The sequence below is a fragment of the Rhipicephalus microplus genome, chromosome 1 (genome assembly GCF_043290135.1).
Source record: "Rhipicephalus microplus isolate Deutch F79 chromosome 1, USDA_Rmic, whole genome shotgun sequence".
Taxonomy (NCBI): domain Eukaryota; kingdom Metazoa; phylum Arthropoda; class Arachnida; order Ixodida; family Ixodidae; genus Rhipicephalus; species Rhipicephalus microplus.
Window position 1 is genome coordinate 270347530 of NC_134700.1, and position 144179 is coordinate 270491708.

Here is a 144179-nt window from a genome sequence, read left to right on the forward strand (position 1 = left end):
AAAGTCAACTATTAAGTCAACGTTGATTGTTTAAATGGCGGTCCAGAAACCTCGTAATGTTACTTTTGTGCCAAGAAAGGGCCCATTTTGAATTAAAATGGCGTTTTAGTGGCCCACATCGGGTGAGCGCACTTGAACTTACCCACCTCAAGAAGCGGACCGACCGGTCCGTCTCACGTCACTGTTGCCATGTGCAACGTTGATTGATTGATATGTGGGGTTTAACGTCCCAAAACCACCATATGATTATGAGAGACGCCGTAGTGGAGGGCTCCGGAAATTTTGACCACCTGGGGTTCTTTAACGTGCACCCAAATCTGAGCACACGGGCCTAGAACATTTCCGCCTCCATCGGAAATGCAGCCGCCGCAGCCGGGATATGAACCCGCGACCTGCGGGTCAGCAGCCGAGTACCTTAGCCACTAGACCACCGCGGCGGGGCCGTGTGCAACGTTGCCCGGCTTTACTGCGCTTGTAGCAGCAGACCGAAAGCAGTGGGAGCCACAATTTCCCACCATTGGGTCCGAGATTGCAGACGCTTTTGTTTCAACTGCGCCCCGCTAGATGACACCACCTGTCCCATCTAACCACGCGACAATTGAATTTGTGAACCACTCGCGTAATTCGCCATAGTAACGTCCGGCGGTTCTTTTTTCCATGAATCAAACAGAAACGAACACGCAGCACTTTATTGCACCTCTTGATGCACTGAAAGTTCTTTTTTTTTGTGCAGTTAGATCGATTACTAGTGATTAATTGTTGGCGGTCTGCCTGATGTCATCGGGATCATTTTAAAAATGTCCTACTGCGGTGCTTGTGCTCTTGTGCATTTACCTTAATTTCTCGGTAAGTAGGGCACTGTTGTTGATAATATTGACATTTTAGGTGTTGTATTGAGCTTTAACTCTGACGCAAATTGTTATTTGACTTCAGTGTCCCTTCAGTGTATTTGACTTCAGTGTCCTTTTAAGGCCCCGTCGGTACTGTTATACGATGTCTGATACATTTCTCTTTCAGCTGCTAATTGTACCACATTCGCGATTACTTCAGTTTTTTTTTTGTCTGTACCGCTTTTTGTCGGTGAAGTTTCGGGGTGGCGGGATTTTGACAACTCCATCAACGAGAGCCGTTTTAGGAGAAAGTGTTTATTCCCCGACTTCTCAAAGGCGTCCGTTTCCTTTTTCTTCTACATAAAGAGAGGCATATCACAACATCAGAAATTTTGGCATGGGGAGTGTAGTGCTCATGCAAATATAAGACACTCGAAATCCCAAAAATGCAGAGCCGGTGCTACATTAACTACTTTTCAAAAACGAAGCGCTCACTTTATAAATGCGCATGGAAACGATGCAAACACGGTACTAATGTTACAAGCCCGTCGTCTCGTTATTTGCCCTGTCTCATGGGAGCAGAGCATAAGCCGTAATTTTTTTTTCCCCTTAACCATCTCGCTTCACAGCACACTCTCATGTGCCGCGCAATATGATGTCTTGAAAATCCTGAAACGTACAAAAATTACTCAAAGTGTCTCTGTGCAACCGGATGCAAAGACGAAATCCATGTATTGGCGAACGCAGTCGTAGTCACGAAAATATGTGAGGAAAAGCGAGCGAGTGAAGCAAGCCTACTTACACATCGAAAGCTGTGCCCGGTGTCTGTTTCACACGATTGCCGCAGCCAAATGTGACCGAAGAGCCATCAATCGTCGTCTCAAAAAGTAACGAAAGACCTGTTCAAAACTTGTTCAATTAGAGGCACCACACGCATTACTAGCACAAAAACAACCCGAAAGCCACGTACGCCACAATGCGCCCATTCACTTTCTGCCCTGAGCAATATGGCGACACGTCGGCTTCATCTACAGAGCCCCTCCGCCCTCTCCAGGAGTTTTATTACGACCTCCTTGATTCTTTTCATTGCCAATCTCAGAGGCGCGAATAAGTGCAGATATCGACTTAAGATGGCAGAACTAGCTCAAAATCGCGGTGCAATGAAAAGTTTGACGCAGAAGCGATTTCGCAACGTACAGGAAACGATGCGCTATAAGTATAGATTACCCGCTAATTTGCCCAATGTAATTATGGCATTAATATTGATGTAGTTTTAATCATTTTTAGATCGCGCCGCAGTTAGATCGTCTTGTACTTTGCTAAAAATTGAACAGGTACGCCTAAGTTGGGAGAATATTCCACTATCAGAATAACGACATTGTGCATCATTCCACCACTTCCGTTAGAGTGTACTGGAAGTATTGAGTGGCGTGACCGCGCCTCGCCGCCTGAGCCCTCCGGCGTTGCCTGCAGCGGCGGCGCTGCCATCGATTAGTACTGAGAGAGCCGCGCGCCGCGTGCAGGAACTGCTATGCGGTTCGGCTCCTCCGTCGCACTTTCTTAATGCAGATTTCTTCGGACCTGCCCATCATTCATGCTTAGCACATGATGTCATAGCCCTTGAAGTATGACACGCGAATCTACTGAATTTGAGCTCCATCAAAGCCCTTGTGAGAGATCAAAAATAATTCAGAGTCAGAATCAGAAATGCTTTTATTTTCCAACAAAATTGTTGGGGGTCCTTCAGGCGAAAAGCTGCATAGTACAACTGAAATGTGCCTGAAGGCCCTCACATGGCAGCAGTAACAGTAAAACCAACATAAATACAGATGCTAAGCATATATCCAAATATAATACACCATTTTAATTGAAACTAGGAACTTGCAACATGTTGAATAACACTAGTGCTTTCCTACGAACACATAGTACTTTAAATAACATAAAACTGTAGTACATATGTGAGAAGAGATGTGACAGTACATTGTGATACATAGGAAACAATAGTATTTACAATACTAAGAAAAGCACTGCTATAAATATGACTATGATGCACAATATGATGATACTTTGTTTATTGAAACACTGAGCGCGAAGTATATAATATACAGAAAATGCGAAAATGTAATAACGATGTCTTTTATATGTTCATTCCAATTTACAAAAGTATTGTCTAATTTGTTTGTGAGTCAAAGTATTCGGATTAAATGTTCCCCTTTGCACTTTATTTAACAACGAAGGTAGGCTATGTCGTGGTGACTGCATAGGATAATTTGTGCGTCTGAATGGTACTAACCACCTGTCTTGGCTACGAGTGCGCGAGTCACTTTTTTGTGTTCGAGTCGTGACGTATGTTTTAGGAAGGATTTGATATTGTCGGAGCCGAAACAAAATGAATATAAAAGTCGGTATTCGTAAAGATTTGTTGCACGTATTATATTAAGTTTTTGAAAAAGTTGAGCGCTAGGATGAAAATAGGATACATTGGCTATTTGTCTAAGCGCACGTTTTTGAAGTTGAAGAAGTGTACGAATATTAGCTTTCGTGGTGGTGGCCCATACAAGCGCACAATAGTGAAGATGCGATTCAAACAAGGCGTAATATATTTGTAACTTTACCTTCTCAGGAGAAAAAAATGCCGACAGCGAGACAGCACACCAGCGGCAGATGACAACGATTTTGATATTAGTTCAACGTGATCGGTCCAATTCATGTGTTCTGAAAACGTAACGCCTAACACTTTGTATTTCCTCAAAATTTCAAAGGGAGCATCGTCTAAGAATAAATCTTGATTGAAACAAGACTGGCTCCCTCTCGCCCTGAACAATATGGCTTTCTATTTTGAGCTGTTAATTGTTAGAGCATTATTACGAGACCACGCCGACAGATTAAAAAGAATATTGCGAGATTTCTGTGACAGATCATCAAGTTAATGGCCAGAGACAAACAAACTTGTATCGTCAGCGTACAGCACAATGGATGCATCACTAACATTGTCAGCAATGTCATTTACATAGACAATAAATAAGGTCAGTCCCAATACGCTACCCTGTGGTGCTCCCGATTTAATTTCGCGATATGAAGAGCAGAAACTTTCAATAGCAATGCACTGAGTCCGCCCGGAGTGATATGATCGAAACAACAAGTTTGCCACGCCCCGAATACCGTAGCTGTCAAGCTTTCTTATTAAAATTTCCTAATTTAAGCGATCGAATGCCTTGCTATAGTCTATAAATATACCTAAAGTTAGTTTTCCTGCATCAATGTTACCAATTATTAGCTCCTTTTGACATAACAATGCCGTCTCTGTAGACCTGCCTGGGCGGAATCCGTGCTGACAGCCAGACAGAATGTTATTCTTTAAAAAAAGTCATTGATTCTAGCTGAGATCACCTTCTCTAAACCCTTAGAAAAGGTGGACAGAATAGAATTCAAAAAGGGTGCGTCTTATACTTATTTCTTCTCTCCTAACTCTTTCTTCGTTGGTTAGGCGTCCACAATATTCAGAATAACTGAGCCGCTTTTTTGAAGTTAGCTGTAGTCAGAAAGCTGTGAGATTAAAAAAACAAATACTGTGTCGCATGCATGCAGAACGAGAAAGCTATAAGTAAAGAGGGTAAAGGAAGGGAATCTGAACCGTCTACACAACGTAATGTTTTCGTAATTTAACTTTTCAGGGTATTCTAAAATATTTATACGCATTCATCGCAACCAAGAAGTGCCAAAGTTAGGCGTTCTGCTGCACACCCCACCCCCTCAAAAAAAAAAGATATCTGCCATGGGTAGCCCTGCGCCAGTAGTTTAGAATAGTTTATAGTTGGCGAAGCTGAATATAGCGTGTCTCTACAAATGCGCACTATAGATTTCAATTTTCGATACTATCAGGTCTCAAAACTAGTTCAAGTCTCATGTAGTCGGACGAGAAATGCTTAGCCTAAAATAGTAGCTGTGCTAAGGACATTGCATGGATATATATATATATATATATAATATGTGTGTGTGTCTACTGTGTACATATAAGTGGAAGGTAAATTTCTCAAAATAAGATGCACCACTGCCTACCTACACAGTTAATAATAGTAGAACTACACTTATAATTCAAAACATCGTCGTAAATTTGCTCGCTTGCAATGGCATTACGCCAATAGAATATTTGAAAAGCAACACAAGATAAGCTGTCGATATAAAATGAAAACTGGTTACAATGTATTTACGCAGAATAACAGACAAGCTATATATACAATTGGCACTTTTTAATATGCTTGTGTGTCGTTTTAATAAGTTTAATATGTATTAAGCCTTTCGGAAACCAATAATTATTATCTTCCGCAAAACTGGCATGATAAAACAGAGTCGTCACCAATTAATGTTGTGACAACGTTACTTATACTCGTGTTTCTCGTGAAACAATCAAGTGCATGTAGGCTCATATGAGGAACACTCTGCTCTGGATATCGTAGAGACTGCCGACAAAACAAGCGTATGATTTAATCACGGTTTTGATACTCCTCATCTCTTTGTAGTTCGCCAGTAGCCACTTATGATGTAACACAGCTCAAAGCGCTGATTGAGTAAGAAGCTAGGCGGATTCGTGCAAATTCCGTTCGACATTTTTTTTTTTTTTCTGGGTCGGCAGGTTTTTGAAACAGTCAATGTCTCGACGCAGTTTTGGCATGCCTGCAAATTCACTCGTGTACCATGGCGCGTTGCAGGTGCGTCCTCTGATAAAGGCTCAGAAACGCATTAAACGCGCTAAAAACGAGCAATTACACGCTTTTGCAGGCTCGGGCACGCGCGCTCCCAATGCAGACGCTCCTGAAATCTTCAGTGTTATGCGACTACAGCGTCGCTGCTACTGTCACCCGCCGGAGATTCAGCCGCGATGCGGTGCGGCCGCCTCGTTCACTCTACTGCCTTTCTAGTACACTGTACTTCCGTCTCCGTTTGGTGAACGCCTCCTCTAGAAAGATGCCTGAGGAATGGCTCGCGCTCCCAGCGGAGTTGGCCGGCCTTCAGCTTTAAACAAGCTCCGCACGGTGGCGCTCGCGACCGGCACTAATATTACGGCGACGGGCGGTACGGGCTAAGTGTTTTTCATCTGCGGCCCATAGGGGCGTGTCAGTTGAGAGTTGTTCGAGACCTGCAACTCTGCACCACTGTTTCCGAGGCAATGCAAAGTGCATGACCTACTACACTCCTGACCTGCCCAGAGAGCACCTCTTCCAGCGCCCACGTTCTAGTTCATACCTTCTGCCGCTAGGGCCGTCACCTACGAGCGGCGTGGCGCTAGGCAGCACCTGTTCGCTGTCGTCTGCTTCAGCCATCGCTGTGGCAGTGCAAATCGTTCTTATTGTGCATGAATTGTGTATGAATGTGTAAAATATGGCAAATAAAGCGATATGATTCCTCGTCAGAGTTGGCTGCATTCGTGTGGACGTTTGAAGCAGAAATAGAACCGTAAAAAAAGCACACAAAGGGTCACAGTGGCAAGCAGACGGGAACTTTTCTACAAATGAAGGAAAATTTATTATGAAAATATTTCTTGAATGAAAACGTAGTCCAACGAGATAAAAAAACTATTGTTAGGCATTCATTGTTCACACTGAATCACGATGGTTCCAGACGATACGCATACACAAATTGCAGAAGATACGCAGAAACACAGTAGGTCGTGTGCAGAAACTTGCAGACGGCAGATAGCTGCAGTAGTCAGCTCTAATAGTGGCCGCGTGCAGTTTTTTTTTTTTAGATGAGCTGACACCTCAAATGTAAGTATGGTGTATTGCTGCGTGCCATATTGCAAATCGGAACAAGGCAAACAAAGTAAAGTAAGTTTTCACGAGTTTCCTGCCACAGACATACGGGAAGAATGGATCGAGGCAATTGGAAGAAAAGGTGAGTCTTGTGTTTTTGAGAGTCGTTTCAATTCAGAACGAGTTGCAAGCTAGCAAGAAGCACCAGGGTGCTTTAGTAAACTTTATTTCCGTGTGTTATGCTAATTCACTGAGCTAAAAAACATGAAAGCTTTTTTAAAGTACCGCGGCTAATATGGCAGGCTCCACAAATAGTGCCAAGAAATTTAAATATAGCACACAAGAAAAAAGTAAATATACGAAATCTGTAAATTATGTAAAAATGCGTAGCGGTGGGTTGCGAGGGGTTCGAGCACCCTTCCCGAAGGCTGCCTCAACAAATGCCGCCGAAATCCATAAAAAAATTAATGATATGAAATATTTACGTGCTGCCTCCACAGTTTGTCTCTCTGTGTGTGTGTGTGTGTGTGTGTGTGTGTGTGTGTGTGTGTGTGTGTGTGTGTGTGTGTGTGTGTGTGTGTGTGTGTGTGTGTGTGTGTGTGTGTGTGTGTGTGTGTGTGTGTGTGTGTGTGTGTGTGTGTGTGTGTGTGTGTGTGTGTGTTTAGCGATGGACAACTCTTGAACACTGGGTGTCACTGAAGTTAGCGACCGAATTTGGTCAAATGTATTTCTCATCTCAAACTTCTATCTTCCCATACAGCTTTGTTCGTTTCTGTATAAGCTTACTTAAGGTAATTAGAAACGTTACGCCGGTAACGAAATGTGGCGATTAACTGTTCACTCTATATAGGGCTGGCAGGCGGTCGGGTATAATGACATAATTGAAGTCCTTCGTGCAATGAGCCCATCGGCTCTGTGAGGGTTAAGAGACCCAGCTGGTGAAACCGAAATGAGGAACCTGGAATAATCAGCGACAGATACTCTATTTATGTGCGTGCTGCATCTGAGATTACATCATGCATGACAAAGATTCGTTTTGGAGAATGCAAAAGAACAAAAACCACTGAAGTCATCGTCGTCAACGGCGGAGTCATTGTACAGGTTAGAGGTTTGCGCTCTAAACCAAGACCAAGGCGCTCAAGTGCGCCTCGGTTTCGGCTCTGTCGTATTGGGTCGCGCTTCGTTACTGAGCAGCCATTAGGAAATTCAGCTTTGTTATGAAACCTTGTATAGCCAATGAGCTCTTCGAATAAAGGGCTTCAAGTATGCCACTGGACTCGACCACGTACCATCACTAAACATCAATCGACGAATGTAGTCATCTAAAAAGACATTTACAAAGGCTGCGAGAAAATATGAAAATGCACTAAATGGGTATACAGGTACTTCCCCAGAATAAAATCGTGGCTATGCTTTTTCTTAACCTCCCCATTTGGCTTGTTACATTTTGGAAAAATTAATTACAAAAAAGGTGTTATGGACTGTTATTTTGCAATCTTGCTAGCCATGCGTATACGCCTTTACCTTTGATGAAGGTTCAGGAAAGCATCGCTGGGAGCCCAGCGACCGGTCGAAGGTATGCAGCCTGCATTTTACCGCTGAAGATTACAGAACAGTGACGAAAAGGAAGATGTTGAAGCCCACAGCCGTGCCTTCCTTATTTCCCGCTTCTCCTGATCCACGTGGGCAAGATCCAATGCCGCGGAAAAAGCGGCTAAAACGAACGCAGGGGGAAACAACGCTGGCACCCATACAAGTAAAAATACTGTAAGTAAAACTTGAAGTCTAACACAACAACGGATAAGAATAATGTTAGCAGTATTCCCTTATGCGTTTAGCGGGACAATATATCTGTCATGCTTCGCTATTTTTTCGGCTTAACAGGGGAACGTCCAACGCAGATTCTTCTCAAGAAGAGCGAGCATCAGCGGAGCCTGGGGAAGTATATAGTTCTGAAAACCCAATTGAAACTGCACAAGAAGGCCGAGTGGTTGCATTTTCCATCAAGTCAGGACAACATGGAGGACTGTAGTTCAGTTATACAAGGGGAACACCAGAAGAGGCCAGTGCGGCGCTCCATGACGTCGCAAACGTCGATCGGTTTGAAGAAGATGCGCTCCCTGGTCGCGGCAACTAAGACGTTGCGGCGGAAGTGCAGCAGGCTGAAAGAAATGAACAGTAATTTGCATTCACAGCTAGAGAAGCTAAAGAAAGATTTTTTCGAGATGAAAGCCCTCGCCGAGGCGAATGGCGCTCTAACGCTGCAGGTACGCAGTTACGTCAGTGGACGAATGTTATATTAATCCTTTTATATTCGCACTTAATTTTAAATGACTCTGAACATAATAACAATTTAGGAGTAAGTCAATTCTATCAACATCACCCGTACTACGAGAGGACGTCCGGTGAGCGAAGGAATTCTCGAAACTATAAGAGATTGTAAAGGTGGCGATGCTACCCTTAAGTTCTCGCGCATCGGCTAGCAGTGACGTCATACTTTGACGGCCTCAGGTAATGTCTAAGACTGCTGTGTTAGTAGATGCAAGGTCTGAAGTAGCAAGTTTCAAAGAAATGTTCTCAGCCAATGCGGCCAAGTACACAAGGAGCGACGCAACATAAAGCGACGTGCACGTGTCGAAGATTGTTCGCCAAACTCAGAACATTAAACCTAGTCTTAATTTTTTCTGTTCTAATAGTCGTATGATCGGAACAGGAACGATAGAGAATTATCAGGTACTCATTTATCAGTCTATTAACTTAGTGTCCCTATACTTTTTTGTAAGAAACGTCAGAAAGGGGAGGATGGAAGCTTGCAGTAAAAAACCTGTGAACAGGGGTTGTTCCCATTCTTTAATCGCTGTTTACACACACACAAACACTGAAAATAATCATGAACCAACTCGCTTAATCAGTAGTTTTAGCAAAGTTGTTTCGAGCCGGCGTTTCGACAAGCAGGCTTGTTTTCTGAAAGACTGAAATACAATTATAGCCTTAAGGATGACAAGTCCGCTGTCATGATGTCTGCTCGAGAGAAACTCTGTTTATAGATTTTCTTCTTCATATAAATTTACGTGACATTTTAGTGTACGCCGATGCTGGCAATCTTTCTGGTCATACGAAGGTGTAGGCCTGACATAAGGACACGGAATAAAAGAAGGTTGGTGGGTAAGCGCGCACATGAGCAAGTGTTTAAGATACGAAGGTCGGTGTGTACCCCCTTGCGTGATTGGCGCACCCCGAGTTTATTCCTTTATCCTGCGAACAACGAGTTCAAATTTCTGTCGTCGCAAACAATTAAGGACATTGGACTGACAACTGGAAAGACAGTAATTTGCAAGCTGTGTTGTGTTGGTGCTATGGGCCGATCGGTTTATGCTCGTACAGGAAGCCACGCTTGACGCACATGTGATGTCTGCCTTATAAACTTGAGCGAGCAGCATTGCATTCAAAAAGGAAGGAATGGTTTGGAAAGTGTAAGTGAACAGTTTCCGCTAGTCCGTATGTGTGAGTCGGTGGCCGGTTACTGAACATGACGCAAGTCTGAAGTTGCGCAATTCATTAATGTAGCATAGCTGCAATTGAATGTCCACGTGGTGACATGAAACATCTATTATTGTCTTAAGAGTAAACGCATATCTTTTCTCGCGATTATGAATTGTTGAATAAGGAATGATGCCAAATGCAAGGTTTCGACAATCAGGTGCACTATTCTTTGTCAGGACAGCAACAGCCTCCTTTAGTAGCGTGTGTGTGAACGTTTGCTCACTCTCCCACAACATCTAAACTTGTCTTGACAAGGGCAAGTCCAGTACGTAAATGTCGAATTGTTGGATGCGCCGGCATTCCCTGCTCTACGATGTTTCAGCGGGTCAAGCTTCCATTCTCCCCTGCACTTCCGCTTTCTTCCAGTATGTTATCTTGCGCGTGATTTACGCATTTCAACTGCCCTTTCATCATCAGGAAATGCTGGACGAGAACGACAAGAAGGCTGAATTTTTGAAGGAGCAATTGCAATGCCTGCGTGAGAAAAATCACCGTTGGAAAGAGGTGACCATCAGGCAGGCCATAATGTGGCAAGCTAAATCACCCTGCGGGTACGAAATGTTGCGGAGGTCTGGGTGCCTCACCCTTCCAAGTCGCATGACACTGAAGCGTTACATTGGCTACTGTACTGGAGCAGTTGTTTCGTCGCTAATGAAGCAAAGGCTGCACACGGAAAGCACACACTTGTCCGAACGGGTACGTTACTTCGATCAGAATTATTTACAATATGCACGCGAATAACGAAGGAAGCAGCGCACGCGGCAGTGTTTGACTGATCAAAATACATGCTAGTATAGCCGAATGAAAAGTGATTTAAAGTGAATAAACAGGGACCAGACCTGTGGCAAGGATTACTCGAACGTAAGATGTATTGTTTAAGAGTATACGGCAGTGCGCTATGTTTGCTCTAAACCCTAATCATTTCTGTTAAATTATGGGTCATGTACGGAACAACAAAGAAGGTTATTTATATAATTAACTGTCTCCGCCGATATATAACGCATGTCTGTTAACAGTGAATTCCCCCCCCCCCATTTTTTTTGTTAGGAAAAAATGGGCTCTTTGATTGTGGATGAAATGTCTTTAAAGCAAGCACTGACGTACGAAAAAAAAGGAGACAAAGTCCATGGCCTAGTCGAAATGGGAGGCCTAGAAAAAGAAGTGGGCATTCAGAACGAGCTGGCCACACACCTTCTCGCCTTTGTATTTGTAGGCTTATCAACGCACTACACGTAAGTGAATCATCACTTTGTCTATCACTATACGTTTCGCTGTGACTGAAAGACTAACCCCACCTATAGATATAAAAAGAAAACGTTGTCTTTAATTAACCAATGATGTGCTATTCCGCGACCAGGGCTGAAAGTCTGGGGAGGGGCAGGGGGAGTCGTCTTCTATTTTTTAAGGAGGGCTCCCCCCCCCCTTTCCCCCGGCAAGTCAACTTTAGCATTGTGCACTTATTTGACAAGCGCTCGAGATGAGCAATTGGCTCTCCTCCTCTCTCCAACGGAGTGAGATTTTAAGCCCAGCTGACACCGACGCTACAGAATACTGCTAATTTTTATCTTTTTCAGGCTACCCGTGGGATATTATTTCACGCAGTCAGTAAAAGGAGACCACCTGCATCAACTAACACTTGAAGTAATTAAGTCCATCGAAGAAGCAGGATTCCAAGTGGTCCGACTTGTAGCTGACAACCACGCTTCGAACAAAAAGATGTTCACCATGTTAGGGAATGGTCGTATGATGCCAGTTGTGCCGTAAGTTGCTAAGTATATATTTTTGCTCTCAGCTCGCATTAAGCTGTGCGCAATGCCTAGTGTAAATATTTTTTTATATGTATTCGCAGTGTGCCCTCAATGTATGCATGGATCGAATCCCAGCTGCGGCTGCTGCTTTTCCGATGGAGGCGGAAATGTTGTAGGCCCGCGTTCTCAGATTTGGGTGCACGTTAAAGAACCCCAGGTGGTCGAAATTTCTGGAGCCCTTCACTACGGTGTCTCTCATAATAATATGGTGGTTTTGGGACGTTAAACCCCACATATCTATCAATCAATGTATGCACGCGCATGCATGCCGTGTTTGAGTGAAAAAAAAAAAAAAGACTTGGTCGCACAAAAAAAAAAGCCTGTATCAGCATCAGAGCCCCCCCCCCCCTTCTTTTTTTTTAATCAGCGCTGCCATATAAGAAAGCCGTGTCCATAACAAGATTGCTATCAACAGTACAATCGCTGTAAATAGCCCGTCTTTACAAATCAATTGACGTTACGCGTTTGCGTAATGTATGCGCACCTGCATGCGACTGTATGAATGGGTGAGTATACTTAAAGTTTCGGAAGATTTAAGGTGTAGGTAATCTCAATAAAACACACACACAGACCTGCAGGATCATGGCATGAGTGGAGAAATTTTATAATAAGGTAATAATTAACAACGCACACGTCCTTCGAATGGCTAACATTTACATTACTTTGGTAAAAAACAGAAAACCGTATATGCAACTAATTATTCACACCGCAAACGCCGCCTTTCTCCAATTTATTTATTCATTTTTTTTTGTTGTTGTTGCAGACATCCAATGGATATGAATCGGAGGCTCTTCCTTTCTTTTGACCACTGCCACATCCTGAAAAATCTCCGCAACCAGATGTTGTCCACCAAACGCGTTCTGTTCAACAATGGGCATTACTACAGCCCCACGTATTTGAGAAAGTTGCTGGACATAACAGAAAAACAGTCGTCGTTCAAGCTTGTTCGGAACCTTACGCAGAAGCACGTTTACCCGACGAACTTCGAGAAATTAAGCGTGAAGAGGGCCGTTGAAGTGTTCTCTCCACAGGCATGTATAAGAAAAGGTGTAAACCCATTTAGCGTTAGTGTCACACACTCCCAGATTCTCTGTATTCCTTGTAGACATCACAATGCGTGACGCACACAGGTCATGCAGGAAATGCCTTTTCGTTAGCTGTAAATTATGTATGCTTCCTGCAACCTGTATTACACAAAAAAATACATCTAATTGAGCTAGAATCATGCTCGCAGTTTTCTATCAGTAGTGACGTTTATACTTCTCAAATTCTTTGGCGCGCTCGGGCAAACTTTTATGCGCTAATATTACGCCACAACTCATTTTACATCATATTACGTCAAGTGAATGTTCATGCAGAAGCAGAAAAAATTTTGCAGCTTTTCGTTCAAATGAAGCAGTACAAAAACTGCCTTTTAATAGTAATTCACCGCAAACGATACGTGAATATTCATGTTAGTTTCTGGTTTATTTGTTTGTAGAACCCAAACGGAAGCAAATGGTGAAAATGTAATTCAATACGTATATAACTGCTAACATATTTATCAGTATGGTCACATAAAAACATGCACATGAGCTGCTGCTACTGCTGCTGCTAACAGCGCATGGTTATCTGAACATACAATTTCCCTTTCTTAACGAATGTACCTGCGCGTATTGCTTACCACACAATAATTACGTATCATTAGAGCTTCTATAAATATATGTTCACTAACACAAACTCACTTAAAAGTGCACGTTATTGATGACTGCAGTGCCACTTGTAACTCGTCTCACTTGCTGTATACGAACGTCCAAGCTTAGAAACCTCTCTCTAAATAATTCCGATCATTTTTAATATGTCGCGTCTCCTTGGTTTCTAGGTGACATCGGCCTTACGATACCTCTTACAATACGGCCGCAGATTTGGCATTTTCGGGTTTGAAGACTGCCTGCCAACCATCGAGCTGATGGAAATGATATTTAAATGGTTCACCATACACAACATAAGAAATACAACCTTCCACGTAGTAAGCCGGGACCAAAACAGGATGCCGTTCAGTTCCCCAGATGATGACAGGTACATTCCATTTATCCCGCTAGGTTTCATATTTTCTACAATAAACTGCTTTATTTTCAGGTTGATATGGCTGGAGCAGGAATTTCTGCCCTTTTTCGCAGCATGGAAAGCCGCGGCACCACATAAGAGGGCATTCATATCTCTTGAAACATACGAAGCTCTCCAACTGACCACAATGTCCACAGTACAGTGCACACAATTTCTCATCCGTTCAGGTTTCCTATACGTGTTGACTGCCAAATTCTCCAGTGACCCTGTCGAAGCACTTTTTTCCACCATCAGACAGCTTCAAGGAAGCAACGATCAGACAGACGCCCGTGCTGCGCTTTCATCACTGCAGAAAGTCCTCGTGATGGGAATGATGCACTCATCACCAAGCGGCAGTACAGAGCAAACAACGTCTCCTCTTGGATCGCCCAGTGCAAGGCAGGCGTCGTGCTCCACAGCAGTAAAGCAAGCCGGACAACCTCTGGAAATGCACTCGCTAGTAAACCAGAATCAAGGGTCGTCAGGCGAGTGCGCGGCATCGACATCTGCTACTATAACCCAGACGATGCGGCCACATCTAGAAGCCCTGCAGACTTGCCGTGGTGCGCTTTTCATATCTCGTTGATTCCGTGTAATGGAATGATTTACATTATTTAAAAATTATTACACACCGTCCAACAATTCCCCACTATACGATATTATGCATATATTATAAACTCTGCGCTGCTTACTGTGTTACATGCAAGCCGCGTGAGGCAGCGTTTGCGTCAGTGCACGATGTAGATGAAAACATGCTTCTCAATCAGTTATACTGTGTATGTATGTAACGATAAGTCCATGGTACAAGCAGGTACTATGGCTTACATTTAAAAATATAACATGCTTTCACCAGGCGCCCACACAACTCGACTAACCGACGTCCCTTTCCCGCAATCGGGGAAGAAATTTTCGGCGGTTTTGAATCACTGTCATAACTGGCACACAGATGATGGCATGGCTCGTTTGCGTTCGCCTTACTCTCTTGAGATGCTGTCCCTTCCTAATCCCGTCGTCTTTCTCTTGCTTCTTCTCCTAGATTTTTTTTTATTTTTAAACGTTTCTCCCTCAGTTTTTTTTATGTTGTTGTTTATACTATTCTCCGGACTTCTTCCCTCCTGTCGTGACAAGCTATAAATCGACGCGGAAAATGTGTAAATATTATTATACCTTGAAAAAGACGGGGCTCTCCCGACGCAAACGTCGGCTGAATGAACAGTTATCTTGATGATATGTGGGGTTTAACGTTCCAAAACCAGTAGTGAAGGGCTCCAGAAATTTCGACCACCTGGGGTTCTTTAACGTGCGCCCAAATCTGAGAACGCGGGCCTACGGCATTTTCACCTCCATCGAAAGTGCAGCCGCCGAAGCCGGGATTCGGTCCCGCGACCTGCGGGTCAGCAGCCGAGTACCTTAGCCACTAGACCACCGCGGTGGGGCAACAGTTGTTATCTGAAAGCGCATTAACATCCATATATATATATATATATATATATATATATATATATATATATATATATATATATATATATATATATATATATATATATATATATATATATATATATATATATATATATATATATATATATATATATATATATATATATATATATATATATTTCTCATATTTTGTATACGGACACGTGTCGGTTTAATCATGCATGCTTATCTATATACTGATAAAATTCTTGCACACTTTTCATTTCTACCTTCCCACAGGTGCCCCACAGCCAGGCATAAGGGCCAGCACGCTTGGCCTTATAGCGGGCTTCCTGGTGAAAGCAGCTGAGGATTGCATTACTTGCGACGACTGCATCGGCAAAATCAAGGCTCCCAGCTCATCTGGACCAGCTACTGCTGTGATATTTAATTTAGACAGGGGAGGGCTTTCATACCCAACGATCTCATTTCTTTCCTTTGTGAGCACTCTAGAAAGGGCCGCGGAAGCATTTGCGCCATTGGCCATTTCCAAAAAGAGGCCGATGGCACTTTTTGTGCAAACTGTGCTACCTGCAGTGGCCTTGAACCCTCTTTTCAGCCATAAAGGCGCTACTAGCGAGCACCGAGAAGCCATGGCGCGGCTAGTGTTGCAAAAATTTAGCCGTCCTTTCTTCTCAAACTACGTGCGGGACAAAACAGCCAAAGAAGGAAAGAGAAAGAGAATAGCCGAAAAGCCAAAATCTCGCAAGATTTTAAAAGTTTAGTTGCATGCCTCCATTGTATCATGTACGCGCCCAGAACCTTGCTAGCACATTTTATTGAACTATGACCCAAATGCACGCAGCTCTGTACGCGTACATATGTTTTTCTTTATTGCAGACACAAGCCGTCACTGTGTGCCAGCAAGTAGGATATTCTTCGAAAGTGCAGAAACTTTGTTTGAAACATCAGCTTTAACTGGCATATTGTGGCACGCATAAGTAAAGCGACAAATGTGTTTTGTTTCATTTTGAAGTGCTGTAACATTGCTCGAATCACACGCATACACTCGCCAAATTCTTTTAGCAGAAACCTTGATATCACTTTGAGGGATCTGCTTTTCATTGACAAACGAGTATAATGGCACATTTTCAGCATGTGTACGCGCCCCAACTGCGGGTGTCGCCCTTGGGCGCTATCAATCAAACATAACCACTAGTACAACAAAGGCGGTACTATTCCGCCCTAAAAATAAGTCTGTTAATGAAAACATACATTTCAAGTATGGCGATACTATTATTGAGTTAGTAAATTGTATAAAAATTCTTGGAGTTACATTTTCGAGCAATATGCTTTGAAACGATCGCATTTACAGTGTGCTGGGTCAGTTATCTCGCGTAGAGGGCACGGTGTACAGTGGCAAAACTGTTCTACTATACAAGGTAAAATTCTTACTTTATAAATGACTGTTCTGTTGGCATCTTGCTTATTGTTTCTTGGTATGAAGGACTACGACTAACACGCGCTTACAAAAACTGTACCTGATGCAAAAGACGTATATTAGAATAATTTTTTACTGGTCGTATGATGCTCGCAGAAGTGAATTGTTTCAACAGGCTGGAATACCACCCCTACATCGTCTCTACGATTTTAAGTTAGCATTGGTGGTCAGGCGTCAATTTCAAGAAAGTCGACATTATTTGTACGACCTCTCGAAACTGCAGCCAAATAATTTGTTCGAAACATGACATAAAGAAACATGGAAAATAAAAACTTCGAGAACAAACTACTCCACAGATAGGTTGTTCTACACAGTTTCTACGTTAATTGATAAATATGTGAAAGCTGGCATAGATTTCTTACTCTGTACCCGAACTCAATTGCACGATATACACATGTATAGTTTTCAAGATTTCTTTGCAGTTGCTACATTGTTATCATGGTTGCTATTTTTATTTTTAGAATTTGAACTTGATATTTTTGTAATTGTTGCTTAGATAACATTGCTAACTGTTTGCCAGTGCTGTCGTGCTAAAGGCGTCTGTGGGCCTATGTCAAGCTGCCTCTTTCGAAGAGCAGCTTTTACCTGCCGCTGTCCTTCATCAAACTATTGATGAAAAATAAAACATTATTATTATTATTATTATTATTATTATTATTATTATTATTATTATTATTATTATTATTATTATTATTATTATTATTATTATTATTATTATTATTATTAACTATGCTCGACAAGATGATGATAATGATGACGATAAAAACTTTATTGGGGTCGCAATGTGTTGCCCTCGATAGGCACATCACTGCCTTTACCATATCGTCTCATCGCACGGACATATAAAATCATAGAAACGCGCATCGGCCAGCGCTCCCCGTTCCAGCAGACAAACTCCCGTAGCGAAATTTGACGCACAATTTTTGTTGTGTAGGTCACAGTAAGAGTTAAAGCTTCAATTCCTGTGTCTCTCCTTGATATGCGTCCGTTGGCGTATGTGCATTATTCTCTTCTATCAATTGACTACAAGTGTAACACCTGTCGAGGGCGAGTGTCCAAGGTAAGTGCTCAACAGGGGCACTGCGTTTCACCTGACGCGTCCTAAACAACCTAAAATCAGTTTGATATTCTATTACCAATGAGTACATTATTAGTCAAAAGCTTTATGAATACTAAATTGAAGTTTTTTTAGGCTGGAATGGCAAAAACAACCATGCAGCAAGACATTTCTACGCAAATATACAGCTTTAGAAGTCAATCAACCAGTATAGCCTAACTACTAAAATGTAACACATAGCACACGTTAGCCTTTTCAGCAAAAAACAATCACACGTATAGGCAGTTTGTCACAGAAGCAGACGCATGGTATCAGTCCGTCGCCCTCCTGCCGGCCGCACAGTAGCAGACGAACAGGTTATAGGTAGCGCCACCTACGGCGAGCGATTGAACGAGAGCGGGGACACGCGCTCCCATAGGAACCCCGCTATCTGAACAGGTCAGGAGTGTAGTAGGTCATGTGCAAAACAATGAACGCTCTCGCACGCTTGAGCAAGAATCGAAACTAGCCTTGGAACAAATAAAGAAAGTGCGCAAAAAACTTTGATACCAGCTTTTACTAATTAAGCTACATTATTATAAAGGTGTATTCACGCAACAAATATTATTTTATTTAGTTTACGGAAACCAACGCCTCCTACAAAAACTAGGAGGCGTTGACGGAAACGCAGAACTGATGACGTTAGTACAAACAACAATGCAGTGGCAACTATAACAACAAAACTCAAATGCTTTTTAAAATAAAAAATTGTTTTTTTTTCTAGATTACTGCGACATCTATCAACAAAGTAAACAACTATTATTGTGTAAAAATTGCGTAAACTTGTTTTAATTTTAGTTCAAAAGAGATTGAAAAAATGACAGGGCCATAACTGAGTTACAAGTTTTTGCGCTAATGTTGCGGTAATTTTTGGTTGTTTGGAGGTCATTGCTGACGCTGGCCGGGGTGGGAAAGCATTTGATTGGACGCCAAGCTGCCAGCCTACCCTCGCACTGGGCTGGTCCATTCCACATCCGGGCAAGTCTCGCTCCCAAATCTCAACGGCGTTTCGTCACCACCTTTCTGGTCGTCGCCTCCTAATCGTGCGTGTTCACTGCGGTGTTCCAACCCGTGAGGAACGTAGGAAAAAATTCGTGCAGGGGATACTCCTTACCTCCATTACACGGTTTCTAAGGATTGCTGTATGTCTGCCGGCATTCAGAACCTCAAAACTTTTGGTGAGTAGGCCTTGCATCCTGTTCTGTGCGCATTGTTGACACAAGGTCGGGCGAAAGCATTTGCGTCGTAACGTGCGCACCTAATGAGGCTAGGAATTTCGTGGAAAGCGGGACATTTGCTGCTAGAATGTTTGCGCTATGTTGAAGCAGTCCAGAAATCTCGTTGTGCGGTAACGTTGCGCGGCTACGGTGTTTACGGTGGCAAATTCCTTTGCGGTGGCTTTACGACAACTTACTGAGATTCCTGTTAATCAGGCTTTAATAGCCCTTCCTGTAGACCTTGCGTGTTTTGTTAATTTCCGCATTTAGTGTTGCGTAGACTTGCTTGACAAGTTTCGTAGTGGTGACCGCGAAACGTGCAATTTCGAAGATAGGCCTAACTTTTGTCCGCCTAAGGCCTTGTCGGACTAAGGCTTTTAATTAAAGATTCTGCTGCCTAATACTGGTACAACCGTACGTCATAGTCTGAGCGGCCAAGTATTGCAGCGGTACTGTGTAGCTTCTTGCAGTTGTGCGCAGTTGCGACATGACAACGACGCCAGCTGAGTCATGCGTCGCGGCCAGCTACGTTCTTACCTTCTTCAGCCATGCTAGATGCGGAAGGGGCCAGGGTGGTTTACTAACCTCTTAGACGTTTAGCTGGTCAAAGATTCGCCTTTGGCTAGTAAATTGAAACGTGTAGTCTCGACTATGTTGAAACCGTTCTGCGTACGCGCATACCTGTGGACACGATATCTATCAATTTCCCTGCCTTCCTTTTGCAGACCCCTTTGCTGATGCCATCAGGGGTGATGAGCAAGGTGTCCAGGACGGTCTAATCCACGTTCGTATTCAGCAGCGCAACGGTCGAAAGACCCTCACGACAGTGCAGGGCATATCAGACGACTATGACAAGAAGAAAATCGTAAGGGCCTGCAAAAAGGTACGGACTTTTGCTAATGGTGGATTCGTTGGATTGGTTACGGCGTTCTGCTCGAGTTTGCCTGATCTAAATGGTGCGTTTGCACTTACAGGAGTTTGCCTGCAATGGCACAGTGGTGGAGCACCCCGAGTATGGCGAAGTCATGCAGCTGCAGGGAGACCAGCGCAATAACATCTGCCAGTTCCTGACACGCATCGGCATTGCTAAGCCCGAGCAGCTCAAGGTGCACGGCTTCTGAGCAGCACACCAGGATGTACCTCCTGCTCGTGGACCACTTCCACCAACAAAAATCAGCACCTTCGCATTGACGCCCGGACAGACCTCTGCGCGAGGATGTTGCTGGGAGATTTTTTTTCTCTTTTCTTTCTGTCGTGAATAAAATTGTACAAAATGGGTTGCTGCTAACACCTGTTGCCGTGCGTCTCCTTACATGAGCGTGTTGCACGATGTGCTTGCCGACATAGGGGCGTTACCTACACGATTTCTGGCAACTCAATTTCCTTAAACAACCGGGTGCGCTGTGCCACTCGTATTGCGCATCTTCAGCATTGCGGTGCAAGTTTATGGCGGAGTTGGTCGAACTTTCGCACGTAGGCTCGACCACCGTCACACAACAAACACATGTTTACTGCAGTATTGCAAAAACTGGCAAGCAGAAGCGCTGGAACAGCTCTTAAAGCACGAGCCACCATGGTCGCAGACTCCACAGATCCTACCAGCAACCACTTCAGTCGTCAAGAATGTCCTCCGATTCATTGGGACACATTGCAGAGGCCACCAACTAAGACTAAATCATTCACCTCAGGAGCCCTAACAGGGCCCTTCAACACCCAGCCGTACACAAGGCCCAAAAGGTGAGGTGGCTGACGAGCTCAGACTCCCTATCCACACATGGGCGGAGCCACCGGGACGGCCCCCTTAAGACCTTCAATTAGTTAATGCGCCCTCTTTCTCTAACCAGTACGGCAACGCCCACTGGGCGTCCTTGATTTACTTACCCAGGGTCTCGGATTGCCAGATGTCGCATACAGAATGGTCATTGAAGCAAGACGTTGCAGTGTGCCTAGCACGTGTATTGCAGTAATGGCAGACCGATTCACGGCGCCCGTGTGGCACCGCAGTTTCGGCGCACTGCTGTAGCGGTTTTGCTTCCACGGTCACACTTCCGAAAGCTTGTACAGCGCTGCACTTTATAAGCTACTGAGTGTGAAAGAACTGAACCCTCATTGTTTCAGGCAGGACAACACAGCATTTGAGTCGCTTCTGGCGTTTCGAGTTTTAAATTTGGTTAAAACATTGCAAAATGTGCTACGGACCACAAGTCAACAACAGGAAAGTCTCACACAGCTGTACGAATATTCAAACGAATTTATTCGACGCTCAGAACACACACCTACTTGCTTAGCATGCACTCTACGAATGCTTTGATGCAGACTTGGGGGCAGTTTGCTTGCTTGCTCCCTAGAATTGGTTCTCACCCACTATCGTAAATGCAACCACACCGGTCTTTTTTTTTCTGCGCAACTCCAGAAGTAAATTCTCCCAACTTCACACATTTTCAATATTACAGTGCACAACACAAAACACATCAGTTTTCTTGCACACAATTTATGAACTAATAAAATCACCCACTCATACCAATTTCAATTTACCATCTGCCTTGAGCTTCCTCCAACACTATCAAACCCAGTGCCATGCACAAGGCCTGTCTAGCACACACTAGTTAGACCACCTGCTTTTAGAATAGACTAGCACAGCTGTATCGAAGTTAGCCCAATTTGCTGTAATGCAATGTCAAGGGGGCCACAGTTTGAAAAGATCTTACCATATACTTACCAAGGAACTTGCCTGTCACATCCAAAACACTTAAGTGTCAAGTTCAAGGGGTTTCACAGCTGCATGTTGCCAGGAGTTTCCTTCAAATCACACATACCCACCAACGCACACCACACAACTTATTGTCCGGTTGACTACAGATGCCATCTGGTCGGACAAATGCTTCCATCATGAAGTGGAAGAGCGGAAGGGCCTGTATACTAACCTTATTTGTTCAGTTGCAGACCTTGGGTACACCAATCCGAACACTGATGCTCTCTTAATGTAGACTCGCATACTTTACTTCACTGGCAACCAAAAAATAAGATGCTTAGCTACAGGAGTGCAGCTGGACCAATAACCTATCTCCGCTCCATTTCACAGAGAAATGATTACCATTCCGTTAATAGATTCACTGTTGTCCACAGAGGTGGCTCCACACAATGAACAGCCGTGTCATGTACCAGTGATGGTTTGATTTGGACCATGGAGATGCATTTAGTGATAAACCTTGCCCAATTCATGCTACAAATGTTGAAGAAAAAGGGGAGAGGGAGGAGCCTTCCTGGATAAACCAGTATACACACCAGTGTAGCATTTTTCTTATGCATAGTGTGCAACCAGGTTGATAGATGCCAAGAACAATTTTGACTGGAAGTGATGCAGGAAACAAGGGCAGGGAAGCAACTATAGTCTTTCTTGCAATCTATAAAAGTCTACTTCTTTACAGCAACATCACAACTTTCCTGAAAAAGATTTGGCTCACGGTTCAACAGTTACCGTATCAACCAGAAAAAGGGTTGAAATGCTTGCCAGGAGAAACATTCGCAATTCAAATTTCATTCCCCTAGTTCATATGAGCCTTACACTCGGGAATGCACACTGCATAACTCCTGAACTTATTTATGCAATTGTTAACTTTGCTAGCCTTGGTTACAACTCAATGACCACATCCCACTGCAAAGAGTGCAATGTGGAATACTCCAGCAAACTACTGAAAACCAAATTATGCTTGTACTGAAGTAAACTTTACCCCCCCCCCCCACCAGCCTTCATGTGAGGAGCAACTAACAGCTTGTATGTCTAAGTTCAGCAAGCCAACACAATACCCAGATGAGCCCAAAGCTAAATTGTGAATACTGTCCATTGTTCAAGAAAATCAGACAGAGCTGTGAAAATGCACATGCTGTGACTAGAAACAAGATTCGAGCCGCTATAATAAAGTACATTTGGTTTAAACTTGCAGCAATGTGATCTAACCTTTCCTCCAATATTTTTGATGTTGGATAGCTGCCAGTGACAAGGAATCAGGGGCAGGAGGAACCCATGCCTAATAACTTATGTAAACCTCCTGTTGCAAAATCATTACAAGCTAGCATATTTCTGAAAGTCAAACAGCCATGTTTGCCAGTTGTCATATTGGTGAGCGCACCAGCAATACGCAATCGCAGGTAGAACAGCAACGCGAGAAGTGGAAAGGCCCACGTTTTATAGGGAATGGAGTTGGACACATGCCGCAAACTTCCAACAAGTGCCATGGCACAAGAAGTCGGGAAGCATAGAGCTGATTGGAGACAACTATGTGCATTTTCACTTGCTGCTTTTGAGGAAACTCCATACTAGCCACACACACACACACGTATATGAAACGAACCACAGCTGAACGCACTCCATTGTAAAGTCTGCAAGCGACACTGTCCAGACCTTTAAGTTCCAAATGAAGTCTTGCAAGAAAAATGAATTGTTTGACTTCGTGCAAGCATACCATAAAGAGTTGCATGATGCACTGGCACAGCGTGTTCGTTAAATTAGGCTTTGCAGCACCTTTTTGGCAAAAATGTTAAAGAACTTTAATGTTCTTATGGGGGTGAATACAAAAGACTGTACTAGAACAAACATTTTTTTTAGTGCTGTAGCCTTGCAATAAACAGCTATGATGAGTCCGAGTTCGCATTGAAAAAGCAGCCAGGACACGACTTAATGCGCAATTTAAAAAATTTTCTGAAATATGCAGACCGCTGTAGCATACTGAGCTTTGATCCTCTGCAATTGTCTATGAACATCGCCAATATGCCAGCAAAACACGATAAAGTGCAGGCAGGAGCGACCAGTACGGCCCGCACGCCGGTACAACCGCTGCCAGACTTCCGAGAATGCACGAAATGACCAGCAGGGTTAGTCCGATGTGTTGCGAACAGTGGACATGGGCGCCGCATTAAGAGGCAAGGACACAGCTCAAACAAGAGTAGTAGTACACGGAGACAAAGGAAGCTTTATTCTAGAAGCAACAAGGATGGTTTTGTGGCAAGTGTGACCACATGCCTCGTTATAGCTTGTAGAGCCCACGCTGCAGCCCACATCAAGAAAAAATGGCAACTTGCTATATGCGACTACTCGACTGTGGCATGAAGTGAAGGCTTTTCCCGACTGAAGTTGCAGCCTGGTGCATGTGCAAAATTACATATGAAGGTGCACCCATGAATGCCATTGCTCAGATGCTGAACAAGGAAGAAAAAGAATGACGAACAAGGCTAAAAGCATTGCGCCACCACACGCTCGTTAGGGCAGCATCTATTCATAATGATTTGAAACCGAATGTTGGTAAAAGAAAAAAAAAAACCTAACAATGCCCACTGTCCACTTGTTATCTGCCCATCGGATAAAAAAAAAGTTGCATCATGGATGATTCAAATGAAAGATGTAGTGCTGCATCACAAATTTTGTGAAATTTCTACCCCTAATGCACAAATTGTTGGCTGTCTTGGTATGGCGACTGAAATAACAGAGCCCGCGACCATTGGCAAAGAGAAAACAAACTTAAACAAGCACAATGCTAGAAAAATCAATCCTAGCGAGGTGAGAATGCTCAGAAAAAAATGACCATATCTAAAACCAGTATCTTTACACATCCTGTACTGAAAATGATGTTTTTGGACTATACAAGCAAGAGAAACAGTACTAAAAAATGAGGAAGTGACCATTCCCCCTCCATGCAATGCACATGTGGCCAGCAGCTTCAGGTAATAATTGGAGCCAGCCACCTTGCCTGGATGGACAGCTGTGGAACGGAGGAAATGGAACTATCCATGAGTAATGTTGCGGAGGCTTTTTTTTTTCTCTCTCTCGGATGACGGAGGTACACTGGATGAAGACAAACGCCGACAGTGAGGACATGGAAAAAAAAAAGAAGAAGAGAGGAGCCCGTGGAAAAAAGAAAAGGGAGACCAGAAGGATTGACGATGACAAAGAACACGACGACCCACGACGCTCAGTAGAGGCGCACATCGATCTGGCGATTCTCGAGGCGGATGCCATTCATCATGTCTGGGGAGGAAAGTGGTCAAGGCAAAACAATGAGCAATGCCAATTGCGTGCACACATTGCGTCACAGCATTGATATCGTCTCAAAACATTGCTAAAGGCTTCTTTCATCTATAGCAACACATTAGATACTTCCTACATGTGTATTGATCATTCAAAAACAACAAAGAAAAAGTAAATTAAATATGAGAAAGCTTTCGGCCAAAAATATTTTCAAAGTACCGGATACACAGTGTTCTAGCTTCCTTCTATGCTTACTCTCAGTAGCATTCAGCTCTGCTAATTCCTGCCAAACAATAGTTGAGGCTAGCAAGAGTTAAGGCTGTTAGTTAGCTTCACAACAAACAAGTGCCAAATAAGTCGATGACCAAAGCTTTGACCCCAGACTTTTAGTAAAGAAAAATCTGTTGAAGTGAAACGCTTCTGACAAGATAGGTATCGTTCTTGCATTCTGCACCCCTGGTCAGCTCTCAGTGAGCGGAAGACATTTGCCAGGTCCCTTCAGGTTCCGTTTAACGAGTTTACTATACAGACCTTGCCCATTCAGTCTCACGATTTGAATGGGCTCAGTGGTCCCACCTAAGTGACATGTATTTGAATGAGAATAAACTGCTGAATTCAACTGTGAAACATGCACCACGGTTGATTCGAATAAGACTGTTCAACTACACAAAATACCGTATTTACTCGCATAATGAACCCACCCACCACTTTGGTCCTTAATGAAAAGAAAAAGTATCTGTGCATTTTATTTCAGGGTGATATCCAAATCCGTTGATCAAAACAACATTAAATAATGCCATTTTATATGAAAAAAGACACAATAAGAGTCAATATCAATACACATTTTAACAACCGCACTAAACAGTTGAGAGCAGCGCTAGCACGGACGACATCGATTAAAAATTATAAAGTCACGATTTTTGGAGCAGAGAGCCATCTAACGCAAAAGAAACCTTCACCTTATAGTATTATAGGATCTAACAGACTACCATGCCAAGGAAAGTATAGGGGTGCTATATGAGGTAATTGTAAAGCAAATGTGAAGAAAAAAAAAAGTGGATGAAAAGATAACTTGCCCTGGACAGAGACGTAACCTACAACCTTCAATAGCGCATCCAATGCTATCACGGCAGCTATCCTCCCATCCACTTATTGGGGTATACAGTCGACTCCCGATAATTGAAGTTTCTTAAAGGGGCCCTGCGACACTATTTGAGCGCGCATTTTTCATCAGTTGTGCCGGTGCTGTGGAACACGCAGATACCGTTGCGCACATGGCAGCGCCGAAATCAACACAGTTATAATTTTAATTCACACGGCAAATTACCTTGATATAGACTACGGCGACACACATCGGCTATATTTGTTCTGGGAAGTGACGTCGTGCCATGTGACGTGACGACAAACCCCATTCGCTTTTGATTGGCTTGGCGCGTGAAGTAGCATGCAATATTCACATGGTGGTAGCCATACGATGAATGCTAAAAACAACAACTTTTTCATACTTTACCAGAAAGAAATCATTCCTGTTTCATAATGATCTATTCGAAACAAACAGAACATTTAGCCTGCGAACGAGGCTATGGTACGACGGCAACTGGAAGTGGCAATGCAACAAGTGGTGGACGCCGGCATTTCCGTAAAAACAGTCTTGCGTGCAAGCCGGGAAGTGACCCCGCCCAAAGCGTATGTGAGTATCTTACACAGTGTGACCGTGGCAACGTCTGCTACCCCACACACATGGTTCGCAGTAACCATGCTGACGTCGTCAAAAAGAGCCGCAGCGAGATATTGTGTGAAATCGACAATGAGGTGACATTTCTGAAATTTATGAGACGCGCACAGTGATTGGAAGCGGTCTTTGACGTCAGCAGGCGAAAGAAATCTGAAAGAGAACGTTTCTTGTCATCGTCTGCTCGAGTTTTGAACATTGAAGACTCATAACTTCACTTTCCATGCACCAATTTCCATTATTATTGTTGCATTCGTCTCGGTAATCATCGCTACACACATTCCGGTGCTAAATAAGGCTGTTCTAAAAGTGTCGCACGGCCTCTTTAATTAGAATTTTCGGTTATATATTCAACAAGTGGTCCCATCAATTTCGCATGCACTCCCATAGAATACTACATGCATGCCCATAGTACGTAATGTTGCCCCGCTGCGGTGGTGTAGTGACTAAGGTACTCAGCTGCTGACCTGAAAGTCGTGGGAGCGTATTCGGCTGCTACAGCTGCATTTTTGATGAGATGCAAAAATGCTATAGGCCTATGTGCTCCGATTTAGGTATACGTTAATGGTGCATTCAGACGACGGACCGAATCCGGATTTGTCGTGGACGCGGACGGCTAATCTGTGGATGATCCGCCTGCAGGCGCATCCACACGACGGACGATGTCCTAGGAGAAAACAGCCGGATTACCCTCGACAGAAGATTCGGCGCTCACCTGCGCCCGCTGGCAGCAGACTGGTTTGAGAGTATTCAACATGGATGCCCGCAAGAAGCGACGCTTGGCTATAGCTTGGCTGCAATGTCTGTCGTATTGGGACAAATGAACGAGGAGTGTTATTCTTTCAGGAGAAAAGGGAGTTGCTGGCAGAATGTTCTTTCAACTACATTGTTCCCCACTTGTAGAACTTCTGAACACGTCTCCCATCCTTTTTTAGAAAAGGCACGTCGCCGGTTGCAGAAGTTAGAATATTTCACCACCATGACGGCTAAGAATCTCGCGTGTCAAACGACGGCGGCGACATTTCCCGAACCACTAAAAGTGATTTCTGCGTATTCACCTGAGAACAAAGCCGCCGGAAACTAAGCAAACCTTGGTCAAGCGTAGATGATGCCGACCAGTCATGCAGCTGTCCGCGAGCCATGGAGGACATGCTGTGAGCAGATGAAAAGTGTACTGGTTGCCAGAAACCCCAAGCTGATCCGCTGAAGTATTGGCTTTCTCCCGCCAGAATCCCGATGTGAGAAACAGGTTGCGGTCATCCGTCCGCGAGCCGCGCGGACGAGGGGAATCGCTGATGTGCGGTCACGTGACGCACAATCCGTCCCGCCACATCCGGATTCGGTCCATCGTCTAAATGCACCATAAAGAACCCCAGGGTCGAAATTTCCAGAGCTCTCCACTACAGCGTCTCTCATAATCGTATGGCGGTTTTGGGATGTTAAACCCCACATAAAGATCAATCAAAGTCCATAATGTTGGTTATATAGAAGTTTTTCATTCGAGAGCCTCGAGGCGACTATAGTTTTTCTATAAAATTGGAAATTTTTCATGTACCAAGACCACCAAAACAAGTATCTGACCGCGCTGTTGTCGCCATCCATGCAGCCCCACGTTTTATCAAGCGGCCATCTTGTTTAGTCTACGCCGGGGCATTGCATTGATCGCATCGGCTAACTAGGTCTCATGTGTCGAGTATTTCAGCCACACGCTGGGTTGAAGTTACAACACCGTGACTTGACACTGGTGCAAAATAATGCTCAAACACACACACAGGGCTATGTTAGCATGTTCCGCTCCATTCAGTTGCCCTGATCAAAAATAGTATGATAAACCAGCTAGCCTGCCAACACACTGTGGGTTCATTCCGCACGTGTTTCCACAGGTGGTGGCGACATTGGATAATGCCAACTTGCGGCCCCTACCGAACACTTCCCTGGCGACGAAAGTCAAAAGTCTTGAAATGTTGACCAGGGAGGCACCGACCTCTCTTGAAAGTACAGCGTTAGCCCAACTCACTCTTGAATGAGTGACAGGTTGATCTTAGTGACATTAATTTAAAAAATTCGTTGCCATTGACAACATGGATACATGCGGTCCACTGACGAACAGAAAAAAATGTGCAGATGGTTCAGCTAGCAGATGACAATGCAGAAACGAACTGCCACTGAGGACTACCGATGGATGTTGCTGCGGGTCTTGATCTTGCACTGCGGACAATGCTGAAGAAGCACTTCGACGTGTGTGGTGCTTGAAAAACTTGCTTGTCGCAGCAGGTTTGGGCAAGAGAAGATGACAGACTATTTTCTTAGAGAACTGTCAGGTTTGAAGCAATAAAAGTGCATTTATTTGCGCTTTTTGCTTATCGCATTTACTCGATGCTACTACGCCTTCAACTGTAACGCGCACCCGGTTTCCACGGCGAGAAAAAAAAAAAAGAGTAAGACATCGATGGCAACGCGCACCCGTTTTTCTCATTCGCCCGCACGATGACAGCACTCGGGAAAGCAACTCCTTTCGGGAGCGTCTTCCAAACAATTAAATATGAGGTACGGGGGAAGCTTGTGCCTATCTGACGTGCAACGAAGCATTGCAGTCACTCTGTTTTACCGTGGCCTGATGTCAGCACACGAACTTGCTTCGCCCCTTCTCGACGGTTGTGGTGCCAGGCATGTCGAAGTAAAGAGGCGTCTGATGGGCATTCTCGATTTGCCCAAGCAGGTAGCCGTTGTTGAGCCGCAAGTTTAGGACGAACCTTTGAAAACTGTGAAGCTCTTCATCGTACTCCTCCGGAAACTTCGCATATGCCCGTTCGCCTTCAGAGGGAAAAGCCTTTCCTCTTCATAAAGCTAGTTATCCAGCACCTGCTCGCTTTAAACTGGCTCCGCATTAGTCCTTTTTCTAAGGCTAACTTGCATAGCCTGCACATGGAGTAGTTCTGTCGTCAAAGGCCGCTGTGCCGCTCACTGCTCAATCACATAATCGCCGAACAGCCCTTCAATTTGCGGAAACCGATCCTGCTGTGATCCACTAAAGCCTTTATCTTTGCTGTCGACAATCTTCTGCTTTTATTTCCGCCAGTCCCGCACGTACATTTCAGGAACTCTGAACGACCGCAATACGGCCCAATTTCCGTCCGTTTCTGCACACGCGATGACCTTTCTTTTAAAAACGGCATCGTGGTGCACTAGTCGAGTTTTTGGAGTCTGTCCTTCCATGCCCTCGATGCTAATGCACTACAAAATGATGAGCTCCTCAGAACACGTACAAAGTGCCGCACATGGGAAACACATAGGCAGAAATGGCCGACGCGCCATGGCGACCCACGTAAGGGACGGCCATTTTGGAAATGCCGATGGCAATAGAATAATCGTATTTTTTTTCGTACTCTATTCTAATGCGCATGCGATTTATGAACTCGCTTAACCGGAAAAAAGGTGTGCGTTAGATTCGAGTAATTACGGTAATCTGAAGTTTTTTTTTTTCGAAGTTTGCGGTTCAGTGAATCAAATGCGGGAGGCTCAGTCAGCGCCACCTGTTGCCATTGCACCGAGTGTGGAACCGGCTTCTTGCCTGTTTAGCTCAATTAGCAGAGCATCGGACGCGTCGTACGATGGTCACAGGTTTAGTCCCTGCCCACAGCAAGTTTTTTTTTTTTTCATCTACTTTTCTTTCTTCACATTTGGATGAAAATTCGCCACGCAAGCACAGCGCCATGCAAGCACAGCGGCACGAAAACGAAGCAAAAAGAATCTGAGCATATCCACAGAGTGAATTGATGAATGGGGCAAAGCGGCCACCGATCTGCCTGTCCGTTCGTGTTTGTGGATATGCTCGGCTGGCTACGCTGCCAGAAGGATGCGGGATTGCCTTAGACCAGTGGTTCTCAGCCATAGATGTGTCTGTAACAACAGGTGCCTTTTATTGCTTCCGAAAACATCAAACAAACGTGCCACATCACTTCATTTTGGACAGCTCATCAATACGTGGCACAGTCACGTTTAAAGAAAAATGTGGGTGAAGGTTATGCGAATCATAGAAATGACTTCGCAGACCCCCAGGGTCGGCGGACCCCATTTGAGAACGACTGCCTTAGACCAAAGGAGCTTTGCCCCTAAAACAAAGCACGGGGCGCACCCGCAATGTGCGTGCTCTTCTATCTGACGCTAGGTTTTATTTTTGACGATCAGCTGGTACACTAACAACATGGCCGCTTTTGAACTTGGTTGAGCATGCACTGGAGCATGGGAACTGAGTGGCTGGACAACACTACAGCTTTGATCTGTGGGCGTTGGCTTAAAGACGCGCTATCCGCACACGCTTTTGCGCCCTTCGCTTGTGTGCAGCAGATGTCCCAGCACGTGCTTCAGGGCTGTGCGGATAGCGCGTGTACAGCTTTGGGCTACAAAAAGGTGCACCATGCATTTTGCAGGCCAAAACAAGGACAGTTTCCCTTTGTGAAGAGCGAAGTTCTCGAACAGAAACTCCGTAGTCCTGCCTCCGAACTGAAGACCAGCAGCAGTTGGATAGCGAGTTTCTTTATACCGCCATGCAATATTTCTGCTGTTATAACACCCGCGACTTTTCTCCTGTGTAATGAACCCTCCCGCATAAAAAGCGTTGACTTAAAAAGTGAGTTGTTCCGGGAATGGCCGGCTATCCAGCTGTTCCAGCAATGGGCAAAAGCAAGTTAGCATCTTCGAAAACCCAGCCCCCGGGAACGTAGCCCATGTTAGACAGCAGAATTCCACATATTTATGCACTGGATCGCTTATCAGAGAGACTCTTGCTAGTTCAAATTCAGCCGTTACTCAAGACAACTCAAGTTAGAGTAAACTAGGTTCGACGGCACACTGAAATGACAAAGGGACCCCAAGCCTACACTGTAGCACTGGCGAATGTGAAAATAGTTTTGTAAGTACAATCACTCAAAACAATGCTTACATCACTGATGACTTTCCATGTTAAGGCCACCTTAAAGCCTTGATTACGGGCAGCATGTTAACTCATATTGGTGACGACTGTACATAAGCAAAGAAAATAATGCATCCACACATCAGTCAAAGGATACCAACAGCCCGCTGAGCGTCCCGCTCGGAGTTGAAGCGCACAATTGCGGTACCACGTCCCTTCATGTCGGTGTACCGCACGCTCCCTGCATCAAAAACCAAAGGAGGACCTCGAACTGGACTGCTTGCTGCGAGGAGCTTGAAAAAAACAAAACAAAAACAAACCAAGATGCGACCACAGAATGCAGTTTCTGGGGCTGCTATCATGCAGGACCACCTTGTGGGTTTACGAAGAGCACAGCTCCAGGCTGTAAACTTCCCCGCCAACCATTAAAAGGTACTGGCACCAAAAACTTCGATTCTCGTGCTTGGGATTCCCAAAATCTTGGCAGTCACTGTGAATAACAAAGCCACTTTTCTCAATGCAATTAAGGTTATTCACTTTTACTTTATCTTTTCATTAATAACAGGTTTAGGTAAATAGCAAAATAAGATATGGGGTTCTTAAGTCCAGAAACTGCACAAGTGAGTTGCAAGAAGCTGCCAAGTTAAGTTCCACACTTTTACCTGAGCATCCTCATATTCCACCCTTACAAAAAACACAGTAAAATATTTTGCTTGCATCACAGTTATTTTATTCCCTCTAAATGTTGAGTAGCCATTCAGGCACATCCTTGATAAACCTCTTTGCCTCTTTGTCTTCATCTTTCTTACCTTATTATGGTGGATTACCTTACATTTGTCTAAACCACTGAAGCAATTTTTGTAGCACGGCAATGCCACACCGTTTCAAAACTGCAGAGTTCAACTTTTTGGAGTTTTAGCAATACCCTGCACCCATAAAAAAAAATCACCGCATATACAAGGAGTGAATGATGATTGAGGTAAAGCGTTCGTCTGTCCGGACGAATGGATAGAGGCACGAACGGACGAACAGAAACACAGATGAACCGACGAATGCTTCGCACCACTCATCCTCATTCAATTCATGAATATGCTGTGAAAACCATTAACACCATCTAGTTTTATTATTCCCAAGGACATGTGCAAAAAACGCCATCTATTGAGCAACATAAACTAGATGTGGCTACATACTACTAAAGAGGAGGGAACGAACTACAGCCCGAGGAGCTTCGCCCCTAAAATATAAAACTGCCTCGCAATGAGCGACTGCCAAACTACAGTTAGTACAACACAATCCAAATTTTTTGTGCCTGTATCCCTTTCAAAATGTCCACACCTCAAATAGGTGCAGTTTAGAGCACTTATAATGTGACCATTTATAGTGCAAGACCGGTTACAATGCAGTCTTTTTTTTTTTACTCCCATTCACCTTCCCATAAAACCTTTTGTATACACATGCCATTTATTGTGCAGTCCCCCAAGATGAAAGACTGGTTATAAAGTGGTTGCCGGAAAATTTTTGTGATAAACGTGGTAGAGAATTGGCGTCTGATAGGAGGCGCCCTGGGTGCACCTCTGGGAAGCGAGCGACGAGGTCGTTAGGAAGGAGACGTGGAGTGAACGAATGAAAGGCAGAAGGAAGAAAAGGAAAAGACGCCGGCACGCTGAGCGGGCGTTTGCACCGCTCAGCGGTGCAAAGCGGGCCTTTGCCGCTGCAGCTCTCGTGTACACGTCGCTAGTGTGGATATGACTGCGCGCGGCTCAACAGGGATTGTGTGATCCCGTCCTTATCAACTGCGCTTAACAGTTTCCTGCAGGGAAAGGCTTCATTATTGAGCTTGCTACAGATATCGCGTCCGTAAACTGGAAATTTTTTATGATTTTTATTATGCGACCTTTTGCCTTTGCTGCCTGTTAGCAGTCTTACGTAAGCTTGGCGGGGTTTTTGTCATCGTCGATCAACCAATCACGCATACGAACTTCGTATCCCGCAAGCTGTTCTTGGTTTAGTGCTTGAATGCGAGCTTTTCCACGCTGGAACTTCACGTCTTGGGCAAACTTCCCACAAAAACATACCGAACGGCAGGCTAGGCCTAATCGGCGTTTGGAGAGTTTCAGTAGCGGTCACGTGCTATTTATAAGTTGCCGTTTGGTATGAAATCAAGGAAACTCTTTGTGGTAGAAGCACTTGACAGGATGGGCTATAGACCATTAATGAAAACGAAGGTGGCACATGTAGCACTCAAATGGTGGTTCATGATTAGATTGTGATGCCTTGAAATCAAGTGCGTGCCCGTGAGCTTGAATGCTTGGAGTCCTTCAGGGCGATGAATTCGGGGCGTGATCCGAGATAGGTTTCTGTGTAACGTGCATAATCCAGGTGGTCTGAGAAATGGTTGATGAACTTCCGCAATGGTGTTTTTTTTTTTGTTTGTTTGACCCTTCCTCCCACCCCACACTTTCATGTTCAATTCGTTGGCAATGCTTAACTTTGGATGTTAATATCTATTTTTTTTTTTTACATTTGGAAGTTTATCTGCTTTTAAGCACCATGCATTGCATGCTTCGATTCTCGGACACACGAGGCTGCATGCTAAACACGTTTTGAGGAATTGCGGCTTTGTTGGCTTTGTGCTTGGTTCCTTGTCGTTCGCTGTGGAAGAGCAACACCCCTCCGTCGCTAGACATGGACAACAGCAAACGTAAGCGCAAAATCATCACAATTGAGCAGAAGTCTGCAATGTTGAGAGCCGTTAAGTCCGGCGTCAAAAAAAAAAAAAAAAAAAAAAAAAAAAAAAAAAGTGGCCGAAGATTTCGGCGTATTGTTCTTTATTATTGCATTGTTCTTTATTATTTTGCTAGTTTTTTGCCTTCCGACGGCCGTTTTTCTCTGCGCGGCGGGCTGCTGTGATATTCGGTGGTGAGTACATTCTCTCTTGCTGGCTAATTGTCGGTAGAAATGAATATTGGCTATAACGAACTAATGGTTATAACGAAGTAATTACGACTCCCCCTTCAACTTCGTTATAACGAGGTTTGACTGTATATAAAATTTCGGGGTATAACAAACTCGCAAGTTATCCTTTTGAAATTTCTTTGTAAAAGTATAGAAATTCGCATGTTTATATCGAACAGTATTTTTACCCGTGTTCGTATATAGGAAACACTTCGTGAGCTGGAAGGAGCGCTTCGGCTCTGGCCATGCGCCACGATACCCTTGAGCGCGGCTCCGCATGAGTGTTGGAAGTGCGTTTTGCCATTTGCAGCGCACTGCAACCTCCGCGCGGCCCTGCACCTCTATGAAAACTCGAAACGCTGAAAAAAAAAAAGTAAGGGCGAGAGGGCTCGGACTGCACAGTGACCAACTTGCGGAACGCTTTTTTTTTCGTTTGTCGTTTTTTATGCTTTCTCCGCATATTCGTCGGCCAGAAGAGCAGGAACGAAAAAGCTGATGACCTCCTCCTTTCACCTTTTGCTTTTTTTGTTGCTGTTTTGATAAGCGAGCCACAGCTTGCCCCTTCTGCTGTTGCCCTCGCCGGTAACCATCGCTTCGCGAGGGCTTTGTTGGTGGAGTCTGCTTTCATTGTCGCATAGTCTATATACCACCACATATGCACCATTCTTTTGCGTGCGCGGTGCACAAAGATGCTGCGGACTCCACGAATTGTCAACTTCTCATGTAGCTATGGCTAGGGTCAAGAAGCGCAAGACCCTCGGCTTTGCGGCAAAGTCGAAGGCCTATTTATCAGCTTGTTGAGGCAGGCGAGAAATGTTCGACCATCGCGGACTTCGGGATACCACAAAGCACTTAGAGTACATTGTTAAAGAACGAAGCAGATAACAGGGCAAAGGTGGCAGAGCAGCAAACGCAGGGAGCCTGTCGTGTGACGGCAGAACTTGCGACAACCGGTGAAGACTGCGATGTCGACGCGTATCGCACCTTGTCGCCCCACTTCTTGACAGCTGTTCCACATAAAGTGTCTGCGGCCGATTTCGTGAAAGCGGACTGCAATGTTCAGGCCGTCGCGAGCCTCGCCGACGAGGACATAGTAGCTGCGGTCACAGGGACCCAGGATTCCCAGGCCAAGAGCTCAAGTGACGAGGAGGATCGTCTGGACGAGGCGCTGGCTACACGCACGTACTCCACCCCTTCTAAGTTAATGTATGTCAAACCTTTCTATTATCAGAAAATCTCAATTTTTTACTGTCCAATTTTAATTCAAAGCAGCATTATTAAAATTGCGACACAAGCTCTCAGTATTTCACATCACCTGCATCTGTCTTTTTGGGAAGAAATATACTTTCTTAGCGCGCAGGGAACATTTCAGAAAGAAGAAAGAAAGGACAGAGTGCAAATATGTCAGTTTTTGTCTTTTCGTGTGCCCTCTGTCCTCCCTCTTCATTCTGAAACGTTCCCTGCACACTTAGAAAGTATATTCCTTCCAAAATGCGTTACCAACCAGCCGCAGTAGCCACTCTTTTGCATCTGTCTTCATACAGCAAAGGTGAAAGGCACTCACCAGCTTCCCGGAAGCGATCACGCAGGTTCTGCCAGCTGTAGCCCATGGGAAGCTGCAAACACAGAGCAATAAGTCGCAAATTGTGAGCTGGAAACGTGCAATACAGTGAACTCTCACTTGAGAAAAAATAGTTCACATATGGGGGGGAGGGTTGTGCTTCCGTATACAGTAAAATCGCGTTAATTTGACCCCCATCAATTAAAATTTTGGTTAATTCAGCCACGGCATCTGGTCCAATCCAAAATGTACATTGTTATACGACTGAAAACTCATAAATTCGGACAAATTCAGCCGCACTTCGGTTAATTCGAATGCCGGACTGCACTCGAGTCACGATGGGAAAGCAGCAGCTGATTCTGCCGGCCAAATCGACAGTGCACCTAAAGAACTTTGAAATCGGATTGCGGCTTCCAAGATTCAAAACTTCGTCCATAGGTAGTACACCTCGAAGGCACCCCTCCCCCCCCCCCCCAATAACCACAGGGTGGTTTAAACAACCGAAATGCAAGGCAGTGCATTGCTACTGTCATCAGCAACGGGCAACCTATGGATTTGCTTTTCCTTTTTTTTCTTGCGCAACGAACACGTTTGCGTAACAGTTGAGTTGGATTGCTCACCTCTAGAGTGCTTTAAGGGGAGACGCGGGTCGAAAAGTCGCGTTTTTTTTCCAAATTTCACCTTTTCTGTTTTTTGTTGCTTTATCATCTTTATACATTATATTTTGACATCTGAAAATATCACAGCGAAATAAGCATCAGAAGTCAGTGAAAAACGCGTCTGAGTGAGCGGCAGTGACGCGCGGCATCACGAAATTTACACAAAACGGGCTGCTGTTCGCGTGCTCGCGGGGCCGCGAAGAGAGCTGTCCGCCATATTGCGGCCGCTGGCTCGTGTAGAGTTGTCCTTACTCTCCGCGATCCCGGTTCTTGAAGTCTCGTACGTTCACGAAAAATCTAAAAAAAAAGCAACAAAAACAGTCTTTTCCCGCCGTTTCAAACCGCGCGCCACTAACGCAGGGCCGCCATTGGCTGACAGCACCCGTGTTTTCTTGCCGTAGTTCGCTTCACTGTTTTCTGGAGTTATTTTTCGCTGTTTTCGTGCGATGGCAAGCCCGAAAAAGGCCGTTGCCGACCATCGGAAATACAGAAGTAAGAACAAGTTCAGAGGGAAGCGGCGGAGGACGTACAAGAAAGCCACCGCCAACGAAAATGTCCGCGACGGGCCAGCGGCCGGTAGGCCTAACATCGACCACGGCAACGTCGACCATGGCAACTGCGACGACGAGATCAACGCTGCAGTGAATTTTGTGAGTGCATCGCAGAAAAAGATCGCGTTATTCGAAAACGACGTCAGGCCGAATGCCGATCGTGCCGAAAGCGTAGTGCTGTGCGAGTTGGGTGCATTGACGGCCGTCGTCGCAGGCGCGGCATGCCCCGTTTGTCACGAGAGTAAACTCGCAGTTCGGGCACCGAATAAAAAGCGGAAAGGCCTTTCGGCGTTTCTGGAGCTACACTGCGAGAATGCGGAGTGCTCGGAGAGCATCCTTTCGTCCGCGTACTCGTCGAAGCGGGTCGCGTCAGATGGCGGCCGCGGTGCAAGCAGAAGCTACGACAGCGGGAGTTCGCGTGACGCCTTTGCCGTGAACCTGAAAGTGGTGCTTGCAGCGCGTGCCGTCGGTATCGGGCATGAGCAACTTTCACGATTTTGTGCAGTAGTTGGATTGCCAAACCCTATGCACCATAAGACCTTCCATGCTATCGGCAAAAAGATTCACAGTGCGGCAGTGAAGGCTGTCTGTGAAAACATGCAAAGGGCACGCAGCGTCACCAAAGAGGTGGCTGGTAACAGTGACGTGCCAGTCATGTTTGACGGCACATGGCAAAAAAGAGGCCACAAAAGCCACAATGGTGTGGGAACTGTAGTGTCCTTGGACACTGGTTTGTGCCTGGACTATGAAGTGCTTTCCAACTTCTGCCTGGCGTGCAGTTTGCATAACGACATGGGAGGCGATGAAGAAACATGGCAGGCGTTTCATCATCCCGTTTGTGAGAAGAATTGCGACTGTTCTTCGCATGCCATGGAGGCCGAAGCTGCAGTGCGCATTTGGCAGAGGACTGTGGACTATGAGACACCCCTGCGGTTCACCATCTTCCTAAGCGATGGAGACAGCAAGGCCTACAACGGGGTCTGTGATGCCAACGTGTACCCTGACACTCCAATTGAAAAAGAGGAGTGCACCAACCACGTGGCGAAACGTCTGGGCACCGGCCTGCGGAAGCTGCCAACGCCACTTCCACGAGGGGAGAAGCTGAAGGAGACCACCATCCAGAAGCTTCAAACTTACTTTCAGGTGGCCATTGTGAACAATCGGGGAAATGTCCACAAGATGTACACTGCCATATGGGCCTCATGTTTGCACTCGTGCTCAACAGACGGTGCTGGAAGTCACAAGTTCTGTCCTGCAGGCCCAGACTCGTGGTGCAAGCACCGACGTGCTGAGGCGCAGGGCCAGCCTGCACCGTGCCACACCCCCCTCCTGACCAAGGCCCAGGGTTTGGCAGTCCTCCCAATCTACAAGCGTCTCACAGATGCGAAGCTGCTTGCCCGGTGCCTCCACGGCAAGACACAGAACGCGGCCGAGTCCCTGAACAGCAAAATATGGCTGCTGTGTCCAAAGACCCGGTTTGCTTCCCGGACTGCTGTGGAAACAGCCACAGCCATTGCAGTCCTGTGGTTCAACCGGGGCCACGCGAGCTTTGAAAAGGTGCTGGAAGAGCTTGGGGTGCTTCCTTCGGAGGCCCTGGTTACCCTCAGCGACCGCCGAGACAGCATGCGCATGCACAAGATGAATGTGCGTCAGACCGCTGAGGCGAGGGCACACCGTCGCAGTGCAGCCAAGAGGGCCCGGGTGGAAGAGTCCTGCCGCACCAGCCGGGAAGGGAAAACCTACGGTGCTGGAGAGTTTTAGACAACTGATATTCCCTCTGGACATGTGTGTATGTGTTCAGCACAAGTTTCGTGCTACTGCGTTTTTCATTTTTGTAAATACAGACTTTCAAACTTTCAAACGCGTTTTTCTCATTTCGCAATTTTGGCCAATTTGCATTTTTTGCGGGAAGTGTTTCGGGCACTTAGAATGGTCATACGACGACGAAATTTGGCACACACATTGAGGAGAGTGCGTAGGGTGCCGATATCTACTTGAATCAGCACAACCTATCAGCTGTAAATATCTATTAATAAATTTAATGGTGGTCGAGTGGAAAAAAAAGGGTACTTTGCTACACAGATGTTTTTTTCATAGTTTCAAAGTTGGAGCACAATTTCTAGCTAGATATCGGCACTCTATGGCTAATAGGGAGCAAAAGGAGCCATTGAACAACTCTCTGCATGAACATTTAGTATGCGCGAAAGTTCCCGGAAAACTTATCAAGTTTCACCATTACTTGAAACACAACTCCCAAACTATTGCACTTATGTAAAAACTGATTACAGATTTGGAATCAGGAGGAAAAACTGCATCAGTGGTCCAATTTCTGAAGCTCTAAGTTGAATAACAAAAAAAAAGTGCTTTCGAGGAGCGTCTCCCCTTAAATTATTTATCTGTACACAATCAGTGCCATCTGCAGTCTCAATGTTTGCTGTTTTTGGAAAGTTCGCCGGTTTTTATTTCATTTTTATCACCGTGCGTCTTTTTTGTGTGTGTGCATGTGCACGTGACCATCGCGCGAGCGACGCCGGGATGACTTCACCTCTGTCTCCTGCGACCCCAACCGCCTCAACTCCCGCAGCGAAGAGAGCGAAGTACGAAGCAAAGGATTTGGCCGCGAAGGTGAAAATATTGAAAGCGTTGCAAGCCGGAGCATCTTGAGAAGAAGTGATGGAAAAGTTCAATGTGGAGAAAAGCACGCAGAGCACTTAGGTGAAGAATGAAGAGCAGATTGTGCAAGCATATGACGCGGACATGTTTGGCGACCAGAGGAAGAGGTTTCAAATGGCAGCACATCCCAAACTATAAGCGCTGTTGCGCTGGGTTGCCGTTTCATGCGATGTGCGTTTGCCCTTGAGCGGCCCCCTTATCTGTGCACAAGCAGAGAAGTTCGCAAATGCATCGGAAGGCTGGTTCGACTGCTTCAAAAAGCGACATGGGCTGATGTTCCGCAACGTGTGTGGTGAAAGAGGTGCAGTTGACGAAAGTGTTGTGCCGGACTGGCGGTATGGATTATCCGTGCGCCTTTCTACGTACGAGCCGTGCAACATTTTCAACGCTGATAAGACAGCGCAGTTCTATAAGGCTCTGCCTGTCAAGAAAATCACGTTTAAGGGGGAGGCGTGCGTTGGTGTGAAAACGAAGTGAAGAGCGCGTGACAGTTCTGACTGCTAACATGACCGGCACAGAGCGGCTGCCGCTGATCGGGAAGGCTGCGAATCTAAGATGTTTTAAAAATATTAAGCAGCTGCCTGTCGACTACCGGTTTAACAGAAAGGCTTGGGTGACTGCCAAACACTTTCAAGCATGGCTGCGCCAGCTCAACCACCGCTTTGCGGCCAAGGCCCAGATGGTGTTGTTCGTGCAAGACAACTGTAGTGCGCACACGAAGGTGTTCGGGCTCGAGAACATTAAACTGCTAGTCCTGCCTCCGAACACAACGGTTTCCCTGCAGCCGATGGACCAAAAAACCATACAGTTCGTGAAAAGCAGCTATCGACGACAGGTACTCAAGCTGATGTTGCTCTGCATAGAGTCAGGCAAGCAGTACGAAGTAAGCCTGCTAAGCGCAATCCACATGCTGACATACATGCGGAACAACACACCGCCTGCAGTAGTCGCAAACAGCTTTAGGCATAGCGGCTTCGTGCACGACGCTGCTGATCTGGGGTGTGGTGGCCGATGAAGAAACCGGCGAAGAGCAAGACGGCCACTATGTGAGCACCATGCCAGCTGATTGACAGCGATGCTGCCGTGGCCCGCACAGTGACCAACAGCGATATCGTCGTTGAAATCTTGGACGGCGAAGGGGAATCGGCTGACAAGGACGTAAGTGATGCTGACGAGCGTCCACGCCATACAATTGCAGAGGCCGCGCGTGCGTTGGCCGTTTTGGAGGACTTATGCATGCTTTCCTCGGACAGTGTACGTGGACTAAGCCACCTGCAGGAACTTCACAAAATTGTGACTTCTTCGCACATTGCGTTCGTGAAGCAAACCACTTTTTAAAGAAATAAAAGTCTGATGGTGTAGGAGACATTTTTCAAGCGTTTTGTTTGTACTCGCGATACTTCGTACCCAAGGTTAATTTGGACGTTCTCTCCGGTCTCGTGAAGTCCGAATGAACGGGGTTTTACTGTAGCGAGAAATGAAAAAAAAAAAAAATCACTCAGTTTTTGCAGCCCTTCTTTTATCCAATTGCAAAATGTGTACACTGAAAAACAGTGCTTGAAAAAGTTTGCTGCGCCTGCTGAAGCGCCAAAATTTGCGGAAATCGCACACGAAGACAAAAAATGATTTTAAAAGAAAAAGCTCTGCAGTGATGTAATTGGGTGCCACCACCATGGCCTCGCCTGGCTTTTCCTTTCAATAAAAAGCGCACAAAAAAATTTCTGAAGGTCGTTGTCAGGCCTCTGATTGGCTGCATTCACAATGTTGCTGCTGCATGCTTCCCCACTGGTCGAACGAAGACAGCGTCATCTGCTGCTTTACACCTCCACGTGTTGCGAGGTCACAGGTGTTAAAATTATACCCCTTAGTGACGCATGCACACTCGTTTTGTGTGCTCTGACGGACGGTCATTTAGAATTTACATCGAATTCCATTAAGAAATAAAGAGGTTGGTGCCGAAAAACAAGCAGCCAACTCACGCAGCAGGGAATCGCACACAATACTTACATTTTGCACCATGATGGCATCTGAAGAGCGGGGGCTTCGGTAGCCATCACCCCCACCAAGATGGCGGTCGTAGTCGAGACCGCCGCCGTTGCCAGCACCCAAAGCCGCGGATCCGCCGCCCAAGCCCCCGGACAGGCCACCCATCAGCCCTGTGGGTGAAGCCATGGCGCCTCCCATAAGGTTGCCCGAGCCCAACATAGAGCGGTCTGATAGCCCACCCAAACCTCCAGCTGAACCCATGCCACCCAGCCCTGCTGCAGCCAGGCCTCCAGTTCCTGCAGCGCCAAGGCCTCCAGCACCCAGGCCCATGCCTCCCATTCCTCCCAGGCCACCAAGCCCCATGTTAGCCGCTGCCACAGGGTTCACACCACCGCCCATGGGCATGCCGCCCACTGGGCCAGTCATGTTCATCTGGGCCATCTGGGCAGCTGCAAAAGTCGGGAGAAAAAACAAGCGTGTTGCATGAGCTAAACACTTGTGCCAAGCACAGTGTCAGTGTTTTAAGACACGGTACACTTAATATCACCATTAGAGAAACATCACGGAACAGTTTTGTGCTTGAGAACAGAATACTGTAAGGTCAATTACATGAGAGCCACTTGCGAAGGTTGGTGCACTTTTGAAAAACGTAACCAGACAATGTACAAATCTCGTTTTGTCACTGTCCTTTGTGGTCAAACTCTTCACTTCCATCAATAACAAAACACCGAGCTTCGATTGTTACAACCCCAACCAAAAAATGTAAGACCACAAAAATCAAAGCCCATATGTACTAGTAGCTGAAGTGACAAAAATTCACAAAATCAGACGCAGCATCTTTAATGCCTGTATACAGTGGAATCCCGACTACACAACCCCAAGGGGACGACGGATAACACTTTTGTAATACAGGCACCATATAATCAATAAACTTCAGAACATGAGCAGTCACATTATTTCTAGACTATTTCTATGGGGATCTTGCCGAGATGACACCAATTCGTCGTAAAACGAAAGCTGTTGCACAAACAGGAGACATATAGTAGAGTTCTTAAAATATTTGTTTTATCTACACTGCATAAAAGCTACTTAGCTGATGACATGGCGTTAAAGCTGTTCAGTCGACGGGGCCAGTGCAAAAGGTACTCAAAATTGTGCAGTAATATCCACAGAGGCACCATTTGTCTTTACCTTTTTAAAGTGCCATGACCTCCGAGTATCATATCAAAACACAGTGCACCCTCTACATTCCCACCCTACTCAAACACAATGTAGGGGTAAGTAAGGGGGGGGGGAGGAGGAGGGGAATCGCGATTCCTACGGCAGAGTGCTTGGTTATAGGCCTCGTTTGAAAACATAGTACAGCCAAATCTCAAGACCATGAATCTCAACGAACTGCAAAAAATCATTTGTTACTTTGATAGGTTGTCGCAGTGATATGTAAAACATTTGTGCAAAAATCGTAAATGCAACCGAGCGAGTCGCCTACTAGTGCTGGCACCAACATCCATGATTGCATTATGCTCTAATAAGCAAGCACCAAAAAAATGGACAAAATATTATGAAACCTGTGTGCACTTATTTAAAAAAGAGCATGGCTTTTGCCTGATGGGTGCAGCTTGACTGCTGCAAGATCTTTTCTCCCAAAAATGTTCATAACTAGCTATCGACCTATATTTATGACCAAGCGAAATCACGACCTATATACCCGATCTGACCAACCGAGAGCGGCGAGCTAATGGTGTTCAACTGCTGCACCCGCTGCGCTTTAAAGAGGGAGGTGGCACTGGAAAAAAAAAAAAAAAAAAATTGTTTGCTACCCTAAATCAATGAAATTTGGCATGCATGTTCATAAGTGTCTTGAATAGGGAAATATGCAGTTTCATCATGATACCTCGAGTAGTTCTCAAGTTACATCATGCTACGTGGTTCAAGTTATATGGTCTGCTCGTGGAAAGCCTAGCGCTATAACGAAACATGCCAGGAAGCTGCAAATAGTGTTGATCTTTACTCAAAAGAAGACTATTGGGTATGACAATCTTAGAAATTTTAATCACCTTTTTTTAAATAAAGATCATCATGGCTGTCTACACACATTGTCAGAAGCAAGGTCATGTATGTCATCTTTTAGAAAAAAAAATATTGGACCATAAACAAAAATTCAAATATCATCAGACCCTTGAGAAATGTTTTTGGATTCAGGGGAAAAAAAAATCTGCATCAAAATCCGTCCAGTCCTTCCCGTGCTACACTTCCCACGAGCAATGCAAAAAAAAAAAAAAAAAGCCCGTCGAAGTCCTCGACAGGCTTTTTTTTTTTTTCGGCAAACATTTTTGTTTCTGGTTGGATATTGATGAAAATTCGCACAGACACTAAGAATGGCTGCACAGTGCTTCCACAAGAATGTTGAGGTGATACCCCAAATAATGAGAGAGAAATTGTTTCTTCATTGAACTTCATGGAGGGGCTGAGCATAATGCAACAAAGAAAAAACAGTATTGAGAAAACTGCGTTTATAAAGTTTCAGCTTCTCTTTACGTCTCTAAGACACCTAAAAATTCTGATCTCAGGTTTGTCTTATGATATTCGAGTTCTCAGGCATGTGGTCTCTGCCCGGTGTGCCTTTGATTAACATATTTAAGCACTTGATTACAAATAGTCACTCAAAATTATATATATATAGAAAGGTTTATTGCATAAAAAAAATTGGTCACACCATGACAGCCTATGCCTTTTTTCCAAATAACGAAATAATGGACAGGATAACAGTGGCCCAGTAATTTTTTAGCAGTTTATTTATTGACGCGAGAAGGGCAGATAAAAATTCTTGCCCCTGCTTCATACGTGCTCCTTGGTATCGCATTTTCGAGTGACGACGCGCGATACTGCTAGCCGCTATTCCGAGCAATCCTTGGCAGTGGAGGGGGAGGGTTCAGTCTACCGAAGTAATTGAGAAAGAAGTTATTAATAGCCACGTACCACCTCTTCATAGCCCTTGCGAAATGCAGCCGCTCCGCCAAGTTTGTGATGAAAACCATGATTTACCTAGGTATAGGCCGTGAAGTCCTTAGCTCGCTAGCAGTGCTTCCGGCGCGCAGCCGCACCGGCACTGGCCTGAGAGGCCTCATGCTTTGTTCGTTGTCTGATCTGCATGGCGATTCGCACTTGTTTAGGCAAATCGCCATGCTTCCCTACCGGGCTGTAGAAATCAGGCGCCTTCTTCCAGCCACCGCCACCATTTGCTTGTGTGCGGTTGTGACGATGTCAGGTCGGCAGAGCTACACAGGTCAATTCCAAGTGCTAAGTAATACTTTTTGCCGAGGACTAACAAATGTGCCCCGCAGCGAGTTTGATTAGGGGTTGGCGTAAGCAGCAAGACTGTCTGATCGCGTGCAAAGAACGGCGTGGCGTTATGCTTTTCGCAGCCCAGCAATCTGCAGCGAGGACGTCGTCGTTTGGGAAGCCGTGGATGCTAGCAAAGAATGTGATAACGACAACATTTTGCACATCTGACAAAATGACGGCCCTAACAGCGATTAGAGCATTAAGTTATGTAAATAAAGATGTGCGATGTTTTAGTTTTTATTTCTAAATAAAAAAATAATAAACACGGGCCAACCTATAATAAACACAGGTGGACCTATATTTGTATATATATTTTTTCTTGTAGAACACTATAAGTAGGAATCGACCTATATTGGTGCCCGACATATTTTCGAGTAAATGCAGTAATTTTTCTTCAACGCTCGGAAGAATCAGTGCTTCATACACTCTTCGCATTCATCCAAGCCTTTTTTATTTGTAGCTGTGATGGATTTGCCTTTGGCGAAACCATAATTGTGTTTTGCCGTCATATTTCAAATCGATGCGCTAAATTATTTTCTCCCATCTTGGCGCACAAAAAAAAAAAAAAAAAATCCCGAAAAACAAGAGAGGGGGAGGGATCCAAACGCAAGCGCGAACATCGGCGTTGCGGTCTCATAATAGCTTTGAGTGGCCGAACTCGCATGGATAAGGCTTTCCACTAAGGTGAGCGTTTCTAAGGTGGAGCGCAAATGCTCCCGAAAATTCGAGTCGTAAAACAACCAGCAATGCAATCAATTTCCTTCAATACAAATCGCGTGTCTTCACATGTGACCGAACGGGACGGCCCAGCTGGCTGCCGCTAAAGCGCGAGTCAAAGGCCAAGTTCATGGATTCTGCATCCGGCAGATTTCCGCAAACGGGAAGGGGGGGGGGGGGGGGCTGAATTATTTGCTTTTTATTTTTTACTGCCCCCCCCCCCCCCAGAAAAGAAAACCCAGAAAAACAAGAGGAGGTTGGGGTTGTCTCAATCACAGGCGTCAACATCACTATTGGCCGAACACATGGTTTCCCACTGAGGTGAGAGTGTCAAAGGATCAACACAACTAGCAGAATCTATCTCCGTCAAAATAACACGCGTACTTCTTTCTGGGACACACGTGAACAGACGCGACGGTGCAGTTGGCTGCTTCAAAAGCGCAAGTCACAACTTTGATCACTAGTAGATTCTTTTCACAGGAACTCCAAAACGCATCTGGCCCCTTTTTATTGCAATAGCAATTAAATGTAGGCAGTCTAGGCTGCTTTTTTGCCATCGTCGTCGCCACTATCATCCACCGTATATGTATAATATATATGAACACTCAAGAAAGAAAGAAAAAGCTTGTTACGAAGCACTGAGGCGCACTTATCTCTCACACGAACTTTGCTCCGCGGATAGGGGGAGGGAGGTTAGATGCTTGTGCGCGCGCGCTTATCCTTTGGTGGGGACGGACATTGCGTGCCTTCGGCTTTCACTGGAACGATTGCACTAGTTTCTGGGCCAGCAAAGGTCACTTTGGTCTCTGCACAGGCCCAGTTTGCGAAAAGAGCGCGCGTTTCATACACAGCAAAGGATAACAACTGGGACACTTGTTAGTGTCCCAGTTGTTAGTGTCACTTGTTCTTGTTAGTGTCACTCACAACGTTAACCTTGTTAACGTGTCCTTGTGAGTTCGCTCTCATCCTGTGTGTATCGATTTCGTGCGTCATTTGTGCATGAGCAGTGCACTGCACGTTTCAATCTGCTTGCCGTTCTCAGCGTGACATTCCAGGTTGTCGCTGTCTCATTCATTGCTTCACCCTTGCGGCCAAACTGAGTTTAGGTTTACTTTTTTACTGGCTTTTATCTACCGCTGCATGTCCTCGGAGCTCATAGATCGCTATCGCGTCACCACGACCACGGTTTTGTGCGCGACGGTTGCGGAAAACGGTAGTTCCTTTTACATCCCGTGCGCTTGGCTGTGCATGCACCTTGAAAACTAAGTCGTTTTTATGCCATCTACGATCACATCTGCCACAGTTTTGTCTACAGAGTTAGCGGAAAGCAGCGTCGCTTTGACTGGTTGAGCACACACTTTCGGGGCTCAGACCATCAGTTATGTCGTCGCCATACCTGATCATGTAAAGAGTGACTACGGTTTCGTCCACAGCAGTTGTGGCGACAATCACATGCACTGTAAAAGGCAGTGCGTGCGCCGGTCGCACCGGTACTTTTCAAGCTTCGAGTACGCTGCTCTTGGCCTTCGTTCGATAGTTTCCATACCAAAGTTCGCATCACCCCCCGCGATTTTTCATTCGAACATTCGAATTTAGGCCCAATGAACATAGTAGAATTTGGCTGAGAATTTCACGAATTCGGTCCAAACGGGAAAGGCGGTCGAAATCCGGGAGTCTCCCGGCCCATTCGGGAGGCTTGGCAGGTATGTATGTACACCTCAGTATAGGCTTCAGACTTTCACTCATGAACGAGCTGAAGCACTTGGCGAACCTGCACCATGTCGCACAGCTCTTCTGACTAAATTCCAGAGATTGGCTGTTCTGCCAATTTAAAAGCGACAAACAGATGAAAAGCTCCTCACTAGTTTTCTGTAGCTCCTTAATTGGTTTTTCTGTATCTCATCTTATTCCAGAGATAACTTAAGTTCACCCCTTATTGTTTAAAGCCACCAAAGAAAAAAAGTGCTTAATTAAAAGTGATATTTAAAATATCCTAACATAGACTAATGACTATAGATTGAAGTATTGCAAGTTTTTTTCAAAGCCTTTATTATTATTATTTTACAGCAAAATGAACTATCCATTTTCAAAAGCAGTTGGAATTGTGTTAAAATTTTGATGAGTAATAAATTAAAAAGGCTTGTTCTCTAAATTCTGATCCCATACTTGCACCTTACACACATACAGGTTTCCATTGCAAAAAGAATTATTGTTGTACCTGCCCTAGCTGCAGAGATATAGAGGCCTCAAAGTTGAACAGTTGTAAATTTACTTTTTTGAGAAAAATGGAAAAAACTAAAAACACACAGCTTCTTCAAAAAGCAACAATTATGGTGTGCATATTTTGCGATCCTCATAAAAGTGCTCATAAATTCAAAGCAGAGCTTCTAACACAAGTGCCGGCAAATGATAAAGAGGCCCCGAAGTTGGTTTCCCATTTTTTAGCAGGTTTTGCATGCTAACAGCACCAAGAATCTGGACAGTTAGAATGACATTACAAAAAAATTACCACTTCCTGGTGTGTAAAAATTTGCAGGGAGATATCAAAATACTTGCAGATACCAAATATGTCAATTAAAAAATTTTTGTCACTTTTTGGTTCCAAAGAGCAGTCTGCCCCCTTATTTATGAAAGATATCTATAAATGCAATGAAATTTGCACATAAAGAAAGACTGATTCTTGTTGTAGTGGCCACTGCCACTAAAATACGCCAGCTCCACGAGTTTGTCTTTCTCGAGCCGACTCCTCACAGACATGTCGCTCAGACAGGGCCATGAAAGGCTTGTCAAACTTCTTCCGCTCCATCTGGCAGAGCTTTGTGCCAACTGCAAGCTAGAAAGAAGTTCGACAGGACTGCAAAATCTAAACCAAGTCCAGTGTCGAGGGACACAACAGTGCCGATGGCATTTTGCGGCCACGTTTGTGCCACATACTGTCGTACATAATGGCAATGTCACCCCGCTAAGCTTCCTCACTGTGAGCTCCTTCGACCTCGCAAGATTGGCACTGACATCATCCATTGCCGCATCACGAACTTTCGGGCTGTGAATGACGTTTGATGCATTAGCTTTTGCAAGCCAACCACAACTGCCGCAAATCGGACCAGCTGCTCGTAGCCTGTTCCTACAGAGCGCAGTGCCACAATGGCTTCTTTCGTGACGGAGATAAATACATGAGAAAAGTATTGTTCAGCTGCGCTGCTTGACAAGACATGAACCCTGCAAGAAGGCTTCACAGCACATACAGGCGCGCAGCGGCCAATGGCGGTCCCCGATCCGTACCACATGATAAACTAGTCGTGGCACTCGAAAAATGCGGAAAAGCATGCTTCTTGCGCCGCATCAGCGAGACAAACTGTCGTTATTTGAAGAGTGAGGCTCGACTCTTCGCCTCATGCAATTGACGATGGCGAGCGGCGGCGCATTATCGGTGGCAAGGTGCTCGAAGACTGCACATTGGGCCTTTGAGCAGGCACCTTGTGCTCTTTAGACGCAATTTTAGAGCAGCTTTAGTTAAGTCTCGACATGTTTTTTCTTTTTCTTTTTTCAGGACAGTAGAGGTACTAATCTTATCAAAACATGCGAAAATAAAAAAAATCGGTAATTTTAAAGAAAACTCGCGTTTTTTATGTGCATCTGCCATTAAGAAAGAATAGTTTTGTCATAAGTATCGTGTTAAAAATACAAATACACATTTATAACAAAATTTTGATATATCGAAGTACTTTTATGGCAGATGTAACTGTTATAAAGAGGCTTTAGTGTATTGAAATATTTAAAAATTACACCAGTGAGCACACTGAGGGGGACTGTCAAAAAAGTCAATCTGAAAAAAATCGTTAATCTGAGGTTCGCTACTACCAGATTTGACTATCAAGAATCAACTCACTAATCAGCCATTCGGTACACACAATGCATCAGGCCTCACAAGACCTCTCTGCAGAGCTACAGGTTCTCACCGACAATGCCTTCTTTGAAATGCAGTACATCTTACCGTATTTACTCGATTCTACCGCACCCTCGATTGTAACGCGCACTCGATTTCCACCGCGGAAAAAAAAAAAAAACGTAAGACACCGATTGCAACGCGCACCCATTTTTCTCGCTGGCCCGCACGATCACACCACTCGAAAAAACGACTCCTTTCGGGAGCGTCTTCTATTTAAATATGAGGTACGGGCGAAGCTTGTGCCCATCTGACGTGTAACAGAGCATTGCCGTCACTGTAGTTTTACCGTGGACCGATGTCAGCACGCGAACTTGCTTCGCCCCCTTCTTCTCGACGGTTGTGGTCCCAGGCATGTCGAAGTAAAGAGGCGTCTGATCGGCATTCCCGATTTGCCCAAGCAGGTAGCCGTTGTTGCGCCGCAAGTTTTTTTCTTGCGGTGCATGTTATGTGGGCCAGACGGGCAGATGCTTAAACGATCGCTTACGGGAACACGCCAATAATGTTCGTGGCGGAAAAGATGGCTTCTTAGCGCAACACGTGAGCACGTGTGGGTGCACTCCGCTGTTTGAAAAAACAACAGTTCTATGCAAGATTAAAGAGGAAAACGTGCGTATAATTTATGAGGCTGCTCAAATGGAGCTTGAAAGCAGCGCATGCGTAAGCAAGCCATCAGTCGCCCTATCAGATAAAGAGATATGTTTCTTGAGGTGCGAGGGTCGGCGCAGCAGGCATAGCGATCGGTGATAATTGTATCTTAAAATTTGTCATTTTTCACTCGTTGTGCTCCATTGCATATTAACGGCCTTCCCGTCAATAAAATTTTAGTTGGAAGTCAGTGCTTGTCTCGTCCTTTTCTTGTCCTTCGTGCATTTTTCGCGCTGCTAAAACCCAAGTATGCCATACCAACTAGCCCAGTCAACCGCTCTATTTAGGACGAACCTCTGAAAACTGTGAAGCTTGTCATCGTACTCCTCCGCAAAACTTTTCGCATATGCATGTTCCCCTTCGGAGGGAAAGGCCTTTCCTCTTCATAAAGTTAGCCAGCACCTGCTCGCTTTCAACTGGCTCCGCATTAGACCTTTTTCTAAGACTAATTGCATAGCCCGCACTTGGAGCAGTTCTGTCGTCACTGGCCGCTCGCTGCTCAAGCACACACTCGCCGAGCAGCTCTTCAATTTGCGGAAACCGACCCTGCTGTGGTCCACTGAAGCCTTTGCGTGAAGCTTTGCTGTCGACAATCTTCTGCTTTTGTTTCCGCCGGTCCCGCACGCACGTTTCGGGAACTCCGAACAACCGCGATGCGGTTCGATTTCCGTCCGTTTCTGCACACGCGATGACTTTTCTTTTAAAAGCGGCATCGTGGTGCACTCAAGTTTTTGGAGTCGGCCCTTCCACACCGTCGATGCTAATGCACCACTAGATGACGAACTCCTCAGCACACGTACGAAGTGCCGCACGTGGAAAACACATAGGCAGAAACGGCCGATGCGCCATGCCGATGCTCATAGGGGGCGGCCATTTTGGATTTGCCGATGGCAATAGATTGACCATAATTTTTTTTGTTCGTACTCGATTCTAACGCGCATGCGATTTATGAACTCGCTTAACCGGAAAAAAGGTGCGCGTTAGATTCGAGTAATTACGGTATGTCACCATTGCACAAACAATGTAGGGCAATTTTAATACCCTTAATGTCTTCTGACTAACCTTTCGTTGAAACAGCGCAACGCCATTTGCCACCATCCCAATTTTTTTGTTTTTTCTGTGGCCACCTCCCAAAAATGCGGCATAATCATGATCACCATGCCAGTAAGATAAGTGCAATTATGATGCAACAAAAGAACATTACAAAATCAAATTTTGGTGAAAGTTTAGAGATACAATCATGTGAGTTAATCAGTAATGTTAAGTCGTTTAAGGAAGAAAAATCCTTACCAGTCATCTGAAGAGGGTTCCCACCAGCGCCAAGGCCCTTTCCTATTCCCTGAAGCCCAGCTGTAAAATGACAACGGAGATATTTTGTGAACTCACTTGACATGGGCGTGCTATGCATACATTTTTCTGAATATTTTTTTTAACCATGTCTTATATGATGAAAAAAAAAATAATAATGCATCATACTGTGGATAGCTGGCACAGAAAGTTCAAGGCAGTGATAGACAAACTAAAATCAAAGCCGAAAAATGCTAAGCAAGGTGAACAATAAGACGATCTTTCCAAGTACTAGATAATTAAGCCAGCATTTTTCACATGAGATATGCATTAGAAATAGATTTTAACTGAACTACAGTCGACTCCCGGTAATTCGAAGTCGCTTAATTGGAAGTTTCGGTTAATTAGAAATGAGCAAGTGGTCCCATCAGTTTTGCATGCAATCGTATAGAAAAAAATGCTCGATAATTCGAAGTTAAAAACCCATAATATTGATTAATTAGAAGTTTTTTCAATCGACCGTCTCGACGCGACCGTAATTTTACAGTAAAATGGGGAACTTTTCATATGCCAAAACATCTGCCGGACCGCGCTGGTGTCTTCGCCATCACTACTGTCCGCAGCGCCACAGATCTTGAAGCGGCAATCTTTTTAACGCTGGCGAATCGCATCGGCGGCATCGACTGACTCTAGTTGACTTTTGTCGAGACTCGAGTGTGTCACCGCGTCACCCGCGCGCTGGGTTGATTCCACACGTGTTTCTGCGCTTCTGATTTTGAGTGTTGTCGTGGTGACGTACGTTTGATAATGGCAACTCGTGGCCCTTACCGAACGCTAGACCTAGCGACGAAAGTCGAAGTCTTGAAGGAAGTTGACCAGGGAGGCACCGCCAAAGAAGACATTGCAAGAAAGTACGGCATTAAGCCTAACACGCTGTCGACTTTCATAAAGAATAAGCGCTCAATATTGGATGCGTTTGAAAGTGAAAAATTCAAGACATCGCGGAAGCGGATGCGCACCGGCGCCTACCCCGAGTTGGAGGAAGCACTGCTGATTTGGATCAGAGAGGCACGAAACAACAAACTTCCTCTCAGTGGTGAAGTCGTCACGGCAAAAGCGTCATCGCTTGCTGAAATGTTGGGCATCAACGACTTCGCTGCTTCGGATGGGTGGCTTACGCATTTCAAACATCGCCACGACTTGATTTTTAAAAGCGTGTGTGGGGAGAAGGCGTCAGTCGATGAGGAAACGTGCCCGACATGGAAAGCGGGCAAGCTTCGCGAGTACCTCGAAGAATACCAGCCGGCAGACATTTTTAATGCAGATGAGACTGCGCTTTTTTATCGGCTGCTACCGGACAAGACCCTGACATTTAAAGACGACGACTGTTCTGGAGGCAAAAGAAGCAAAGAGAGAGTGTCAGTGCTAGTCGCGGCGAACATGACTGGCACAGAACGGTGTCGCCTGCTTGTGATCAGGAAGGCTGCCAAGCCTAGGTGCTTTAAAGGCGTGAAGACGCTTCCTGTGGATTATGCCTCGAACAGAAAGGCGTGGATGACGTCCGATATATATAAGGACTGGGTCACCAAACTCGACCGCAAGTTCGCGCAATTAAGCCGTAAGGTGTTCCTTGTGGACCAATGTAGTGCCCACATGAACGTACCTGCCTTGAGTGCCATCCGTCTTGTGTACCTGCCTGCAAACACGACGTCCGTGTTGCAGCCCATGGACCAGGGCATAATAAAAAATGTGAAGGTATTGTATAGGCAGCATCTCGTCGAGCGCATGCTTTTGTGCATGGACAACTCGTCGCAATACGAGGTAAGTTTGCTTAGTGCCATCAACATGCTAGCGCGAGCTTGGACCCGCGTGAAAGAAGAAACCATCACCAATTGTTTCCGGGCCTGTGGTTTCATGGAAAACTCGGGGGATGCTTCTCCTTGTGCGCCAGTGGAAGTGCAAACAAATGAGCTCGACGACGGTAGCTTTCGCGCCGCTCTCGGTGACGTCCGTTTTGACGAGTATGGCGCTGTGGACAGCAACGTCGAAACATGCGGTCCACTAACGGACAGCGAAATCGTGCAGATGGTTCGGCCCCATGACTGCATTCTTGAAAATGACGACGACGACATCGGAAATGAGCCACCACCGAGGGCTGCCGATGTACCTGCGGGTCTTGCTCTTGCGCAGCGGTTTTTTGTTGGAGAACACAACGCCGAAGAAGCACTTCGACACGTGTATTCCTTACAAAACTTGCTAGCCGCAGCCAGATTCGGCAAGCAGAAGAAGACAGACTATTTTTCCTAAAAACTGTAGCGCTTTTAAACTAATAAAAGTGCCATTTTTTGTGCTTTTTGCTTAATTCAAAGTTCGTTTAATTCGAAGTTTTTTGCGGTTCCCGTGAACTTCGTATTAACGGGAGTCGACTGTAGCAACCACCAGAAGGCAAGGCTACTGATCACTTTAGGTAGAGTGCACAAAGTCTGCCAGCCACACCCCCACTGAAACAGAAATCAATTGCAAGATGAAGAAACTTACTGGGAAGTTTTGATGGGAGACCTCCATCAAGATCTTCATTGTATTTGTCCATGCGGACACTCATTGCCCGGTTGTACAACTTCTGACCGTTCAACATAGCTGAAAGTCGACAGTCAGGGAATAGTACTTCACAATCAAATTCAAAACTTAAGCCATGGACTGACGAGTCCCCTATATACAAAATGTGACATTGCACAGGCACTCTTCATAAACAGCCCATGCTACGGATATAGGCTTGGGCGAATATTTGAAGGAATAGTACAGTATTTGAATTCACTTAGACTGAAATTTAAATTATTGAAAATATTGAAGTACCGTAACTACTCGAATCTAACGCGCACATTTTTTCCAGTTAAACGAGTTCATAAATGGCATGCGCGTTAGAATCGAGTATGAAAAAAAAAATAAATACGGTCATTCTATTAGTATGGTAGCACCTGAATACATGATAGATCAAGTAGAGCTGCCTACACCGCTCTCAGATGGTGCTCTAATTTGAATAATCTTTGGTCATTTTTTAACAATCATACAGGTTGCGTCTCATGCAGATGAAATTTTTTTCAACACCAGCACAATAAATTTTATGCATGATGAAAATAGCGAGAATCACGAAAAAAATTCAATACAGAGATGCATTGCAAAATAAGGATACAGATTGCTTGGACAGCTTCAATGGGGTGTTCAAACTCAACAATTCCGTGGCCCTTGCTGTTCCCTTCCTTATCAGTCCTGAGGTCTACGTTTGAAACACGGCCTGCAATCCTGAACACCTCCTGAAGCTTTTTCGCAGTCACCTTGTAATCAAGCTGAAAAAATGAAGATAATAAAAATTTGCAATTAAGTAATTGCAACACACCACTGTGGCAAGTCACCTTTACAAAGTTGTGACTACAATGTTCATTCAAACTTTAAAAGATGCACATTAATTCAGCCACATAAAGACTTTTTAAATTAAATTAGCATACACCAAACATGTTTCCTGAGACTGTAAAGTTAGCAGGGGTCACTTACATTGGCCACAAACACTCTGTTTGAGAGGGGTCCCACAATTCCGAGAGAGTCGAGGAACTGGGGGCTCAGTCCGTAAGTGTTGAAACCTACGCCGCCACCGCCACCACCTCCACGGCCATATCCGTCACGGTCATCCCGTCCGCGGTCATCCATCATGCGATCACCACCAGATCGTCCCCGCGGAATTGGGCGACCAAAGCGGTCACGTTCAACGTCAAAATCCTGCATAATGAACGGTAAGTAGCGATTAGAAAAAGGCAAGCAAATGCTTATTAAATCGCAGTGCTGGATGGTAGACAGAAATGACAGACAACAGAACATTTGACACTGTATTTACTCCCATATTCCTTGCACTTCTTTTTTCTCGGAAAAAACCGATGCAAAGTTAGAGGGGTGCAAGAATTTCACAACAAAAATTTCTCGTTAATGAGTTTGAGTGGGGAAAAAAAAATGAAGTGCCCGCAAATCTGGATTCTCATGCTAGCAACTTCTCAAGCTATGAGAAGTACTATTCAAGACTTACCTTAACAATCAAACTGCAGGTTCAGCACAAGGTAAGATTTATTTGAGACACAAAAGCTGCAAGCAAATAGTAGACAGTTTCGGAATACTGTATGTCATGTACCTTGCGAGCATAGTGTTAGCATTCGTCCCTGGAGTCTGCAAAAGGTTAGCGTATAATGTCAACCTTGGGCTGTTGGCTGTCTAACATGAAATCTGCAGTTACCTTTTGACGAAATAAGTTTAACCATCCATCCTGGTCTTAAACACACCAAATGCCCGGCGCATCTTGGTGGCTTTCATTTGCCCGTAGTGAGCAATAGTGAACACAAAATTCGTCTCCAATGCACCTACTGGCGGGTCCTTTTGCCGTTGTTCAGTGCATGATCAATCACTTTCAGCTTGAAAACAGCCGTGTAATCTCCCCATAATGCACAGAATAGACACAATGTACACCAACACACTGCAACACACACATGACACTTTGGCTTGGCTTGGGGCTCCGTACATAGATAGAGATAGCGCCAGGCTGTTGTTGGGCATTTTTGTTGGGGAATGTGGGGCGTGCGAGGATTACACGAGTAAACGCGGTATATCACCAATAGTCAAAACCTAATATACAGACTGCTGACCTGTCACAATGGACCTTTTTCGTAACTTTAAATCTAGCTTTCATGCTTCGGAGTTTGCCGAACTAATGGCGGCTAGCCACTTGCAACAAACAGCGTAATCATGCTCAGTTTGCATAATAGACAAGCCTCAGCTTGTGCAACTAGGACCTCATCCCCACTTGTACCACAATGAATGCCACAATTAGGGCGAATAGGCAACTAAGGGAAGCTCATTTGCAAATTATATTGATTGATACGTGGGGTCCCAAAACCACCATATGATTATGAGATACATCGTAGTGGAGGACTATGGAAATTTCGACCTCCTGGAGTTCTTTAATGTGCGACCAAATCTGAGCACAAGGGATTACAGCATTTTCGCCGCCACCAAAAATGCACCCGCCGCCAAGATTCGATCCTACGACCTGCGGGTCAACACTGGGTATCTTAGCTACTAGACTACCACGGCGGGGCACTTGCAGACTATGAAAATGGTCTATACAATTATACATAGGTTATAGTACGTGGGGTTTTACATGCCGAAACCACAATTACGAGGCACGTCGAAATGAGGGGCTTCAAAAATTGTGACAATCTGGTGTTTACAGCGCGCTAATATAACCCGGTACACGGGCCTCGAGCATTTTACCTCCCATCGAATACAATTATACATTGACTTTTTCAACAAGTTAGAAGGCATGGTTAGAAGATTTTCAAGTTTTGAAGCTGGTGCACAAAACACCGATGATCAGAGCAAGCCAACTCAATCATTTAGTACAAAGCGTTAAAATGTGCCTCTCTTACCTCCTTGACCACGAGAAAACGGCCCTTCATCTCGTATCTGTGAAGCACCTCAATTGCCTTTGGCACAGACGCTTTGTCCTTGAGTTCCACAATCCTGCATTAAAAAAAAAAGGGGGGGGGGGGCACTGAACATGTTGGCACATCACATCATAGGGACTAAAATCAGAGGAAGATGGGCGACAGTGCAGGTGCACAAATGGAACAACTGATGCCAATAGTAATGCCCCGCCTGCTGCATTGATTTTTCTTTGCCAACAGAGACAAAGAAACTTCAACTGGTTCGTTCTATAATGACATTTCTACAAGTGTGGGCACACGAATTCATAACTTCCAGATAGGCAGCCACACACCGCAATTACTGCAACACCACAGTACACACAAACACACACAAGTGCAAGAAAGGAGCAGAACATTATGGGATAAAAGCACTAGTCCAAGGGTACACATAACTTGCATGAGCCTATCCTAGAGCAATTAGCACTGGCAATTAGCTGGCATTTATGGCGTGTCGAGCTGGCTGTAAAGATTTCTCAATGGAGCACCATAGCAAGACAGTAGCAGCAAGGAAATTTACCGATAACCTCACCCTCAGCAGAATTCCACAGCTAAAGAGCCAAAGTTTTCGGAAGCATAGCTAACGAGGATCCAAGCTATACAAAGCAGTACTCACCCACATCCCCGGAACTTGCCAGTCTCATCTTCAAACAGCTCGACGTAGGAGACATCACCAACTGAGAAAAGAAAAGCCACCAACTCTATAATGACATTGCTACAAGCGTGGGCACATGAACTTGCAACTTGCAGATAGGCAGCCAGGCACCGCAATAACTGCAACACCACAGTACAAACACACGGGTAATTACTCTCATACTCATGCCTTTGAAACGAGTGAGTGCTTTCATGAGCAAGAACGGCCCACTATAGGAATGCCATTGCGAGTGCCAGAAGCACTCATACTAGTGCTCAGTCATGGTGGTAAAAGCTACTTGCTACACAATGCTAGTGATTAACCCTAAACAATTTAAAACTTACGAAAAAATTAACATGTGAATTAACACAATTAGGATAAATGCGATTTGCAAGGCATACACACGTGAAGTAAGCACTTCTGAAGATGACGCCAATTTTAAAGTATGCAGCTCCTCGAAATGATTCTCAAGTTTTTTTCAGCTTCAACTGAAATATTTCAATATTAGAACAGAAGTACATGTTGCTGTAAATGAAACAGTTACCTCAGCCCTGATGCCAGTTTTATAATTTTCAGTTCACTTGTAGCATGACTGGCTCACTTGCACTAAAAATTATAATGTAGAACAGTGATATGCAGTCAAAAATGCATCTTGAAGTTTCCTGTAGGTGTCCCTTCCATATTTAACTAGCTAGATCAGTATATTTGTGATATATGCAGTAACACGCAATTCTGGTATGGCTGACGATCAATCTGACGAATTCCAACTAAAGTAACGCAAGGTTCAGAATTGTAGGGAACCAACATTAATCCCCTTCAGACACGACACACACTTGGGTCTTATTTCTCTGCATACGGCTGCCACAAATGTAATTCCGCAAATATGCACCCTGTTTTAATGCAGTTGGTTAATACAAAACAGCCGCACCTTTATCCCGAAACAGGTCCTTGATGTCAGTCCACTTGCAATCAAAAGGCACGTTGGCAACGTACACACGCCGGTCAGAAGGTGCACGAGACCTCTGCCTGTCAGGCCGAGAGTCCGACCTTCGTCGATTGCGGCTTGAATCGCGGTCCCTGTCATAGTCTACCGGCGACCGAGAACGTGACCTGTAGTAACTGCTGCAAAAAAAGAAGCACACAATCTATAAACTTTCGTACTCAAAGGAAGTAACATGCACATGTGATTCTTGATTTTCTATCCCTGCATTTCGGGTGTCCCGCATTGTCAAAGCGGCTCAAGATTACCGCTTGCTACTGTGACGAATACAGCCTCATGGTCCAACGAGTGCCATTCAAAAGAAAAAAAAAGTGTTGGGTGCGTTGTACTACTTGATTTCTCTATTTCTAAATTGAGCGGAGGCCCATTGTTAAGTACCCTTTTATGGAGCAATGTTGCTCACACTAGGTTGATTGGAACGTCTGCCTTAAAAGTCTCGAAATTACTTTTAAGAATATTTTTCCACACCAGAAGAAAGCTCATCAATTTATATATAGGAGGTAGTATCATGAAGTCATCTGCAAGGAGCATCAGTGAGGCTGTTGCAAGCACATGTGATGTTGATATTTTTCATAGAAAACAGGTTTTTGAGGAGCAGCACCACCAAACATCAGGCTGTCATAGGTCCGATTGCTAACGACCACGGCTATGGTAGCGCACTCCCCGACAGGAAGAGCTCAGTGAATACCTTCAATAGTTCTCGGAGTATTTTAAGCCTGCCTCTCTTCTTGTGGGTTAATGTTATCTGGAGTGTGTAGTCACGAGAGTCAAATATAAAATCAACAATTTTCATCAAGACTGCTGCTATTGTCTTATACAGCTGCTCTGCTATGAGGCAGGCCTTGTAGAGTTCTTATACCTTAAAGGGGTACTGACACAAAAACTTTGGCCCCTTGTTTTTTTGCTGCAATGCGTTGCTGGGGGCCCGTTAGGCATAACATGACACACCGTACGCTGTGGCACACGACATAATTACAGGCCCTTCATTATCAACCAGTTCCAGTTTGAGAGAGCCCCAGAAAAGTGAAGCCACCGGGTGCAACTATCGCCATCTAGCGTGAACAGCTCCGACCATGTCAGCACACAGAACTGCGACACATTTCAGCACGGTCCACATCAAGAATTACGTTCCAATAAGAAACGGGACTGCAGTGTCACCAAACAAAACTTTCAAAGCGTTTGCTACAGCTATGCACTCACGACCAGCCGTTGAGAATTATAGACTGCAGGAACAAGCATCATCATAACTTGTTTTATTTACTGCAGTGAGGTGACATGAGGGAAGCAGGGGTCCCCAAAGGGTCTCCTTTGAAGGTGTCAATGGCACGATAATGTGGAGCATTCACGCAAACTTCAAAATGAATTCAAAATACTTTCCAAGCTATATTCACGGTTGATATTTTGAAAACAATATACGTATGTTTTTGGGAATCGACCCTGCAGGCTATCTCTGCCGCAAATTTTGTGTCAGTACCCCTTTATTGATGATGGGTTGACTGCATGTTTCACTTTCAGTATTAAATAGTTAGCCCGGGAAAAATTTCTTTGCACCAATAATTGGTGCTGGCTAACAACATAAGCAGTTATTTTGTAGGTGCACAAGTATATATGTGCAAGAGGGTGCATGACCCTCGACCACGTCCCTCCACTTCCAAGATACATCATGCAATGTGCCCTGCTAGACCAAAGTGATGTGCGACGTACCTATGTCCTGTGAAGGGCTTTACGTTGGGCACTGGGTCAACGACTAGCTGCCAGAGCACAAGAACAACCCCAAGGCCCATACTGGTAGGAATTTGGCTATTTTGTGCCGACTGTGGCTGCAGTCCCAATTTCGATCAGACTCCCACCTAGCGCAAATATCACAATAGCCGTGCCCAAAAACTCTACAAAGCACTTGCAATTCATTCCGTTGGGCCATCATGTGTAGTGCACTATTGATCATACTAACCCACGAAGAAAATTGATTATCTCTGCACATGATCATAGCATCGTCATGTACTAGTTGGGACGCATGCATTAAGCTCCCCCCTCTCTCTCTTTTTATTCCTGTTTTCCTAGAAGCATATATATATTTGTGCACCTATGAAATAAAGGTTCATGTTGTTAGCCAGCATCGTCATGTCAGTCTTTTTTTGTCCCATGTATCTAAGCTGTTCCTTGCTTTATTATGAAGCCAAGAACACGAGCTCAAGTTTGTACTTTTATAAAAGTAGTCCAAGGCTGTGGGTCCACTAATAGTTTTCAGAGTTTGAAACAAAATTAAAGAAAATGAGACTGAAACACTTAATGGAACTACTATGCAGATCAGCACAATTATTAGAATACAAGAAATAGAACATTTAAGCCTTATAAGCTGACAAGCTTATGTGAAAATTTTAGTTCCTAAAAAAAATTACACGGCAAACATGCAGGTATAAAGGGAACAGCCAAACGACAAATTAAAAAGTAGAATTAAACACTGGAAAACTCGGCAAAAGAAGCTACCCTGATGAGCTAAAAAATTGTATTGTCTTGCATAAGGAAGAAAATATTGTGGCTCTACTTAAAAACAAAGAACAGTTTTGTTAATCAGTCATTATCAGCTATTAGCGTTTACGCCTAGTCAGCGAGTTAAGGCATCGGTCGTTTCCCGGCAACAGCTCAAATTGTGACGTCAAACACAATCCGTGGTCGGCAACTTGGCGCAGTCTCCAATTCTTCGACGTAGGTTTAACGAAACGTTTACGGCGCAATTTGAGAAGCTGGTAAAAGGCAGCAAGGAGACAGGATAGCACGCATTATTCTTTTCCCATCAATTCTCAGTTCGCACCGCGAATACTTCGTTAGGCCACGCTGTGGTTAAGCGATTCCCCAATTCAAACAACGCAATAATTTACGTCGGCAAACCTCGACCTTGAACAGTTCGCCCACAAGACGAGCGATGCAAAACAACAAGCAAAAGCGTTCGCAAAAAATCTGTGCATGGCAACCATGGCTGCATTCAAGGCGTCATCGGTGCGGCAATAAAGAACGCCCCGCTTCGCGCGAAACTTCCCGACATCACGTTTCGTTTTATTGGTTTTCCTCCGCATCGAAACGAAACGAATTGAAGGCGATGCAGGCGAACAGGGCGAGCGCCACGAATGCTCCTGAAGAGTGCGTAACAAGCTCACGAGCCACGTTTTCAAAAAACTTCGAAGAGCCTACCCAACTTCTCAAGAACCCCGCAGGATGCGACACGTCAGCGCTGTTACATGCGTTCACCGCGAGTGGCCAATGATTTAAACGCTCGTATTTCACTCATCGCGACGTCAGCGCACGAAAAACGGCAAGATTCCAGCGCACACAGATGGCCTTAAAATGGCGCCACGTTTTCCCATTGTTCCATCGGAAAGCCTTCAACACGAGCGCCGGCGGAACCGGTCTGAATCCAACAAAAAGAAAAATCGAACGGCCTTAATTACACAACTCAAACGCAACACCGCGTAACAAGCTTAACAAGTACGGCCAGTCGGAGCAATGCAACGGGAAAAATGCGGCATATTCAATAAATACCGGTTCATTTTCGGAGCAGCTTCCCTGGGAGCCGGCATCAGCGGGTAGGACTAACGATAAAAAGAACTGCGCGTGCGCACAAGGGGTCGCTAGTGAGAGGCGCAAAGACCAGAGAACAAACCTCGCTCAATTCACGTAAAAATTCATTGGTTACAAGGCGCCTAAATGAAAACCAAAGAGCGCGAGAAGCAGCTTAGAATATTCCGGCAGTCGCGGAAGCATCACCAGTTTTGCTCACAGGCAGGATCTTACGATTCTTTGCATTCCAAGAAACTGCGGTCTCGGGGCAATGTGCGGCATTTGTACTTATATATGATGAATCACTGCGCCAACGCAACGAGCAATTGTACGCGTTCAGAAATAATTTCGAGCGACGAGTTTTATCACAAAACAAGGGAAGCGAACAAGATGCTGCTCCAAATAGTGGCGCGCACAGTACAAATAACACTGACACACACTCACCCTCTGCCATTTTCACCAGAGCCGTTCTGATTCATGTTGTGCGTCACTTCACTGTTTTCACTAACGAGAACCAAGTATTAAATACTGCAAAGCAGCGCGTATAATCGAACAAGTCTTCGGTGACCAACAGCAAGAGCGAATCCGCGCTGCCGATATCACCACGAAACACCTTCCAATCAACAAATTCTACAAATGTCGCAACTGGCGGCGAAGCCGTGGAAGTGAGAAGATACAGCCGCTCAGTTGCGCACCCAATAAACACAAAGCAACACTAAAGTAAAAAATGCAGCGTATTACACTTAATAAAGAACAATTAAAATATAAAATGCACCTTAGAACAAAAAACATTAGTAATTTTGCACATTTAAATATTTTTTTCACATTTGATTTTTCACAACAGCCGAGACGAGCTGAATAACTGCCAGGTGTAGCCATAGCCGGGTAGACGAACCATAGAGAGACGAACTTCGCCGCAAAATGGAAGTGGTGAAAGTACATACGCGCGCGCTGTTTGCGATGAATGCACGTTTTTACGCTTGTAAATTTTCGCCCTTCCCGAGGAGAAGCTCGACGTCAACTATTTTCGCGCTTGCGTCAGGTTCGGTTAGGTGTGCCATAGCTGCAATCAGGGTCTCCGGTCCGCATACTGCAACTGTGCTTCGTCGCATTGCCAAACTGGAGCAGCCGACACCACGGAAAGCTATTCTGCGCAAACTCGTGCACCCTTGCTCGGGAATTCATCTCGACACTGCTATTGTGTTGTGGTTTCCATGTACGAACCGTAGCCTATAATCCCTGCACGTTGTCGCCGTTGATCGATGCGGCAGATAAGCTGCGTCGTTTTGTACAATCCGCCGATTACTTTTGTGCTGTCCTCTGTCGATTTCGTAGAGAACAGGACAACGAGTATGACAATTACTAAATCCCCCATGATCATAAGGCGTTTCTTTAGGGGAAGTAATTAGGACGAGACGGGAACATGAAACGTAAAATTTGTAGCCCAATGCCTACTTCCCTTTCATCTTGCTTTGCCTGTACGTATTTGACCTTCCCCCTACTGTAGCCATCTCTCGTCCATCGATGCAGTGCTCGTAGACGCACGATAGTAAGCATATTCTCTTGCTGTGGAGCTTTGCACATCGCTGGAGGGTTCATATTTTAGTGCAAATAAAAATTGTATCGCCAGTCCTCTGTTATCGTCTCGTCCATGTTCCTTCTGCGCAACTTTCTTTCGGACAAAATTAACGACGGTACTATTTCCTTTTTTCCAATAAGGAAAAGGCAGAATGAAGAAATAGGGCAGGCAGTTTCTTAATGACCCATTTTATGTTGGCATCGCAAATGGCTAAAGAAAAACCAAAAAAGTTGAGTTTTTGCTCCATTACAGTAAAATGACTGCAGTTATTAGGCATTGAAGTAAAAAAAAAAAAGTTAAGCTAACTGTGGAGCAAAATTTTCACCCCAGTGGGTCTAGCCAATTGATGTCGAGTTTTGTTGCATCTGTTGTGGACCAAATGAAGTAGTTTCACTCACTTCAAAAACGATGTTTGCAGGTTCAGAAGAATGAAGCATCACTGAAGTCATAACATAAAGTGTTGGAAAATTATGCACAAATTAAAAAAAAAGAAAGCCAGTTATTTTATTGTTTATTTGCCATCTTCAGAGTTTTTCTTTTTGCTGTGGAGGATTATAAACCACTTGCTTGGCAAGCATCATTGCTGAAATATGATGATTGGCCAGTCATGAGAGGCGAAATTCCGAAAAAGCAGTTTAGGCACTTCAGCTAAATGACCAAATCAGTATTTTTCTAAGAGCAGGACAAAAGTGTTGTAGTCGCATTCAGGATGATGTTCTTTATATTGCTGAAGCAATTTGTTAAACTAAGCAGGTTTCGAAAAATTGAACTGGAAATATTACTGTCTATACTAAAAAGCTGCATTTCGAATACACTAAACAGCACAGCTGCACCATGCTTGATAAAAAACAGCTTTAAAAGTTAGTCTTGCAGTACTGTTGTTATTGTGGTGCATAGCTCTTACAGAACTGCATATTGACTAACTGCGTCCAATAGAAAGAATAAACCTCTTCAGTGAGACTGTGTTGCTCCTGTTGGGTGGTGCCGGCTAGCTTGAGATATCAAAATATGAAAACTAGTGCAGCTGCTTTCTTTTTCATAAATTCATGCCAATGCGACAGTAGTTGGGAGTCATGGTCATGGTTCCTGTAATGTCAGTAACATGTCATTGATGAAGCACTTTATAAGGGAATTCATTACTGCCTTGCAACCAGTCAGCCATGGTTATATTACACAAAAACTATAAGGTAGTTAAGTTTCAGAGTAAATTAATATCTACAACTTGTGAAGATGTTCACAAAGTTTTAAAATTAATAAATTTCATGTAGGGCTCTAAAAAAAGTACAAGTTTGCATTTCTATTACATACTTCAAGGAATGAAACTCTGTGGCTCGGGATTCATAGAAAATGTGAATTACCGCTGTGATAATGTGTAGCCTTTTTAATTTATTGGACGATTGTGTAGGTTGCAAAAGCTACGATGGGCAAAAAATTTTCATTAGAGGTCATGTACTCAAGCTTTTTCAGATGTCTCATGTCCTGGGCACTTCACTCCACCTGATGTCACACGCAGTAAACATTTACTTTATGTTCTTGTGCAGCACCTGGCAGTTACACTGGTGAAGACTGTTGTGAGCTGCATGTCCATGGAGGCGTAGGAGTCGTAAGTGCAGTAATGGGTGCATTATCACATGTCGATGGCGTGAGGCAAGCAGAGCCAGGAGAGTTCACCAAGAGGTAGTAGAAATGAACACCATGCTACCCTTAAAATACGGACGAGACCACACACTTCTCACCCTTATATTAGTCTTTATTTTCAGGGCATTCATGAACGGCAAAATGGACCTAGCAGAAGTTGAAGGCTTGTCCGATTTGCTAAAGGCTGAGACAGAAGCTCAGAGGGTGCAGGCGTTGGCGCAGATGGAAGGAAGCCTTAGCACGCTCTACAGGAAATGGACGAATGACCTCAAAATGGTAATGATGTGATCACGGTGTGAGAACGTGTTCTTTTTAGATTGTTGGGCCCGGAAACGACAGTCAGTGCTTTTTGTCAGGCACTTGAGTTGGTGTGCTGTAGTCCAAACGGCCTTTTACTTTCTTTGTCAGTTAAATTTATTTTGACAGCAATCCTAAGAGTGAACATTATCAAAGTGAAAATCCAAGAAGCACACATAAAAAAAAAGACAGGTCAAGAAAGAGCACATAATTGATTGTCACTGGCTTTAATGCTGAAGCTCACTAGCATAGGTCTCAATGGCCAGTAATCGTAGCTCTTGTTTGGGAAGAGCCACAGCTTCAACTGATCTTGTAACTGGACATTATGAGGTTGTGTCCTCATGTGTGGAAAATTTTAAAACCTGCTATTGTGTTACAAGTGCTATTTCATGTTGAATTCTTCCCAATTTCTCGCTCTACTTTATTTCACCACCTTTCACGCATTTCAGTGCCTTGCAAATGTCGAAGCCTTTATCGACTTCAGCGAGGACCAGGGAATTGAAGAAGCCATACTGGATTCTGGTATTACGCGAAGCCAACTATATGCAAGGGTTCATATCTAAATCAAAAGGTCATTGCAGCTGCAGTACAGGCTGAGAAACTCGCTACAGAGATCCAGATTTACCTGCTTGATGGGCGGCGTGGTGAGAGGCTACGAGACGGTGTAAAGGTTGCGATTGTTGGCCGGACCAACGTTGGAAAGAGCAGCTTGTTCAATGCGTTATGTAAGTGGAGTCAAACTCTTTTATTTGGTCAATTTTTGCTTTCTTTCTCACAGCGTTCAAGCTTATATTATTAAATTGTCACACCCATGAACGTCAGACAGTATTTGCTATATATTCACTAACTAATCTTTAATATGTGTTTCTGTATTAAATAATCTGTTTGTCATTGCACTCCATGTTGTTGCTCCCATTATTTTGAATGCATTTATACATGTTTTTTGCTATGTTGGTCTTGATTTTATTTTACTTTTATGAATTTTATAACAAAAGGTCTTATTGCAGAGTTCACATTAAGGGAACTCTATATGTATATTCTTGCCTATATGTGCCCCCATCCCCCCCCCAACCTTTGCACATTCAAGAGACTGAAACAGTAGGTCATAATTGCGACAGCCATTAAAATGTTCAAACAAGCATTAGGACTATATGGAAAACCATATAATAGGTGTCAATACATCAGTCATGATGTATTGTAGTACACAGTCTGTTAATGAGAATTAAATAGTAATAAATTAGATTGTGTATGCAAACTTCGATAGCACAGCCAAGACTGTGGCCGTTGCACATACATCTGGCACTGGATACACAGATGTAAATAAACAATGCTGCTCGTTGCTCTCGGTAATATATTGCCTGAACACTTAAGAGCATTCTTTATGTTTTACAATGAACAGGCCAGAGAGATGCAGCCATAGTATCGCCCATTGCTGGAACAACCAGAGATGTCGTTGAGAGCACGTTGGACGTTGGTGGCTACCCTGCTGTATTCTCCGACACCGCAGGCCTTCGGCACAGCGACGACCCGATTGAACGTGAAGGAATTCTGCGTGCTCAGCGCTGGTACGAACAGCTAGAATTAGGGGAGTGCAAATATTGGAAATGCCAAATATTTTTCTAATAGTGTTTGTTATTTGATTAGCACTGGAATGTTACCATTCGAACTTCCTGAAGAGAAATGCGGCCAACATCCAATTGGCAATAGCTCCTTCATATATGCTTCACCTTAACGCGCTTTTGTACTGCAGAAAAGCTGCCTTTTAGGCTGTGCTACGGTAGCAAATGTATTGACTCAAGAAAACACTGGTTTCAACATAGAAATGATAGGTGTAGCAAAATTGGGGGATAAATTAATGTTGTTTTGAACCTGAAATTTGGACGGAAAATTCAAAATATTGGATGCCAAAGTTTTTTAGCGAACCAAGTTTCAGATGTTCTTATATATTGACTTCTACGAGGCAGATTTCGAACTCTAGACTTGGAGGGAGCACACCCTTGTTTCCCACATCAGTTGGACTTCCACAGAAGTTGAGTGAAGAGGGTGAGCAAATAGCATCTTTGCCTTTCACACTTATGGCAACGCTTTGGTTGCACTAAAATATTTAACATAAATATTGCTATGTGCCAGTGCATGGAGATGAAGAAGACAAAGCAGATAGACTGGCGTAAGCTAATCTCTGTGGCTGGTGCTGCTCGTTTGACCGGCTGTAAATACATCCGTGACTACTCCTCCGAGTTGGTCTCCTTCTTGTAACATATTTGGTGGAGTTGTGCAATCCCCGTCTTCACCACGGAACTTCGAAGCGGACGCTCCCTCCCGGCTTTCAACATGACTACTCAAGACTCGGCTACATCTACTCCGGTCACCTGCCTTTCTGCTTGGTCTGCCAACCCAGCCCCTGCAACAACTTTCGTGATGCTTCCCACCCTCAAGGACCCTGGCGTGTTTTCGGGCCACGAGGGTTCCGACGTCTACCAGTGGCTACGTCTCTACGAACGCGACTCTACGATTTCACATTTATGCTCGTGAACGTCATCTTTTATCTCGATGGAATCCCTCAGAACAACCATGAGCATGACATTACAAGCTGGGACAGCTTCAAGGTACAGATCCGTGAGCTTTCTGGGAACTCCTTTGGTCGTCATCAAGCTGCGAAGAATGAGTTGTCAACTTGCGCACCAACTTCCACGGAGCCCTATATCAGTTACATTTAGGCTGTCCTCGTACTATGTCGCCAAGGTCATGAAAACATGCTCGAGCCTGACAAAGTTGCGCATATTCTAAACGGTATCACCGACGATGCGTTCAACTTGTTGGTATTCAACAATGTGTCATCTGTTGATGCCATTATTCAAGAATGCCGCCGGTTTCAACAAGCTAAAAACCGGTGCATCTCTCATCAGTTCCAGCGCCTTCCGAACAACGTTGCGACATTCTCGTGTCTCGACACATATCATCTCCCAGACACCTGTGACAACTTGACGCGAATCGTCAGGTGGGAACTTGAAGCGACGGCTTCAGCTAAGGTGGGACCAATGTCCCCTGACCCCTCTCGTCCAATTACGTTGCTCCTCATTCAAGCAGTCGTCCGGCAGGAAATCACCAGCCTGGGAATTTACTCTATTTCACCGCCTCCCCGCACTGACTTCCAGCCCCAATACACGCCTGCACGTCCCTTCCCGACCGGCTCTCCCTCAACGTTCCGTAATCCATCCACATGGTGAAAAAACTGTGACAAGCCGATCTGCTTTTCGTGTCACCGAATCAGGCACATTTCTCGCCTATGGAAAATTGCTGGGGTCCTCCTGCACAAGCTTTCTCTTGTACCTTCCATGCACATCCCACCTATCCTTATGAGACATGCTGTGACCATTTTGCCCAGGAACCTGCTACTAAACACCCCTACTCCCGCTATCCATCTGCCCCAACTCCGCCAGTCTCGTTCTCCACTGCCTCGCCAACCATCTTCCCCCGCCTTCTCACGAGGTCCCCCAACAAAAAACTAAGTGTAGCAGACTCGAGAGATGGCGCTGCATCGCTAGGACTGATTAAAAATCCTGTCTTGACGATACAGACAAAACGGAACCTTATAGACGTACAAGTAGACGGTGTACATGTCACTGCTCTTGTCGACAACGGCACTCAACTTTCCGTGATGACGAGTGATTTTCGCAGCAAGCTCAAGAAAGTTCTCACAGCCGCGACCACTCAGTTTGTCCGTGTTGCAGATGGCAGAATAGCATCTATCGTTGGAATGTGCTCCACTCTAGTAAGCGTTGCGGATCAACGCATAGTTGTTTTCTTCACCGTCCGTGATAAATGCCCTTATGACGTAATCTTAGGCCTAGACTTCCTGTCCGTGCATTCTGCCCTCACAGATTGTTCGACCAGTACGCTCCATCTACACTTGTCCGCAACAGAACCTTTTGCACATCGGCCGAGTCGCCTCTGCAGAACGGGACATGTGCGCCTCCCTCCACAAACACTTCCCTACATAGAGCTCATCTCAATACCACCAGTTCCCGACGGTGACTATGTTCTGACCTCTATCACCGTTGTCCTCATAAACCGCGTCATTACATTACCGCACACAATTCTGTCCATCGCAGCAAATTCTACGTGCCTCCCAGTTGTCAACTTTAGCTTGACACCTCAAGTGGTGCCACAAGGGATCGCTTTGGCGTTGCTCTGCACCTTAGAAGACAACGCGGTAGATGTTTTCACGATGGTTGCTCCTTCTGATCCTCTTGCTCAACATCAATCTGACACTTGCTCTGGCAGCGCTATTACGTCGATGATCGCTTCCAACTTAATGCTGCAGCAGACTGACGAGCTCCACCGGGGTCTGCTGTCCTACATCGCGTTTTTTACCTCAGGAGCCGTTCGTTGAGGAAAGCTACTGGCATGACCCGCTGCATAAACACTTGTAGTGAGCATCCTATTCACAGGCGTCCATATCGGGTGTCGGCGGCCGAGTGTCACATTATCCAAAGTGAGGTCGACAAAATGCTCGCCAAAGACATCATTGAGCCATTCTGCAGTCCTTGGGCTTCTCCTGTAGCGCTAGTCCGCAAGAAAGACGGTGCATGGCGTTTCTGCGATGAATATCGACACCTAAACAAAATTACTAAAAGAGACGTGTACTCTTTGCCACGAATAGATCACTTCTCTTGATTGCCTCTATAGCTCCCACTATTTTTCCTTCATAGACCTACATTCCGGCTACTGACAGATAGAGGTAGATGAGATGGACCTTGAAAAGACGGCATTCATAACCCCCGAAGGCCTATGTCAGTTCAAGGTCATGCCCTTTGGCCTTTGTAACGCTCCAGCCACCTTCGAACGAATGATGGACTCCCTGCTCAGAGGATTCAAATGGTCCACCTGTTTGTGCGACTTAAACGACGTCATCGTCTTGTCAGGAACATTTGAAACTCATACAGAGCGCCTCTTGATCATCTTAGGCATCTTCCGTCATGCTAGGCTGCACCTCAGCTCGTCGAAATGCCACTTTGGACGCCACCAAATCACAGTACTTGGCCATTTAGTAGACGCCAACGGTGTACAACCAGACATGGCAAAAATCAGCGGCGTCAAAAACTTTCCTGTACCACGATTTGCGAAGGATGTACGCAGCTTTATCGCACTATGTTCCTACTTCCGACGCTTTGTGAAAAATTTTGCGGCCATAGCGAGGCCGCTTATGCAGCTCTTCAAGAAAGACGTCCTGTTTTCATGGGGCTCTGAAGAGGCTTCGTTCTCTACTTTCATCGCTCGTCTCACTACTCCTCCGATTCTGGCTCACTTCAACCCTGCTGCCCCTACGTAAATCCGTATAGATGCAAGTGAACATGGCATTGGTGCAGTGCTGGCTCAGGAACAACGCGGCCATAATTGCGTTACTGCATACGCCAGCCACCTCCTATCCGCCCTTGAATGTAACTATTCGATAACAGAGCCTGAGTGCTTGGCTCTCGTATGGGCGGTGACGAAATTTCGACCTTATCTATATGGACACCCGTTTTTGGTAATTACCGACCACCACGGGCTCTGCTGTCTCAACTCTCTGAAAGATCCATCAGACCGCCTTGGTCGCTGGGCTTTGCTCCTGCAAGAGTTTTCTTTTTCGGTCATCTACAAACCTGGCCGCCTGCATCACGATGCCGATTGCCTCTTCCGGTACCCTGTCTACGATCCTGAGGACACTGACGTGCCAACTGAGCACTCTATCTTTTCAGTGTCTGACTTCCTTAACATTGGAGAAGAACAGAAGCACGATCCAGTGCTGCTTGACATCATCAGCTATACGCAATCCTCCCCTAATGATGCTTCCGTCCGCTACTTTGTCATTCAAAAGGGTGTGCTGTACCGCTGCAATTTCCGACCCGACGGTCCTGACCTTCTCATTGTTGTGCCTAAGCATTTGCGGCGCTGTGTTTTCACCGAACTTCACGACGCTCCCATGGCTGGACACTTTGGCATATCCCGCACGTACGAGCGCGTCCGGCGCCGTTTCTTCTGGCCAGGCCTTGCTCGCTCGGTACGCCGCCAGGTCGCCACATGTGTGTAGTGACCTATGCCAATGTCGTAAAACACTGTCCCTGCTACCCTCTGGCCATCTTAAATCAATCGACATACCCGCGGAACCATTTTACCGTGTTGGGTTAGACTTGCTTGGTCCTTTTTCTACATCAACATTGGGAAACAAATGAATAGCCGTGATTACAGACTACGCTAGCTCTACCGACCAGCTGTGCAGTCGACGTTGCTGAATTCTTGTTACGGGATGTTATATTGATTCACGGTGCTCCGAGACTCCTCACAGACCTTGGCCGTACATTTCTATCCCAAGTCATCGCCGACATTCTGCGTTCTTGTTCCATGCAACACACACTGACAACCGCTTACCACCCTCAAACAAGCGGCCTCACGGAACAATTTAACTGTACTCTTACAAATATGTTCGCTATGTATGTGTCGCTCGACCACCGAGACTGGGACCTTGCCCTACCCTACGCAACTTTCGCGTATAATTCATCCCGTCACGACACAGCGGGCTTTTCGCCGTTCTACTTATTGTACCGAAGAGAGCCGACTTTACCACCGGACACAGTTATCTCAGCTCATACCTCGTCCACCAGCGAGTATGCCACCGATGCGATTGCGCGAGCCGATCCTGCCCCTCAGCTCGCCCGCGCTCGGCTGGTGGCGTCGCAAACCAACCAATTTCGTCGGTAGATGCGGAACATAGAGACGTACATTTCGCTCCCAGTACCATCGTTTTGCTACGGTCCCCTCATCATCGGCTGGGCCTATAAGAAAAACTTTTGTCTCATTACACAGCACCTTACCGTGTATTGCGTCAAGCAACACCTGTCACCTATGAGATCAGCCCCATTTATCCATCATCATCTGCTATGTGGTCCAGTGATATTGTACACGTCTCGCAAATCAAGCCCCACAAGAATGCTTCATATAACGATTTTTAAAGCATCGGGATGGTGCCTTCGCCGTCGTGGGTCATGCTACGTGCCAGTGTACGAAGATAAAGAAGACAAAGCAGATAGACTGGCGCGAGCTAATCTCTGTGGGTGGCGCTGCTTGCTTAACTGGCTGTAAATACATCTGTGACTACTTTTCCGGGTCGGTCTCCTTCTCGTAACAATATAATTCAGCCTTCGTATTGCCTCATTTTTGATAATACTACTATGAAACACCACCCAGCCAGCACTTCATCACCTTGGCCAAAAGAAATACTTTCATGTTGCTAAGATAATGCTTTGGAATCCTCTCCAACATTTTTTTTTGTAATATCACTTTAAAGTATTAAAAAGTATTTCTTCAATATTCTGGAAATATTAGAAAAATATTCTATTCAATTCACACTCACACCTCAATGTCTGAATTAGCTTCGCACCCAAAATTTTGCTCTTTACACAGATCTAGTTAGCACAACCTTGATGTTGTGGCTTAGAGCTTTATAGCAATTTGTGAAAATAGTTGTGCATAAGGTTAATATGCTCATTGGATTGTCTACATGGTTTATTGTCAGGACAAAACATACACAGATCAATGCTAAGAGCATAAAATTAGCAAGTAAACATAGTTAAAAATAAAGCGTGTTGATTGCCATTACTATGCCAAACATACAAGTCAGATCATTCAATCTAAGAAAAGCATGGAGATGCAGAAAAGATAAAATGGTTCTCTTTTTCTTGGCTTCAATACATGTTTAACCATACTGGCTGCTTTATCATGCATCTTCAAAGGAACGTTGCATTTAAAGTTTAAAAAGGTGTTGTGCGTAAAAATGGAGCTCCTCAAAAAATATTGACTACGGTGAGCTGCTTTACACAGTGTTGATCTAAACTTAGGATGTAGTGTAGTAACAAAGATACTTGGAACAAATAGTATCCCTTCTTCTATCTGAATTCTGCATGTGGTACTGATGAATATGTTGTACAACATTGATTACAGGGCAGCTAATGCAGACTTGGCACTCATAGTAGTGGATGCAGGAGAAATGCTCCGATCCAATCTCACAGCAGATTTTGTTGACAATCACCTGAAGGAACTAGGAATAGAGTCATGTGCTCAACACCGCCTCATCATCTTCAACAAGCTAGATCTTTTGTCTAAGGATGAGAAGACCATTGTTGAGGAGCGTGCAAGGTGCATGCACATCGACAGTTGCTTCACCTCGTGCACCAAACAGCAAGGCATCGGTGATCTGGTGAAGATCCTTGGCGCACATCTTGAAAACCTGTGAGCTTGTGTATTTTTTCTTATTGTAATCATGGGCTTGTATGCAGCATGAAAATGTAGTACTAATCTCAAGTGCTATTTAAGTTTGTAAACGCCATTGTCAAATGCACAATGCATGTCGCAACCAGAACTCGGAAAAGGAACACACGATGGTGCTTCTTACTACCATTCATTAGAGCATTATTTTTTACATATATAAACGGTTTTCTGCAGTGGCGAACGGGCTCTGCGACGTTTGAACATGTGATCAATGGCTTTCTCTTTTCCACTTCGTCATGATCGCTGATGGCCAGCTGATTTGCTGCCGCAGATCCCAGGTTAAAAGACAGCAAAGTGGCTGCGACGTATAGTCCGCGCCAATAGTTTTTTTTTCTCTCTTAGGCACTGCGCCGTGTATCCTTATGGCTGACAGAAATCAGGTGCATTTTTCCTTCTTCAAGAATTGCTACCACCACTGTTTCTGACCATAGGCTGCAGGGCAACGCCCGCCACACGCCACATCGAGGCCGCGCCACGAAAAAGAAGGCCGTGACACTTTGGTGTTGTGGCGCCATCTAGTTTTGCATAGACAACTAGCTGTAGAAAATGGTCTATACAGCGAATAAGCCACATAATTGTGTATGTCAAAAGCAGATAAAGGCTTCTCAACAACTTGGAAATGCCAATTGCAAGAATTGCTACTCTTAATTGGATTACATGATAGACAGCAACTAACACATCTAGCACATGACCTGTGGCAGATTTTTTTAGTATATACACAAAAAAAAATGCTGTAATAAATTGCTGTCAGCGCCTCCGCCGCCATTTTTTAATTTTTTTGTCAGTGCCATAGTGTGTTTCATATCTCTGTCCTTATCATTTCGTGTGCTGTGCCTTTCGTAATGCTCCACCCACAGGCCCTGGTTTGCACAATTTTTATATGTCGGCAACTACACTGCCATGCTGCACGTATCAACTTTTTCTTAAGTTTTACAGTTGCTTCTCTATAGTGCAGCATCCTCTATGTATGACTTCTCTGTTGGTCATTAGTGAGATGAAGTTTTTTAAATACAAAAACAAAGAAGAAAACCCTATGGTTGCTATTCAAAGTGTCAGTCAACAGGCTCCGACTTTTTTTTTACACCCCCCAAAGAAGCTTGGCAATTCGTAGAGCAGACCACGGCGATCACGTTTCCCGAATACTACAGCATGAAAGCTTGGCAATCAATGTTTTGAGCATGTGAATTTAGCAAACTCCTCATGCAAAATTCAATGGCAAGCAGCCAGGTAACAAATCCAAGGGACTCTAGACAATGAGCTCTTTTCAGTTTTTAATAGCCACCTTGTGCTTTTTTAAAACGATTTTAACCTACTCCGAGTTTAATTAGGCTCATCAGTTGTTTTCGTTATGAAAGTAGAGAAACTAAACTTTGAGAGGCAATAAAAACTAAATATATATAACTTCTGAAAAAAAAAAAACTTGCATTTTTAGGCTTTCATCTCCCCTTAAACAGCCTTTCTCTTTCACTCTGTGCCCTGTGTTGCAGATGTGGTAGGCCAGCAGACTCGAGCCCTGTTCTGACCCAGGAAAGGCACAGAAGACATCTGGAACAGTGCCTGAAACACCTGAAGCTCTTCGGCACAGACGTGCGGCACGATTCTGTCATAGGCGCTGAGCACTTGAGGATTGCGCTTACTCACCTGGGCAAAATAACGGGCCGCGTCTTCACGGAGGAAATACTTGATGTTATATTCAGAGATTTCTGCATAGGAAAGTAAGTTTCTGCGACAGTGTGTGCCTTTGCTGTGGTGAACAGGAGCACATTAAATGGAATATTTGTGATGGCAGCATACTCTATATACCTGTAAATTTGTGGTACTTGGAGGCGTCGCCCACTGAGTCAAAGTTGCATATAATATTTTTCTTCATAATGCGAGTGGTCACAATGTATGATGGATAAAAAGACATTTATCGCATCTTCCGCACACCCAGCTGTCCAGCTGAATTACATACACAAATTCAGCTTGCCAATCAGCCATGTTAAACTGAGGATTTTTATAATAATAATAATAATATCGGGGGTTTAATGTCCCAAACCCATGATATGATTATGAAAATGCGGTACTAGAGCGCTCCAGAAATTTCGACCACCAGGGGGTTTTTCATTGTGCATCTAAGTTCACAAGCCTGAAACATTTTCGCCTCCATCATAAAGGTCGCCGCTTGGGGGCCACGGAGTGAGGACGCACGTCGTACCGGCTCCGCAGTTTTTCTATGATTATCGGCAGAATATCGAAGTTCCTAGCTCCATTTTTCACACCAGTGGACGACGGAAGTTCTCGAGATCTTCTGGACACCACGTTTTGACAGGTGGGCTGCATTTTTTTGGTGCAACATCCGTGTTTTCTGGGTCGCCACGTCAACGCGGCAGCTAAGCTCAGCGAACGCGAACTAGACGCTAGTGTCTCCACCGCCGCGGCGGTGTGGAGAGCTCGGCCGAACGCGCCGTTGGAGCTGTTTGGAGCTCCTTGTTCCTCTTCGAAGGCCCGATTTAGGCCTAAATGGAGGTTGTAACTGTGGATGGAGAAAACTTATCACCAGAAGAGTTTGAAAAAGGGTCAGGCTGGTGCGAAGTGCGAAAAGGCGCCAAGACGCAGGTCGACTGGGAGCCCGGCTCAGCGGGAAATGCACAGTGAGAGGCGGCCTTCGCAGAAAAGCCGCCAGGAAACAATTGAAAGAATGAGCGAAATGCTCGACATATCATCAAGGCGAGTCGACTGCCTAATCTGCCAACGGAAGACTATAAGATCATGGTGCGTCTGCGTGGTGCACTTAACGTCTCAGAATACAGGATGGATCGCATATATTGCTGCCTGCGCAACGCTGCGGGGTTCGGCAGGGAGGCGGCTGTGGAAGACAGTATGTGCATCAACAACACGCAGAACATACTCGTCATCAGTACACCATCCGAGGATCGAGCCCGGCAGTATGGAGCTATTACCAAACTATGAATAGGTCAGCAGGAATTTGAGACCTGTGCGTACAGGGCAGCCCTGGAGAACACTTAAAAGGTACTTATACGAGGGGTGTCCAAGGAAGAGAGCCCAGAAGATATCTCCAGCAACTTGGTCACTCCACGTAACCCAGGAGTCCTTCATGCAAAAAGAATGGGAAACACGGACTATATTATTGTGCTGTTTGAGGGGTTTCGCGTTCCGAGATATGTGAGGTATGGAGCAATGCTCGTGAAGTGCACGCTATACAGAAAACACTTCGATGTTTGCTACGGTTGTGGGAGACTTGGACATAGAGCAGATGTGTGTCCCTACCCCAACGACAAGGTGTGCAGGGGACGTGGAAGCGGTAATCCAGCGCAAGATCCCGTTGTGAAGTTAAATGCAAGTTATGTGGCAAAGATCACCCCACTGGAGACAAGACATGTAGGGCAAGATACAAGATACCGTACCTGGTTAGGAGGCGTCGCTGGGAACGGACGAGGTGAGACGAGGAGGAAGCACGGGCGGCATGCGCTGAAGCCTCCTACCAGTACAAGGAAGTTGGCGTATGCCATGACGAGGACCACAACACAACAACCAGCCAGCAGTCGGACAAGGACACTAACAGGCAAAACAGTGCGAACGGCCACGCACGAGACCACTCCGCATCCTCCTCAAAGCTTACTGGGAAAAAGAGTCTAAGACAGTCCAGGTCCCGCTCCAAACCGAGATCAAGATCAAGGCCAAGGTCCCACTCAAGAGCCACACGAGGGAGCGGCAAGTGAGCTTGCAAGTGAGCTTTGCAAGTGTGGTCTCCGGCACTGCTTCTCCAAGTAATGTTATAGAATCCGTCTTAGAAAAGAAAATGATGCAGATTAAAAAAATGTTAGAACAGATCACTAGAGAGAACCTAACGCTTAAAGAAGAGATTAAGCAACTGAAAGAGGAAAATGCAAAGCTTCAGGAGGTGCGCAACGCGGGGTGCGACGCCTAACACTCCCTCTGTTAGCAAAATACCAACGCTTAATCGAGCCCCAACATCTGTTGCCTCGCAAACGAGTGGGGAGTCACCGCCACTAAAAAGGAGGGCGCAGGAAGAGGCAGAAAAATCCGGTAATTTTTCGATTAGTGAGGTTAAGGGATTGTTCAAAGAAACGTTTGATGAAATACAAAACCAAATTACTTGCATGCACGTCGAAATAAAGCAGAGATTTGATGGACTCGAGCACAGGGTATTAGTGATAGAGAGCACGCCGAAGGACATTAGGTCGTCTGGTGCGGGGCCGGTTAAATTAAAACCGTATAGCAGAACAGCCACAGTAGAAACTAGCAAGACCACCGGGGAGGATCCCATAAATAAGCTTGGCACCACGTAACCAGTACATTATTTGGCAGTGGAATTGCCGCGGGTACCGTAGAAAACGAGGTAACCTGCAGCAATTCGTGATAAGCAGGGAGGCGCCAGATGTCATCGCCCTGCAGGAGACCGGGGGGACGGCAAAGTTATTGGGGTACAAGTCGTATAGTACTTCTGGTGAGAAGGCGACTGTCACAACTCTGGTGCATAGAAACCTCACAGCTGTAGAGCATGATACTGGGGTGCACAGCATAGACCACGTCCTTATAGAAATAATACCCTCCCGTAAGAAAGAGGGAAGCCTCTTCGTGCTTAACATTTATAGCCCACCGCGACAGAAGCTCAAGTTTGGTCCACTTTTCCACAAAGCCTTGAGCATAGCAGAGAGACAGGCTCTCATCATAGTCGGCGACTTCAACGTACCGCACGCTGCTTGGGGATACACTGTTGAGAATATAAAGGGATGCAACTTATGGGCAGACGCTCAACATGAGGGCCTTGCGCTGATAATGAATCCTGAGGAGCCCACAAGAATAGGCAACAGCGTTAGTAATGACACAACACCGGACCTAACTTTTACGAAGAACGTAGCAGACTCGCGATGGGTAAACACGCAGCAGAATTTTGGCAGTGATCATTATATTGTAGTTACAACGGTGCATGCAGGCCCTCAAAAAAAGCAAGGCAGAAAACTGGCACTTGTACAATGGGACTATTTCCGCAATATTCGAGGAGAAGATTCGAATGATACCATAGTAGATATAGAAAAATGGGTAGAGAAGCTCCAACAGAGTGTCAAGAAAGCCACTAAAATTGTTCCCGAAGAAGCGGGAATGACGGAGATGGATAGCAAACTGTTGCATCTGTGGGAGGCAAGGACTAGCATCCAAAAGCGCTGGAAAAGACAAAAATACAATCGTAATTTAAGAAAGAAAGTAGCTGCATTAGACAAGGAGATAGAGCTACATGCGAATCGGCTCACCCAACAACAGTGGGAAGCCACGTGTAACTTGATGAACAGAGAAATGAAGATGTCAAAGACTTGGGACATTCTCCGAAGTCTCCTAGACACGCAAAGTACAAAGACTGCACAGAGGCATAAGCTGCAACACGTAATACATAACTATGCAGGAACAGAGAAGGAGCTCTTCCACGAGCTACGAAAAAAAGTATTTCGCAGACGCAACAAAAGAACCACTTTCCGGTTACAAAGGGCAGGACAACCTTATACTCGATGCTTATATAGCGGAGGCTGAGGTTATATTCGAGCTCGCTCGACTAAATCCGAGGTCTGCTCCGAGACCTGATAAAATAACTAATAAGACGCTCAGGAACTTGGACGACAAATCCATTAAGGCGCTTACTGAGTACATGAATAAGTGTTGGAAGAGTGGGACTATCCCACGTCATTGGAAGACTGCTCAGGTCATCATGATTCTGAAGCAGGGAAAGAAAGCCCAGCTGGATAACCTTAGACCGATTTCACTAACTTCATGTATAGGTAAACTCATGGAGCACGTAATCCTTACGCGTCTCACCATCTACATGGAGGAGAACGGACTCTTCCCACATACCATGATCGGTTTCAGACCTAAACTATCAACGCAGGACATCATGTTACAGATTAAGCATCAAATACTCGACGTGGGGACCAGATTTTTAGACTCTAAGGCTATCCTCGGCCTTGATCTCACTAAGGCCTTCGGTACCATCACACACAGAGCCATATTAGAGAATATTCAGGGACTGGGGATAGGACAGCGCACCTACGCATATGTGAGAGACTTCCTATTCAACCGCACTGCAAGAATCGCGGTCGGAGAGGCAAGGTCTGAAGAGATTGAATTGGGCAATAGGGCGACGCCACAGGGTTCGGTGCTGTCTCCCTTGTTATTTAATGTGGCGATGATTGGCCTACCCACAAAACTTGACCAGATTGAGGGCCTCAGACATAGCATATACGCAGACGACATCACCCTCTGGGTGACGGGTGGGAGTGACGGCGACATTGAAAACATACAACAAGAAGCTGTTGACACTGTAGAGAGATATGTAGAAGGTAAGGGGCTGAAATGTTCTCCCGAAAAGTCTGAATTGCTCATTTATAGGCCCACATGTAGGGGACGCAAAAGCATACAGGAAAGGCCAGACATCACGATTTTTGCAGGGGGAAGTAAAATACCCATGGTAGCGAACCTGCGAGTTCTCGGCCTCCGTATATCTGAGAATGGGCACAATTGAGAAACTATTAGGCTATTAGAGAACAGCGTCTACCAAACAAGCAGGCTGATCAAACGAATAGCCAACAAAAACTATGGCATGAAGGAACACAACTTAGTTCGTTTAGTCCAGGCTTTTGTAGTCAGCCGCATCGTGTACGTTGCCCTATATCTTAAACTACATGCAGCCGAACAGAGCAAAATAGATTGCATAATTAGGAAAGCCTATAAACAAGCAATAGATCTACCGTTAAATACGTCGAACGTCAAGTTCTTGGCTCTAGGGCTACATAACACGCTCGCAGAGCTAATAGAGGCCCACACGATAGCACAGTATGATCGGTTAAGCCAGAGCCCTATGGGCAGGCATATTTTGGACACAATTGGCGTCACGTACAATGTGCAACATGGGGTAAAAAAGGGCATTCCGTGGGAGGCAAGAGGGCATATCGTGGTGCCTCCATTACCTAGAAATATGCATCCTGAGCATCACCGCGCTAGAAGGATAGAAAGGGCGAAAAGCCTACATAAAAAGTTTGGCAACGCCTGGGACGTGGTCTATGTAGATGCAGCAGAATACGAGAATGGTTGAAGCATGGTAATCGCAGCAACAAATATTCAAAGGGATTCCAATGTCAGCGGCAGTGTACGTACAGATAGGGCAGAAGTGGCGGAGGAGGCGGCTATAGCACTAGCAATAGCCTCCACAAAAGCCAGTCGTGATCAGCGACTCCAAAACCGCTGTTAAAAATTATACCAAGGGATTGATTGATTTGTGGGGTTTAACGTCCCAAAACCACCATATGATTATGAGAGATGCCGTAGTGGAGGGCTCCGGAAATTTTGACCACCTGGGGTTCTTTAACGTGCACCCAAATCTGAGCACACGGGCCTACAACATTTCCGCCTCCATCGGAAATGCAGCCGCCGCAGCCGGGATTCGAACCCGCGCCCTGCGGGTCAGCAGCCGAGTACCTTAGCCACTAGACCACCGCGGCGGGGCAATTATACCAAGGGAAGGATCTCACCGGAAGCGCTAAGAATTCTGGCAAACTTTTGCGATGAGCGGGTAGTTCATATTGTATGGGCACCTGCTCACTCCTCCCTCTCCTCGGAAATGAAATCGCGCACGACCTGGCTCGAGAACTGGCCGGCCGAACAGGCGCAGTGCGAAGTCCGGGGGCGGAAAGGGACCGCATGATTAGTTATGAAGAGATCACAAAACACTACAGGCTAGGAAGGGTCCGATTGCCCCCGGCACATACCTCGCTCAACAAGCAGCAGGCGACGGCATGGCGCCTCTTACAAACCAACAGGTTCCCGAACCCTGTAACTTTTCACTACATCTACCCAGAGATATACTCAAATTTGTGTAAGTTCTGCAATCAAAGGGCGGATCTTAATCATATAGTGTGGGCTTGCCCCTCAGTGACAGGGCAATATAAAAAATACAGCAATGGAGAGCAGTGGGAGACCGCACTGCTAAGAGCAGACCCAGAAGTGCAACTCGACGTCCTTCGGCAAGCCGAGGATGCCGCCAGAGCTCAAGGACTCATGGCTGCCACCTAGGGGAAGGAGACAATTCTTCCACATCTTGCCGCTTTTTTTTCTTTAATAAAGTTATTTCCTCCTCCTTCATCACAATTGCATCAACTGAGGATTTTCAGTTCCCACTTCGAGATATCAAGTCAGTAATGTCCTTCACTGGTGGAAATTCATGTCTATGTTGTTCACAAGTGAAATGTCATGAATGGATGCACAGTCAAACAAATGTATGAAGGTACACAGGAGAAGAAAACACACAATAAACGTAAGAACTAAACAAAACGAGCATTTATTTCAATCTTGTCTAGTTTTTGTCAGACAATATGAAAAGAACTCATGCAAAATAATGCCAAGGAAATTATACATTCCTTGGCATTATTATCAGTTAGTCCTTTTTAATATTGTGTATAAAAAATAAAAGAAATGAGCATTTAAAATTCTCTCTCTTTCCTTAGTTTGTGTATTTTGTGTGATTTGAACTCTCGAGTACCTTCATGGATCAGTACCAACTCGCTCCACTTTTTGTCTTCCAAACTTATGGAATCTGCGGAAGTGCTCCACAGGTGCCATGACCATGTACGAGATTGACACCTAGCCAAAGAGGAGGAAAGAAGTTCTCACGCATAAGTAATCGTGCTGTCAGGTGGGACAAGCACAGCAACACCCGCACCATTTCTTTCACTACTGCACACTTTCACTGCACACAAAAACCTAACTCCAGTACCCTTGTGAGCTGTGGGGAAAAAAATAGAGCATCAGGGGAAATCAACAGCATTTCCACAATGCTCAAGAAAAGCTGACACATGAAATATGCAGCAGTTAGAAGAGTTTACTTTCAAAACAATAATACAAGCCTTTCTATACACTATTTACAATTACTCTGCCACATTTCCAACTCGACAAAGCAGTCGTCTCACTGAAATCCCAGCGACTCACCCACAACTCTTTGCAGGTACGTCGCAGCGCAGAAAGACATGGAAACAATTTCTTACTGAGATGTAGCATGATAATAACACTGCATATTTAAAATTTGGCTAAGCATCATTAGGATTAGGCATGTCTAATCCTTATCGAAGCAGGGAAAATTGCAAACGGGAAGTTTAATTTTCGTTTCACGACCCCTTCATCTGAGGTGCGACGGTTTACTGACAAAAGTGCAAAGGGTGCAGTGCACCCTTTGCACTTGCACCTCAAGCTTAGTGTACTCACTCTATGGCCAGTTAAATGTCGCAGTAGTGCCATTTTCAGGCAGCAATGAAAGCAGACTAGGCAGGGAGTGTGCCCTCACTCCACTACCCCTAATCCAGTACAACCTACTATTTACTGGCACTAAGTTGGTGGCGTATGAGGAGCAGAAGTTTGCCATAAATCAGAGAGAAGTGGCGTCCCCTCGCATCCACCATTTTTACACACGGTTTACATAACTCACAGAAAGCATTCCTGGAGCTGCATTGTAAGCTTTGTGTAACATCTATGTGTAACCGCATACAGTAGACTCTCAGTAAAACCAAATCTGTTTTAAATGGAACTGCTGCTTGAATGGAAAAACTGCCTTTGATATGATTGGGTTTGTAGCTGTTCTCTGCACCTCTGTCCATCTCTCAATGAACGAAACTCCTGTTTATTGGAATATATTTTTCCTATTCCTTCACGTTCCGTTTTGTGAGGGTCTACTGTATTTGAGCATGCCTCGAAGTGCTAATATATTTGCTTCACACAGTGATATTATCACAATATTCCTGTGGCCTGGAAAGTCTCAGCCAAGAAACTGCGCGCTGAATTATTAGACCTGGCAGAAAATATGCGTAGCCAGTTTTTGATTGTGCAATAACGGTGAATTGCCCGGGAGTACGCTACAACAGCCAGTGAAAAGATACAGCACAACAAAGAAGCATAAATATTTGGGCTGGTTAGTTCATGCCTAGAGCAAAGACAACTGAACAGGACATATGGAAAAAAAACTTACTTTATCTCCACAGAGCTTTTTTGTCTGCATATAGTATATTGCAACAGGCTGAAGATAAGAATAAAGTACATGCCGGCATGTCCAGGCCTAAGAAAGAGTAATCTTTTTCTCATATCTCATGTGCTGTGTGCTCAGTGTAAACTGGATATTTTGGCTACCTGTTTCTTAAGCCACTATCTTATCTGTCAGATTGATGAATCGACATACATAGAAAGCGACGAGGCATCCAGAGCACAGACAGAGGAAACATCCAAATGCAAGCCATGATGACACTGCTTCTTTTTTTTCTCAAGAAAAGCTCATCAGCATTGAACTATAAGCTTCCCCAGCACCTTTCCACGATGAACACAAATGTGACAATACTTCATCTCCCAGATTGGCTCCTTTTCTAAGCTACACTCCGGAGTCCCTGTACCTTCCCATCAGCAATGCGAAAACTGCCAGTCTGCATTCAGCAAGCGAAAAAATTGGAGCTTATGCTCGGTATTCACCCAACCAAAAAGGATGTCTGGTAATAAACATGAGTGACACGTAATGGAGATGGTTCAGGTACGATGTTGTGGACTTTTGGGGATTGAACCGGTGTATGATCTGCCAACTCAGGACAGGAAGCAAGCCTGGCTTTTTTGCCCCATATCTTGTTGCACATGCTTTTCCAAGGAACTAGGCCATAATGTAGGCACCCAAGAATCGTCTGTTGTGTTTTGCGCGATATCGCTGGGAGGTTGATGGAGATGTGGGGATGACGAGAGGGTGCACGCTTTACCGCTGTAACACTACTTCCGGGCCTTTTGGCACAAGTGCAGCTTGTTTAAGCACACCAGGTCCGAGTGCGCTGTTAATGAATCCTGCAACCAACTAGACTGCCCCTATTAAGAAATGTACAGGGAACCATCGGCTGGTCCCAAGTAGCCAGCAGCTACGAGGACAACGTCAACCAGCGTCCAGACACCAAGTCCACCAAAGCTGAAGAGCTTGCCAATGCCCTCTTGCCACATTCCCAGGTAGAACCGGTCGGCTCCAAAACCACCAAGCACAATGCTGCAGTGTCAAAGCAAACCAATCAGGTCTCACGTGTATGACTATGCAAGGAGCCTTACCAGCACAAAAAATATTGTCTCACCTACAAAGGTCTCAGCTCTTTAACGCACAACACAGTACAATTAATGTCCATATATTGTCCACATTGAACAATTAACCTGTGAAACTTAAGCAGGACAGGAGCACAGGGGAAAGTGGAGGCATAAAGTAAAAATTATTGAATACACGAAAGTGTAAATGGAGCTAACATTTTGACAAGTGAATTTGTCTTCGTCAGAGACTCATCAGTGGACTTGTCCATTCTGACAAAGACAAGTCAGCATGTTGAAACGTTAGCTTCAGCAGAACTCCACGGAAAGAAATTATCATTAATATAAGTAAGGTATGTGTACTGCAAACCACAATGTGTGAGCATATAGCACAAACATGTTATAGACATCTTTATAATCTTGCCTACATAATAGACAAACTCTTATCAAGTGGTGACTTTATCTAATTAATAGTCATCAATCTCAAAGCATATGCTTTTGGGCACTGCAAGCTGAGCAGATCTTGGTTGCCGTGTCTAAGATGCAACCTTTTGTCAGCAACATAGGTGTACAAAAAGTTTTGCTTTCTGCTCACTCACAGCTGAGAAGTCTAAAAAATGTAGTGCTCAGCAGGCTTTTATCAACTGTGAAACTTACCACAACAGCAAGTAAAATAAAAATGTGATGTCGCACAAGTGATGTTGGCTTATTTGATACCTGCACTCTTGCAAATTTAGCAAGAAACTGTGGCATCACCAATCCATCAGTATAGGGTGGTGAAAGTGCATGCAACGGCTTTTCTACATGCTAAGGGCCGGCAATTACGATTGCACTAAGGACATCTAGAACCTTAAAATTAATTTTCTGCCAATATAAGCATTTTCTTGGGCTGAATTAAGTGTTACCAGGTTTCTGAAGTGTTATTTTATTTGGATTAGGCAAAAGGTACAGTCTCAACGAAAAAAAGATTAGAACAAGTGACCGGTAGCCGGAGCGGCATGTTTGGGACATCCGGCGCGAGTTTCTTCCGAGCGTGGTGAAATTGGGAGTACCAAGCACATTCCGACTCTCAAAGCAGTGGTGGCTGGGGGGAAAGCACTTCCACAAGCAGCTTTTTCTGGGCAACTGCTATAGAGATATGGTGGCTCACAACTTCAGCAAAAAAAGGGAGGAAAAAAAAAAAGGATGTTGAATGCATAGCCACATCTGCTGACAAGCAATGAACAAGATGAACAAGCTTTTCTTTAGGATGTGGGCTTTCGGATGGGCCAACAGGAAGACCGGCTGCTTACTGCTGGTCCACTGGCAACCCCTGCTTTGGATGATGGAATGAGCTTGAAAATCTCACCATTAGCATGCTTGTAAACAACAGTGCCACGTGTTACAATTTCGCGGATCCGCCTGCAGTTCATTTGCGCTATTTTCCATTGAAACTGCAGATAAAAAAATGTGTACACACCTGAGAACTAAAGCCGTCCACCAACTATAGCCCCTGGTCCAATTGCACAGCAAGTTTTTGTGAAACTGCCTCCTACCTGAAAATGAAAAAAAGATCTTTTTTTTTTAACACACCATTGTATAATGTGTTGATCACCATGTAATGAATGATAAGCTTTGCTTTCAGGAGCAACATTTTTATGCAGCTGCAAAATTTTTATACTAAAGAGACACTAAAGAAGAACAATGACTCTGTTTAGATTGACAAACTGTAATTTGAGAACTCTAATGCAATATGTTTCACTATTATAAGTTCATTACTAGCGGAAAAAATCAAGGTTGAAATTTCATTTTTAAGTTACAAGCCGAAATCTCCGCGTGTGACGTAAAAAATTTCAAAATGTGTTTTCGGTATTCTCGTGGGCTTGGCTTGATGAAATTTTCTGAAACTTTGTATGCTAAGTCTATGGCACCCACATGTTACATTGTCCTTCATTTTTATCGAATAGAAGCTCCATAGGACCCAGTAGACGCCTTCGAAATTTCTTACGTTACGGTGTTTGGTGCGGGAATCTTTTTCTTTTTGCATGTTTTCTCACTTACTAAGCGTCGTGTTGCAGTAAATGTGTCATTTTCTGGATTGTGAAATTGTGCTCTACTAATGCGTGAAAAATCGTTTTGTTCTTTAGAGTCCTTTTAAAATGTAACAGAACTGGCCTCAATGAAAAACGAAGGCAGTGCAAGCAGTGTCCAAGCATTATACAGCTACAAACCTTACAGCCATAATTTTCTTTGATGTTTACTACATACGTTTGATGCATTCTACCAGCACAGTCGCACTAAATAGGAGTTGCGACAGGGTGCTGCGGTTGAAGTGGTGCCAACAAAGCATGACTGTGCTGACACACGAAAGATTGGTGAACTGTTCCGATTTGTGGTAACATAAATGGTAAATCAATTTATTATACGCTGGTGCGACCATAAATGGAGCGATGGATGAAAGAACTTTAATCCACCAGACGGCAACTGTGAATGATTTTGTGTTAGATGGCCATCAGCCCAAGGTTGACGGTGACCTGTGTGGCCCACTCCGCGACCCTTGTTTGGACAACTAGGTCTGAGCTGGTCAACACGGCCTCCCATTGCTTGAGAAAGGTATCCGGAATATTTGGTGGCGACGTCACCATGCAATATTTCCACAATATATGGTCATGTGCTGCTACTGCGTGGCACTATTTGCATTGCAGCTTGATCTCCTCTGGGTCTATCTTGCTCAATACGTATGGGTTGGGAAAAGACTGCGTCTGCAGTTTTCTCCAGATGCATTCCTGCACATTAGTTAACTGCTTGTGCAGGGGCATATAAAGCATTCGTTCAAGTTTATAATGATTGGTGATGTCATGAAAGGACACCAGGCCATCTATCGCAGACCTCCTCAGAACAAGCGGCTAACAGCCTGGCTGACGAAACCCCGAGCATGCAGGTGAGTCGCCTCGTTCCCAGGGTTCCGGGAGTGTGCTGGTACCCACACAATTTCTATTTCCCGAATTTCTCATCCCATGGCTGCATGCACCAATCGTACAGCAGTTACCGATAATCTGCCCTTTCCCAGATTTCAAATGCTGTTTTCAAATCGTTAGCAATCATGTCAAATTAAAAATTGGTTGCAGTTAGCGTTATTGCCGCTTCCTCTGCAGTTTCTGTGGAGCTGTTTTCGTTCGATCCAGAGGCAACCAGCACCCCAATCGCAAATGTGTCTTTGTAGTTATATTCCGTGACTTCTGTATAGGCTTTGGTGTCTGTGCAGTGCCTGGGATCGACTATGTCATGTTTCAGCTCTATCATGCATCACGCATGGACATATTGGCCCTGAAACCAATCACAGTTCAGGAAAATATTGCCTGATCCTCCACATAGCCCTGAAGCCTATTTAGAATCACGTGCTCCATCACTGGCTTGGTGCCCCTTCAGCCATAACCACTGCAAATGGGGCATGCTACTGTGCTGCTAATGCAGACGCTTTAACATTTGCCTAAGATGCGAGCATAGTTGTTCAACAGACTATTTATGTTCAACAGACTGCCTTTTCGCATGTGCTAAAGCTGGGAGACTACATCACATTCCGAAATTCGATCCCCTAATAGTCTTCTTTCTTTTTATTTTTGCGTGACAATGTATGGCTGCGGTGGACAAAGATTAGCACAAGTGACTCGATGAGAGGAGTTACACCACTGTGACTGGAATTCAAATGCTAGCTTCAAGGATGGCCTGCTTTCCGTTGTTAACCCTTGCTTAACAAAAAAGCAAATCATGCTTTCTACTTGTTAATGTCATTCACGAGAAGTGAAACACTGCATGTCGCAATTTTTTCACTCCAGTCATTGGACACATGTACTAACCTTTTTCCCCTGCAGTCACACTTTTAGTGACAATGTTGTACACTCCTTACTCCGTGATAACAAAGTTTTTGCCAAGGGCGGTGATTCAGCAAGCAGTGCTCTGCGGGTGATTTATTCCTGCTTGAAATGCGACTTACTCAAGAAGGATGCACATTTTTCGGTTTAAAATTTAATGCCGTGCAGCCATTTCACCCTTCACAGACACTATCACCACTGCACAGCATGCTATGCTTGTTTGCTTACGATATTCAAACTCGGGAGGAGAGGCACCCGAAACGCAAGTCACTTTGCATCAGTCCTCACCCAGACAGAGAACATCAGGTCGCACGTTGCATGTTGCGATGTAGCGCTGGCGAGGAGCACTGTTCACCTGGCAAGTGCTATTGTGGTCACAGATGTGGTCACTACTTGCCGTTTGATAGCAGTAGCGGCAGATCATCCTGCGCTCAAAGGCACCAGACTTGTCCTGCGCATTATTGCAATTAGTAGCATTGAGATTATTGTAGGCGGTAGGTTAAACACACAAGTTTCGCTTGTAAAAATACATAGTACTAAAGGGGTCCTGCAACTACAACTTTTTTAGCATGGTCAGAAAACGTGCTTGATCGGTAGACCGGGCTCCAGGGAACACGTGAGCCAAGCACTATAGCAGAGCCCCCGGCCTGGGATTCACAATTCTCAGTCAGGTAGAAACTGTTCCCTCTTCTCTGGGCAAATTATGCCATATAACAGTATTAATTGCAGGGTGATTTGAGCATCGTTTGTGAACTGCATAGTTACCATGGCTGCCACGTGTCTAAAAATGTGCTCGCAATCACACTGTAAATAGGATGTGTGTTCGAAGAAAACAAATGAAAAAGTGCTTAAGGTCATGACGTGCGCATGACATGACTTTTTTTCCCCGTGCCATCTCTCCCTGCTAACCTTCTAATGCGCCTGTTGGTCAGACAAAAAGCAACTACAGGGTGCAACAACCATCTGTAAGTCTGCTTGTACTTGATCGATTTCAAAAATATTTAGAGTGATTGATCCACAAGTCAATAAGCTTCTTTAATGAAGCCATTGGATGCTTACTTGAATATACATTGCAGGGCCCCTTCATAAGAACTCAAAGGAACAGTTTTAACTAGCAGAAAGATGACAAGCAGTCTTGGAATACGTTTTCTGGCTTCTATGTAAAAACTCAGTTTTCAATACTGACGCCTCGGATAACATTATGCAGACCAAATGAACGAGAATGTTGGCATGTATCATTTATTTCTTTCCTTATAATGATTTATTAATGAAACAACCTGTTCATGTCATGTATTTGTTTGGGATAGCCAGCACTTCATAAAAAAAAACAGGTGTAGTTAAGCATAAATACAGATGGAAAAGGGGCACACTAACAAGGTGCAATACCTTAGATGAAGTAATGCAGCAATGATAACACACATACACACTATCACGCCGAGCATGATCTACACTGCATGAGCATGTGGCTGAGAGCACTACAAGATTTTGCAGTGACCTCGAACCTGACATGTTTTCGACGAATCGTGGGCAAGTGTGGCTGGTGCTGCAAGTGCACATCACCTTCACTTGCCTACGTGCTCATTTGGTCCTGCAGTGACGTCAGCCTCGAAGGTTTCAACTTCTGGGGCAAAAGAAAGCAAGTGGCGTTGATGCTTGCTAGCAGAGACAGACAAACTCCCTCCCGACAACTCTGAATAGGCGTCGATTGTGTTCTCGGCCAAACGCTTGTGCGCTGTAATACTTCTTTATTTATTTACCAATACTGCAGAGTCACTGAACTCCCAAGCAGGAATGGACAAAAATAAAATGGCATCAAAAGAACGCATCAACAACCAGTTACACAACTGTAAACAAGAAATAAACGCATGCAACAGTACGATTCAAATACAACAATGTAAGGACACCATTATTCAATTATTTCCCTCAATTTTGTTATAAAAACTTCTACATTGGGACTATTCACAACTTCTTCGGGTAGTTTGTTCCTGAGCACGACAGTCTGCAAACAAGTAAAAAAGTCCAGTCTATTTCTCACTTCAGTTATTGTATTGCATATAAAATATCCCATTGCTTTCATGTAATAATGCTTGATAATTAACAGTAGCCATTCAGACTAGCAATTCCCAACTATGCCATGAAAATGTGGAGCGATAGGGTCTGCGGCAATAGGACGATAATAATATAGTTGTCAGGCTTAACGTCCCAAAACAACCATATGATTATGCGAGACGTCATACTGAAGGACTCGGAAATTTTCGACCACCTGAGGCGGTATTAGCACGAATATATATAAAAGAGAGAGACAGAAGTCAGACCAGCTTCGCGATCTTAGTGCCACTTACAATGCACTTGATTCCCTGCTTGGGCTGGCACATAACTGTGACTTCCTCGCCATAGACGCAAGAGTAGTTGAACTTGCACACAAGACACTCGGCGTTGAGTCTGTTGCAAGGAACGTCAGACGGACAGCTGTCGGGCCCAGCATCTCGAAACAAAGGCCTGGCCTGGAGATCCTGCCTGTTGTATAAAAAAAGTTGCGGAATTACTACCAAACGTGGTAGCAAGCCCAGCTGATAAGCCGTAATATAATAAGGAAGTTACTGTGGAATATCTCCAACGTTGTAGATCAAGTCTGCTTTGCTTCGGTAGACACGAGAAACTACGCTTTCGTTCGCGAAGAACGGGTAATAAACGTTTCCACTCGAAGAGTGCCTCAGGACGCCGGGTACATCTCTGGACAGCTCCACCTCTGCAATCAAAAAGGGAGCAAGAACGCAGCCTTGGCTAAAATCTCAACACGGCGTCTGTAACATTTCATGGCTTCGCTACAGTAAGGCTAGTAATGCTAAAATGTTGACCATGATAGCACACGGAACGCGTGCTCAGCAAGTGCGTGCAACGACGCTTCCTCACCTTTGTGTACAGATCCACTACAGACACAAAAAGACAGAATAACGAAAGAAAACGCGAATGTCGTTTCAGATAACCGATGCAACTGCTTCGGAAAATCTAAAGACACCATTATTGTTGTCGCGCAGTGTGGCCAGAGCTCAATTTGACATCTACTAAGCATAGAGTCTACGCTTCTAAGTTCCTAACTAACCAAAAAAATTAATTACAATGAAACGTAGAGTTGTTTGTCCTTTTCCACGGCTTTATTAATCTGGGTGGTACACGTGCAGCCGATTGTTGTGAGCAGCACATGACTATGAACACGGCCGCTGGATGAAAGGGCGCACGCTTTCATCCAGCGGCCGTGCTATGACCACGACTCGGAAAAAAATGTGGTGGTGGTCAAATAACGTTGGTGGTGGTGGTGGTTGGGGGGGGGGGGGTTAAGACACAATCCAGTCGGAATATGAGGAGTACCGACTTTGGGGGGCATGACGATAGTTATAGCGCGAGAACAAAACGACCACAGAGACAAGAAGGACACGAAAGACACATTCAAGTCCTATGCTGGCTTCTTCCTGAACGGTCGGCTCGAGGTCACAACCAGAGGCGTGTGCAGTCCACACCGTTTTATCATCGGCATAAAGTGTATGTCCCAAGCGTGGAATGCGGCTGAGAATTATCCGCCAGGAGAACAAGGGTGATAATAAAAAATTAATGGGAACAAAACCATCCCATGAGGTGTGCATTAGTCCCCAAGGGGCAGAAGGGTGTTCGTTCATCCTCTATTTGCCGAAGGGCCGTGTGCTCACCACGGAAGAACCAGATATAGTATAGGTTTTAGGTCCTAATTGCAGATCCCGAATACCATACAGGATCACCCATTGCGTAGCCTTGTCAAACCCTTTGGTGTGATCGATAGCCAGAACTGCTCTTGCATGGTGTACCACGCCATTGGGGATGGCGTGAGAGAATTCAACAGAGCATGTTGTGCGGAAAGGTGCGATCGAAATCCCACCATGCTGTAGTGATATAGTCCCTGCGATTCCATGTGGACCGTGTGACGGGTGAGCGTTATGAGATGCTCAAATAGTTTGCCTAGGCACGGGGTAAAGAAGATGGGGCTCTGACTGCGGACGTTTATGGGACTATTGATTTTAGGGATGAAATTATTCTTGCGTGCTTCTGCTCTGTTGGTATCTCCTCATTTTCCTGCATTTATTGAAGTAATCGGTGGGAACAGAAATAGAACGGTCATCTACATTCATGAGCATGACATTGGTGATTTGGTCTCCCCCAGTTGATTGTGGCCTCCTGAATCAGAGAGTCGCGAGAAGGTTAATCGGGACCCCTGTAGTCGGGATATGGCAAGGTGGTGACGACAACACTTGGCCCACAGTGGTATAAATAAATTTTTCTTGGTCTAAGAGTGCCTGTTGATAATGACAATTTTGATGGCCAAGCTTTTTAAATGTAAGTCACGTTTGCTTTTTTTTTTAGTCTGACAATAAGGTCTATCATATGTCGAAAAAGATGCCAGGCCCTAGATGAGGTGAGAATACCGTCATTCTGTCGCATATTTGGTGCAAATTAGATTTGTTGAGGGGTGCCGTGTGCTCCCATTTCTTTTTGAAGCTGCGCCAGCGAGTTTCAGTCTTTTATGAAGGGTTTTCCAGTGCGTGAGCGTACTAGTTTGTGCTTGGAATAGGTCGGCTATAGCCTGCCTATACTGTGGGGATCTCGGGGGTGACATCGAATGTTTGCTGAAAGCCTGGACATTCTGTATGAGATCTGTCATCCATGTATGAAGATTAAAAAGGAACTCGAATGGTTTGGCCTCTCTGCGCTTACGAAAGTTAGCCCAGCTAGTTTGCCGCGCACGGCGGCTTCTAAGTTTTTTTGGCCAAGTCAAGCTAATGTATCGCTTTCAAATTTGGACTTCGTTGCTCTTAACAATCAAGTTGGGCGTGAGAACATTGCGCCAAAGTACGTGAAGCATGTAAAAGACGAAGAAGAGAGAGAGAATGAGGAGCAATGAGGGAGGAAAGGAAAGGGAAGAAGAATTAAAGATACAAAGAGTGAGACGCAGAAAGGAATAGAAAGAAAAGCGGTACAAAAAAAAAGAGACACTCGAAACAAAGAAAGAACAAAAAAAAATAAAGAGAAACAAGGAGGAACACCAAACTCCCCTCTGTCTCCTGTCTTGACACAATTAGCGCAAAGCTGCATTATAGCTTTATTTGGGGTTTTATATTTAATGCTCGCAACAGAACCTCACTTGCAGCTTGTGCGTGCACTCTCAAGCACGAAATCTGACCAAGAAATGCTGACAGCTCAAATACGCAATTACGTTCCTCAGCGTTGCACGCTATCACAATGAACTTCTATTTCACTGTAACACTATGTACGAAACCTCGCACAGTTCAACGGTATTAGCCGTCTTTGTTTCGTAGAGGTCATGCCATCATAAAGACAAGGAGTCCCTCACGCAACGTCGGTATAAGCTTGAGACCAGCCTTATTCTGAATAAATAATAAATAATAATATTAAGTTTATTTGCCATATTTGTGAAATACATACGGGGGATTGTATACAACCCTTTGTATTTGGCAGTGAGGCAATATTATATACACATACAGGTATATACTCCTAAGTGTGTACATAATTATACAAACAACAAAGACACTCGCACACACGCATACATACAGGGACATACTAATGTTTCAACATAATTCAATACACACTTTCATCTTAAAAGGCAACAAAATCGAAGATGTGTGAACATTGCAACATGAATCTATTCAGCAACCACATACATTCTTTTAGTTTCTTTGAAGGAGGCCGTAAGGAGGTCAAATTGTATCAATTTATAGCTGTTTAATAGTGTATTGATGATTGATATATGGGGGTTTAACGTCCCAAAACCACCTTATCATTATGAGAGACGCCTGTTTAATAGTGTAAGTATTGTGTATTGAAGCATTTGTTTTCAGTATAGTAAGAACGCTGTGTTGGCACTAATTACCCCTCTAAGCGTCTGGTGCCGTAACTTGGAGCTTTTCTTTGAAGTTGGGCAACATTAGATAAGTTGTTTATGTTCCGATAGTGATCTTGTTTGTACGTGTGACTCAAACGATATTGGTACAGATTATGTGCAGGAATCACGCCCGAATCGTTAAAGAAAGTTATTGTAGATGCTGTGTAAGAAGCATTGTATGCGTGGCACAGATACTTTTTTTTTTTTGGGTGACACGGTAATACATTCTAGATTGGTGTGCGCTGTGCTACTCCAACCTATTTGACAATATTTTAAATATGATTCAAAAAGTGAATTATATAGTACAAGTTTAATACATGTGGTAATAATGTAGCGTAAACAGCCTACTAGACCAGTGATTTCGCTTGCTTTGTTTATGACATAATTAACATGATTATCCCATGACATGCTGGCGGAAAAGATAACACCCAAACATTTAAAATTCTCGGTAATTTCAATACTCCGGGAATGTAACATAATGTTTTGATGTGGAGATAAGAGAGAGATAAATAGAGAGGAAAGGCAGGGAGGTTAACCAAGCTTGGCTCGGTTGGCTACCCTACACTTGGGGTGAGGGAAAAGGAGAATAATAGAACGGAAAGAGATAGAAAAGAAGAGGAGTAAGAAAGAGAAGCGTGAATAGACAGCTCGAGACTACACAGCACGGTCTCGCAAAGTTCTTTCACAAGCGGTCGTGAAGTCTGGGGGTCCTTAAGAAGTACAAGAGGGCTTTCGTGGCTTTGCGCGTATGGGAAGCCGTCGGCCAAGGTCCCAGGGTCTTCTCTGCTGTAATCGGCCGTGAATCCAGCTGACAGAGCTTGGCTTCCATAATACGTCGTTCGGTCTAGTATGCTGGGCAATGACATAGAATGTGCTCAAGCGTTTCCTCGCAGGCGCAGATGTTGCATGCCGAAGTGCTCGCCATTCCGAAGAGACGAGAGTACGAATTCGTAAATGCCACGCCAAACCTCATGCGACACAGTAAAGTTTCAGCGCATCGTGGGAGCCCGGATGGCAAATATGACTGCTTTTATCTTGCTTATATAAATAAGGAGAAATAAAAATGAAGAATGGCAAGTAAAAAAAAAAGTGCTAGCTAACTCGATATCCGAGAAGAACGAAAACGATGGCGCGTTGAACTGCGTCGACAGTGCGATGAAAGAAGTGCGAAGAGGGTGGCAGCGGCCGGCGACAGCGCTTCGATGACGTCACGAAGTGTCACACGTCATGGACACGTGGTCATGCGTGGAAAGAAATGCACTCGCAAACAGTAGCTAGACAAATGAACGTTGCGTGGGACGAACGAGTGTTTCTCATTGGTTCGTATAACGTTCCTTGCTACTTTACACTTGCGTTAAGGATACTGTATTTTGTTAAACGTGTTCGTGCTACCGCAAACAGGGTGAAGTGTTTAACAGAAAAATAAGAACATGCGTTTTATACTAAAGAAGCAAAAAAGCAGCTTTTATTGCTGCTTTGTTCTAATCTCGCTAGACTTTTATCGAGGTGAAATTTTCGATGCTTGTACTGTTCACTGTAACACTCAGCAATGTTAATCGCTTGCATGATTACTCATCGTTTTCGTATGCAACTCTCATTATACGGCTTATCATCCTCGTTGTTTATGCATGTTGGTTATAGTGGTAATAGTAAATTCAAACTGAAATTTAATTAAATTCTTCGACTTCACCCCCCATAGTTATTAATAGTAGGAAGAGCAAATGTCACAATAAGGGGCTTTGACAGTTGGGCGAGTTGGTGCGGGTTCATAGTTAACAATGGCTCAAAAAAAGAGAGAGAGAGAGAAACACAGGACACAAAGGGATGAGAACACAAGGACGGGTCCTTGTGTCCTCATCAGTTTGTGTCCCGTGTTTTGTTTTTTTTTTCACCATTGTTAACAATAAGTGGCTTGCTGCGCGTCAATGACGTTTACAAGCTATAGGGTAGCGTATTTAGTCGCCAACAATGTTTCGGAAATCACAGATGTGGGTGGCGCAGACGAAGGTGAATCCGCATTCAAATGAATGAATCAGTTTGCCACATGGCGCTCTCGAAGCGTAGACGTGAAGAGACGAAAAGAAAAAAAAAAGGGGGGGGGGGCACAGCTTTTTCTGTCTTTTTTTTTCTAAGTTTCAGCTGGTTGTTTTAGTGCAGAACCTACCCCATATCTAAGCCACTCCGTGAAGTAACCTATGCCTATGCCTAGACGAACGGCTGCATATAAGCCATGGATCTGCGCGAATTCATTATTTTATTATTGAAATAATAAATTAATGAAAGAGGTTTTGCGTTACTTGGCGACGACTACATGTTTCCACTTGGTATATAGGACTGTGTACATGTATATTCGTTATTGTAAATAAGAGCATACAATCCTAGATAACATTACCAGATATGCAATCCAATCTTTCATCCAAGAAACATCGTTACAAGTTTTCCTTTTCTGTTGTCCAAATCGCACACAATTGAGACACTACTATTTCTTTTCTGCTGAAACACTGTTTTGAGCTTATTCAACTGCTTCTGGCATAACGAACTGTTCGTATAGATTGCTGAGGCGGGCACTTTTACAATGTGCGTCAAAGCCAGCCAAAACTCGCATTCGTGAACATTTTGAGCCCCCATTAAACTGCGCACGCGAAAGGTACCGAGGCATTCTCCACATTGATTCGGGCACGGCTATTATTTTACTCGCCTCTGGCCTCATATAGCGTCGCATTCTTCGTAAAAGAAAGCAAATCAATGAGAGGCTCGAGGTAACACGTGTTTAATTCACCGTATTCATACAGCTCGCGAGCGCTGTGTGTCTCGTGCGCTTTTTTTGTATATTATGCAGTGTATATTTGTAAACAAAAGCATACCTCTGACCTATTTAATTCCTCTATTTTCACGAAATGGTGAAACACTATCAGCTTGGGCGCAGGAAATTCTTGCTGCCGCACCCAAAGCTGACTAGACCTTAATCTTCCACACTGAGAATGTAACACACGGGATCTTTCCCGTCGAAAGGAAGGTTCGGACGCTTTGCTCCGAACATCGATCCGCACTGCCCTGAATGTTACAAAGATTATTGCTCGATTGCGCACATTCTCTAGCGATGCTCGGCGTTGCATCATGCCTCTTGTGATAATAAACAGGAGGACCGGGAGGAAGCTTTCAAAAGCGACGACCTCCATCAACGAACAAGGGCTGTCCAAAAGGGCCTACGAACGGGGGGAGGACCATGCATGGTCCTCCGGCTCCAACGCGGGTGTGGCCCGCAGGTACATCTCAGTAGTTCCTTAGGACCCGATTGTTGACTGACTGATTGAGTAAAGAAGAACTCGCCCAACATACTACATTGCGTGTAAACCAGTAGCATTTTTACGAACGATAAAGTCATGGCTCCCGAGACGTTCAAAGCACGGTTCTAGGGACACTGAACAACCCATGCCCGACCTTTCACGTCTGTAACCTTGTACATACAAGTTCATCACAAGAAAAAAAAAAGAGGAGGGGGGTGGTTTATGGGGAAGAAAAATAGAGGCTTGTGTACTGTTCAGTGTCAGTTTCTGTGACGAAGACGACTGTTCCACGGTTGTCAACGCTCATTTTTGGGTGACGTCTGAACAGCGGTAGTGTCTGCAGAAATGCGCGCGGAAGCATTTCAACACCGCCATGCACTTCGTATCTGAGACGCTCACGTGTCCCGATTGGCTAGCACTTGCTCGAAGAAAAAAAGAAAAATTAGCAGCTGCCTTGTAGAACAAAAGAAGGTTCACGCAGCCCTCTCCGTTGTCACACTTGTTTTGAAAGGAAATGATAACGGGGTCCCTCATGGAGCGAATCGAAGTGATTGAACATATTTAATGTAGGAGGATCTAAGGGGAGGAAAAAATATCTGTACAAGGCAAGTATACTTTTCCAAGCTTCATCACATGAAATTGAGACGTCGCCGTGGCCGAGATATGGACTGCCCGTGCGACATAAAGCGAACAGCGATCACCCCTCGGGCTCGGTGATGGATTTGGCGGAGGGCGAGATGTCCAAACTGTCGCACGTCATCCAGCAGTATATACATCCCTCGCATGGGTCCAAGCGACGTGCTCATCTTTGACAACCGGGCGAAGCATCAGAAAAGCTGCCGACTGTCTGCGGCAGATGGTGGGCCATCGGCTGCGATTACTTCCCTCTGAGACGATGTCTTGAACTATGTGGTTCGCGACCTACTTTGCGTCGTCCAGTTGAGACCAGCGGACTTCTCAAGAGAAACACCTAGTGCGTATCAGGAGAAATAAACTGAGAGAAAGATTTCGAAGCGCCAGGGCGCCAAAAAGAAAGGAATGTGCAATAAGCAGCCCGAGAGACGATACGCGCAGTATAAGTTAAACTTTACGAGATGGTTGTCGCGTGCATCTTTAACTAGTTTATCTTATGTTAAAAAAACTATAACTAAACTTTTCGCGACCTCTTTTGCAGTAGTCACTCCACCGAATGATTGATAGTTGTCCTCCTTACGGTCACCTTGTTTACCTTTAGTGAAGTATATTGGCTTTATAGTACCAGCAAGACAGATTTTCGTTGAAGATGTCTGCAATCTTTCAGTAGAAATATTCACCACCGGCCCCTGTTCTTGACTATTACCTAATGTGTTCGAGGTTTGTGGCGAATTAACGCAATAAGCATCGTGCAATGGTTAATTAGTCAATCGGGCTGCTGAAATGTGAGGACGTACGTTGGTTGATCAAAATCATGAAATTAAATAAGTATATTTAGAAAACTTGGAATTAGGTATGACACCATCACCATTAAACCACCATCAAAAAATATATATTGCCACGTTCCATTTCCCAAGTTTTTGTTATCGTCCCAAAACACCGCGCGATTCTCAGCGCAAACCGCGCCTGCAGTTTTCTAGAAGGTTCCGGACTGTAGTAGATCATTTCGATAAGATCACGCCCACTGTGCGAACGGTACAGATTGTTCTGGAACCTACGCCACCGCCAGCGATAACGCTAGAACATTCGACGGCAAGAGTATAAATGCCGACGCGCTTCGCCGCTTGTCAGTTGTTGATCGAAGGCCGACGCTCCGTTCGCCGCTATCAGCCCGAGACTGCTATCTGTGCGAGACTGCTGCTGAAATTGGACTTTCCGTTCACCGGGCACAGGTTCGCCCAAATAAACAGTTCAATCCCAACACGAAGTCTCCTGTCTTCGGCCACGTCATGACTCCGTGACAATATAGGCAGGGGAGTTTGCAAAGAAACTATCGTGGGAGACAAAAAAAAAATAGAGCTTGAACAAAATTGAAGTTCGTAAACACGTTTGTAGAGATTTTATTGCTGTACTAAAATCAAGTTTAGTCAGACGTTAAACTCTAAACAAATATTGTAGTGCAATCTAGTACTTTTTTGTCATACCCTGCTGCAGTTGACACAGCTTCTTAGTCAATCAGAGCGTCGACAATCAGAATGCATAAAAACTGAAGCTTGAGCAAAGTGGTATGCATTCATCTGCGTTGATGTATACAGCACATGCAGACGACGCCGACGACTATGGTCAGCGCTTGTCCTGTGTTTCTTATTTTTTGTCGTCGTCTTGTGTGCGCTGTCCCAACCAAGATCAATCAAAATTCATTTTGCCTTTGAATGAAGCCAGAATTGCATGATGAACTTAGACGGGGCAAGAAAAACTCTGAAGCTTTCTTTCTTTCTTTCTTTCTTTCTTTCTTTCTTTCTTTCTTTCTTTCTTTCTTTCATTCTTTCTTTCTTTCTTTCTCTCTTTTCTCTTTCTTTCTTTCTTTCTTTCTTTCTTTCTTTCTTTCTTTCTTTTCCGTGCACATCGTGTTTAAAAAAAGGTGCACCGAACTTCCTCGTCCACTGAACACCAGCGCATTGCTGCGTCGAACCGGACATTGAAAAACCGCTTGCTATAAACAATATTTAATGGTTCGCCTCTTCGTTCACTGCATATGGCAAATGTTCGAATCTCTACGCCGCCGTTTGTTACGAACAGGTACGACACCGTCTACGCCAACCCTCCCTTTCCCTCTGCCTGTAACATGAGTCTCGAGGGGAGCACTCGTCTGAATCTCTTCACAATACGACCTCCGTTTCCTCACCACAAGTTTATCGGAACAGTCGTAATTGAATCGAGACGCTAAGCGTGACTAACGTTTACTACTCCCATAAAAATGGGTTTAGCGTCGTGTTGTCAATCCCATAGCCAAGAGCAGCGTTTGCAGCTGCACCCGGGTTGCGGTAAGAGAGAAGAAGGAAAGACAAAAACCACGAGGAGAAAGAAGAAGAAGGAGATGTGAAGGTAGGGTGAAAGGGTTAAGGACAAGAACGAATTATACGTCGACACGAAGTTTTGTTGCGCCTGTGTTGTAGTGCATGCCAGGGTTCATGGCCCGTCGGGTTTCGGAGAAAGAAAAGTAACACGCCCCGAAGCGAACGAACCCGCGCTTGCCTCTGGAACGGAGATTGGAAGGCAAGATGCAATGAGACACAAAAGTGGGAACACAGAAAAGTAAATAGAATCGCGGATGGCTCGGGATCGAAAGGGTGAGTAGCAGAGTCTCGAGAATCATGTCTCCATTTGGACGTCGTTGTCGAGTCTGTGTCCCAAGTGCGCACAAGTGTAAAGAGAGGGGAGAGAGGGGGGTGCAGCGCATTCTACTCCTATATCACAAAAGATTTCCGGTAAATGACCTCTCAGAGTCGTTACGCGACTTGTTTTGGCTCCCGCCGTTACGAAAGAGAAGCGCGTACGCGCGAGCAAATAACTGAAGTATGGGAAAGGAATGAATGGAATGAAAAAAAAAAAACTTTATTTCAGTCCTGCAGGACGCACACACACGCACTTAGCGCGCAGCGGGCGTCTCCCACGTAGTTCGTGGCGAGATCGGGCTATAGGTGGCAGCACTGGCCCACGAAAGTGTGGATAGGTGGTCGGTGGTGCGTATACAAATACACGCAGCGGCGCTTCGTCGCGCTCAGTCGGAGCCGATTGTCAGCAGATAAAATGCGTTGACTACAGTTTACTGTTAATATCTACGCTCTTCTCGACTGAATCGGTGCACGACTCTTATGCAACGTTAACATTACCCACGAGTTAAACGCATTATGCTTTTCATAGGGATGCTCACCATGGGTGACTCTCTTCACGCTTTCGCACTAAATCACGCCTTGTTGTTTGTAGGTGGTTAGCTTGTGTTCCGCCAGCTACGCACAGCTGTAGCGTGACTGAACTACTTATTTACATCTTTGTCATCTGCATACTACAAAAAAGAGAGAAAGAAAGATCGTAGAAAGCCTGCATATCTGTGCGATTCGTCCAGTACCACCGTTCGTACCTTATACGCATATTCTTTTTCTCAATCTGTTTCGCTAAGAAATGTGGGATGGTCGATAAGTCTAATCAGGAAAGTTTAGTGGCTGACGGCGCTTTGCGCTACACTGCGTTTACCACGTGTACGCACATCTTCTTGCACCAGTAAACATCTTCTAGAAGAAAGAGTTCAGCAGAAAGCTTTCATCGATGGATTACGTGCATGACGGTGCCACAACAAAGGCCTGATTAATAAGACGAGCATGTTTTTTGTTTGTTTTTTTCAGAAAAAAACATCACCACTCCTTTTCTTCGGTTACCAACAATGCCACACAAGCGCTAAACACAATGTAAAAAAGATAAAATTTTCAGTGAAATTATACTACATTATACAGGGTGTCCCACATAACATGAGGCAAGAATTTGAAAGTGAAAGGAACTTGGGAGGCGGATTGAACCAAACGCGTACTACTCACACTAGCCTGTAGGCTCTCGGGGTATTTTTTTATCCCAATACTAATTAATTATTATTTTTAACTATCTACTTTTTAATTATGGGCTGGAAACCCGAAATATGAACACTGATATGTAGAGCACTTTCAGAAACCAACGACAAAATTGTTTCCTGCACGATACGCCTAGCGCTGTTGTTTTTTCCGCGTTGCAAAGATAGCCTATAGCAGCACTATAGCAGTGCGCTCGCGGCCCGTCACGGCTTCTTTCAACGTTTCGCGGGCTTACTTTACAACGTGGAAAAAATAACAGCGCGAGATGTATCGTACAGGAAACAATTTATTCGATGGTTTCTGAAAGTGCTCTACATCTCAGTGTTCATAATTTGGGTTTCCAGCCCATAAAATAGGTATTAGGAATTATTAATTAATTAGTATGGGGAGAATAAAAAAAAGCCTGAGTACCTACAGGCCAGTGTGAGTAGTATGCGTTTAGTTCCATTCAACTCCTGAGTGTCTTTCGCTTTCAAACTCTTGGGTCAAGTTATGTAAGACACCCTGTATATAGGGCGTGCCATCTGAATTATTTTTCGACGTCGGGACTCTTCAAAGCTTTCTTAAATCTAAGCACACGGTGGCGCGCTGTAACAAAGTACAGTGTAAGTACCGAAGTGTCACAGTTTATGTGATAGTAATATTTCTATGTATTTGTACAACGGACACATAAACACAACTAAGGCTCCTCGCATGATCGGTTAACTACAGTGTCGTAGTTGTACACCTACCAACCACGCGCAAGTGCATGACCTTTTTCGTTCCACAACCGGGTCGCTATAAAACGCTGCATTCACCCAGGATTTAATATTCCTCGTGTTTGGAAGGATGCCAAGAGCATTCTTCGATGTTCTAGAAACAGAAACAAGCACCCACTTTGACATTATTCTGATGAATGGAAGGTACGATGGCAATCAACAGCACTCTGGAAAGTTGCACTCGCTGATCTTATTAATAAGCATTAGCAGCCGAGAAAGACCAAATGCTTTCCTACGTCGTTTCAAGCTTACGTGAAAACAGTTACACCCGCGCTGACATGACCGAACAAACCACACTTTGAGAACATGCATGACGTACGCGCACACAGAAACACGACGTGGCTAGCAGACGACGCAAGGAGCAATCCGCGCTTCACCATTTCGGCCAGTTGCCGCCAGGCGGCGACTCTGCTCGATTTTGTGGCCATATCGGCCATATAGCCACTTAGCGATAGAGAAAATCTCTCGGTAGCCAAAAATCATCCGGAAATAGATGTTTCGTGAGAGGTTTGCTGACAGCAGCGAGGATTGAATAGCATGGATCTCGACAGACTAATGAGGGCGTTTGTTAACGCGATAACGTTAAAGAGCTCGTGTCGCAGAAAACCCGCCGCCGCCGTCGGCCCTGTTCGTTGTGAGCGAAAAATCGTCTGTGCGTCTGTGACCGAAAAATTAAGTTACCAAGATAGCAGCGAGAGGCCGCTACTTGTCCACGCGCGCGCGCGATCATACTGACAAGCCGCGCATTAGAAAAAAAAAGTGCTCAAGGTCACGAGGCGCGGTAGTTTCTTTGCCCTGCCGCCCATCCCTGCTTAGCTTACAGCGCTTTCGTCGGGACGAGAGAAGAGATAATGCAATCGCAGCATGCGACAAACCTTTGTAACTCCACTCGCACTGGACGGATTCTTAAAATTTTTGTGGCGTTGAATTCGTGAGCTCTTCTAGTAAATAAGCTCTTCTAATGAATTCATTCCATGGTTACATGAAAAAGTGTTTCAGTGCCCCCTTAACGCATTTTGTTCAACAGGTGTCACTGCGGAAACGAGCCCATTCGGCGATAATAGCTCATGCTGGTCCAATCTACTGTGTGCGTGTTTGTATGCGTGCGTGTGTACGTAACAAACAAATTAATACGTATGCACTTAGTGGTTTAAGGGTGCACCAGGGGCCGGATTCCGCTATCACGTTCAACTCTTCAAGGCGAAGCTTAAGGGTCCCCCAATTTTCTTTTTTCCCCTCAGCGGCAGAGCTATAATGGTGCGCTGGCGAGTATAGCATTCCTTCGATGGGGGAGCTTTTTACAGACACAAGGAGCAACGTGATGCTTCAAAATACCAAACTCAGCTTCATTCGCAGTCGCTCTCCCAAATCTTCTCGCCTGATTTTCAGTCACGACGGCTTTAGCGTACACTCTTAAGGCGAATTCTTCTTAGCCGTGGCATTGTGCTTCTTGGCAGGTAAGCACTGCCTACTCACCAGCCCCTGGCATTACTATATGTCGTTGCGCCGTATTTGAGTAGGCTCAGACGGCTCCTTCACGATAATTTTTTTCTCGTCTTTCACTGCTTAGTCGGATTTGTCGTTGTGAGGAACTCCTGGACTGACCGTGATAGTATACTTAAAAGAAACGAGAAATAAGAGGACAACGTAACAACGTCCTCTCAATGCTATTGACGTGCCCTTATGATAAATAACGTTGCTGTGCGCCTTCACAGAATTCATGTTAGTGCATAGAGCTGTTTTTAAAGACGATAGTCTTTCTTGGGTTACTTCAACGCAAAAACTTTGGTCTGTGTGTCTGTCTGTACAGTTGTCTGTTTGTCAGTCGTAACGATACCCCATACGACACAAAAAGAGATACCCCTAACGGCCAACCCCATCCGCAGCGCCCACCAATGTTCTCATGTTTCAGCGTTCATACTTGTGTGGTTGTCAATTGAAAAGCAATTATTGCACATATCTGAGGCACCGTAACAAGTCGTCAATATTTTGTATGTGTGACCTTATACTAGAGAAGGCACACATAAGTAATTCAAAAGACCGTAGCGTTAATCACGCTGGCGCTGACAGTGCAACGTGATGCTCAAAAAGGCAAGTGCTTCTAACGCTTTGCTAACACGACATGGTGGTGGCACCTACCCGTCGCTTTGTGTTCTACATCTTATCGCCTCCGAGACAGGTGCGCACCTTTCTCCGCGGGCGCGCATGCTTTCCTTCGTTTTCGAAGATAACTGCCAGATGACGCTCGTGTCTAACGAGCCTCGATGCGCTCGTTCTCCTTTACTGCACGGATCGAGACTTTTTAACGCAGCGCTTCCAGAATAAAATCCACCGATTGTCTCACGCAGAACACCAAATAAACGTTTTGTTCACTCTCCCCACACGCAAGACTATCGTATTTCGACGACATTTGCAGTGAAACATGCAGATACGGAGTAAGTTTTTTTATTATTACTTTTTACAGTATTTCCTATTTTTTGTGTTTCTTCAATGCTACTATCATGTTAATGGGATAGCCGAGAATATGTAGTAAACTAGACCATTAGATGGTTATAGGTAAACATAAATAAAAACCATAATATCTACGCAACCTGGCATGTGTTTTTTTGTCGCACGTGTCTAAACATACATTAAATAAACATTGCGCGTGAAATTTTGAGAATTCGTAATTGTGTACCAAGGGCTATCTTCCATACTAGAACATCACAGCAATTAAGCCCATTGGTGTATATTTTTGGCATGAATGCAAAAGAACAACAAGAACAACAAAAACAACAACAAGAACAACAACAACAACATTATTTCAACATTGATCAGTTGAATACATGCAAGGTAGACTGTTCTGGAGAGATGGTACAAGGTCCCACGTGTGTGAAACATAAACACGGTATGAGAGTCCTAAGTATACGATTTAGAAATAATTTTGACATGCGTAAACACAAGCGAGAGAAAAAAAAAGAAGAAAATGAATAACTAACCTCGCCATCACCTGACGCTTCATGTTCATTCTGTTCAAGTCATGTTAGTTCATCAGTAGCATCCTCTTATACGAAAGCCGAAAACTTCGACCGATTTCTGAAAAGGGCGGGTTGTAGCCCCTCACTTGTTCCTTGAAAATAGCGTCTGTTAAAGGGAAGCAAAATCCTCATTCCCAAGAGAACGGACGCATGCCCATCAATCGTAATAAGAACGTGGTAATGGTGAAGACATCCCAGATGGTGGCATGGAGTATTCCATATCGAAAAAGACTTCGCTCCTCATATAGAGAAGGAATGAGCTCGGTGACTGGAAGATCCGCGACTCCTCCCACACGCTTCGTTGGTATGACGTCGTAACTTGCCTCCGTCGTGAAGGCGTCCGCGGAATTCCTTCATGAAACATTTTCTCTCGCATGTAGCAATGCCTTATTCGATTGCGAAATTCCAGCAAAATAAGATAAAGAAAGAGGAGTGGGCGTGCCACGTGACTTCGTTGCTCTTTGCCAGGTGCGGGGCCTTCGTCGCAAAACGGTATTCGAGCTGAACTTAAATGTGTTGGAAAAATAGCACGTGATGCGAGATTTACAGGCCGGGAAGCATCGATTCAAGAACGGGGAAGCCAGGACAAAGGGCCAACAAGGTCGCGGGAAATCATCGACCGAGCTATTTTTGTCGAGATATCCCCCTGGACACCATGGAGGCACGTAAGATCACGAAATAGCTGCCGGATGTACGTGACTGCAGTGCGCCTATATAGATGCGTAGGTGTGCGAGGAGTTTTCTTTCGGGGGGGGGGGGGGGGGGCTCGTCGCAGTTCTCCCCTTCCCTGTTAAGTCAATGAATGGGGCAGACATTGCAACTTCCTCTCAGGTGACTCCACACTGATAGAAAGTCTCACAAACTGCACAGTGTCGATTCGTAGGCGTTTCCTTTGTGTTCTTTTTTCTGGCATTTTCATGCTATTATGTGATCCATTACATTCGTTTTCTTGTGATTATATGAGTGCTTTTGAGATCACATATATTTTGTTCCAGGGTCTTCTTTCCACCGTTTCTCTACCATTTGATGCTCCAAGCGCGGTGAGTCCAACTACCGGAGTTGACGTTTTACACTTCTTTCTTAGATTTGTGTCCAAGAGCGAACGACGCCGTTTTGATGTCGCTTCACTGGCTCGGACAGGTGAATTGACCTTTCGGTGACGCTGGCGTTTCAAAACGTGCAGCGTGGTTGTAATGGAGTATCAGACATGGAACCCGCGTGAAGTCAGCGCGAGACGAGAACAGGCGATCCCTTAAACTGCTTCGCATTTAAAAGAAATAAAAAGTGGAGTGAGGTGATTCTGCGCGAAAGAATGATTGATTGATATGTAGGGTTTGACGTCCCAAAACGACCATATGGTTATGAGAGACGCCGTAATGAACGGCTCCGGAAATTTCGACCCCCAGGGATAATTTAACGTGCCCCCAAATCTGAGCCCACTAGCCTACAGCATTTTCCCCTACATCGAAAACGCAGCCGGGATTCGATCCCGCGACCTGCGGGTCAGCAGCCGAGTACCTTGGCCACTAGATCACAGAGGTGGGGCTCTGCGCGAAAGAAGCGAAAGTATATTAAAACATTGCTCCGGCCATGAGGTTTGGCCACAGCGAGAGTGGCAGTGGTGGCCGAGTAAACCACCCGGCACGTCGTGCTCGAATGCACGAGCCTCCGAGCTTTTGCTCGAGCGGACGAACCTTGGCGACAGCGCTAAGATTCCGTGAACAGGGTGCGCCCCCTAACTGGAAAGTGGTGGCTGGAAAACTGGTGGTGCACTAGAAATCAGCAAGGTGCTCACGAAAGTGAAGTCAACTAGGACAAATTTTTTTCTTCCTGCACTTTTTCTTTAGTTATATTGTTCTGATCCGGGCTATATATGTCTGTTGATCACCTGTTTTAAAGAGCAAGGCCACAAATATCTTCATCAGATATCATCATCGGTGTTATTAACACGGAATCTGAAACAAAGTAAAGTATGCTCTCACAGAAGCGTAGTACTGTAGAAGAATGAACAATAGATACAAATATAGCCTGTTGACGCAGGATACTTAAGTGATGAGTACCAATCAGGCAACCTTTCATTCCGTGCATGGAAAATTCACGTAGGACAGTAATGAAATGTATGAAATACGGAAGCTGCGGAACGTGAAATAGGAATTAAAAATTAGTACTGAGGAAATTAAAAAAAAGGTCCACATCGAGAAAGCTGTCTGCTAACCCTCCCTTCTCCTCTTCTCCGCGTATTTCGCTAGTGTAACTCCCAAGCGTACCTTTCCATATGTCTTCATTATATATATATATATATATCTATATATATATATATATATTGTGAGCGCTGATTGTGTTGCTCATCATTTTCACTTTCACCTGCGCATACAAAGCACCGTGATCATCATCATCGTAGCCGCTCGCTGTTTGTTCGGTTGCTGGCTCGCGCGTCTGGGTTGACAATAAAACGGTCGCTCCTTCGTACCTGCCGTCGTCTCACAAGTGGTGGAGCGTGCTGTGATTCCCAAGTCCTCGTGCACTACCGGTCACCTCTGGAGCTCCGATCAGGTCGACGGCTGTGCTTGCCAACAGTGATGGCGCAAAACGACCCACCCCCTGCCGCCTTCTTCGCACCACCCGCTCAGCCTGCTGGGCCTCTCCACACCGTGAGTACCTCGCAACGAGACCCTCCAGTGTTTTCTGGCCTTCGCGGTGAGGACGTAGAAGAATGGCTGGACAGTTACGACCGTACCAGTGCTTGCAATTACTGGGATGAGGCACATAAGCTGCGCTATGTACCCTTTTATCTGAAGGAGGTTGCTAAGACGTGGTATCATAACCACGAACGCGACTTTCCTGATTGGTCAGCATTCACGGTGCAGCTGCGTCAAATATTCGGCACTTCTACAGGACGCTCTGAGGTAGCTAAACAGAAGCTCGCTACCCGCATCCAGGGGCCTGACGAATCGTACACATCGTACATTGAAGACGTTCTGGCCCTCTGCCGCCGCGCCCAAAAGGACATGCCGGAGGCCGATCGTATTCGGCAAGTAATGAAAGGCATCAACTCCGTCGCCTTTAATGCTCTTGTCATGCAGAGCCCGACAACAGTTCAGGACATTATTACCACCTGCCAGCGCCTGGACGCACTTTACTCAATGCGCCTTCCACACGCCTCCTATGACACTCGTCTTACTGGCGAGCATGAGCTGCGAGCTCTAATTCGCACCATAGTGAGAGAGGAACTTCACAGCCTTGTTCCTGCCAGCGCACCGACTTCACCTGCCCGCTCACCCCCTCCTAACCTGCGGGAAATTATAAAGGACGAATTGGCGTCGATGACGAGCGTCGCACGTGCCCCGCCTCCTGTGCCCTTACATGTGCCTACGTATGCCGAAGTCGTGTCACGGCCTCCTCCACCTACTCCACCTGTAACTACGGACGTCGTATACGACCATTTGGCCGCGATGGCAGCCAAGGCACCACCACAACCACACTTTCCTGCCTGGCGCCCTACGCGCCCCGTCTGTTACTACTGTGGCATAAGAGGACATATCTCCCGCTTTTGCCGTCGGCGCCAGCAAGATGAACGACGAGGTTATTCTTCGTACGAGAGTGACCGGGCTGCGAGGTCTGACCCCTACGTTCCAGGAACCTACATTCCCTCGTCACGACGTTCGCCTTCGCCTCCTTTGTCCCACGGTGAACCTCGTTCTTCCCGCTCACCCCGCCGTCGTTCACCATCGCCCTTCCGCCGTACTACTTCGCCTTTACGTTCTGCCCGGATGCCCCTCGACAGCCACTCGGAAAACTAGCAGCTGCAGTTTTTGGAGGAGAAACTGCCTGTCCTCGAAGTGTCCCAATTCCTCCTGCGCGCCCTGCAAATTTACTAACTGTTTGTGTAGAAGGCATTTCGGTTGACGCACTCGTGGACACTGGAGCAGCCATTTCGGTCATTGATCGCGAACTATGTCATCGTCTACGAAAAGTGCAAACTCCATATGTTGGTCCGGTGTTATGTGGTGCTAATGAAAATAGAATTTACCCTATTGGACAATGCACTGTTCGTGTTCTGATCGACGGAATTCGTCACCATATACAATTGGCTGTGCTTTCTTCATGTGCTCATCCGATTATATTGGGCTGGGACTTCCTGTCAGCCGCTTCCGCTGTCATTTCGTGTGGTCCGCCCGTTATTCGCATTACGGACACTGAAAATTCTAGTGCTTACGATTTTTCGTCGCCTCACCTTGTTGCAGCTGCAGACTTTGTACTGCCCCCGGCCCAAGAACGTATCCTCACCATTAGATCCAGCGATACCATTGACGGTGACGCAGTGGTTGTCCCCGATCAGCGCTGCATTTTCCGAGGAATCGCCATCGCATGTTGTCTAGTGCGGTTTTCGCGCGGTCATGCCAGTATCACCGCCTACAACACGACAACAGAGCCACAACTACTGCCAGAGGGGTCCACTGTTGCCAGCCTTATCGACATAGCACCGGTATGTGTCGTCACTGTATCGTCTCCGCCGTCAGTCGCTAAGTGTACGCCACCAGGAGGCTCATCTAATGCGCTTAAAGCCACTTTGAGTCCATATCTCACTCCAACGCAAACTAATGACTTAATGGCCCTTTTAACAAAACACAAGACTTGTTTTGACGTTTGTTCGGACGGCTTAGGTCAAACTACGGTGACCTCTCATCACATCGCCACAGACGGTTCTCGTATTATCCGCCGTCGCCCTTACCGCGTGTCGTCTTCAGAACGCAAGGTCATCGAGGAACAAGTCAATGACATGCTCGCACGCAACGTTATCAGGCCTTCCACAAGCCCTTGGTCTTCTCCTGTTGTCCTAGTTAAGAAAAGGGACGGATCAGTGCGATTTTGCGTTGATTACAGGGCACTAAACAAAATTACGCGCAAGGATGTATATCCTATGCCTCGAATTGACGATGCACTTGACACCTTACAGGGTGCAGAATATTTCTCAAGTCTCGACCTACGATCTGGGTATTGGCAGATCCCGATGCATGAGTCTGATAAAGAGAAGACAGCGTTTGCTACTCCTGATGGTCTCTTCGAATTCAATGTGATGCCTTTTGGGCTCTGCAATGCCCCAGCCACATTTGAGCGGATGATCGATACGGTGCTGCGTGGCCTAAAATGGAAGACCTGTCTTTGTTACCTGGACGACATCGTCATCTTTTCATCCAGCTTCTCGCAACACCTAGAACGTCTAGACGAGGTGCTCACATGTCTAGCCAAAGCCGGTCTCCAGCTAAATACCAAGAAGTGTCGGTTTGCGAGCCGCAGCATCAAAGTGTTAGGCCACGTTGTCAGCAAGCTTGGCATCGAACCTGATCCCGACAAAGTGGCCGCTGTGCTGCACTTTCCTAAGCCCACCACGCTCAAAGACCTTCGCAGCTTCCTCGGCTTAGCCTCTTACTTCCGCCGTTTTGTCCGTGATTTTGCCACTATCGCGGCTCCTCTTCACAAACTCCTGACCACAAGTGCATCATTTCTTTGGACAGATGACTGTGAAGCTGCTTTCCAGACCCTGAAGCGATGCCTCACGTCAGGGCCAGTTCTTCGCCATTTTGATCCCACAGCCCCTACTATATTACACACTGACGCAAGTGGGCACGGAATCGGCGCTGTCCTGCTGCAGCGTGACCAGGCTTCACAAGAGCAAGTCGTGGCTTACGCGAGCCGTACTCTCTCCCCAGCGGAACGCAATTACAGCATCACTGAACAGGAATGTCTCGCTATCGTATGGTCCGTGCAAAAATTTCGCCCCTATTTGTATGGCCGCCGCTTCACGATCGTCACGGATCATCATGCGCTCTGTTGGTTGTCATCATTAAAAAACTTGTCAGGACGCCTCGGTCGTTGGGTGCTCCGACTGCAAGAGTATGACTACAGTGTCACATACCGGTCGGGTCGCAAACACCAAGATGCCGACGCTTTGTCACGCTGTCCGCTGTTGCAAAATCATGACGCATCTACCTGCTGCGCAGCACCTCCCAGCCAAGAGACCAAGCAGATGACCAGTCTTAGTCCCATCGAGCCCACTGCACCGGATGACTTCCTTCAATCCGCAGACCTCACCTCGCTCCAACGTGCAGACACATACTGCCGTACAATCATCGATCGGCTCACCGGCTCATCTCGTGCTCCCAACAGCCGCTTGCGACGACAACTCACGCGTTTCAAACTTCATGACGGAACGCTACTTCGACAAACTTACCATCCTCTCGGTAGCCGATGGGTCCCGGTCATACCTCGCTCACTTCGACTCCAAGTCTTAGAAGCCTTTCATGACGACCCGACGGCTGGCCACTTGGGTTTTCATAAAACCTACGATCGCATTAAGACTCGCTGCTTCTGGCCTGGCCTCTCCACTAGTGTTTCCAGGTACGTCACTTCCTGTTCATCATGTCAGCACCGAAAACGTTCGACATCTCTTCCCGCCGGCCCTCTACATCCTCTCCCGTGCCCATCCGCTCCCTTCGAGTTCGTCGGCATAGACTTATACGGACCCCTTCCGCTTACCGCCGCCGGTCACCGCTGGATTGTTACTGCCGTAGACCATCTTACTCGCTACGCTGAGACGGCAGCTCTTCCTACTGGAGCTGCCAGCGAAGTAGCCGACTTTGTTCTGCGTGCCATTATCCTGCGCCACGGCGCCCCTCGTGTTCTCCTGAGTGACCGTGGCAAGACATTTCTTTCTCGTGTGCTCGCTGAAGTTTTACAGGCCTCTGACACAATCCATAAGACCACCTCGGCATATCATCCGCAAACAAATGGTCTTACTGAGCGTTTTCATAGAACTTTGTCAGACATGATCTCTATGTATGTCCAACCCGATCACAAGAACTGGGACACAATACTACCTTTCGTCACGTTTGCCTATAACACTGCCCTACAACGCACTACAAGTTACAGCCCGTTTTTTCTTGTGTATGGCCGTGCACCATCTTTTGTTCTAGACACCAGCTTTTTGTCCACGCCTTCTGTCCCATCTGCGTCCCTTCCGGAAGAATTCGCTGCCCGTGTCAACCACTGCCGCACAATCGCCCGCGCCAACACCTCTACCATTCAGGCCCAGCGAAAAGTTCGTTGTGATGCGACACGTCGAGTTGTGTCATTCTACCCAGGCGACGAAGTGCTCCTCTGGACACCTGTTCGCACACCCGGCCTCTGTGAAAAATTCATTCACAGATACCTGGGTCCTTACACCGTGCTTGAACGCACATCGGCCGTAAATTACCGCGTCGCTCCGGTTACTTCGGCTTCTGATCGCCGTCGTCGCGGGACCGAGATCGTCCATGTGTCTCGCCTGAAACCTTACATCCGGCGCTCATACACTTACTAAATGAACGTCTTGCAGACCGCTTTCGTGTAGGGGGGAAATAGTGTGAGCGCTGATTGTGTTGCTCATCATTTTCACTTTCACCTGCGCATACAAAGCACCGTGATCATCATCATCGTAGCCGCTCGCTGTTTGTTCGGTTGCTGGCTCGCGCGTCTGGGTTGACAATAAAACGGTCGCTCCTTCGTACCTGCCGTCGTCTCACAATATATATATATATATATATATATATATATATATATATATATATATATATATATATATATATATATATATATATATATATATATATATATATATATATATATATATATATAATGAGATCTAACAGACAGTAATGCCAAGGAATGTACAGGGGAAGTTATTAGAACCAATGGAATGTAAATAAGAAGAAAGAAGAAAGAAAAGTGGATGAAAAAATAACCAATGCTGGAACACACCCGCAATATGTACAGGGAATTGCAAGAAAACCTACTGTCCCTTTTTGTACCTTTTGATTATGCTCCTGCAAACTTACACTAAGACACCTGCCAATCTTTCCAACATATGTGTATTTGTATGAAATGGGTATTCTATTCACAATGCTACTATATCAGTCAACGAATTTATGTTTGTGGTCAATTTTGCATGAACTTCGGTCTCGTTTTATAAGGTTGGTCCTGACACTCAACCCAGCCAACTTGAGCGGTGCCGCAAATAGGATGGAAACGCCCGCTTTCTAACCATTCTGTTTGAGCTTATGAGAAATGGCATGTTTATACGGGATGAACACTACCTTATTTCTTGCTGTTGCCTGAAGATCACGACAACCAATCGATTGCTACAACTCTTTCGGCAGCGTGTCACCAGTAGAGACGAGAAGGTTATGGGGATATCTGGTTGCCTTCAATCTACCTATCAGCGAGAAGAAACTATCTTCATTAGAGTTATGACAGCACTTAAAAGGGCGTTGTGCAAGCATGATTGAATGATTTACCGCTTGACTAGCTTACTACGCGCCGAAGTGTAAGACAAGAAAGGTTTTTGGCAGGGGGCTCGTAGCTCCAACACACATTCCGGTTCAGAAAGGACAGTCTTAAATCGAGATATTTGAGCACTGCATCTTCAGCGACCTCATGAGTGATAATGAGTGGGCCAAGGCATTCCTCGAAAATTTACAAAGTGCCCTGTCTTGTTCTTGTGTATCTCACGCATTGTTCGCGTCAACTGTGAGGAAACAGACATGCGTGCGTCTGCTATGGATTGCTGGACGTAGACCTTTCAATCTGGCATTACCCGATATACATGGCACCTGCAGCTTAGTGCGTCCTCTTTTTCACCAATTGCCCTCCTACTCGAACTGTTTTATTTCATTTGCTTTTCCGGTGCCCGATTCTTGATGAAGTCCTCGTACCGAGATCTGGTCTTCTAACGTCGCGATTTCTTCCCTCATCTAAAGGAAGGCAGCGAGGACGTGATAGCTCTAGAGGGCGACATAATGTAGCAGAAGGGTTAGACGATTTGGTCTTTTCTGTCCAAGACTCATACTTTTACTAAATAAAAGCGAATGAGGGCAAGTTGGTCCGATCTGGACCGAGATTTGCTATGAATAGGGTTTTTCTTTCCAGCGCCAGCGTTCGTATTGACTACTCCCTCTCGTTCCAAACAGCTGCGCCAAAGATGTTCTCGACCCCAATCAACTTCATTTTGTTGACCATGGCTTCTTTTTTGTGAACTTGGACTGCTATTTTGGACACTGTATAATTGCACTATATTGTCAAGTTTCGTAATGGTCGCTATTTAAGCCAATCAGAGAGGTCGTAGCAGCTCACTTGGCCAATTAGCACCGATCAATGGCGGAATCTGACAACATGGCAGAATTCTACAATGTCCAGAATAGCACCCCCTTGGACTGCATCATGGACACGATGCACTCTTTCACTTCTCGCGAGCTTTCTCGCTGCCCTTCGGGAGTACGCGAGAAGAAAGGGGTGAATGAACAGTCTCCGTCAGGCGGGACGGCCACTTTGAGGCACACGCCGCGTTGATCCGCGTCGGGAATGGAGAAGGGAAGCGATCGCAGCGCCTCACTCTCGACGAAGCCTGGACAATCGCGTGCCTCTCAATAACGTTTCAGATACTCGGTACGGGCGCGTAGGTTTATCAGTCCGCGTTTTGATTGGGCGATGCGCCGGCTACATTAGGCTCAAGTTGCCGCTCGCGCACTCTCTGCGCTGCGCTGTCACATTCCCGGGCCGCTAAATAAAGCTTGTTAACTTCGCCTTGCATGGATTGGTGTTGCGACTGTTCCTAACTCTGGCCTGTACCGTCTTCTTGCCACGTGCGGGTCCACCAGGCAGGGTTCTATGCAGTTATTTTTCTCAGGGGGGAAGGGGCGCCTCCTTGTTATAAAGGGGGGGGGGGAATGGCCATTTTGCGCTATGTATGCATGGTGAAAAAATTTGGGAGGCGGGGGGAGTGGGCTGGCACGCAGTTGTGTCCCATTGTGTCCTTAATGTTTTTTATTGACGAGTTTTTTCCCTTATATTTCTTGTGATATGTGTTACGGACACCAGCGGCGGCGGTAGCGGGGGTGGACAACTACGGTGCCGCACGTGACTTGTGTTCTGATCTCCCTACAGCTTTCGCTGTAACAAACCGTAGTATTTGAATACAACTTACAACGAGCACCACTCTCACGTGTATCTCACCCTCGCAGCTTGCACCTTCAGTTCGAGAGAGGCCGCAAGCGCCGTACATTAAAATTCTCTCGCGCACGAACGACTCACCATCAGTCGTCACCACTTCGGGTTGCGTCGTCACGCTTGAAGAGCGCCCTTCAAGATTACGGCGCGTGTAATAGATTACGTGGGTTGCCGGATGCATGCACGGAGGAGAGGTACGGAGGCGTTCGAGGGAATGATTGGGCGACGGAAAATGTTTTGCATGCCTTAATGGAATGGAATGAAAAAAACTTTATTTTAGTCCTGCAGGACGCGCTTAGCGCGTAGCGGGTCTCCCACGTAGGGACCGACAGGGAGTACCTGGCGGCCGCTTCGTGGGCCTGCTGGACGGCCCATTGCTGGTTGGCGAGAAGTGAGCTCCCGAGGGATGACTTAACGTGCTTTAGAATTTGCGCAAGTTTTAAAACTGCAGCACACTGTCGCGGGACTGCATCCAAGTGCCACCTCCATGACAAAGAATAATCAGAGAAGATTGGGGAAAGGGGAGCCCTTGGTCGGTGAAGAACCGAAATATAAAATGATGGCCCTCTAAGAAGAATTCATCTGTGCGTCTTATCAAATGACTTATTGAATATTGAAATTGATGTTTTTACTGAAGCGGGAAGTCGTATTTGTCGGAAATTTCATGTCTTATGAGATGGGAAGGAAGACGTTCTTCAAGTGATCCGGCTACTTGCAACACCCCGAAATGTAACCTCGTGGCCCTTTCGCGTCACCTGGCGTTTAATTCGTCGGCTCGGGTGTTTCTTGCAAAGTGCGCCGTTTAGCGTCAACCAGATCTGGCCGTGAACACATTTGTAACTATAAGATTTCATCCAATCTACGACACGCAACGACCCCGGCTGTGGTCACCAATTTAGTAGTTGGTTTGAATATTACGAGGAATATCACCCTATGGTTTATATAGATATATATAAAAGGATGATGAAACGCACTTTGTGGAGACGCAGGAGATCGTAAATCATTTGACAAAATGTTCACAAGAATAAGGGAGTTAGGCATTTATGTTAATTTACTAAAATCTCTATATGCTAAAAAATTGACTGGAATCGGAGCTTTTCTCAGAGGACGTACAGGCCTGGGTCCACATATTCCCGAAAAGTATTTAGGACAGAATGGCAGTTAATAACAGCAAAATCCAGGTTTTTTGCGATGTTGTAGAAACCAACTCTCACCACTCGGCGACCGAGACGCACCACCCGGGGTGGTATAGCAAAGTGGGGAAAAAAAACGTGCTGCCGCTAATACAATAGCGGCAACTGACTTGCTGGTCGCTTGAAGATGAAGCAGAAACGCTGGAGAAGTTGTAGTATAGGATGAGAAAAACTTGTGTTTACAGGTTGTACAAAAGTTACATTAGTACGGACATCAACGTTACAAAAAAGGAAAGAAAAACACTTTGGAAATGAACCGTCTTCTGTAGGGCGGAATTCAGCAGAGCCGATGGTGCCTATAACACCTCAAGCCCGGTTCAGAACGCTTGGCGGAACTTCGGGGCCTCTTCTTATTCCATCGGTGCTCCACCCTTACACATTTCTCGGTGAATCGTCGCCTGCTTGTCCACTGATAGGAAAGTGCACTTGGTCGATCGAAAATCCCGTCTTAAGGACGCCACCTTTGCGCACGTGGGGGCTCATGCACTCTCCCCAAATAACACAACAACCGTAATGTAAGTAACGCAAAACTAGAAAAAGTCATAAAAGCACGGGCAAGCTCCGTGGCGCACAATTATCTAGACTTAGAGCTACTGTGCTTTTGGGGCCATAGAGTGGCTTCCCTGTAAAACCTCAACTTCTTGACGACGGGGCAATAATCCGGCTCTCCCCTGTGCGCTGTAAGAGGAACCGCTGGCTGACCACCCGTGGCTTCACTTACGAGCTCATTTGCAAGAATTAACGCGGGAACAGTCGAAGACATGCCACTGCCACGGCCGCTGGATGAAAAAGCGCACACCCGTGCGCTCTTTCATCCAGCGGCCGTGCCACTGCGACAATACGCACCTAATTGTCGACTGGGCGCCCGATCATCGCGCCATCAGCCACGCTCTCAGGTGTCGCCAGTCCATCCGCTTCCGAGAGCTACCGGAGCTAAGCAGGACCGGGGCAAAAGGTTGTCGGTGACCTCCGAGTTTTTGCTACGCGCGCTGCCTCGAAACGGCGTGCGTGAACACAGCATGCGGCTGGGCTTCAGCTGAACCGAAGTGAAGAGTCAGCGCGCCGTTCTGGGTCTCGGAAGAGGCCCATTGATGCGCCGACTGCCAGTGCCGTGAGGTCATTAGGGGGCCGTCACAATGACGTTTATGATTCCACCCCTTTCGCTGCCCACGTGGCGGTTGGTTTCCTTTTCCTGAGTTAACAGGAACTCGGAACGCTCGGCCTTCTCTGGCGCTGCAGAACTATACGTGGGGTAGTACCATGCTGGCGCCGTACTCTCTGTGTTCATGGCAAATCCGGTCGGACACGCTTCGACCGAGTGCAACTAAAACAACGCTGCCAGTCATCGGCTGACGTGCTTCCCCAAGCAACACAGAGTAAAGAGACGCAAACTAAAATTGCCGCGCAACCTTAGCGCTGTCCTACAATAACAGAAACTTTCATTTTGTCCTCATGTTGGGCATATCGCTAGCGAAAAGGCAGCTGGCCATTGGTAGAAAGCACAAAGAAACAAAAAAAATGTGAATTTGGTCTCCAAGCTTTAAAGGTATTCGTTGATGGGGAGGGTGGCGGGGAATTTCGGGAACGTAAAGACTGCAGGCTGTTGCTTATTTTTGAGCGCTCAACAATCTCGGGGAACACCAACCCAAACGTACGCCCTATCATGGCTTACTTAATCTAGTCTCGCTCGCTGGATTCCCTGCCGACCGGTTGGGCCCTCACGATCTCCGACGACAGCGCAGCTCTGGCCGACTGGGTTGGTCCTACGCCATCTCCTGCTTGCCGACAAGAGCTCTCGCAAGTGGTGCCCCGTCCTCGGACTCCTGTGACCATGTTTCCATCTTTCCTATCTCTCCTATCTCTCATATGTCGTCACTCGTTGTCCTAGCGCATCTCTCTTTCTACATATACCTTTAATTCTAGCCTTTTAATCCCTCCTCACCCCTATTCCTTGTGAGCTACTGTTGAGGTCTCGCACGCTGATCCAGACAGTTACGGGGCTCACTTCTCTCTTCTTTTCCCTCTTATAACCACAATGATTTAATCTATAGCCAGGAAATCAACCAGTATAAAGTAACGAAGATGTTTTTTGAACGCCCCAGTTTCACGATAGTAGGTCATTACCATAGGCGTCCGCAAGAAAGGGGAAGGAGGGAAGGTGGCTCTCCCTAGTCACCTGACAAGGGGTGGTGGTTATAAAGTCTGTCCCATACATTGACTTAATAGAGAGGAGAGGCGCATATACGCACACAACATGCATGCCTAAACAGAAAAGTGGGAAGGGCAGGGAAAGAGTAACTCAATACGGGCAATCATCTGAATGTATTGACGCTAGGAGAGCTGATGGTCGGAACATGGTCGGAGCGAATGTTCGATTTCTGTCTTCTCTGCGGACACACCGCTTCACGTTCCTTTGCGTTCTCGTTTACCTTGGAATACGGATTATACATGCGTGTCGTTTACCGGCTCCTTACGGGCGCACAAACAGGCAAACCTTTGATCCTCCTCTCGAAGCAGTCTGAAGCTGCAGGGCGCAATGCCGAAAACTGCGGCGTTTGCGCTGTTCCAACTATGCGACTCTACCGACTCCTCTTTCTCTCCTCAATTCACGTTGGCGATAAACCACACCTTCAAAACATTGCCCTGGTCTCGGACCAGCATACATGCGTATATACTGTCCTTAACCTTTCACTTGCACACGTTCCGCACTAGGCTATCATGATCAGATGCTCCGTAAACAAATAGATGCAGACTGGTGTGATGAAAAGAAAACTTCGCCGTAAACCGATTAGCATTTTATTGCCGGCCGTCACATGTGCGACAACGAAATTCAATTTAGATCAGCTTAGTAGTAGACGCCGCTGGGCTGGTCTGTTTGTCGTTCAACAAAAACTAAAGTCTTGACTGGACACGAAGGAGGAAACAGCTGGACAATGCATGAAGGGATAAAGATGAAGAAAAGGCAAGGAGCTGTGCAATAAAGCAGTTTTGATAGATTTCTTCAGTTAGACAAAGAAGCCTCGCCTTTTCTCGGTGATTTTTTTCTCACCCATCGTAACGCGACATCGTGAGCGGCACGTATAGAACTTAAAAATACAGAATATAAATCGAGGAATCCTCTATGAAAACACTGTGGACGCGTTATGAGAGGACTTTACAGTTTGCTCGAGCGCAATCAGCGTTCTCTGAGCGGCTATGGCTAGCGCTTCCGCTGGTTACTGCGAGTGGCTATGCAGTTTGGTCGATGGTTGTTGAGAGTATGAAGTTTTATTTCACTTATAGCCCGCCATGTTCGTAGCTGTCTCGGATATATGCACCCAGCTGCGTAATCGAGAGATGTGTCGGGCTCGATGTCCCCGCCTTGCAAATAGAGAACAAATAACTTGAATGATACTTGATATAGGTTTGCGAAGAAGGCGAAGTTTGATTTAACTATCATAAAAAAACTTCTAAAGTATCAAAATAACCGGATAGGCTTCTATGATATCCAAGTAATTGGAACAGATATGAAAATAAGCTTTGAAATATGAGTTTGAACGTGCTTATGTAGGTTGACTCTAGAGCGAACAAAACCAGCTGCAGTTGACAGTTCGCGCTTTAGGTCTACACCAACTTTTCCTGTGATTGTACGTTCTTTACGAGATTGCGTTTTTTTTCTTCTACATCTTTTTAGCTGTGATTGTGCGTCCTATGCGCAGCATATCCTGCATAAGTTTAATTCGTGGTACTCGGAATTTTTATAGTCAAGGAAGCGAAATAAAACCTTAAGCTACCGAAGGAGAGCGCAGCCTCCGTTTCATGTGTCGTTGTTTTGTCCGCTCTCTAAACCCGGCTGCACTATTACTAATTTTTAGATGTCGTTCATTACCCACTTGCCCCCCCCCCCTCTCTCTCTCTCTCTCTCTCTCTCTCTCTCTATATATATATATATATATATATATATATATATATATATATATATATATATATATATATATATATATATATATATATATATATATATATATATAAACTTGGTGTGTTTAGGTTGTATAAGAGGGACAATTAATCAGCTGCCCGCTCATAATAAGTTCACGTGCTACGTGACGCCAAACATGCGCATAAGAGTGTTTTCACACTCGTTGTTTGGCTTATAGATGGCGCTGACTGTCGCTCCTACTTCTAAATTCGCAGATAAACCCAAAAAAGTGGATGGAGGGAGGGCCGCTGTGATAGCTCAGTGGTTAGAGCATCGAACGCGTAATTCGAAGGTCGTAGGTTCGATTCCTGCTCACAGTTGGTAATTTTTTCATCCACTTTTCTTTCTTCTTATTTACATTCCATTGGTTCTAATAACTTCCCCTGTACATTCCTTGGCATTACTGTCTGTTATATCTCATTAATATTGTGTTAAAACACGGAAAAACGAGCCCTTAGGTATACACTTCTTTCCCTTATATATATATATATATATATATATATATATATATATATATATATATATATATATATATATATATATATATATATATATTGGTTTTCACTTGTAACTGTTTTAACGATATCTTGCAGGACGTATAATATATAAAAACGTACAAACATATGAAAGGACATGCACAAACATACATGAACTACCGAAATCACTTTCCCTCCCCCCCCGAAAAAGTTTCTGACACCCCTACCATAATTAACTTACATAACTTACCATTTATATTCTCTCAGCATCAAAATACAAAATTTCGTTTAAATGCCAGTTTCGTGCGTTCACTACCTGAATTCCAACAGGTTTTACTGTGGGAATGACTGCTATGTCAGGGCGACTTGGGGTGTCTAATAAAAGTTGGTATGTAATGGCAACCCTACACAGGGGCGCTTTCGGAGACATGGGATAAAGTAAAAAAAAAATTCTCACCGAACAACAAACGAGCGAGCTCTCATTTGCGTGTTTTAAAGTAGAGAATTGAATTCCAACTCTCGCAGTTTAAAAACAGCACTCTTGAAGCTCCAAGTTCTCGATTACGTGTTTACGTTTCCACTTCACTTGAAGAAGGACAAGCATATACGTTCGGTCATCCTTCATTTTGTGGTTCTCAGCACAAACGAGATGAAGAGGTTCCCTTGTGAGTATGAAATATCAAAAGTAGGTTGTAAGAAAGATCTCAGTTCGAAACAATCTCTATTAGTCACCAGCTGTAGTCCCCGCCCACACTGTGGCGGGGACTACAGCTGGCGACTAATGGCGCGTGTGACGTCATGCGCAGCAAGGAGTGGAGCCATCGTCTCCTGCCGAAGTTTCATATACTACAAATGATTCCTGCAGTCACAGTGCCGAGCTGGAGAAAGCTAGAATATTGCGAATTCATGCTCAGGTGACCATGAAACGACATTGCTTGCAGGCGTTCGCACAGTTAGCTTTTTACTACGTCACGGCTCACGAGTGTGCCAGTGTCACCCAAATCTGAGACCAATCATGTGTTTATAAAGAAATGTCCAATTATAAATAAAGTGCTCAACGAAAGGCCCGTAAACTGCTGTTACTTATTTGTGAATGCACGTGAAACGTTAGGGAGCACTAGAATCATCGTGCGCACTGGCGCACGAGCGGGTTTGTCACGTGGAATTTTGTATTTCGCGGGCATTTGTAATTAGCAGAAAAACACTAATACTTAGCAGATATAAAGTTCAAAACTGTCTAATCAGACGTTTTGCAAGCCGATCTCCAACTTTCTCATTGATTTTTTTATCCGTCTTCATTGATTGATTGATTGATATGTGGGGTTTAACGTCCCAAAACCACCATATGATTATGAGAGACGCCGTAGTGGAGGGCTCCGGAAATTTAGACCACCTGGGGTTCTTTAACGTGCACCCAAATCTGAGCACACGGCCCTACAACATTTCTGCCTGCATCGGAAATGCAGCCGCTGCAGCCGGGATTTGAACCCGCGTCCTGCGGGTCAGCAGCCGAGCACCTTAGCCACTAGACCACCGCGGCGGGGCTTTTTATCCATCTTCGTTCCTTCAAAAGTTAGTTAAATAAACATATCTAATTAAACAATATTTGAGAACCCAAAAAACATTCTGATGAACTCCAGGCAACGGTGAGCAACATCCACTTGGTCGCGTAGTATTTGCATGTGCCGGCATATTTTAAAACTCTGGCTGTGGTTACCTGGGACACCTTGTATACCCCATAATGTAGACAAAGAATCCGGTGCCTCCTCCTGTAAATGATACGGGGGAGTGAACGCTGCTGTAGGAGGTACCCGGATGACCAAAAAGTACATGGTGAGGCGCCGGCGGAGTAGGAGGCCTTGCTTGGTCTCAATGGCAGAGAGAGGAGTACAGAATTCAACGCCGACTCTCTCCATGGGTGTTGGCCGCTTCAGAAGTAAATGTTGCGCTCCCACTTCATAGCGGGCCTCGCGTGTGAAGGGAAAATGATGGAGGTCTCGACCTCGACCTTCAAAAAAGCGGCCACTAGGTCTCAACGCTTTGCGCATGGGCGCCCCCTTGTGTCCGACATTGTGCGAGTGAAAGTCCGGTGCCGGCGGGGCGTCGAAGTATGTCGAGTAGCTCTGCGACAGGATTCGGCCGCAAGAGTATATACGACTGGTGTTGCACCTGATCATCGCCTGTATGTATACGTGGCGCACGGCAGTCTGCACCCGGAAGCAAAAAGGACAAAGGGAAGGCGACGTGAGTATAGTGCACTAAATATATTGCCATGGCTTCTGGAAAAACTTTCTTGTTTTTTTTTTAACCAGCGGCCGCGATACTGTTCAGTTTGAACAAGGCATTCAGTATGCGGCGGGAGTTTCCAGTTTTGCAAGAGCTCACTTTACCAAAACGTCGTTAGAATAATAAGTTGACGACGTTAGAATTAAGAGAAGCTGCATTTTCTAACGAAGGCGGATTATTACAAAAGGGTTTACAAATAATAATATTTGCATTTTTTGCCCAGTAGCTGCCCAGTTGTTGACCATACGCTAATGATTGTTACCTTCGGCGAGACGCACTGCTTGGGCGACGTCGTAAAAAGAAGCATTCCTTTGCAATCACGTGGAGCAGTATACATAGGAAAAAAGAAAAAAAAAAGAACATTCGTCAGAACGTAGTTTACTAACTTTGTCGGAGGCCTGTCACAATAACGTCCTCCATCACCGTTTATACGCATAAGTAAAGTTCCAATGCTTGAGAAGCGATTGCATCAGTTAGCATTGCCTCATTCGCAAAAGCCCCGAACGTTGAGAAACATTACACACTTTTTTGTCCCCTTCCAAAGCGTCTCTCATGATCATATAGTGGTTTTGGGACGTTAAACCTCACGTGTCAATCAATTGTCCCCTTCCAAAAGGCAATGTAGCCAGCAGGTACATGAACCGCCAGTTTATATATTGCTTACACTTCTAAATTAGCCACTTCAAATGCGCTCCACCCCTCCCTCCCTCCCTCCCCCCTCTCTCTCACTCTCTCTCTTTCATTTCTTTAATCGAAAGCATCCTTGTGCAACCTCTGCGTCTCAGAAAGTGACTTACCACGTTTTCTTCCCAAGTGGTCTTTCACAGAGTAGGAGCAAATAAACATAACAGGAAGCCTGCCGATAATAAAAGGCGCGGGCAAAGGCAAGTAACATCAATGCCAATGGCACGCTCCGTGACACGTTCAAATAAGAAGCATCGCCGAATGATGGATTCGAGTTTCTCTAGAGTGGCCTGGCGGAGCGCTCAACAGACATCGCCGGCACAATGAAGCGCCACCAAGTGTGCTCCAGTTTACGTAAGTACTTGACGTCGACAAGAGTCGAATGAGCGATGCAATGCTAAATGACAGGGGGGGGGGGGGGTTCTACAAAGCGTGACTGGTCGCCGCTTACGCGACACCCCTTTGGAGCAACCATGTCGTTGTCGCTTGCCCATACGCCTATCGGGTATCTCGTACGTAGAACAAAAAAGAAAAAAAGGGGGCCTTTTACCGGACAATGACTTGTGGCTCTTGACTCCCGGGCCTTCTCCTCAGGCGAAACGCAGCCCCTCGCGACGCGTGGCCGTGTAAACAGGTCCCGAGTGCCACGTTCGACTACTTTCGCATTCGGAGGAATGAAAGGGAGCGGTGACCGGCCATGGGCTAGGGAGCAATGACTTTGCGACTCAAAAGGGAAACGCGACGGCTCACGATGGCGTGCATGCTGCTGCTTTCTAAGATCTCGGGGTCTACGACCAGCAGCCATGGGCACGCTTGCATGTCGTTTGCTCTTTGCTGCTGGGCGCTCATGTGCACGCGGCATGCACTGGTGGTGCACTGGAATCGTTCGAAGAGGTCAGAGCAACGGTAGCGGGATTAGCGACATTCCAGCGGAGTTAGCGAACCGGCGCCCGGCGTCACAGCTTGCGTCCGCGTGCCCTTCTTTTATGTAGTTTTTTTTTGCATCATTTTCTTCACTCCTTTGCGTTCACACCTAATGAAATTAACACATCCGCTCGGGAGTTCCATACAGAGTTAAATATTCGTTAATGAAGTGGTGGTGAGAGCCAATGGAAGAAATAACATGGTGCACGTTAAAGACCGTCCACCTGTCTCCTTTGATTTGATTCTGAAAAGCATCCTCACTGTATTACAATGCCCATACTTTTTCATGACCATGGATGAAACACTTCGATTGCGTTTATATGAAACGCAAATACGGTGCACAAGGCACGTAGAAACGACGACGACACAGTGAAATTCAAGCTTAAGTGTCGTTTCAATTCGTCATTGGTGAATCACCGAACAGAGCAACCGATTCGGGAAACTCGAATTTTACAGCGATAGCTGTTGTGAGATCACAACTCGCGTCACGCGCTTCTCCGCCACCGCTGCCGACGCCGCCGGTCTGCGTAACCACATCGCGCGAAGTTAGAAAACAAAATCTAGCACCAATGACACAGTGCGGATCGAACTCGGGTTCACTGGGTGCCAGCCCAGTATTCTGCAACTGAGTAACGCCGGTGTTTGTAACTTGTTGTCAAATTTGCCCCAGGCAGGCTTGGCCTAGCACCAATGACACAGTGAGGCTCGAACACGGGTCCGCTGGGAGCCAGCACAGTATTCTACCAGTGAGCTACACCGGTGCTTGTGACTGGTTGGCAAACTTGCCTTAGACAGGCTTGATGTCGGGACAGCAATCGCGTTAATATGGCTTATAAAGCGTTTTAAAACAGCGAAATAACAACCAGTCGTCGCTCAATGTAATTAACGTAACGAGTGGGCTGTCCAATGCTCCAAACCATCACCTAACGCTTTTTCTTGTTCCCCTATTAACTGTGGCGCGTACCTACTTCAGCCACAATTCTCATCGTCGTCAGCCACTGCATGAAAAATTGGCACAGAATTTCTTCCAAGTGCTTAGTGTATATCATGCTTCTCAAAAGAATGATGAAAAATAGCATAGCGAACGCCAGTCTACTATATATACCCAAATAAATTTAACATTAATGACCTAGTGGGTATCAAGCAAGTGAGCTTGCAGTAGTTACCCAATGACTGTCGAGAAAAAGCTTTGAAAGGCCGCTGTTATAGCTTTCGCTGTGACTATGTTGCGCCTCCCACGCAGGCCTGGCGTTTTTTTTTTTCTGTTGAGCTTTGATAGGGTATGCTTTACGAGATAAAACTCAGAGCGCAAATAAATGGCGTAGGATGAAGAAAAGAAGCGCATACAACGACCATTTAAAATGTGTGTCTTCATTCTACGTTCTGCGTCGTTTATTTGCGGTGAATGTTATTAATTTACATAACGCGAAATCAACTAGCCCACCTAACTATCATGCTAGCTAGGCAGTGGCGCAGCCAAGGGGGGTTAGTGAGGTTGAACCCTCCCCCCCCCCTTCCTGAAAATTATTGATTTGGCTTGTATATATATGCACGCAGACATACACATGCATGCACAAACATACATAAAGTATGATTGAATTCTCTCCCCCCCACCTTCCCTCGAAAAAAAATTCTGGCTACGCGCCTGCTGTTAGGGTATACTTTTGTCCGTGTGGCCGCTATGAATGCGTACCGACGGGATGTCTGGGGCGTGTGAACGAATTGTTTGAGTGGAGGACACAGCTATTTACAAACTGAATTTTGACTTCAGCGTCTCGAATCATCAGGAAAGAGCCCTTAGTTCGAGAACCCGCGTCAACTTCACATGAACAAGGAATCTTAATTGACAAACTCCACAAATTTCGACCGTTTGTTGCATTTGAAAAGGAAAAAGAGCTAGCAAGTGTAGAAACCATTTTCATTATTCAATTTGCTTAATTTTTTAAAAGATATTTACTGAAAAATGTGAAGTAAGAAAAAAAAAAACAAAAAAAGCCCACCCCATTTTTTTTTCAGCTCTGCAACACGATGCTAAGCAGTGATGTAACGTGCCTTTGAAATTTCCCTATTAATATTATTCGAATGAGCACTTGCCTCGCCCCGGTGGTCTAGTGGCTAAGGTACTCGGTTGCTGACCCGCCGGTCACGGGATCGAATCCCGGCTGCGGCGGCTGCATTTCCAATGGAGGGGGAAATGTTGTAGGCCCGTGTGCTCAGATTTGGGTGCACGTTAAAGCACCCCATGTGGTCGAAATTTCCGGAGCCCTTTACTACGGCGTCTGTCATAATCATATGGCGATTTTGGGACGTTAAACGCCACATATCAATCCGTCATCAATCGAATGAGCAAATTAATCGTTATTCATCAGAAAAACTGTTGCTAAACCGTAATTAACACTCGATAGCGTCCTATATAACCTAAACTTATTTATAGATTATGGTAAATGTGCGCTTCAGCTCCACCGAGACGCGCTGAGTGTAGGGCCATCTGGTGGCATCAGACGAAACGAAATGTCATACCACGTCACTGCGCTCTGAATTTCCGCGGTGGACGTGAACGGGAGGGGTTCCTTCTGACGCTTACATCTTCCGCAGTACTTGTCTGCTTGGTTACGATGAGAGACGAGGCACATCGACGCTCACTAAAATAACGGGTGTGTGGGAATGTATGATTGTTTGGGGGAGTACAAAGGTGCGCTAAATTTCTCACATGAATAGAAACTAGCAAGCACGTACCACCTGCGAGGTAGCTTTTGATGGCTTTGGTTCTTCATTAAAGCTTCTTCGCACACAAGCGACGCAATGTTTTACTTCCTGCTAGTCATATACAGATTCGCTGTAGTAAAGCGCAGAAGAGTAAACCGGTATTTTAGAGGCAACTTCATTCTCTCACCTAACCTGTGTTTTGGGTACGTTGATGTATCCACTCTAAGGAAGAGGTTTTTACGAAGGTAACTTACCCTTCCGCGATTTGGTTATTAGCACTACATGTAAGCAGCGCACAGATGCGTTTAATATTTTTCTTTCGTTAACTTCACTGCAATGAATCTAAAATTATGACTGCTGTTCTCAAGCAAGGTCTTGCATCGTAAGAAACAACATAATCTAAAATAGTGAGGCCGAGGCGCAAAACGCCGTCTAAGCCACTAATTACAACGTCATGGTTATTATAAAGGTGATCGACAATGCCTCCGTGTAGGTAATTAGTCAGGTGATGCCTGTGTTAAACTTGGGAAAGTAATGTTACTCGCCTTTTACCTGAACGCCTACATCCATAGAATGTTTCCCCTTCATTTATTCTATTGAGCATCACCAGGACACCACTGCAATAATGGCAGAAGCCTAATGCTAACGATCAGGAAGCGTTCGTAAATCATAAAGCTTCTACTCAAAAATTTTTCCATTAAATTTCATGATTTCTAGGCTATGCTCAAGGGTCAAGTGTAAAATAAAAATGATTATAAGAGAGCAAAAAAGACAAGTGGTATCATAACTGCAATTGAAGAAAAAAAAAGGCGACGAAGAAAATAGAAAACTAGAAAAAGTGCGCTCCCTAAAAAAACAAAAGAAAAACAGCATCACATGCAGGAACCCAGCCGCTGATTGTGTTACGTTTGGTCCATCGAGAAAAGCCACGTGTTTCAATTAGCTGTACGTCAAAACATGGCGACTCAGGTGCTACTTATTCGTGAAAAAAAAGCAGAAATACACTCGGTAATGAATATGTGCAAAGATATTTGAGAGCTGCACTCTCTTGTACGATAAATTCAGTTTTTCAGGAATGAGCCAAAGACTAGCTCATACATTCTCATGTTAATTCGAGAGGAAATCACGGCCGGTGAAATATAGCAACTGTTTTGGTTTTGCTTATGCGTAACACCGTTGTATCACATACATTTTCTTGTTCAATGCAGCCCCGCCACGTTGGTCTAGTGGCTAAGGTACTCGGTTGCTGACCCAAAGGTCGCGGGATCGAATCCCGGCTGCGGCGGCTGCATTTCCGATGGAAGCGAAAGTGTTGTAGACCCATGTGCTCAAATTCGGGTGCACGTTAAAGAACCCCAGGTGGTCGAAATTTCTGAAGCCCTCCACTACGGCGTCTCTCATAATCATATTGTGGTTTTGGGACGTTAAACCCCACATATAATTGTCATTGTTAACATCACTATCTTAACTAAGTGTATCATGCCAATCTCTTCCCAAATCAATTTTTTTATCATTACCTGTACCTTTTGTTTTCTCTTGATGCGCTTATTCATGTTCCGCCGATATAATTGTAAACGCGTTAACTCACTTGTTTCGATTTTGCTTCATATTCCGTTCTTTTGCTGTAGTAGTCATTACGCTCTGTATATGCATAATTAACCGATGGTCCCACTACAGTTTCTTACTTTGGGGCCCTTACCTGTATATTGTTCATGTTGTAACATCTTGTTTTGAAAGCAATAAACTGAAACTGAAATGCACATGTGTTGCCCCTGCAGGAAATACGTTTGCATGTCAGTGACATATTCGAATTCGCGTAAGCCCGTGAGTACAATATTCGTGTGGACACAGAATGGCTTCTAAGTTTGAAAAAAAGAAAAGCACATTTCTCTCCTGCATCCGGGCTTTCGATAAGAAGCCTTTTTCATATTCAATGAGGTGTGAAGAAGAAAACGCATCGTTGGCAAGCAACATCGCCACCACTTGGGTACTGGGTGCTGGGCTTCTCTCGCTCGGCTCGTGCTGCTCATCGCCGGCATCTGCTTGACCGTTGCTCTTTCCCGATCGTGTTTCATCGTAGGAACACCGTCGCAACAGTCGCCAATAAACCCCTTTTCAGAGGAATAAATCATGGTGTCTTAATACGTACTCACTCGGCGACTGCGACTGGGCTGGCAATCGTAGTTGTCACCGAGATTAGCCGTTTGACGAGGGAAGTCTTAATTGATGAATGAAAATAAAATGGGATGAGATGAAAAACCTGTGTTCTATCATCTGTGAAGCTAGATCACTAAAATATTAGATCTGTAAGGTAAATGAGGGGAAAAGCTTTCGTTTCAGTCATGCGCTTTCCAAATGAATTGAATATTATTGAGAATGGACAGAGAATATAGAGAATGATTGTTAGAGAACAACCTTAATCAGGTCCTGGCGAAATGCTGGCTGTATCCAGGAAACCAGATGCACAATGTCCGTTTTTTCTGGTTATATCTCGCATTTCAAGCGGGACATGATTAGGTGTGAAGGGAAGATGATGATTGATATGTGGGGTTTAACGTCCCAAAACCACCATATGATTATGAGAGACGCCAAGTGTGAAGGGAAGGTAAGGAAGGCTAAGCAGTCCAGGATAACCGGCTCACTACCCTATATACGCGGTAAAGGGATGGGGGAGATACAAAGAGGTAGAGGAAAGAGAGGGAAAGGTAGCGCATCGCGCAAGACGCACACAAGCACGCAGTCAGTAAGCCCATCAATCTATAACAACAAACTGGACTGCTTTCCTGTGTGTATCGTCCTTTTTTTTTTCGCACCGGTTACTGCCACGGATGCGTACAAAATGGCCCAGCTAACTACTCTTTTGAACTGGAATACTTCTCAAAGTAAGACGAGCAACCTGAGGTGTGATGTGCTTCCGCTTTGTGCTCCCGAACTACGGCATCCTGTCGGCAAAGCTCCGGGCTTTGAGCTTCAGGATGTGTCATGCGCAGCTGCACTTTGGTCCGCCTTACGAACATGCATGCGTGCGCAATTTTTCTCCGGCACGACTGGTGTTTCACCGAAGCTCCTTGGCCGGAGCGATGGCAAGCGTGGGACGTGGAGCGAAAGCACAGGATCAGCGCGCTTCGATACTCTGGAGAAACGTTAACATGAACTCATCAGCTAGACTGTATATGCATATCGTATACAGTTTAGCATACACAGTCTATTCAGTCTGATAGGGCTCCTCTATATACATAGCATGTACAGGGACTCTTATCATAAGCTAGAGTAACTGTAAATGCTCCCTACGGGAGCAGAGTAGCGCATAGGTCGGCCATCTTGCCTGGTTAGCAAACATATACTTACGCGTTGAAAAGGGTTGCAGCGCAAGCACGAAGGTGCTAGAAGAAACGTGAAACGAAAGGCGAGGCAAGGAAAGCAAAGAGGACAACACGAGCGTTGTCTACTGCAATCCACGAAACCAAAGTGGCTGGGTCTTGAGAAGAAGGGTCCAAAAAAGTAGGACTGCCCTGTGTACAAGAAATGCATTGAAGAAAAACGGCTATTTGGGCTAGTTGGTTAAATTCCATGGTAATAAGGGTTGCAGCGCAAGCACGAAGGTGCTAGAAGAAACGTGAAACGAAAGGCGAGGCAAGGAAAGCAAAGAGGACAACACGAGCGTTGATCCCTACATATTTCCATCGTGACCCACGAAATTCATAATTATATGTTTGTTAACCAACTAGCCCAAATAGCCGTTCTTCTTTACGTGGTGAAGCCACGCTCTGTTTTTGCAGGCGACTTACAATATATAAAAAATAAAAAAAGTAACGCAGCCGGTAAGAAAAGAAGGCATGTATATGCCTTCTTTTCTAGACAATGTCTAGACAATGTCTAGACAATGTGAGCATTGTCTGTTACATCTGCTACATTTTTACTTACTTTAAACAAAAATATGAACATTGATCACAGTAATATTCATCACCGTCACTCGTCAACCTATTTTTATCTACGCGGTTGACTGCAATGATTTCCAGATTACGTCATCTTGCTTGGGCTCATTCCATTTCATGTCTGCCGTAATATTGACTGATTTATTATTAAAAAATTGGAATTGCGAAACCATTCACTTGGTGGATCCGCTGTTGCGTTCATTGTGTGCAAAGAAAAATGAAACAAATTTCTAGAACTTTTGAAACATGACCCCCTTTTAACTGCCTGAAAGCGCCTTTTTGAAGGTGTCACGTGCACACCTGAGAACGCGCACATATTTAATGCGTTGCAAAGAGAACGGCTGAAAGAGTTCGGACAGCAGGAAGGAGTTTTGACGAAAGTCGTGGCCTGACTATAGCCGGGGCCTTTGTAGGCATTCTGAGCTCGGGAACTGAACTTGTAGACCAGTTCACATGCATGAGCCGAGAATTGTCTTCATTGATCCCTACATATTTTCATCATTGCCCATGAAATTCATAATTCTATCTTTGTTATCCATACATCACAGCTTGCGTTTAAGAAGGCATGCTTTGCGAATCTCATGTGAACTTGAAATGCAAGAACGCATCTAATGAAGGGAACAGGTGTGATACACAACAAATGAAACCATCAAGTCAATGCAAACGCGTTCCATTTGTAGCCTTGTGTGCGCGCATGTGTGTGTGTGTGCGTGTGTGTTAGTGCGAGTGAAGGGGGGGGGGGGGTGCTTGTATGGGCACTCTTCGAACCCAATAGTTTTGCAGATATACTGAAACAACCTTCAAACAAATTGAAGCTTTGTAACAGCCTAGAGAGAAGTCGCATCACAGCTAATACCTTAGGTTCAAGCGGTAAAAGCACATGAGAACTGCTAGACAAGTGCCGGAGCTAACAGGGCCACCACCTAAAGGCGTGCCTCGCATACTAGAACATACAGAAGTAATCATGCGGCCTGCAACGTTGTACCTGTTTTGCGTAAGATGCAATATTTCCCTTCATATTGTGAGCTTTGAAAAACGCGTGATGCTATACCCGTATGCATTAGTGGGGCGTAGTCAAGGTGCTTCTTTGTGACACATATTTTCGTGACATTAGACACAGAGCACGGAATGACAATGGGGCCCAGTTGCCTGCTCGGGCTACATTTCACAGTAAGGATGTGCCCCCACCGAAACTGATTTCTGCGCCACTGGTAGACGTACGCGTTAGTCGCTACGCGCACTGTGCAGTGTTTCGAAAAATGTGCTCAGTAAATATAAAAAACACCTGACATGCACTTGCGGTGTTTTCATGCCATCCAGGCAATATTTTTACCTGCGTGAAAATTCTTTCTTTTTGGTTGTTAAGCCGAAAGGTAACTTTTTGCTCTGCTTTCTACATCGGCCATACATACGGCACGTTTTAGGCCTGCGGAGAAATTGGTGTATCCTTCCTGGTGCCTGACCCTTCCGCAAGTACGTCTTTCAATTCTATGAATATAGAAAAAATAAAATGTGCCTTCGTCAGCCCTAAAAATTGAGCTTGCACTAAATGTATAATAACCACGTGCACATATACACCGATGGTTCAACCCCAACGTCTGATTCTGGCAGTGCGGTGGTGATTGCAGCTAGAGGAATCACCCTGTGAATCGAGATGTCACACGTCACTGCGTCTACGGCAGCAGAGCTTGCAACTTTGCATGGCGCCCTTGAGTACGTCACATCCCAGAGACCGAGTAAATGGACTGTGTTTTCTGATTCAAAACCAGCCTTACAGAGCATGCAGTCCATCCTTCGACGAAGTTGCCACGAACACTTAACGTATGAGGTTGTCAAGACTCTTCACCACGTCACAGAAACAGGCCACGAGGTCAAGCTTCAGTGGCTAATTGGCCATTGTGGGATCAGTCGCAATGGTTCCGGAGACAATGCGGCTCGCACATCTCACCAAGAAGAGTTTCCCTTTCCGATTCCTTTGTCAAGGACAGACGCTGCAAAGCAACTTCTTCACCAGGCACGTTGTCTGTGTCTGCTACAGTAGAACACCCCAAGCATAAGAGATACGATATTCTACCAAATAAACACTCGACTGGAACTTCGACCTCCATCCAGACTTCATCGAATAGAAGCTTCGCTTCTTTGCCGCCTTTGGTTCGGGATTGCCTTCAGAAAAGCATATACAACCCTCATTGGATTGACCGACGGTGCGGAGATCGACGTCTGCGGCACCGAAGGAGACATCGACCATCGGCTATGCCGTTGCCCTCGATTTTCCTCTGAAAGACAGAAGCTTTTTGACGCATTGCGACAATTTGACGATCGGCTGCTCTTTATGCAGATGATACTGGAGCACCGTCCTCGTTTTTCGTTGTCTCAAAAGGCAGTCGAAGCCGTCCTGCGCTTTTTGAGGACTACAGGGCTATGTGAACACCTTTAACTTTTGCGTATAGTGCCACCGCTGCATACGCATCAGCTCATTGACTGAAAATTCTTTTTTTGTCTCTTTCTCTCTCTCATATTTACACTCCACTTTCCATTCCCCCAGCATAGAGAGAGAGAACATAATAAGGGAAAGGCAGGGAGGTTAATCATAAATTGGAATATGTGATTTGCTATCCTACACAAGGGAAGGGAGAATGGGGAATAAAAATGAGAAAGAAAGCGAAGAGTGAAATAGACGCGCGAAAACCAGGCATGTGCCTGGTTAACCTCCCTGCCTTCTCTATTGTTGTTCTTGTCCTTGTCTACATCGGCGTATGCGGAAAGTGCAATACTGCCTTATCTTGTGCGTATGTTTTTTGTTGAACCGCAGCACACATTCTACATATAATGCACATACGGCGCGCATGAATGATGCCTCTGTGAAAACCAATGAACGACGCCGACGAATAAGAAAGCTAACTCAAATGATGCAGTATTCGCGTACGTTCAAGCAACACGGTTCTCACGCAACCAAGTCGCAACGTCTAGGTGCGTGGACAGAGCAGGCCGAGCCCAATCGAGCGAGAACAAGACCAAACAAGGCGACAGTAGAGCGAAAGGAGGATAGCTGCGTGTCCAGGGCCTTATTCCTTTTTAGAACCGACGATGCCTGTCCACAGACGGGAAAGTGACAGCTCAAGGTCGGCACTCCATTAACGGTTTGGGCAACCTAAGAATAGAGAGCAGCGCTCGTGCGCTGTGCAAGTACTCGGAAGGGCGCCACGCAATAAGAAAAGGCCAACCAGCATTAAGGGAAAGATGACCGCCCCAATAACCCTTTAGTGAAATGATATGATCCATCGAAAAGACAGAAAAGAGATGATTTTTGTTTCATTTACCACTTTCCGCCAGAAAACTCTATTCGAAGATGTCTAGCATGGAGTAGTTATGCTACTAATACAGCATTGACCAATCGCCGCTGCAATGTTTTTTTTTAATTTTAGTGGTTATATATGACCAAAGTTAGAAATATGCACTTGTCGGAACTTGAAAAGGCCAGAAGTGTTTTTGATGTAGTTTATAGGGTGAATCCGGATTTACATGGTCCACATCATTAAGGATAAATAATCAGGGGAGTGTTTGTGAGAAACGAAGAAGGGAACCCTGACCCGATCGTCTGGCTTCATCGAAGGTCAAAGGAACAGCTGAACGAGCCAGAACCTCATGGCTCGTGCCCGCTGCCCCTTCTTCCTCCTTTATTTGCAACAGTGTTTATACTAATACAGATGCTTTAAGCTATTCAGAATAATAAGTCCAAATCGTTACTCTGGCTTAGAGCAATATACTTTGATGCCTAGCGAAGGCTACACTGCAGGCCTTCAAAGAGAAAAGTTTTCAATTGTAGCGAGATGCGCTAAAGGGGTTAAGCAATATGTGCACTAATATAAGCTATATAATAATCCTGACCATGAGACACCAGCGAGGCTGCAATATAGCCTCTGTATTTACTGTAATCATCACTCGGCCACTTCTGTTCTACGCTTCAGCTCAAGCAAAGCAGTTGAAGGACAATTATTTTTCAACAAATATTACACAAGAGGTCTGCTCTCAAAACGTTCACGTCACTTTTCACTATTATATATATATATATATATATATATATATATATATATATATATATATATATATATATATATATATATATATATATATATATATATATATATATGACGCTATGATGACTGGGAGACGTGGCCTGGCTCATACGCCATGTTTTTTCCTCAGTCACTTCTTCCTCCTCTGCTTCTACCAACCGTCGCTTCATACGTCACATGATTCCCCCTCCCCCCGAAAGAAGGCATGAGTTACAACTTACAAACAAGAAAAAGTAAACAAGAAGTGGCTTGGAAGTCACCAATGTCAAAATAAAGAGGCAGTCTCACAAATTTTAAAATCCCGTGTTGTCTTCTTCGTCGCTAAGACTTGAAGGGAGAGTGTGGCAGTCCGGTGATATCAATAAGAGATCTGGCGGGCGAGTCTGATGGTTGCGTCCTGGATAACACAAGAATGCTTTGGACGTGGAGACTGATGAAATAGCTGGCATTATTGCGAAGAGTGGACGCTGAAAGCGTTGCAGTAGATCGGTCTTCGGCGTCGCTGCTTTGCTGCGTGCGTGCTCGTTGTCGTAAACTAATGGGATGGTGTCTGAATCCTTGCGTGGTGGAACTGGTGACTTCTTGTCTTGTTCGGTGTTTCCTGAGGTTTCGGAGCTGTAATCTTAGGCACAGTCTTGATCTTTTGTGCCAAATGCGTTTCTGGCGCCGATCCCTTATGCGAAGATGCCTCGCTTCTTGAATTTGTTTTAAGACGCTTGCTTTGCGTCGTCGTCCTTGTTGGTGTGTCCGTTGTAGTTCCTGGAGTTTATGGAGTTGCCTTTGCTGAAATTGCTCGTCTTTTTGCGAAAGTTGGTCAGATGGGCATCTTTCAGGAACATTTGTCTGCTTTTCTTTGCATGGTGATTTGATCAGTAAATAGTCGATACTTGTTAGGGTGTCACGATTCGTGTAAGGCAATGGAGATAGTGTGCCAGAATTGACAGAAAAATCTGTTGAGGCTCTTGCAACGACATTCTTAATGGACGTTCCTGGCACAGGGAAGTGCTTGAAAGTTGATCCTTCCGAGCCTCCTGTGTCGATTGGGCTCTCATGTGGCTGGGAACTCGACGGCGACACTGCGAGAGGATTGGTTTGGTCAGATTTTACTTGGGGCTGTTTCTCTGTGTCCGCACCTTGGGAGATAAGCTGTTCTGATGCATGAATGAGGACGGTTGGCCCTAAACTTGGCTGAGTATATTCGGAGTTCCGCAGCTCTATCCCAATCGTAGTGGGCGAGTGAGGCGTGAGGTGAGCGTTGTGAGCGATGAAACAGCGAAGTGATGTAAAACCAGGATGCGGGCCAAGTCTGCAAGATGGGGAGTAAGCTACTCTGATGCGTGGAGACTGATTTTCACTCTTTGAGTCATCCTGGTGTTGTTTGGTATTTTCCCCATGTGTCAGCTGGTCTACCATGAACAAGGCGTCCTTATGACACGAATAGTGACCGTTAGGAGCCTTTAAAGAGCTGCGTCGTAGGTGGTGGACCATGTATGCGAGACGAAGCATGCAAGGCATCAGTACGAGCGACGTCTCGTGTCGTATGTTGGTGCCACGACTTTGGAAATGCCGACTTTCGTGCACAAGGGAGCTGTGCTTGACGGTTGGTTTTTTCCCAATATACGCATTGTCGTCTGCCACTGAACTCGTGACACCCTAACAAGTATCGACTATTTACTGATCAAATCACCATGCAAAGAAAAGCAGACAAATGTTCCTGAAAGATGCCCATCTGACCAACTTTCGCAAAAAGACGAGCAATTTCAGCAAAGGCAACTCCATAAACTCCAGGAACTACAACGGACACACCAACAAGGACGACGACGCAAAGCAAGCGTCTTAAAACAAATTCAAGAAGCGAGGCATCTTCGCATAAGGGATCGGCGCCAGAAACGCATTTGGCACAAAAGATCAAGACTGTGCCTAAGATTACAGCTCCGAAACCTCAGGAAACACCGAACAAGACAAGAAGTCACCAGTTCCACCACGCAAGGATTCAGACACCATCCCATTAGTTTACGACAACGAGCACGCACGCAGCAAAGCAGCGACGCCGAAGACCGATCTACTGCAACGCTTTCAGCGTCCACTCTTCGCAATAATGCCAGCTATTTCATCAGTCTCCACGTCCAAAGCATTCTTGTGTTATCCAGGACGCAACCATCAGACTCGCCCGCCAGATCTCTTATTGATATCACCGGACTGCCACACTCTCCCTTCAAGTCTTAGCGACGAAGAAGACAACACGTGATTTTAAAATTTGTGAGACTGCCTCTTTATTTTGACATTGGTGACTTCCAAGCCACTTCTTGTTTACTTTTTCTTGTTTGTAAGTTGTAACTCATGCCTTCTTTCGGGGGGAGGGGGAATCATGTGACGTATGAAGCGACGGTTGGTAGAAGCAGAGGAGGAAGAAGTGACAGAGGAAAAAACATGGCGTATGAGCCAGGCCACGTCTCCCAGTCATCATAGCGTCATATATATATATATATATATATATATATATATATATATATATATATATATATATATATATATATATATATATGGCTATCCCCTCATGATATCAGAACAGGTTGTCGTTATAATTGAAGAAATAGTGTAACATCTATCACGAGCAGATCGCTAAACGCGAGAACATATTGTTGTTATTTTTCGTCAGGCGCTGAAGCATCACCGTAATGCAGAACAAAAACAGCGCGTCAACAAAGCCGACTTGTACAAAGGCGATGCATTGAAAAAAACTTTAATGATTTCGGGAGCTCTAGTGCACGATGCGTAGGATGAACATCACATTTCATATCCCTACTCCTGAAATAAGGAAACTATGATGGCAGGACGAGTTAAATTTTTTACGCTACAAATAAATCTTGTGGTGGTAATTTCTAAGTATGCATGCGTCCCAAGCTAACTGGTACCAGCTTTTCTAAAATAATTTGTTTTTTTTTTCAAAAGCGGGGCACTAAAGAAAAGAGAAGAGGCATCTTTAACATTTGGTAGCTCCTAGAATGTGGGAAAAAAGGGTATGCCATCACAAATAAAGAAACCAGAATCAAGCAAAAAAGAATGTTCCTTTTTTTTTCTCTGGCATTTGTGGCTTTTCAGCAAGCACTTCACATGCTGAAATTTACATTTGTAAAAGAACGTCCCAAAAACAACTTGTGTATCTTTCGAAAGCGCATAGATAAACAGAAAAAATATGATTCGAGGCTAATGTTTCGCCGTAGGCAACTGCCAGATTTATCTCGAAGACGCGAGAGAACCTGGGGCAAAGCAGCTGTGCACTTTCCATGACTCCTATCCCGAGATAAACGGAAGAGGGCTCATCCATGGCTGATATTTGCTCTTTTGCCCACGAGGTGTGCCGACGACCGAGTCGTAAGTGGCGCCACTCATGGCAAGCGGGCTTTCCACTTTCGTCAGTAAAACGCTGTAAACCTACAGTGTGGTCGGCATGTGACGCTTGTATTCTAAGGACGGAGAAAGAAGGCAAGAGGCTTGAAGTTTCGCTGATGTAAAGACCGATCAGCATAGTTCTCCACCTTTTCGCGTGCACCTTCCTTTCGCGATTAGTTGACGTTAGCACGGCGCCCGGTTAGCTCGAATTCATTAGTGCCACGCAGCTTGACGAGAGACTTTTTTTTTGTTCCGCTTGCTAACGTGTCCCAGATGCCGGGCAAGACGGCCTATAGAGGCCAGAAATAGACGAGAATGGTGAGCATGCGTCATTCATCCCGAAGCTTCGAAAACCATGAATGATAGAACTGCCGGAAAATTAATTATTAAGGCGAGGAACTGTGTTGGGTAGCGGAAATGAACGACAATAATTCTTAAAATTTCTGAGCTTGTGCGACAGCTTATTAATAGTGTAGCGTCGTTCTTTCCGATCAAGCCTGGATGCTCAACTATGTTCAACGTACAACAATTTTGCTATATATACTTAATCACTATGGCACGCAAAATGCGTGGCTTTCATCTTCCTGGCCATTACAGGCTTTTCCTTCATTAAATCTTGCTGAAAGACACACTGAAGTACACTGGCTCGACATTAGACATGCTGACACTCTTTCGGTCTTTTACAAGTTGGTTTAAAACTTCAATCTCTCTCTCTATATATATATTTTTCATATGGACATCAGCCTACCTGCAATATTGCAGATGAAAAAAATTTAAACCTGGACATCTAACGTGAACCTTATACGTGACAGAATGAGTTTGTGATATTTGCTGCATTGTTGCTTGTTGCCAAGCGGCACTGTAACGATAACCAATGGTTTCAAGAATGCCACTATCATTATTGTATTATGTCTGTAATTTCAACTGGCGAGACAATCGAGCTCATTCTGTGCAGCAGCACTCACTTAGACGCTCATCGATGCCCGCTCCAGTGCATTGCCAGCGTGCCGATCGCATAATTTTTAAGAGACTCCCCTTCACCGTTTCGTTTTGTCTTTTTTAGCAAATACTTTTAACCTATGATTGATGACGCTACAGACTTAATGCTGGTGCTTTTCTTTTCACCTTCGATTCTAGCTCCTAACATAAAATAACTCAAGAAATCTGTTCAAGCGCTGACGCGTCAATGCATTGTTGGTAACGGCTCGGAACTCTCAAACACAATCTTGCTTTCAAATGGATCGTTTTGGCTAGCATAAGCTATCATCTCGAGTACTTGGGTCAAGACCAAACACAACAGTGTGCAGTACAGTTTACAAGACTCGCTCCTCACGTGGGCACCGAACAAGAAAAAGAAACGTAACACGAGGTGCCAATATACTTCTCACTGAAGCGCCTTTTCCTCGAGGACGACCATGCCGTGGCTTGCAGGTATTTGCATTCCGCTCGCTCAGCCAAATTGAACGGGGATCACAACCTACTCCGAAAGTAATCTTACGAGCCGACCTCCGCCTGAACGGTCACCTGCCGGCACAACCTCCCACACCGTTTCTGAATGCCTGGGGCCGTGTCTATAGAGCAGCGACCAGCGTTTTAAAGTGATGCGTCAGTAGGCCTCCTTCCCTTCTTGCCACAGAGAAGATGACCTCCCTTTCGCGTCATCGAATCGATTTCACGGCGACGACTTGAACGGTTGATGACGACGCAGGGCACAGCATTTGTGTTCCTAACTGTTTAATCTAATTCTCCAGTACTTCCACTATTTATCGCTCGTCACGGTCTTTTATTTATTATTTATTACATGTGTATTTGCCTATATCTCTCCGTGGCTGCTTCACAACTGGGTGAGAAGGGAACATTACGTTGATTGTCCCCCATACGTTAAAGTTAGGGTGGTGGCGCAGATTTTCTGTCCATATCGTCAGCACTTTTGCGGAGATGATAGCTAAAAAAACGCATAAAAACGACTGCAGCTACGCATTCCTTTTTGTTTGCATTAGCTGAAATACATTTCCTATTAATGTTTTTCTATGAAGAATATTTAATAGACTTTCGGAAGAACAAATAGAAGATGTAAACCTCGAAAATAATGCGCAAAGAATAAGAAGCTTTGTCAGCTTTTGTTGCTTCAACATTGTTCAGCCTGTAGTGTTCAATGTCAGCGCATGACATTACAACACTTATGCCGCCTAAGTCTAGCACCATTTTGCAGAGAGTGCACACTGCCAGCATGCTGCTGCCTAAGACAGAAATAGGGCTATTTGAGAAGAATTAACAGATTCCAGTTACCTTGGAAACCGACGTTATGCGAAGCACGTGGATGGAAGGAAGTTAGCTACACGCACTACCAGCATGAACTGTGGTAGGCTGAAATGCTTCATTAGTACGTCATGATGGTTAAATGCGTACACATCGCAAATACGCGTACATCTGTTACGTACCTGTGACGTCAGTGTGTCGATGGGTCTTGAATACGCGTCCAGTGGGCTGTTGACACCTCCTTAACTTGGGCCAAATCAATGTGAGCACCATCAGAAAAAGTATAGTTGTTCCTATAATTGTTCGTTATTGCGGCGATGAGGGTTCTATGTACACTGAAGTATGGAGTATAGTTTGGCTGATTGAAATTGTTGATGTCAGTTATGTACAAGTGGTCAATGACACTTCCGTTCCTCGTCTTGGGCACGAGTTCTTGGGAGGCTCTGTCTACATAGAAAACGTCTTTCATATATCGTGTGAACTAGGTATGGTTGTGTTTTGAAACATTCACAATAAATTCGCCAGCAAGGAGGAAAAGCGGTAAGCTGATATGTAGCGCTTTTGCTTGCGAGGATGGCAGCCCTGTACACTGCTAGACAAATGAGCTTCAGTGGATGGTGCTTAGCTACAATTGCCGTTATTGCGAAGTGACGCTGTATGATAGATGTACGTATGCACAGTGAATAAGATTGTATAGCCAGCACTGCAATCACAACTGACGTTTTACGAGCATTATGGTCTACTTGAAAACTAGTTCCGAGATCTAGCGTGGCTCTGTGGTAGAATACTTGATTGCCCCGCAAAAAGTGGGGTTATATTCTTGCTGCGATTATGACATTTAGTCTATGCATTCGTTGGGTCAACGCTGGCGATGCCAGCTTTTAGGGGCGAAGCTCCTTAGGGCCGATCTACTGGGCGCGCATGAAGCCCTACAAAACACAAACTGAAACTGAACACCTGCACAACAAAAGAATCACATCATATCCATAGTGTGAATGATGATTG

At 45.3% G+C, this 144179-nt stretch overlaps 4 protein-coding genes and 1 non-coding gene across 9 annotated transcripts; 3 read left to right on the forward strand and 2 right to left on the reverse strand.

Annotated features, from left to right (window-relative positions):
* The first annotated feature begins 18948 nt into the window (after positions 1 to 18948).
* Positions 18949 to 20537, forward strand: LOC142817453 (eukaryotic translation initiation factor eIF1-like). Its single transcript, XM_075894470.1, has 3 exons — positions 18949 to 19210; positions 19975 to 20132; positions 20224 to 20537. Exons 1-3 carry the CDS (start codon positions 19177 to 19179, stop codon positions 20368 to 20370), a joined length of 339 nt encoding a protein of 112 aa, XP_075750585.1. The 5' UTR covers positions 18949 to 19176; the 3' UTR covers positions 20371 to 20537.
* A 4334-nt stretch (positions 20538 to 24871) lies between these two features.
* On the reverse strand, positions 24872 to 63563 carry LOC142817460 (myelin expression factor 2-like). Of its 5 annotated transcripts, none has more exons than XR_012895252.1 (12): positions 62934 to 63023; positions 59325 to 59518; positions 58379 to 58439; positions 57709 to 57802; positions 55793 to 56014; positions 55434 to 55587; positions 54782 to 54880; positions 52247 to 52306; positions 42322 to 42749; positions 36435 to 36486; positions 32073 to 32208; positions 24872 to 25271 (listed from the first exon to the last, which is right to left on the reverse strand). XR_012895252.1 is itself a non-coding variant. In XM_075894485.1 (12 exons), the coding sequence occupies exons 1-12, from the start codon at positions 63428 to 63430 to the stop codon at positions 25216 to 25218; spliced, it is 1536 nt and encodes a 511-aa protein (XP_075750600.1). In that variant the 5' UTR covers positions 63431 to 63563; the 3' UTR covers positions 24872 to 25215. The 5 variants fall into 5 exon arrangements, 4 of the variants coding, with proteins under 4 accessions (XP_075750600.1, XP_075750589.1, XP_075750587.1 ...); XM_075894485.1 differs by lacking the exon at positions 62934 to 63023 and adding an exon at positions 63396 to 63563 and having other exon boundaries at positions 32073 to 32156; positions 59325 to 59515; XM_075894474.1 differs by lacking the exon at positions 62934 to 63023 and adding an exon at positions 63396 to 63563 and having other exon boundaries at positions 32073 to 32156.
* Positions 63564 to 63852: 289 nt separating this feature from the next.
* Positions 63853 to 76560, forward strand: LOC142817480 (5-taurinomethyluridine-[tRNA] synthase subunit GTPB3, mitochondrial-like). Its single transcript, XM_075894494.1, has 8 exons — positions 63853 to 64167; positions 66072 to 66207; positions 66291 to 66444; positions 66915 to 66987; positions 67047 to 67190; positions 67865 to 68030; positions 74446 to 74733; positions 76260 to 76560. The coding sequence occupies exons 1-8, from the start codon at positions 63873 to 63875 to the stop codon at positions 76489 to 76491; spliced, it is 1488 nt and encodes a 495-aa protein (XP_075750609.1). The 5' UTR covers positions 63853 to 63872; the 3' UTR covers positions 76492 to 76560.
* A 7079-nt stretch (positions 76561 to 83639) lies between these two features.
* LOC119188162 (TM2 domain-containing protein 3 almondex) lies at positions 83640 to 92779 on the reverse strand. Its single transcript, XM_037436081.2, has 6 exons — positions 92631 to 92779; positions 92319 to 92466; positions 92060 to 92234; positions 90006 to 90168; positions 87326 to 87401; positions 83640 to 85837 (listed from the first exon to the last, which is right to left on the reverse strand). Exons 1-6 carry the CDS (start codon positions 92737 to 92739, stop codon positions 85669 to 85671), a joined length of 840 nt encoding a protein of 279 aa, XP_037291978.2. The 5' UTR covers positions 92740 to 92779; the 3' UTR covers positions 83640 to 85668.
* A 29903-nt stretch (positions 92780 to 122682) lies between these two features.
* TRNAT-CGU (transfer RNA threonine (anticodon CGU)) lies at positions 122683 to 122755 on the forward strand. The gene has a single exon. It is a non-coding gene; the product is annotated as a tRNA-Thr (tRNA).
* Positions 122756 to 144179: the final 21424 nt, after the last annotated feature.

Excerpts from the sequence above, each read along its gene's own strand:
- LOC142817460 (XM_075894472.1), bottom strand. The coding sequence starts at position 62,971 with ATGCCGGCTCCCAGGGAAGCTGCTCCGAAAATGAACCG. Across the intron at positions 59,519-62,933 it reads GCTGCTCCGAAAATGAACCG|CAGTTACTACAGGTCACGTT; the intron begins GTATTTATTGAA and ends CTTTTTTTGCAG. Across the intron at positions 32,157-36,434 it reads TGATCGCTTCCGGGAAGCTG|GGAGCGTGCGGTACACCGAC; the intron begins GTGAGTGCCTTT and ends TTTTTGATGCAG.
- LOC142817480 (XM_075894494.1), top strand. The coding sequence starts at position 63,873 with ATGGAAGTGGTGAAAGTACATACGCGCGCGCTGTTTGCGATGAATGCA. Across the intron at positions 64,168-66,071 it reads TATTGTGTTGTGGTTTCCAT|CACCTGGCAGTTACACTGGT; the intron begins GTACGAACCGTA and ends GTTCTTGTGCAG. Across the intron at positions 66,988-67,046 it reads AGAAGCCATACTGGATTCTG|CTGCAGTACAGGCTGAGAAA; the intron begins GTATTACGCGAA and ends AGGTCATTGCAG.
- LOC142817453 (XM_075894470.1), top strand. The coding sequence starts at position 19,177 with ATGTCTGCCGGCATTCAGAACCTCAAAACTTTTG. Across the intron at positions 19,211-19,974 it reads TCAGAACCTCAAAACTTTTG|ACCCCTTTGCTGATGCCATC; the intron begins GTGAGTAGGCCT and ends TTCCTTTTGCAG. Across the intron at positions 20,133-20,223 it reads TCGTAAGGGCCTGCAAAAAG|GAGTTTGCCTGCAATGGCAC; the intron begins GTACGGACTTTT and ends TTGCACTTACAG.
- LOC119188162 (XM_037436081.2), bottom strand. The coding sequence starts at position 92,739 with ATGGTGTCTTTAGATTTTCCGAAGCAGTTGCATCGGTTATCTGAAACG. Across the intron at positions 92,467-92,630 it reads TAGTGGATCTGTACACAAAG|AGGTGGAGCTGTCCAGAGAT; the intron begins GTGAGGAAGCGT and ends TTTTGATTGCAG. Across the intron at positions 87,402-90,005 it reads ACCTGATGTTCTCTGTCTGG|GTAGGAGGCAGTTTCACAAA; the intron begins GTGAGGACTGAT and ends TTTCATTTTCAG.